Source organism: Eptesicus fuscus, chromosome 22, assembly GCF_027574615.1.
Source record: "Eptesicus fuscus isolate TK198812 chromosome 22, DD_ASM_mEF_20220401, whole genome shotgun sequence".
In the NCBI taxonomy this organism is placed as follows: domain Eukaryota; kingdom Metazoa; phylum Chordata; class Mammalia; order Chiroptera; family Vespertilionidae; genus Eptesicus; species Eptesicus fuscus.
In genome coordinates, this window is record NC_072494.1 from 13028492 (window position 1) to 13155245 (window position 126754).

General features: G+C 54.3%; 9 protein-coding genes, 1 long non-coding RNA gene and 1 pseudogene across 13 annotated transcripts; 8 read left to right on the plus strand and 3 right to left on the minus strand.

Moving 5' to 3' along the window:
* The first annotated feature begins 1004 nt into the window (after positions 1 to 1004).
* On the plus strand, positions 1005 to 1975 carry LOC129147899 (male-enhanced antigen 1-like; annotated as a pseudogene).
* A 1941-nt stretch (positions 1976 to 3916) lies between these two features.
* THEM5 (thioesterase superfamily member 5) lies at positions 3917 to 11528 on the plus strand. Its single transcript, XM_008147258.3, has 6 exons — positions 3917 to 4092; positions 5494 to 5695; positions 7146 to 7284; positions 9945 to 10055; positions 10343 to 10467; positions 11012 to 11528. Exons 1-6 carry the CDS (start codon positions 3970 to 3972, stop codon positions 11044 to 11046), a joined length of 735 nt encoding a protein of 244 aa, XP_008145480.2. The 5' UTR covers positions 3917 to 3969; the 3' UTR covers positions 11047 to 11528.
* Positions 11529 to 16672: 5144 nt separating this feature from the next.
* Positions 16673 to 17866, plus strand: C2CD4D (C2 calcium dependent domain containing 4D). Its single transcript, XM_054712083.1, has one exon. The coding sequence runs from the start codon at positions 16699 to 16701 to the stop codon at positions 17749 to 17751; it is 1053 nt and encodes a 350-aa protein (XP_054568058.1). The 5' UTR covers positions 16673 to 16698; the 3' UTR covers positions 17752 to 17866.
* A 5196-nt stretch (positions 17867 to 23062) lies between these two features.
* RORC (RAR related orphan receptor C) lies at positions 23063 to 46564 on the plus strand. The gene is made up of 11 exons (XM_008147259.3): positions 23063 to 23142; positions 25360 to 25389; positions 35950 to 36035; positions 36339 to 36480; positions 37618 to 38142; positions 38377 to 38498; positions 39639 to 39771; positions 39934 to 40041; positions 40215 to 40325; positions 42213 to 42322; positions 45123 to 46564. Exons 1-11 carry the CDS (start codon positions 23103 to 23105, stop codon positions 45282 to 45284), a joined length of 1569 nt encoding a protein of 522 aa, XP_008145481.2. The 5' UTR covers positions 23063 to 23102; the 3' UTR covers positions 45285 to 46564.
* A 3740-nt stretch (positions 46565 to 50304) lies between these two features.
* On the plus strand, positions 50305 to 52089 carry LINGO4 (leucine rich repeat and Ig domain containing 4). Its single transcript, XM_054712229.1, has one exon. The coding sequence runs from the start codon at positions 50305 to 50307 to the stop codon at positions 52087 to 52089; it is 1785 nt and encodes a 594-aa protein (XP_054568204.1).
* Positions 52090 to 58869: 6780 nt separating this feature from the next.
* On the plus strand, positions 58870 to 71516 carry TDRKH (tudor and KH domain containing). Its single transcript, XM_054712253.1, is given in 14 exon segments — positions 58870 to 58908; positions 64118 to 64266; positions 64996 to 65102; positions 65718 to 65907; positions 67475 to 67614; positions 67723 to 68044; positions 68864 to 69024; positions 69206 to 69378; positions 69603 to 69667; positions 69943 to 70094; positions 70292 to 70393; positions 71117 to 71213; positions 71400 to 71457; positions 71459 to 71516. Coding segments are annotated over 13 exon segments (1749 nt in total). The 5' UTR covers positions 58870 to 58908; positions 64118 to 64142.
* A 2941-nt stretch (positions 71517 to 74457) lies between these two features.
* OAZ3 (ornithine decarboxylase antizyme 3) lies at positions 74458 to 78014 on the minus strand (the record flags this gene model as incomplete). Its single annotated transcript, XM_028154287.2, is given in 6 exon segments — positions 74458 to 74705; positions 75701 to 75786; positions 76268 to 76443; positions 77412 to 77486; positions 77488 to 77548; positions 77842 to 78014. Coding segments are annotated over 6 exon segments (714 nt in total), but the record flags the coding sequence as incomplete, so codon positions are not given.
* A 2427-nt stretch (positions 78015 to 80441) lies between these two features.
* Positions 80442 to 102169, plus strand: MRPL9 (mitochondrial ribosomal protein L9). Of its 3 annotated transcripts, none has more exons than XM_054711408.1 (7): positions 80442 to 80635; positions 80805 to 80961; positions 81435 to 81559; positions 81751 to 81801; positions 85319 to 85420; positions 85905 to 85988; positions 101938 to 102169. In XM_054711408.1, the coding sequence occupies exons 1-7, from the start codon at positions 80498 to 80500 to the stop codon at positions 102100 to 102102; spliced, it is 822 nt and encodes a 273-aa protein (XP_054567383.1). In that variant the 5' UTR covers positions 80442 to 80497; the 3' UTR covers positions 102103 to 102169. The 3 variants fall into 3 exon arrangements, with proteins under 3 accessions (XP_054567383.1, XP_054567385.1, XP_028010087.2); XM_054711410.1 differs by lacking the exon at positions 101938 to 102169 and adding an exon at positions 86058 to 86117 and having other exon boundaries at positions 80444 to 80635; XM_028154286.2 differs by lacking the exon at positions 101938 to 102169 and adding an exon at positions 86090 to 86533 and having other exon boundaries at positions 80446 to 80635.
* On the minus strand, positions 98324 to 105006 carry RIIAD1 (regulatory subunit of type II PKA R-subunit domain containing 1). Its single transcript, XM_008147267.3, has 5 exons — positions 104891 to 105006; positions 104342 to 104418; positions 100171 to 100217; positions 98986 to 99113; positions 98324 to 98435 (listed from the first exon to the last, which is right to left on the minus strand). Exons 1-4 carry the CDS (start codon positions 104972 to 104974, stop codon positions 99043 to 99045), a joined length of 279 nt encoding a protein of 92 aa, XP_008145489.1. The 5' UTR covers positions 104975 to 105006; the 3' UTR covers positions 98324 to 98435; positions 98986 to 99042.
* A 209-nt stretch (positions 105007 to 105215) lies between these two features.
* On the minus strand, positions 105216 to 108665 carry LOC129147989 (uncharacterized). Its single transcript, XR_008555201.1, has 3 exons — positions 108469 to 108665; positions 105548 to 105657; positions 105216 to 105320 (listed from the first exon to the last, which is right to left on the minus strand). It is a non-coding gene; the product is annotated as an uncharacterized LOC129147989 (long non-coding RNA).
* A 2708-nt stretch (positions 108666 to 111373) lies between these two features.
* Positions 111374 to 124343, plus strand: CELF3 (CUGBP Elav-like family member 3). Of its 2 annotated transcripts, none has more exons than XM_008147268.3 (13): positions 111374 to 111518; positions 112677 to 112759; positions 118022 to 118070; positions 118452 to 118580; positions 118720 to 118799; positions 119823 to 119966; positions 120097 to 120238; positions 120392 to 120541; positions 120847 to 120912; positions 121086 to 121247; positions 121470 to 121613; positions 122476 to 122612; positions 124073 to 124343. In XM_008147268.3, the coding sequence occupies exons 1-12, from the start codon at positions 111374 to 111376 to the stop codon at positions 122601 to 122603; spliced, it is 1422 nt and encodes a 473-aa protein (XP_008145490.1). In that variant the 3' UTR covers positions 122604 to 122612; positions 124073 to 124343. The 2 variants fall into 2 exon arrangements, with proteins under 2 accessions (XP_008145490.1, XP_008145491.1); XM_008147269.3 differs by having other exon boundaries at positions 121089 to 121247.
* The last annotated feature ends 2411 nt before the right edge of the window (positions 124344 to 126754 follow it).

A 126754-nucleotide genomic window follows, 5' to 3' on the forward strand; every position in this document is an offset into this window, starting at 1 on the left:
CACACACACACACACACACACACACACACACACACACACACTTCAGCATTTGTCGTTCTCCGAGCTTAGAAGTCTTACCTCTGCCTCTTGGTGTTTCACCAATAGGAACGTGGTTCCAGTTGAGCTGTGGTAGGGGATCTCCCATTTCCAGCAGAGCTCAGGGTCCCCTAGGTCCTGGCACATTCTCTGCCCCTGTACTCTGCTGGGACCCCCTCCATTAGCCCAGTGATCACCCCTGCTTACCAGTCCTGTCCTCCCGGTTGGGTACCCGCCAGCCCAGCCGCCTGGGGCCCTCTGGGCAGAGCCCGTAGCAACCACATCCTTTACCGCCATCCTGTGCCCCAGGCTTGGTGAAGACAGCCTCTTCCCTATGTCGCTAGTCTGAGGCTGGGCTTCTGCCCTTCCCCAAGGTTCCCCATTAACACTTCCCACCCACGACCAAGGCCCAAAACCTTCAAACCGGATGAAGCAGAAACCCCGAGGCAGCCCTGGCTTCTGTGGCTCGGTTGGTTGGAGGGTCATCCAGTACACCAAAAGGGTGCAGTTTTGATTCCCGGTCAAGGCACATACCCAGGTTGCGGGTTTGATCTCCGGTTGGGGTGCATAATATCTCAGCAAGAGAAGCCCCCAAACTCAACATCTGCCTCTAGTCAGGCACCAAGAGAGGGAGATCCCACTGGGATGTACGATTTGCAAAGGAAGTCTGGCCGTGCAAGGGCCATGAGGCAGCTCCCACGTGGCTCTGAGGCAATGGAACAGAATTCCCTTTCCCAGCTGCAGCTACTGACTCTTGGAAGAACAGCCCTTGCATCCCCCCTGGGCAACCTTTCTGGGATCAGCTCCCCGCCTTCAGGGGCCCCTGTGGAGCCCCAACCGTCCCCACTCTTTTCCTCAGACCCCTCTCTGTCCATCTACCCTTTCTAAGACCCCCCTTTCTCTCCTGTCTCGTCCTTGAGTCCCATCTTCCAAATCAAGAATCACACACAGCTGCCCCGCCGGCAGTGAAGGTACGGGTTCGAACGCGGGCTCTGAGCGGCCCCTGCCCGGATGGCAGCAGTAGTTCTAGGGGGAGACACCATGGGCCCCAATCAGACTGAGGAACTGGGGCTGCACCAGGGCCCCACAGAAGGAAGGCACTGGGGATTGGAGCAGTGAGGAGCCTGAGGAAGAGCAGGAGGAAACCGGGGCAGGCCCAGCTGGCAACTCCTCCCAGCCCCTGAACCAAGATCCTGCACTGACCCCGGTGGGGGATGGAGAAGATGTAGTTGCCGATATCCAGAATCGGATCCAGGCCCTGGGCTTCATGTGCCACAACCACCATTGGAGAGTGAGGATGAAGATGAGGGAGGGCTATAGCGTTGAGCAAGCACAGCCCTTTCCCCATGGAGCCAGAACAGGTAGAGCTGGTGAAAAAGGACAGTGGCTGGAGTAAGCCCTCTTGCCTCAGGGGTTCCTGCCTGGGCTCGCAGATGTCACATGTCCAGTGGGAACACGTGGGAGCGAAGGGTCTCCAAGCCCGGCAGGCATCCCCTACCTGGAAGGAACCACCTTGAGAGCCGCCTTATCTCCCTGCATTCCACTGGAGCCAGCACAGGACTAAGCCCGTCTCCCTTCCCACATCCAGGAAAATCAGACTTCTTCTCAGAGACCCACTGTATTCCGTTCTGTACACATGGGGACATAGGCCCACGCCCAATCCACTGTAGCAGTATCACGCTAGAGCCAGCAGGTCAAACTCCCAGCCCACGGGCCGCACCGGCCCACAGCAAATATTTTTGTGGCTCAGCCAATATAATGGTGTGAGCAGTTATTTACAATTATGAAAGGAAATAAGTCTCCTGTCAGATCCAGAATTATTGACATTCACCTTGGGTCAGTTTTGAAAGTAATCACTGAGAACGAGATTTCCCCTGAAGTAGGAAAGAGAGGAGCAGAGAAGAGATGCCAAGTGTCAGGAAGAAAACATTAATTTTATCATTGCTCTTGTTCTTTTTTTTATACTATACTTTTCTAAATAAACCTACGTTTCCATGAAAATTGAAACTTTTGTTTTTTTTTTTTTTTTTTTTTTTTTTTTTTTTGTTTTTTTTGCGGCCCACATAAACCTTGTTTATTTGGCCCATGTTAGCCTTTGAGTTTGACATGTTTGCTCTGGAGAATAAAGCTCTCTATGTATACAGCATATATATATATCACATAGAGGCTGGCAGAGGGGGCGGGGGGCCTGGGGTTAACCAGAGGGCCCAGGGCGTCAGCTGTCACACAGGAATGAAGATGCACCCTTGCCAGACCTTTCCACTTATCTGGAGATCTTTGACCTTCTGCTTTGTATGAAACTCTCTGTTTTTAAATGTTGATGACTAATGCACATATTTTTGGTTAGACCCAGAACCCAAATCTATCAAAAAACTGGTTCCTGCCCTAGCCAGTTTGGCTCAGTGGATAGAGCATTGGCTGCAGACTGAAGGTTACTGGGTTTGATTGTGGTCAGGGCATGTACCTGGGTTGCATGCTCCGATCCCTGGCCCTGGTCCAGACACGAGTGGAGGGTAACCAATTGATGTCTCTCTTTCACAATGAGATTTTTCTCTCCTTTCCTCTGTGTCTCTCTTCCTCCCTTCCATTATCTCTAAAAATCAAGGGGAAAATATCCTTGGGTGAGGATGAACAACAAGAAAGACCTGTTTCCTCCAGTCCTTCACAAAGTTTCATCAGAGGCTCAGAAGAGGTGAGGGAAATCTATCCTAGTCTTCTAGGGACCAAACCTTTAAAGGTCCACATTATATCAGTTTAGCCTTTCAGATACCAAAATATCATCATCGTTATGATAATTCCACCTTTGCACAGTTCTGATCTGTAGAATTTGCTTTATTCTAGTGAACTAGAAACTGGCCGTTTTAACTCAAAAGAAGCACCACCAAAGGAGTCCACAGCCTTGCAGATGCTGGCTGAGCACCCCTCCCCGCTCCTCCACTCCAAGCCGCCTCTTTTCCAAGCTTAGCAATGGCAAAGCTTCCACTGCCCTGCTCTCCCCCTCACCCCCAGCGCTGTCTGCTGCCACCATCGCCTCCCTGGGGTTCCCAAAGCACCAGAGTGGCCTTGCTAAGCTGCTTCCTCCCACATGGTGTTTTGTCCTCGCCTCCACCCCACCTATCCCTGCCAGGGCCAGCAGGTGGAGGCTTCCTGTGCCAACCCTTGTCTGGGATAAAAGAAGGGCGTGGCTAAGGCCTGTGCATTGGTTTTCTGAGTCCCAGACTGATAGCAGAGCTTCTGGTGCACAGGCCATATAAACAAACCCTCATACACAGACGTGCCACCAAAACCCTACACTCAAGAGACACCATCCCAGCCTGGCTGGCCTGGCTCAGTAGTTGCCCATCGATCTATGAACCAGGAGGTCACAGTTCAATTCCCAGTCGGAGCACGTGCCCGGGTTGTGGACTTGATCCCCACTGTAGGGTGTGCAGGAGGCAGCCGATCAATGATTTTTCTCTTATCATTGATGTTTCTATCGTTCTCTCCCTCTCCTTTCCTTTCTGAAATCAATAAAAAATTTTTAAAAAGAGACACCCTCCCATATCTTTCTGGGAATTCTCTTGGGTTCTCTCCCCAAACTCCGGGGCAGCTCTCCAAGTCTCCATGTACCCTACATTATTTTTTATGCACTTTTTTTGCTTCTTTAACAAATATTTCTTTCTGAACTCAAGCCTGTCCTGCTATGCATTCGTGCCCAGGCAGCCATCTGCCCTCCCCAAGCACTGGGTGGGGCTTGGGGCCAGCTGAGGCCTAAAACACAGATGGGTGTTGACTCAAACCAGCTTGGTCTTGTCCAATCCCCTGCCCTGGAAGCTTGCTGATGAAAGCTTGGGACAGAAAGGAGAGAGGCCTGCCTGAGAGCAGGCTGCACCCACAGCCCAAGGTGCAGGAGAGCTCCCAGCAGCCCTGCAGATCAGATCCCAGTGCTCAGCCATGATGAGGCGAGGCTTCCAAGCGGCAGCCACACTCAGCCGCCTCAGAGCCCTTCCTGGTGCGCCCTGCATCCTGCCCAGACTCAACCCCGCCGCGGCGTTTGGATCCTCCATGGACTCCCGGGTGAGTTCCCAGCTCAGCTAGACGGACAGCCTTTCTCCTGGGGTCCTCAGCAAATCTTTTCCCAGATTGCGGCTGGGGCAGGTGGGCAGTGTGCCGGGGAGCTATTTGATTTAGCAAAGGGAAGATGCTCTTGGAATACCAAGTAGCCTACATCCAAAACTTTTGTCCTGGTCAGAATTTGATGTGGCCACCAATGAAATCACTTTCCTCCTATGAGACTCAGGCTGCTGCAGCTGAGGTGGGGCATCCCCAGACGGAGGACCCTGTGAGTGGTCTTGGCAAACCCCGGGTTTACTACCCCCAGTTGTGCTTGGTGCATGAGCATTTGATGCCATGGGAGACCCCTCGTCCCACAGACCAACCTCTCCAGGCACCCAAAACCTGTTTCAAAGGAGCCACCCTGCCGGGGCAGGCACACAGCTGTGGGCAGAGCTGGAGTGGCCCCTGACTGTCTCTCCGAATGGGCTCTAGTCTGACCATTAGCTCTCACTCACAAGCTTGGCAGCCTTAGCCATATTTCCTCAGTTTCCCCATCTCTACTAGCAATTCACAGTCTCAAAGAACAGCTCACAGGTTTGTACCCTTTGATTTTTTAATTTCAAACTCTCATTTATTAGTGTACCGCTCACACCCCAATTTCAAAACCTATCATTTAATTGTCTTGGTCACGGACATTTCCAATATGAGATTTTCTATTTCACTCCCATCGCTTCCGGTTATCGCTTTCCTTCATTAAAGGAGTCGGTCCTGCCGAGGTTAGAGTTCCCCTTCCATTCTTCATCCTCGTCTTTGCTTCCGGAGGCACTCCCTCTGCCTCGCTCTTTCCATCCTCATTAAAAGCTGCTGCTACCGGAAGGGTTTTTGGAGCGAGAGCTGGAACAGTGTCTCTAGGTTTACTTGCTCTAAGTTGGAGGGAGATGGCTGAGGTTTTCTTTGCCGTCTGAGTACTATGGCAGATCCAAACCTGGAGGTCTTGTAGGCTTTGTTGGGAGGTCTGCAGCTTCTTCACCGATCGCTTCTCAGAGATGTGACTGGGACTTTCCCCTCCATTACTCTGGCGGCTCCAGCTTGCTGCAGCTTCTCCTGCCTTTTTTTTTTCTTTTTTTTTTTTCAGCTCCCGGGTTTTAAACCAGGACAATTGTAATGCACAAACCACGAGCAGCACGCCCTTCCTTACTGTCAGCCCCAATTCCTTTCCTTCCCTTGCCCAGTCACCCCAGGGGTCCCCAAACCCTCCTCAAGGAAGGTGGGCGTTTCCCTCGAGCCAACACTGGTAGAGGGATTAAGGAACCCAAGAACGCAGAGGAGCACCCTGCCTAGAAGTCCTGCCACCCAGGCAGCAGTTCCCCCCACCTCCACCCCCCAGAAAGCTGTCTAGTCTCCCTGATTTTTCTTACCCAGATCTCAAGATTCTGCCCAGAGAAGACAGACTTTAAGGATTATGCCCTTCCCAATGCCAGCTGGTGTCCCGACATGCTGAGCCTGTACCAGGAATTTCTGGAGAAGACCAAGACGGATGGCTGGATCAAACTGCCCTCCTTCGAGTCCAACAGAGAGCACATCCAGGGGCTCAAACTCCCAACCGGATTAGCAGTTACCCCGGGTAAGGCCTGGCCTGAGTGGTCACAGCAGCACAGGTGTCCCAGCCCACGGGAGTCGGTTCAGCCAGCCCCTTTCCCTGCGCTCAAAGATTCTGGGGAAGGGATCCAAAAAGCTCCCATCCGATTCTCAGCTGGAAGTTCTTTCTGCTAATCTCACCCCTCCCCTCTTGCTGCCGCCCCAGGCTGGCAGTGACAGTATCCTCTCCTCCCATCTGGAAAGAGAGCGCACCCTAGCGGCCGCACTGGAGAACTGCCTGCTCAGCCTCTGCCCTGCCTCATCCCAAATCCTCCTCCTCCAACTCAAAAGGTTTTTGGGCCCCGTCTCCCACTGCAGGCCTGGCCCACCGTCCATGCTCTGCTAGGCCCAGGCCGGCTCTCCTGAAACACCCACCGGTCAGATTGATAGAGCTTTCCACCTCCATCTTCCTTGTACGTGTGTGTGTCTGTATTTTCTTGTCTTGTTCATCCTATATAATAAAAGCCTAATATGCTAAGTGTCCGGTCGACCGGTTGGCTGTTCAACCAATCAAAGCATAATATGCTAATGATATGCTCAGGCTGCTCAACCACTCGCTATGATGTGCACTGACCACCAAGGAGCAGACACACTCCGACAGGTAGGTTAGCTTGCTGCTGGGGTCCAGCTGATCGAGACTGAACGAGATGGGCCAGACATGCCCTGGAGCCCTCCCACAATCCCTCTCTGGCTGGCCAACCTCCTGCATCCCTCCCCTGCCTGTGCACCAGTGAGGTTCCTCGGCCTGGTCTGCACCCTCTGGCAATCTGGGACCTGTCAGGGGATGAGAGCCGATTTCCGCCTGATCCCACAGGCCAGGCCGAGGGACCCCACTGGTGCACGAATTCATGCACTGGGCCTCTAGTTCATAAATATGATTTTCCTGCCCAGTGATGAATGTACACAGTTCAATACAAAGACTACCTGTTTGGGTTTATGGCACAAAAAAAGCAGGGACACCAAAATAATTTTTAAAAGAATTTGGTATCCATCCAAAAAGGATATAGTTGTAGTTGTCTTGAGGAGGGAAAATATCAGAATTTTGGTGGACTTTTCTGCACTTATTTTGCTGTTTAGCATTGTTGTTATTTTGAATTACTATATGTGAATTACATGAGCTCTGTTTTTTTATTTTTACTGTTTAAAGTCTGTTAAAGTCTTGACTTGACCTTGATCCTATCCCTACCCTCTTCAGGGAATTCCTGAGTGTTTCTCCCTCCAGACCATGAGCTCCCTGGGGACAGGGCTGTGCCTCTGGTCTCGGATGGAAGGCTCTCAGATGGTGGAGCCTGGGTGTCCTCTGGTTCTCTCCTGGACCCTGTGCTTGCCTGACTCAGGACAACCCTGGTGCTGCATGACCAGCACTGCATCCTGAGCGGGCCCTGTGCCCTTACGCACTCCCTTCTGCAGCTGCCACACTGCTCATCTCTCCCCAGACAAAAGTGACTGCCGCATCATCACCAGGAGCATCCAAGAGGAAGGACAAGGCTACGAACATGTCATCTTTTTTAACCCGTCCGAGAAGAAGTCCGTCTGTCTTTTCCAGCCAGGCCCCTACTTGGAGGGACCCCCAGGGTAAGACCATCAGGAGGGCCGAGGTGGATGTCCTTGGCTGCCTCCTAGCCTTGGCTCGGCAAGTGGATCAGGGATTGTTCCTCTCCCTAAGGAGCTGGGTGGGGGGTGCCCTGGACTGGAAGGTCATCCGGGTCACCTGGTCCAGTCCCGTTGTGAAGATAAGAGAGAGCCTCCTTACCGAGTCGGGGAATTTTCCAGTAAGGGATTTTAGAGGCCGCTCTGAGAGGGATGTGGTGAACTTAGAAGTGGACAAGATCCGGAATCAGGAGCCCGGCTTCCAGTCCTGCTCTGCCGCTGCTGGCCTTGGGACCCCAAGCAAGCAATTTAACCTCTGGCTTTCTGTCTCCTTACCTAAAACCGGGGGCAAGGATATCTACCTGCCAGAGAGGTACAATATGATGGGTCTGTGTGCATGTGCTCATGAACCGTAAAGCACAATTTAGCTGTCACACACCATCTATCCACGCTCCACGTTTTACCCACGAGCAAGCTGAGGCACCTTGCCCAACGTAGCACAGGCAGCCAAGGTCAGATGCAGAACTCTAGTCCAGGCACTGGGGCTCCCAGTCCACTGCTCTCTCCATTGTACTCTGCTGCCTCCAAACTTGGAAGAGAGCCAGGAAAGAACTCACTCTGGACATGACTATGTCTTGCCTAAGGCCACGGGACCACCAAGTCCACAGTTGTCTGCCTTCTCCATCCCTGCTCCCCCTTTGGACAGTCCCCAGAGGCTATTGGTGGGGCTGGAGTTCCTGCAAGGAGAGAGAGAAAGGAGGGGTCAGGAGCAGCTGTAGGGTCCCAAGACCTGAGAAGGACTCAGTTGTAGTTAAAAAGAATTCAGAGAGTTTAGTAGATGCCAGGACCTGCATCGGGGGTGGGTTCAGACTGCAGCCCTCGGTCTCCTGGGCCATCCCAAAGGCATCTTCCATGCAGACACTGGTTCCCACACTAGTGCGTGCAGACCCTGGAGGACTAGGTCAGGATCCCCTCCCTTCTGAAGAGGAAACCTCAAGAAGGTAGGGATGGGGGGGTGGTGACTGGCTTTTATTTAGGGGCTCATGGAGGTGGGGCAGGAGAGGCCAAGGAGGACCATCCAATACTGAGGGGGTACAGAGAAGAGATTACTACTGAATTAGAAAAGCCCAGTTCAGTCTACCTCCTGTGCAGGAAAACACCCAGCTCTTCTCTACTGTGTCTGTCTGTCTTTCTTTCCTGTGTGCTACTCACACAGAACACTTCACTTCTGATACTTCTGGTCACCAAATGTGTGACCACACCAAGCACTTCTCTGGGACGCCAGCTGGGCGTCCTACAGCTTTACCCAATTCTGACCTGGAGATAGCGTCAGACCCCACAGGTTGAGGACTCAGTCCCACAAGACTGCCCCCCCGCCCCCCCACTTCACACCCCAATCCCAAATCGTAGGTCCCCAGGTTCCTCACAACTTCTGTCTGATTTGGCTACAAATCTGAGGTTCTCACAACCCCTTCCTCGGGATTAATTTGCTAGACCAGCTCCGAGAACTCAGGGAAACAGGTTTACCAGTTCAGTCAAGGAGAGGATAAAGAATCCAGGTGAGCGTCCAGATGAAGAGGTGTGTGGAGCCCTGAGCGCAGGGGCTTCTGTCTCGGGGGATGTGGGTGCGCCACCCTCCCCCCCCCGGGTGTGAGTGTGTTTGCCAACCTGGAAGCCCTCTGAACTCCACACGTTTGTGATTTTATGGAGGCTTCCTCACGTAGGCGAGATTGATCATTAACTCCATTTTCAGTCCTTCTCCCTTCTCAAGAGCATGGGGCAGTTCTGAAAACTGCAGGCGTCCAGTCCTGGCCTGCTCTTTCTGGTGCCCAGCCCCCACCCAGGAGCCATCTGTCTAACAAAGGATTCCCCTCCCCTGGAAATTACAAGGGTTTCAGGATCTCTGTGCCAGGAATTGGGGGCAGAGACCAATCTATATATTTTCTATTGTCTCACAAGCACCCACCCAGCCCCTAGGCCAGTGGTTCTCAACCTTCCTAATGCCGCGACCCTTTAATACAGTTCCTCATGTTGTGGTGACCCCCAACCATACAATTATTTTCGTTGCTACTTCATAACTGCAATTTTGCTACTGTTAATGAATCGTCATGTAAATATCTGTGTTTTCCGATAGTCTTAGGCTCTACAGGTTGAGAACCGCTGCTATAGAGCCTAAGACCATCGGAAAACACAGATATTTACATTACGATTCATAACTAGCAAAATTACAGTTATGAAGTAGCAACGAAAATAATTTTATGGTTGGGGGTCACCACAACATGAGGAACGGTATTAAAGGGTCGCGGCATTAGGAAGGTTGAGAACCACTGCCCTAGACAATGGGGAGAGATAGGTTACAGCAATTAGGTGATGAATCAGAAAAACGCTTTTCAATTAACTCTATTAGAAAAAAAAACAACACAAAACCTTTTTTCCTGGCGAAATAAAATAATTGAACAGTGGTTGCTAATACCTGCAGAAGCAACAGTTGATTTAGAAGGATTTGATCAGATGGGGTCCAGCTCTGTCCCCTGTCCTTTCCTGGGAAAGGCAGAGGTGGTGGTTCCACCTCAGGGTCCGGGGAAGGCCCAGGGAGCCAGTCTGCCCAGCCCGCAGCCCTGCCTTGCTTCCCACCCCCACCCCAGGTTTGCCCACGGAGGGTCCCTGGCCACCATGATGGACGAGACCTTTTCTAAAACTGCCTACCTGGCTGGAGAGGGGCTGTTAACACTAAGCCTCAGCATCAGGTTCAAAAAGTAAGTACAGAGCCTCACGGTGTTGGCCAAAGTCATGGCCCTCTTCTTCACTGAGGGGTGGCCATCCTCGGCAGTTGGGGTGCAGGAGCCCTGCCTCAGTCTCCTGCCCCTCCCGCTGCCCGAAAACCACCCTTGCCATCTGCTCTGGGAGCTGGCAGGCCAGCCCTGAGCCCAGAGCCACCCGCTTGAGGCAGGGTGGGGTGAAGAGAAGGATGGGGGACAGAAGGGTGAAGGGGTGAGGGCCGGGGGTCCAGGGGAGGGCTGGGCTAAGCCACCTCCTCTCCCAGCTTGATCCCCGTGGGCTCACTGGCTGTACTAAACGTCAACGTGGACAAGATTGAGGACCAGAAGCTTTACATGTCCTGCATCACCCAGACCAGAGACCAGCAGACCGTCTACGCCAAGTCCTCAGGTAAAGGGGTCCTTCAGCCCCAGGCCCTGCCCTGCCACCGCCCAAATGGAAGAAAGAATGCTCGGGATCCAGTCCCAAGCGGGGCTCCAGCTTCTCCGCCTGGGATTGGGCGCCTGCTGTAGACACAGGGCAAGGAGGGAAAGATCAACTAGGATTTTTAAAAATTTTTAAATTAATTAATTAATTTGTAGAGAGAGTGGAAAGGAGGGAGGAGGGAGAGAGAGAGAGAAACCAATGTGAGAGAGACACAGCAATGGGTTGCCTCCTGCACATGGGGCCAGGGATCGAGCCCACAACCGAGGTACTGCCCTTGACTGGAATCGAAGGCGGGACCCTTCAGTCTGCGGGCTGATGCTCTAACCACTAAGCAAGACCGGTTAGGGCATAGCATCTTTTTAAATTTTTTTTTCTATGTGTAGGTTGCCCAACCTGTACCACAGGACAGGATTCCAGGCAACTGGATGTAAATGCTCACAGCACCCCACCAAGCCCCTCCATCTCGGCCCTCACTCCTGCCTCCCACTCCCCCTTCTTTCTCTTCCAGGTGTTTTCCTTCAGCTGCAGCTGGAACAGGAGTAACAGGAGAGCCTACCTCTGGCTGTTCTGCCTGCTTGGGGCCCCCCCACAGGGCAGGGAGGGCTCCCCATGGAATCCACTGATGAGGTGAAGGAGGGGGCACTTTCCTCTGAGCAAATAAAGTCTCTCGGCCCCATTTCAGCTCAAGACCCTTCTTGTGGTTGGAAATCAAAATCCTTCCAGGGCCTCCCCCACACCCAACTTCCCGTCAACACCCACGGAAGAGGTTTACGGAGCCCCTGCCAAGTACCAGGTGCTACAGGAGGCACCTGGCACACAGCAATGAAAAGACAGGACCCCTGGCCTTGAGATGCACCACCTCGGGCCAGGAGCTGAATACACAGAGTGGGGGTGGCGCTGAGGGAAAGAGAAGGGGGCAGGGACAAAGGCAGGCCACAGAGGCTCCATAAACCCTGCTGGGAGCCTGAACTCTGTCTGGTAGGCAACAGGATGCCTTAACAGGGTTTGGGCCATAACCAAATCCCATGTGGCAAAAAACTATCCCCCACCACCCACCCACCCACCCGCCATATACTCAATAAAAACCGCTTTCTCTTTGTGTGCTTTCACAGTTGCCCTTGATAACCTGTTAAACCCAGAGTCTAAATCATTGCATACCAAATACCTGATTAACCTTGATTCGTGGACAAGAAGTGCCTAATCTTCATTTTTTTAAAAAAATATATATATTTTTATTGATTTCAGAGAGGAAGGAAAGGGAGCGAGAGATAGAAACATCAACGATGAGAGAGAATCATTGATTGGCTGCCTCCTACACCCCCCCCACCCCACACTGGGGATCAAGCCACAACCCAGGCATGTGCCCTTGACTGGAATCGAACCTGGGACCCTTTAGTCCGAAGGTGGATGCTCTATCCACTGAACCAAACCGGCTAGGGCCCTAATCTTCATTTTAACACTCCCAAGAGAAGAAGGGAAATATATTCCACCCTTCTTGTGCAGCGAAGAAGAAACAAAACAGTTACACTTCAGTTTCCATATTAAAGTAGGTTGAGTGGGTCCTGGCACTTCTCTGCCGGGGCCATTTTCTAAGAGGAACAGACACGAGCTGGAAATCTACAGAGGCTCACAGCCAGGCGGGGCACAGCCATCACTGAACAAGGCCAGGGGGGGGGGGGGGCAGGCGGGCAGGGATCTTGGTAAGGGAAGTAAGTTCATCGGCCTCTGAAACACTTCGTAGTGTCCGGGGCTTTGACAGCTGCCTCTTCTCTCCCAAGAGGCCACGTACTGCAGCTTTCCAGGCTGAAACAACAGGAGCTGCTGCCTCCACCCTCCAAACACCCATTCCCACGCACAGCGCGCTCATCTGGAAGGCCACTGCTGCTGAGGCCAGTGGGGTGGGACCCAATGGGCCATCCAGGCAGAGGTGGCAGCTTCTTCTGCTGGAAGCAGAGGCCGTGTTCTTCAGGCGAGTCAAGTACCAGGGGCAAGCAGAGTGAATAAGGCAACTGGGAGAAACACCAGTTCACGCAAGCAGGGGTGTCTGGCCTCATCTCCCCCTCACTCATCCATTCCAGCTACACTGGCCCCTTTGCCTCCTGGCGCACGCCAGCACGCTTCTGCCTCAGGGCCTCCGCACTTGCAATTTTCCCTTCGTGGAATGCTTGTCCCTCACCTCGCCTCCCTCCTTCCTTCGTGTCATCACTGAAACAGGACATTCTCCAGGGGGCCACCCTGACCACTCTATTTAAAATTGCATACTCTCCTGATACCCGCTATGAGCCTTCCCTGCTTTAATTTTCTCCCCAACACTGATTTGCATCTAATTAACGATTTTTCTGCTATTTTATTTTTGTCTATTGTCTTTCTTTCCCCCACTAAAGTATAAACTCCATCTGGCCAGGAGATTTCTCTGTTTTCTCGCTGCTATGTCTCCAGAGTCTAGCACAGTGCCTGGCCCAAAAAGGTAGTAGAGAACTATGGATGGATGGATGAATGAATGAATGAATGAATGAAGCAAGCCACAGAATCAAACTCCCCTGAGTCCTACCCTACTTCTGGACTTACCAGAGAAGCAAAAAATGTCCTGTTGTCAGGTCAGATGGAGTCGGGGCTTCTGTTTTCTTATACTTTTGCAGAAGTCAGCCTAACTGATGCCCACGTGATCTCATGTAATCCTCATGCCAGCTCTGCGAGTGAGGTACATTTCTCTCCATTTTTCAGATGGGTAAGGTGAGCCCTAGAGAGATGAAGTTACCTATCAGAAGCCACACAGCACAGACAGCATGGCACACAGCCCACAGCCCAGCCTGTCTGACTGAGGCCAAAGCCATGAGTTCTTGGCCACCGCACTGCATGTAGACCGCCCTTCCCAGGCACGACACCCGAGCTGAGCTGAGTCAGGAGCCACAGGAATGGAGGGCCTGGGGGGGAGGGGTCACCACAAATCTCCAATCTCCGCAAAAGAAATGCTTGCTTCCTCTAAACTCTCAAGTACCAGATGTTAAAATAATCATCTTGTTTATCTCCTGCATCTCACCATCTTTTTTTGTTATTGTTGTTTGCACATTTATTGAATGTCTCTCCCCTTAGGCTCCTCCCCTTTCTATCTATCCCCAGCATCTAGGACAGTGAATGAAGGAATGAACTGATTCAGGTACAAATCTGCTTAATATCATGAATTCATTCAACAAATCCTGACTGAATTTATCTGTCTTGTCCTCGTGATGCTTACAGTCTAGTAAGATATTAAATAATTGCATACATAAATCACAGGGGGAAAATGTGATCAGTGCCCTAAAGGAAACGTATGAGGCGCTGTTAAACTGTACAGCAGAAGCCCCTAATTTATATGACAGGGTGTCAGAGAGGGCCTCCAGATCTGAAGGATGAAGGGTAATAATGGTCCAAGGAGAGGAGAGAGCCCATACAAAGGTCCTTAGGAGGAAATGAGCTTGATGCCTTTGAGAGACTGAAGGATGGTGGGTATGCCTGGGGTGCAAGTTGAGGGTCTCATTTTGCCAGTGGTGGGCTGTGCTTCCTAGGACCTGCCTATGAGGATAGGAGGGAAGGAGAGGACATCCTCCATGTTTATGTTTAACTGCCTTTTGCCAAGGATGGGGGAGGGGGACGCACAGATAAGCCTGCCCTGGACTACTGATGGAACCCGCTCCATCCTCAGTGTCTATGTCCATAAATCTTTTTTTTTTTAAATATATATTTTATTGATTTTTTACAGAGAGGAAGAGAGAGGGATAGAGAGTCAGAAATATCGATGAGAGAGAAACATCGATCAACCGCCTCCTGCACACCCCCCACTGGGAATGTGCCCGCAACCAAGGCACATGCCCCTGACCGGAATCGAACCCGGGACCCCCGAGTCCGAAGGCCAACGCTCTATCCACTGAGCCAAACCGGTTTCGGCTATGTCCATAAATCTTGAGCCTGGTCACTTTTCCTTGGGCCAATGTAATTCAGAGAACTAGTCACTATTAGTCACTCTGTCTGGGAGAACAAGACAATGGAAGCCAAGGCAAGATTCTAGCAAGGAGGGTTTTGCAGATGTGATGTGCCAAAATCCTTGTCCCAGCATTAACAAGGGGGTGCTGCAATCTGGAGAAGGGAGCTGATGCGTAGATTAAGAAGGAGTCCAAGGACAAAAGATAATTTTGAAAGGCATTGGGGGATCTGAGGAGCTTCAGCTAGAGGAACTAAAGACTACCCCTTGTCTAAGGACCCCTGTGCTATTTATTAACACAATTTGTCCTAAGGCAAGGTGGAGATAATACACTTCAAAGGGTAAGGTTTACAGAAGCCTTGTCAGTTTGGGGAATAGTCTACAGCTGTTCAGGTGTTTGGCCAACAGGAGGCAATAACATGCAGATTTAAGAGGCTCTGAGCTGTCTGGCAGTTCACAATCCTATATACAAATCTTTAGGTTTGGGGAAATGTCCTATTCAGGTTCGGGAGAGATGCCCTCCAGCCGTCCCAACAGGTAATTACATATGCGGCTCAGCCCTTGTAATTATTACCTGCTGGAATTGGTTTCCGGCAGTGATGTGTGTGGCCATGGCTATGGGCTTCACCTCCCTGCACCCTGATGGCCACCTCCCTCTTCCCTGAAGCCCTCCCCAACTCCCAAGGAGCCCAGGCCCAGCAACTGCACCCCAGACATACCCACCATCCTTCCGTCTCTCAAAGGCATCCAATCAAGCTCATTTCCTCCTTAGGATCTTTGTATGGGCTCTCTCCTTGGACCATTATTACCCCTCATCCTGCAGATCTGGAGACCCTCCCTGACACCCCATACAAATGAGGGGCTTCGGCCGTACAGTTTCACAGCACCCCATACTTTTCCTTAATGGCCTTGGTCACATTTTTTTCCCCCTGTGATTTAAGTATGCAGTTATTAACAGGGCTGGCTCGCTGTTACAAACCTGGCTGGAGGAAGGAGTTAAGAAGGCCAGGCTGATGGTCACAGAGACAGGGCGCTGTTTATCCAGGAAAAAAAGGTCGTACGTAGGCAACGGCGGCCCCTGCCAGCTCCTCCCAGAAGGCCTGGGCTGGGGGAGCAAGCTGAAGAGGAAGCTGCTCCCCCGGGGCTCTGAGCGCCTCCCGGCCTGAGGCCTAGACCCAGCGGCGGCCCAAAGGTGAGGCCTGCACTCCGCCGGGCACCCGACCGAGCCCGCGGTGGGCTCAGTCTGCCAGGCAGACAGTGGGCAAACGCGCTCGCGAGGGTGCGGCGCGGGGGTGCGGGGAGCGCGAGGTGGCGGAGCCTCCGGGAGCCCGCTGGGGGTGGCGGGGAATCAATACCGCCTTTGTGCTCCGTGGCTTCCCAGGGAGAAAGGAGAGGAGAGTGGGAGGGGCGGCCCCGCGGTCGGGCCCGCCCTGCAGACTCTGGATGCCGTGGGGCTGGGAGGCGGGGAGCCGGACCTCAGGGCTTCAGGCGGGTGGGATTCTGTGCCCACGGGCGGGGACCGGGGGAGGGGGGGGGTGCGTCTCCTAGGACAGGCCCCGGGTGCTCGCAGGGCAGCAGCCAGGTGTGCAGCGACTCGGGAAGGCGAGGGGGGAGCCCGAGGAGGCTGGTGGGGCTGCGGCCAAAGGATGGCTCAGCCTTGGGGAAGCTTTCGGTGGGGCCTGGGGCGGCAGCTGTGGGCTCCCGAAGGCCTCCAGATTCGACCTGGCAGCAGGCCCCGGCCTGGGAATGGGCCGGGGAGAGGAGGTGGGTGAGCCCTTTCAGGGGGAGTGCGTACCTGAATGGGGTTCAGGGCCTGGGCCCCTGTTTAGGACGACAGCGCTTTGGATAAACGGGTGTTACTCTAGTCTCCTAAGAGGAGTCCGGAGCCCTAGTGGATGCGCGGGGCCTCCTAACTCTGAAGTGGGGGACATCGTTAGTGCCCAGGGGGGAGCCCGAGGCCTGCATCTGAAAATGTGTCTAGCCCAGGGCTCCCTCCATTTCTTCCCGGGTCCCAGACTTGGCCATCCTTGGTTTTTCCTGCTCAGATAGAGGGGCGCCTTGGGCCCCGGGAGAGGTCGCGGCGGGGGTGGGGGTGGGGGGGACGGTGTGCTTTCCAGCATCACCCACCTCGGCTCCTCTTCTCTCCGCGCCCAGCCCAGCTCCCCAGCCTCCGCCGAGACGCTGCACCGGGAACCTTTGGGCCTCCGGATCCGCACTTCCATCCCCCCGCCCGCCGCATGTGGCTCTTGGAGAAAGCTGGCTACAGGGTGGGGGCCGCGGAGCCCGGGGCCCGGTGGGCGCCCCGCAGCCTGCTCCCTAAGCGCCGCGCCCCGGGCCCCGCGGAGCGCGCCTGCCCCAACGTCCTCACGCCCGACCGCATCCCGCAGTTCTTCATCCCGCCGCGGCTCCCGGACCCCGGCGGCGGCGCCGAGCCCCAGGCCGGGCGCGCGGCGGCCGGGCGCGGCCTCCCGGCGGCCTGCTCGCTGCCGCACCTGGCGGGCCGCGAGGGCTGGCCCTTCCTGCCCGAGAGCCCGCACACGCGCCGGCGCGAGTCCCTGTTCCACGCGCAGCCGCCCGCGCCCGGGACGCTGCCCCCGGCGCCCGCCCGGCTGAACGTCTCCGCCCCGGACCTGCGCCTCTGCTGGGCCCCCGACAGCGACACGGCCTCGTCGCCCGACTCGTCGCCCTTCGGCTCCCCGCGGCCACCTCCGGGCCGGGCCCGGGCGCCCCGGCCGCACTCGCGGTCCCCGGAGGAGGCGAGCTCGGCCGACACCAGCCCGCACGCGCCGCGCCGCGCCGAGCCGGCCCCGCCGCCGCTCTTCCACCTGGACGTGCTGTGCAGCCAGCTGCGGCCCACGCGGGAGAGCGTGCTGCGCCTCGGGCCGCGCGGCGGGCAGCTGCGCCTCTCCGCCGAGTACCAGGCCGGGCCCGGGCGCCTGCGGCTGCGCCTGGTGAGCGCCGAGGGCCTGCCCCGCTCCAGAGCCGGGCCCGGCGGCGGCTGCTTCGTGGTGCTGGGGCTGCGGCCCCGCCTCAGGCCGCGGGGCCAGCGGAGCCGCGTGGTCAGGTGCAGCGCTAACCCCATCTTCAACGAGGACTTCTTCTTCGACGGGCTCAGCCTGCCAGACCTGGCTGCCCGCCGCCTGAGGGCCAAGGTGCTGGACAGGGGCGCGGGGCTGCGCCGGGATGTGCTGCTCGGGGCGTGCGAGACGCCCCTGGTGGCCCTGCTGCCCCCCTTGGGTGGGGGGCTAGGTCTAGGGGCCTCCCTGGCGCCTGCCCATCTCACCCTGTAGACGGAGACCGCCTCTTCCTCGGGAGCTCTCCGCTGGGCCTGCAGCCTCCGTTCCTTCCCTCTGCCTGGCATGTATTTATTTTTGGTAATAAAAGGCCTGTTGGTCTCCAGTGGGATATCGCCGCTGTGGGCACCCTGCACGCTCTCAGGTCTGCAGCTACCCTCCTCCCTCCGCCCTGGAAGAAGCTCGTTCAGATTGTCTTAGTTTGGGGCAGACCTGAAACTTGGAAGAGCATCAGCATAACCAGACATCAGAAACCCCGGGGGGCGCTTGTTACACATGCAGCGTCCCGGGCTCCATCCCCAAGAAACACGGGTGCTAGTTTCAGCAGGTGTGAGCCTGGGAGGAACTAGGGTCCCTGTCCAACAAGGCCCTCACCCTTTCAGGGGCCGCTCTAATCACCGAGTCCCTCCAGGAAACGTCCTGTGAGGGAAACCAACATAAGTCACCTTCCCCTAGGGGCTCCTTGGGGCTGCACAGGGGGAAATCAACCCGCCCACCTCCCTACCCCAGCCACATCTGGCCTGAAGAGAGAGGGAATGGCTGTCTTGGGAGTGCCTTTAGGAGTCCTCTCTCTTGCCTTTCCCTTCCACACGCTGGGTACCGAATGACCAAAACATGATGTCCCAGGAACTGAGATCTTGGGAGAGGGGGGAGTCCTACTGGAGTGTGAGAGCTGGGGGGTGCCCAGAGAAGGGCACCCCAGTGAGCAGGGGAGGGTGTGGCAGATGGATGACTGAATGTAGGTCAGATTGTGTTTACCTCCGACCTGAATGTCTCTGACCTGACGTCAGCAGTGACCTTCTTCTCTCTCCCCCCCCCCCCCCCCCCACCTTTCCTAGAGCTGGTTCCTCTTGGCTCAGGCCAGGCTTGGAGGAGGGAAGGAGGGAGGTACTCGCCTAACTTAGCTTCTTTTGCCCTCACCGTGGGCCCTTTCTCATTTTCCATAGAGTCCTGAACCAGGGCGGAGCCTGCTGGATCCCGATAAACCTCAGCATGTGTAATGCTAACTCAGTACATCTCTCCATTCAGATGGCTCCCCAGTTCTTTCTTCCTCCCCTGAGTACCCCGCCCCCCCCCAACCTCCGTCCCCATCCCCAGCCCTAGGCCTCCTAGGCCAGGGACATGGCTTGCTCCAGGTGTCCACCAGGTGGTAGCATTAACCAACAAGATTATCACCCTGCGAAGAACTACTGTTCTAACTTGTAAAGTCATCAAAGTCATTTCTCCCGGCAACTCCCTGGAGGGTTAAGTACCATCATGTTCAATGTGACCTTGGACTTGACTCATCTAAAGAGAAGTAGAATTAGGATCGAACCCAGAGTCACTTCACTGTAGTGCCAGCTACCACTTCCTCCACCCAGGTCACTCGGAAAGGGGTCTCCTTCCAACCTTCCAACTGGCTCAGCCTGGGAAGGCCACCCCTCAGCCTCACTCTATCCCTAGTCCTGCCTCTGCTTCAGCCCCAAATCTCCCTGTAACAACCATTGGAAAATATCTGGAAAGAAATGTCCAAGTCATTTAACCTTCGTCCATGCATTTCTCCAACAAATGCTTAGGGAGGGCCTAGGAGGTAATAGGCATAGGGTACAGCTGTGGTCAAATCAGACGAGGGGGTCAGACAAGATACAAAAGAAATTAAATGTAAAAAATGTCACTGGGTGATATGTCACGGAGAAAAATAAAGGGGGAAAGGGGCATAGGAAAGGGGTGTCAGATCAAGAGAAGAAGGGATGATTATAGGAATGGAGGGGGGTCCTGTATTTTACCTGTTATCCCAGTTGTCACACCCACTGGGTGAGGTAGGTGTATCCCGGAGGAGCTGGATCAGAGAGGGGACGTAAATTTGCCTAGGGACCCGCCTGGCTGCGGGGGGAGATTTAGCACTGCAGCCCCACCCAGGCCCCCTACAGCCCCCTTCCCTCTCTCACTCAGAGCAGGCTGTGAGGTAGAATTCAAGTCCACCCCATTGAGGAGCAGTCCAGTCAGTATTCACTGCGGCGAACTCCCCTGTGATGGGAGCCACAAAGTTCCTGGAGGAACTTCCTGGCCAGCTCACCCGCAGAAACATGCCCGGGGGCAGATGAGGCCTAAGAACCCCTCCCGCCTCCAAACACAAGCACGTTCACCAACAAGTCAGACCCCTTTTGTAACTGAGGACTACTGAGTGGCAGGACACATTCTTTTTTTTTTTTCTTTTTTTAAAAATATATTTTTTTGATTTTTTTTTACAGAGAGGAAGGGAGAGGGAGAGAGAGTTAGAAACATCAACGAGAAAGAAACATCGATCAGCTGCCTCCTGCACACCCCCTACTGGGGATGTGCCCGAAACCAAGGTACATGCCCTTGATCGAACCTGGGACCCTTGGAATCGAACCTGGGACCCTTGAGTTCGCAGGCCGACGCTCTATCCACTGAGCCAAACCGGTTAGGGCAGGACACATTCTTATTCTCTTCTGGCTCCTGCTTGTCAACCCTCCTTGCTGTGTCCAAGCCTAAGTGACCACACATGTTAATGGAAAGATGAGTGGTCTAGTCAGGTCACCATGGGAAGTTCAGGGCCAGGAGCTGGGGTCAAACTCCAGCTGCTCCCTCCACCCGCAGTGGCCTTTGTGACGGAAGCGGGAGGGGTGGAGGCTGTGAGATCTATAGATGTTTGCAGGGGCTGGGTTGTCCTTTTTGTAATGGATGAGCGGGGAGGGGTACCACCCCCTCCTTGAGTCGTTCTAGTTGGTTGAGGCCTCCCCCAGGCATGGACCTCCTAGAGGGGACCCCGAGAAAGCTGGTCCCTCACCGCCGGATCAGGCTTCCCGGAGAGGGTGGGCCTCAAATGATGGCTGTCCAGGACCACACACTTTCCACCTTCGCGGCCCCAGGCCCTCCCTAGAAGGCCAGGCTTGCACGAGGCTTCAAGTGGTTTCTGTGGTTTAGGGGGTGGGGAGGAAGGGAAAGAGGAGTTGGTGACTGCTCCCCAGTTCCAAGCCGCCACCACCACCCTCCACCCCCTCCCAGGCTGCCTGCCCCTTGGGTGAGATGCCGGCTTGATAAGGGAACTTGGGCACGTGGGGGGTGAAATGATTCTCTTGAATGTATTTGAGGAGGAAATACCCACTGCCCTGCTCTGAACGGTCTGATTCATCTAGAAAAGGGGCTGTGATTGGAGCAGGAGGGAGGAAGGGTAGGCATGAGCGGGGACTTCCCGAAAGGATGACCGAGGTGCCTTCTTACCTTGGGAAGGAAGAACCCCAGTCATTCATGCTTAGGGCAGGAAAGGGGTAGAGACATGAGAATGTCTAAGAAGCATGTGACTCACTTAGGCCTAGAGGCCAAGACCCTGTCTTCCAACCCCCTGCCCTCCCCTGACTTCCTCCCCATCCCACACAGTGGTACCCAAGTGGCACGGCTGTGAGAGGCAGCCATACCTGTGGTATCTGGGGTGGGCAGGGCTGCCTGGCATAGTTCCAGAGCCAAGTGCCCATCCCCAGGCCCTCGGCATGCTCTCGCTCAGTGTCCACAGTTGGGAAGTCGGGAAGCGCCCAGGAGACCCAGAGTGACAGAGGAAGAGGGGCTTAAAGAGGAGGAGAGACGGAGAAGGAAGAGCTGGAGAGGACAGAAAACGGAAGTGCCGTGGACAGGGAGGACCTGCAGGGAGAGACAGACAGAGGAGACTGCGTGGATGGAAGCAACGCCAGGCATCAGAGGGAAGGGAGAGCAGGGCATCACGCCCGCGCCCAGCCCTCTGCCTCGTGCTGGCTTCCTTGTCTACCAGAAGGCGCTGGGGCGGGGGGGGGGGGGTGGGGGGGGGGGGGGGCGTATTTTGGAGAATTTTGCTTCTTACTCCAAGCCTGCCCAAGGACAGAGCCCCAAAACAGACCAACATCCTGTTCTGTGCGGAGAAGTGCACATAGACGCGTGGGTTATGCATTTACCAAAAGGACATGGGGACAGTCAGAGGCTGAGAGGCACAAACACACACCCTCAGACTCTTCGTATGAGAAGGTCCCCAGAAGTTTCCACTTCGCTCTTCCTCATTCCCCATCTCCTTGTCAACTCTCTGGGGAGTCGGAAAGTCCTCCTCTACGTCTAACCTTTGCCCCTCCGGCTGCAGCCATCGGGAGACGCTGGGAGCTGCCCAGGAACAGAGGTGCTGATGGCAGCAGAGCCTGAAGCTCCAGGGCCGGGCAGGAGTGGAGGATGGCGAGATGGGAGGGCCCAGGAGGAAGGGACAGCTGCCTGCCCTCTCCACGCCAGGTGCCACGTGCGCCAGGTGGGGGGTGGGGGGGGGGGGCAGCGGGCGAGTCACGAGGCTGTGGCGTGGCTGGCTTCTGCTCTGCTGTTTACCAGCTGGGAGGGAAAGCAGGAGGAGGTGCCAGGGAGCCTCCCCGCGCTGCAGCCTGGCTTCTAGCCAGCTGGCCTGTTGGGTAACCAGGAGAGCCAGGCCCAGCTAATCAAACTCTGGCCCAGGCTGTGCAGGAGGGAGGCGGCATCCAGAGCCTGCTGAAACCTCCCCCTGCACAGAGCCCTTCCCCGGGCTGGCCCAGTGTGGGCCCGCTCAGCTTGGGCTCCTCATCCCCCAACCAGTAAGGGTAGCATCGCTCCTCTCCCCCTCCCATTGATCCTCTGCCTCCACACACTCCTCCAGGCCTGCCCCCACCCCAGCCCCAACAGACCAGGCAGATGTGGGGGCATCGAGGAGTCAGGGAATTCCAGGGAAGGGCGGAGTGAGGGTCAGGGGCTAAGCAGACAGAGGCCTCAAGGAACCCAGGACCCCCTGGGATGTCTGATCACATCCTGGAGAAAAGGCACAAACCCCACCCCTCCCCCCCAAATAAACCTACCTCTCCCTCCCTTTGCCCGTCTCCTGTCAGGGAGAAAGCACGTGATTCTGAAGTCACAAAGAGCTGGGTTCAAAACCACAGTTCAACCGACCACTTACTGTCTCTGTACGAGGCCGTGCGTCATGAATACCTTTGAGCATCACTTAGCTTATGTGCAAACCTGGAATAATTCTGTTTGCCTCATGGTGGATGTTGCGAGGATGGAAGAAAATCGTGGATTTACATAAAGTGCCTGGCAAAGGGCCCAGCACACAGTAGGTGGTCAGTAAATTCCAGGCCCCTTCCCTTGCCTCCACCTATCCTACTTCTCCTCAAGGCTCCAAAATCCGTTCCTTGGGTCCCTCCCCTTGTCCCCTCCTGGTGCCAGGACGCTCTGCCAGCCACTCCTTTCCCCTGCCTGCTGACGGGCCAGGTGCTCCCTCCCTCCACACACTCCTCCCCCCTCCCCTGGGCCCTGCTCCCTGCCCTCCTGGGCAGCCCGGGCAGCAAGGACGGCACCCAGGGAGTTGCCCCATGGACAGGGCCCCACAGAGACACCACCGAGCCTCCCAGGGTAAGAGGCCCTGGGCCCTGCAGGCAGGTGGAAGGCACTGCCAGGAGGTTCAGAGGCGAGGGAGAGGCAGGATTGGTCAAGAACCGAGGAGGGAAGGAGGGACAGGAGAAGCAAAAAGGAGAGATGGATGGTCAGGGGACCGCAGACAGGTGAGACAGGGCCAGCCCCGATAGGAACTGAAGGAGAAGCGGGAGGAGGGGCTGGGGACACGCGAGGAGGAGACTAGGAAAAGGGGAGACACGAGAAATGCATGGAGGGCGAAGAAAGTGAGGAAGGAGGAAGAGGAGACAGGTGCGGTGGAGGGAGGAGAGAGGGGCGTAGAGCCAGGCGAGGATTAGAATGTGGGCAGGCCCCCCCAAGAGTCTGCACCCCTGGGAGCAGCGGGGACACTGCTGTTCTGCCTCCGTGGGCTAGAACCCCGCACAGCAGTGGCTGGGAAACTGGCCACTTCCATTCTGTCCACTCGCCACTGGAGAAACCTGTCCTGCCTTTGAGGGTGACAGACAAGGGTGGGGGGAGAAAGCAAGCTGCCCATGTCCACGAGCCTGGCACCTGCCTCCCCCTGGCTCTGGGGCACGGGGCTTCGTTTCTGCAGAGAATGTGGGGTGCTGAGCCCAGGGCAGCAGGGGGCAGAGAGGCAGGCAGGCCTGGGCCCCACCCATGACCTAATCAGAGACCCTCTCAAAGCAGATCCCACGGCCACATGCTTGGTCAGCTGTGAGCTCCGAGAGGGAAGCCTGAGGGCCAGGGCTGCCAGCTCCAGGGCCATCTGGTGGAGGAAGGACGCCACTGCCAGGCACGCAGGGGACACCCCCACCCCAGGACTGCTCTCAGGCTCAAGGCTGGAGGCCAGAGAGCAGTGTGGGGTGCCACGTCAGGGAGTCAGGGAGGAAGCCGGGTGGGGCTAGGCAGGATCGGCGGCGGGTAGGCAGGAGGGGCCGGATGGAGCCACTCCCTCTCGGGGAGTCCTCCCCGCCCTTAACCCCACCCCAGCAGAGGCCAGGCCTTCACGTCCACTCACCCGCACTGGGCAGAGTGGAGGAAGCCTGCCAGAGGGACAGTGTGGGGCTGGGAGAGGCACTGCCCAGGATTGAAGGAAAAGTAACAGGAGAGCAGATTCAGGGGGTGGGGAAACTATAGGGGATGTAAGGCAGGGCCGCAGGGTTTCCTGGGACAACACTCCGGCCCTGTGCCCTCTGAGGAGCTGCTGTGTGGATGTAGAAAATGGACCAGGCCTGGCGGGGGGGAGCACCTTCAGGGGCTCCCTGGGGAGGTGTTTAAGACATGCTAACCCCATGAATGAACAACCCCAGAGATGCTCTGGCTGAGGCTTTCCCCTCAGCAGCTGCCCCCCTGGAGGCCTGCGCCTCCCTGCTCACCCGCGTCCACCCACCTGCGCTCTCTGCTGCCCGCTCTCCACCCGGACACCACACAGCTGGTGGGCAGGGACTCCTTCCAGGGCGGGCTGGAGCGTGGGAGCCGGGGCCTAGGAAGGCAGAGCAGGCTCCCTGCTTGCAGCTCTCCCGTCCTCTGCCTCCAAACATCCTCACCACCCCACTTCAACCCCCACACGTCTGGGGTCCCCAGGTGCCTAAAGGAACACATAAACAGCCAAGAGATTGAACCCCCACAGAGAGTTAACTGTGGCTGCAGGATGTGTACTGTGTCCCTACCGGGCCAGGCCTCCGGACGGACGGCTCTGGGAAGGTCAGCGTGAACAGGGCAGACAGTCCCTGCCTCCAGAGGGCTTGCCGTCTAGTGGAAGCCCTGGTTCAGGGCTAATGACACGAGGCTATCAGCTAAGCGATGCGGCACCAGGAAGTCAGCTGCGAGGTGCTGAGTGTCAGCCCCGGGGGGCGTGGGAGGTACAGCTTCTCCAGGGGAGAGATGGAATGGGAAACTCCAGGGCTGAGGAAGTTGGCTCCACGGAGGGGTGTGAGGGAAGGGCCTTCTGGGCAGAAGGGATAGCTTGGGCATCCCTGAGCTGGTGAGCCTGGCACTCCCGAGGACCTGGGAGAGGACCAGGATGACTGCAGGGCAGAGAAGGGAGAAGAGGACGTGCAGAGGGTGGTCCCACCTTCCCCTCAGACACCAGGTTCCGCTGGGAAGCAATGGGATGGGGATGGAGACCAGTGAGCGGGGTTGGGGGGGGTTAAGGGGGGGTGGGGGGGGCTGTCTTCAACTGTCAGCCCTGACTCCCCTCTCTTCTCTTTCCAGAGCTGCTGGCTGCAAAGAAGACCCACACCTGTGAGTAGAGGATTGGGGTGAGCCCTGGTGCTGGGGTGTGGAGAGATGGCACAGAATCCAGCAAGGGCTGTGGGAGGTTCTCGGAAAAGGAAGACATGGTAGGTTCCAGAGATGAGGGGCCGTACAGAGGTGGCCCGGCCTGGAGAGAGGTGGAGCCTAGAAAAGCAGGGGAGATGGGGAGACAGACAGGGGGGTGAGGAAAGGAGGGGGAGGGATAAAGAAACCTCGAGATAAGGAAGAAGCCTGAAGAGGGGCAGGGGCGGGGGACTAACATTGTAAAGAAACAAAGAGTAAAAAGTAAAAGGGCGCTGCGGGGCGAGGAGGGGAGGGATGCTGGACAGAGGCACTGCGGGGAAGGGGTGGGGCAGGGAGGCAGGCGGCCTGCACCAGGCTTTGCGGCAGCCCAGCCAGGTTTGGTGTTAGTCTCTGTGGCTCACACATCCTGAGGTGTGAACAAGCCTGGGGCCAGGCTGTGCAGGGCTGGAGAGCAGGGAAGTGTTCACCGCTGCAGGAGACACACGGGCAGGGACCCTCGGGGTCCCAGGGCCCTGGAAGACGGAGGCTCCAGCATGCGAGAAGGGGCTAGAGCTCAGGAAGGACTTCCCAATGGATGTGAGGGAGGAAGCACATCTGATCTACCCTCCCGGTTTGTGGGAGAAGCTACTCCCCCAGAAAATGCACCCACTCCACCTCAGTCCCAGAGCTGGTGTCACACCAGAGCCGGGCGTGCCCTTCCCAGCCTGAGGGCGCTCTGGGGAAGGCCTCCAAGAGCCGGGTCCCCCACGTGATGGGGACAACTCTGGGGCAGGAGCCGTTACCTCTCTGGCCCGGCCTCGAACGGCCTACCAGTCCCTCCTGAGAGCTCGCCGCCACCCCTCCCGCTGCTAACGGTGCCTGGGACCTTCCCGTTCCAGGCGGAGGCTCGGCCAGGGCCGCGGCGCCACTCCCTCCCTGAGCCGGGCAGACTGGGGCTGGGGGCCATCCAGGATGCTTCAACTTCCTGGGTGGGGGCTTGCTTTGCTCAGCACAATCCTGGTGGGGCCTCGCCTGCCCCTAGCCACAGGCCCCACGGAAATGCTGAGCAGGGCCCGGGGAGGAAAGCGGGTCAAGGAGTGACGTGAGCTCGGGGAAGGGAGCCAGGGACCATATGTGGGTGGGGGGTAAAGGGGGAGTTTCAGAGCCGCTAGAACTGGAAGTGGCTAAACTCCATTCCTACCCTTAACCCCTAACCACAGAAACCTCGGCCAGGGCCACCCCCACCCCCCCACCCTCCACCCCCGATGCCCTTCCCAACCCACTGGCCCTGTGCAACCGCATCCCCACCCCCACCCCCATGAGTGTCCTCCCAAACCTTTACCCAATCCGCTGCCCAGCTCCTGGGAGCTGAGGAAGGCCAGCAGGGAGAGGCCTGAACCAGGCTGAGGAGCTACTGGGGTTCCGGTAAGAACGGAGACCTCCGGGGATCTGGCCCAGAGAAGCCAGGAAAGATACACCTACCTCCTCCAGTTGGAGAGGCCCCGATAAATGGGCTCCGAACTGAGACAACTCTAAGAAGGGAGGAACCCAGGAGGGAACCCCCCAGGCTGAGGTACCCATAGAGCAGATACGAGGCTGAGAGGGTCTCTCAGATGGATTGGCCCCTCAGAAGGACCCCTAGGCCAAGAAACTCTACAGAGAGACTCACACACGAGGAGCCCTCTCCCAAGCGGAGGCGCCCTTAAGAGCAGACTTGAACCAGAGAAACCCTGGTTCAGTGGGATCCGGGACCAAACGGCCTGAGTTTGAATCCTGACGTCACCACTTACGAGCTGTGTGATCTTGGGCAAGTTACTTAACCTCTCTGTGTCTCACTTTCCTCAACTTTGAAATGGGGAGAATGGTACCGACCTCCTTAAGTATTTTTTGTGAGGACTAGATAATCCACATAAAACACTGAAAAAACATTTCTGGCACATAGTATCATCATCGTCATCATCACCATCATCATCATTCAAATTGCAGCAGATTTGTTCCCAAGCAAACTTCTGACAGACTGACCCTTCCTTCAGAGAGTGGGCATTTGTCTGATGGTTATTGCTGCTACTGTTATCTCTTACTCCCTACCCCAGGGCATACATGGTGTCCGTAGGGAGGGCATGAGTGTGTGTGGGGGGTGGGCGGGCGGGGGGAGGAGGTGGAGGGCAGCCTCCCAGACTGCGACTCAGTGGGCACGGCTCTTGGCAGTCCACGGCGTCTCCGGTGGAACACGCCACCACCCCAGGCAGGCGTATCTGTGACTTACCTCTAGAAACATCCCTGTCCCTGGCGTCACCTGGCAAAGAGGGTCAGGCTTGGGAGTCCTCAGAGGGAGGGGGAGGGGGAAACTGGCCCCAGGCTCATGTGAGCTCCATTCTGGCTCCCCAGCCAGAGCCACCCTGTCAGGTGGAAACAGCTTTTACCGCGTGTGGCTGTCGATTGTGGTTTTGGAATTTTCCAACGCCCCCTGCCACTGGCTGCCCCGCCCCTCACACCCTGCCCCAGGCCCAGATTGGCCACGTGGGGCGCCTGTCATCCTACCCGCTGCACCCTAGGGAGGGGTGGGGGGTGGCGGAGTGGAGTTGGGGGGTTGTCACTGGGCCACCTGTGTGGTGCTAGCTTAAACCCCCCAGCCCAGAAGCACTGGGGGAGAGCTGGGTGCAGAGCTGCGGGCTGAGGCTCTGCTGAGAGGCCTCGCCCCCAACCCTGCTGCCAGCTGTGCCCCATCTCTGGACCACTCCGGGCTGAGAAGGACAGGGAGCCAAGGTGGCCAAGCCCACAGCTCAGCCATGAGAAGTAAGTGAATGGGGCCACCTGGGAGCGGGGAGGCCTGGACCCCGCGTCCTCCCCAGGCCTTCTGGAAAGGAGGGGTGTCTGGGGAACAAAGTGAGCAACGCTGAGCCCTCTCCCCTGGCAGGGTGTGTCTCGGTCGAGGCCAAGGTCTGGAGGGAGGTGGGTGGAGTAGCTGGGGAGTCTGAGAGCAGCGGCAGTGAAGGGCTCCTCTGCCCTGAGCACTGCAGAGGCTCTGCAAGAGGTGCCCTGCCCCTCGCCTCAGAAAGAGACTGAGCCCGAGAGGCCGGGGCTGCCCTCCAGCTCACGCAGTTGAAGGAGATGGAGGTTGGTGAGTAGCCCGCATCCTGAACGCACTCACCGGCCCCGCTGCAGGGCTGCCCTCTGTGCCTTCAGCCTGCGAACGGGGTGGGAAAGGGGCCGCAGGAGCTGCTGGGCCCTGGAGCAGCCGGACGTGAGAGGGTGAGAGGCGGGTGAGGTCAGCAGGCGGAAAGGGTCAGAACCCCAGCATCATCCAGGCCTCGGACCCACCATGCTTTCTGCCCAGTCCAGGGGCGTGTGTGTGTGTGTGTGTGTGTGTGTGTGTGTGTCCCCAGGTCCAGTCTCCCATTTGCTGAGAGGGATCAGGCAGAGGAGATGGGAGCAGAAAGCTCTCAGCTTCACCCCCTTTCTGGCTCGGGGTCACAGGCCAGCAGCTAGCGGGCAGATGCCTGGGGTCCCTATGCCGCCCAGCAGAGCAAGAGTGGGCAAACCTGCCAGTGCCCAGGTTCGTGTAAGAGAAGCCAGAGAGCCGCTCCGAGCCCTGGGCGCAGGAGAGAGGAAAGCCCGGGCCCCTGTGGCCTGCACCCGAGGCAGCCCGGCCTCCACCTGGCGCCCTCCCACAGGACACGGGAGCAAGGCCACCTGGGGACCCGGAAAGGCCCATGGCTGAGAGTCTCCTGACCAGGCTCTGCTGCCACCTGTCACCGACTAGCCAAGCAGTCTTAGGCGAGTCACTGGGTCATGGTTTCCTCCTCTGCAACACAAGGGAGCCGAACCTAAAAACAAAACCAATTCTGGGGAGGCTCTGAGGGCCCAGGACCAAGGAGAGAGCCCTGGCCCCCGAGTTAGGCACCCCCAAAGGTAGCGAGGGACACTCAGCTTTCCCGGGGGGGGGGGGGGGGTGCAGACAGGAAAGAGCTCCACTCCCAAGCTTGGGATGGAGACTCCCATCCAAGCAGGTGGATGAGCTGGGGTGGGCCAGGAGGGGTGAGAAGAGCCAAACACGTCCGCAAGAAGAAGGGCCCCTGGGAGTGTCAGTTTCCCTTCTAGCACCTTCCATTCGCAGCAAAGGTGAGCCCAGCCATCTTCCCAGAAATGGTCTCAAATCCGCCGTCCGCCCCAGGAACCAAAGATGGGGCGTGCTGCGGCGCTGGCAGGAGGGCAGCCGTCCCCGGGGACCCAGTGAGGGAGACACGGGGGCACCCCTACGTGAGATCCCCCACAGCTCCATCCAGGCTGGGAGGAAGGAGAGGGGTCTCTTCTGTTTAGGGCTCTGGGCCACTGGTCCTTCTCACTAGGACATCTCTGGGTATCTCATAGCCCTAACTTACCTGCCTGCACCACCCCCCGATGAGTGCCAGCCGCCACCATGCCCTCAGATGACAGCTGGGGCGAGTCGGAGCGCTGGGGGCTTGGGTTTGGGGGGCACACACCCAAAGACCAAGGAGCAGAAACAGACGGAGAAACAGAGACGCAGAGGCCCAACTCACAAGACAGAGATTAATGCGTCCGGATGGAGATATAATGGAGAAACCCCAGGAGAGCCCAAACACGGCAGTGTGAGGGCCGAGACAGGACTGGCGTGCGGAACAGAGAGGCCCGCAGACTCGGAGAGAGGAAGCGGAAAGCGTGGAGGGAGACACTGATACCCATGGCGTCTAGGAAGGTGGGGAGGAAGAGGCACGGGTTTCCGGAGTTTCTGGAAGGGTGGTACAGGCTCCCTGCTCCTACGTAGGGAGGAAATGTCCATGAGCCAAAACGTCCCAGCCAGCCAGAGGGCGGGAGCCAATGGGCGAAGGCCCTGGCGTGAGGCCTGGATGGATGGGGAGGTAGGAGGACGAGCCGTCCAGGTGCCTGCTGGCTGCGCTGTACCTGGTCTCTCTCAGGCCTGGTCCTGCTGATGAGGAGCAGTGCGCCAGGGAGAAGCCCACTCCCCAGGGTGCCACCGGTCTCCCCCTGAGAGCCAGGCCATCGGAGACTTTACAAGGGGCCCCTCCTTCCTGGCATCACCCCTGCGCCTTCCCTTTTCCTCTCCTCCCATTCCTCACTGGGATCCCAAACACCCCTGATTTACCCCACCCCAGCCCAGGGCTCTGGAGGCCGGAGCGCCCCAGCCTGCCTCATCACAGGGAGACCTGGGTGCTGGTGTGGCCGTCCCTCCCAGGGGCTCCCTCCCCTGCCCTGCCTCTGTGCCCCTGACTCAGACGGGGAACAGGGACTTTCCCCTGCTGAAGGGCTCTCCAAAGGAGGCAGCCCCGGGGTCTCCTCCAGCCTCCATGGCTGGTCCATTCCTGCTGCTGCTGCAACACTGCCCCTTCCCTCAGACCCTGGGCTCAGAAAGGATGGAGCCGGCTATTTGGGGGGGGAAGGGGTGGTAACGGGGCAGGGCCTGGGGCCAGAGCCAGGGTCCGTCTGACTCCTCGGGCCTCCTGGAGCAGAAGGGATACAGGCCTGGAGGCAGGGGAGGCGGCTGAGGGCTCCCACTCCTCAGAGCTTCCTCCTGGTGATTCATCCCCTCCCCCATTCGCTGGTTGTTTTCACTCAATTCTTTTTGTTTCCCCTCCTTTCTCCAGTCCCAGACTGCGGGGGTGGCGGGGGCACCACGAGGGGGTTTCAGGTGGCTGGCTGGCTTTCATGGCTTTTCAAAACCCCAGACTCTCCCTCGCCCACCTGAGTTTTAGCTTCGCTACTTTCTCAGCCCTGGGATCTGGGTGCATCAGCAGAAAATTCTCGGCATGGGCTGGGAGGGGTGCTCACCAGGTACACTGCTTCGCTCCTGACCCCCGCCTCGCCCTCCCCTCCGGCTCCCCTGCGGGTGGTACCCACCACCGTGGTTTCCAGCTTTGCAGAAGCTGCAGGAACTGAGAGCTGAGGAAGGAGGGAGGGAGGCTGGGGACAGGCTGGGCACACTTGTGGTCTCCCTGGGCAAAGGGACTCAGAGTCTGGGCTGTGGCGGGGGAGGGGGCCTAAGCTAAGAAAAGAGACACGTTCGTTCCCCTTTCCCATTACTTATTCGAACCTGCAGAGAGGTCTGCCGAGATCTGTGAAAGCCAGTCCACCCCCAGGGGAGCTGTGTTCTGCCAGAGGAGTCCCGATCGGATCGGGAGCTCTGCTGGACTGGGCGAGCTGCCCACCTTCCCCTGGGAAGCTGCCCATGAGCAATGGGTAAAGGCTAAAGGCGGGAGGAAGAGCTGGGACAGAGGGAATATCGTCTCTCTGGATCTCGACATCACACACGAGTCCTGACAGTAGTTCCATGGGTGTCCTCCCTAAATTCGGTTCCTAGCCTGCCCCCTCACTTCACACTTGCCCCTGCAGCCAGGAAGTGACCCGTCCCCTGTCCCATCCTCCTCAGTGCATTTGGGCAGCTCATTCTTGTAGGGTCTATTGCTAAGGGTCTATTGGTTGAGGACACTGGCTCTTGTAGGGTCTATTCTTGTAGGGTCTATTGGTTGAGGACACTGGCTCTCAAGATAGAGTCCCGACTTCCAAAGCCGGATCTGCCCCTTGTGGCTGTGTAACCTTAGTCAAGCCGTTTACTCTCCCCCGGACGCCGTTATTTCTCATCGGTGCAATGGGGACAGTCTAGTCGTGCCCACTCCACGGGGTTGTTGTGCTCATTCAGTGAAAAATGTCTACCAAACCTGGCGGAGAGGTGGAATCCAGCCCACCATTATTATTCCTCCTTAATCGACGTCCACTGGAGAAAGGGAGAAAGAGGAGACAGGGCAGGCCCAGCGTGACAGAGCACCAAGAGGAGACGAGGACCCCAGGTTCCTCTGTCAGCATCCATTCTCCACCAGGCCCGGGGGGTGGTTCTGGGGTTTGAGGGGAGAGATCCCCCAAGCTGGAAGCCCCCACTTTGCACCTACCATTTCCTCTCTGTGGCATAGGGCACCTGGACAGGGCCCGGGGTGGCTTCCCAGGGTGGCACAGAGCCAGCTCTGGATGTGTTCAAAGCGCGCTATCAGTGAATCTCACAGCTGTGAGGAGGGTGAGATTAGAGGAGGCCCGAGGGAGGGGAGCAGAGGCTACTTGCTCTCTGCCGTATTTCCCCCCAGGGCGCTCCCTGCTGATCCTTCACTGTGAAGGATCATGTCTAGGAGAGATGCGTGTTCTTTTCTGGGTACCGCGCCAGAGTGACGTTGTTAGAGGTCACACTGGCTGGTGGAGAAGATACCAGAATGAGCTGGGAGAGAGACCACCAACACCACACACGCCCCTCTCCCCCCGTGGGAGCAGCCTGGCACAAAAGCAGGAAGAGGGAGGAAGTTCTCGCTGCTCAAAAGTGTAGACTGAGGCCCAGCCAGCTTGGGCGCCAACCAAGAGCTTGTTCAAACGCAGAATCGAGGCCCCTCTCAGACCTCCCGAGTCAGGACCTGCCTTGTAATGAGATCCCCGGGCAATCTCATCGGAGACAAAAAGGGCTAGAGTCATCTAGTCACTGGGTGGTTTCAGGAGACAGCATGCACATGTGGCCGTGTCTCTGTCCCTGGGATGAGAGGATGTCCTTGGACGGGCCCTGGGAGAGAGGTGCCGATCTCCCCAGAGCGGCGTGCAGGCACACGGGGGCCCTTCGGGGCTGTGCTGCAGGGCTGGCCTCAGGTTCCTGACCTTTGCTTGGTTCTAGTTCCTGGCACCGTTGGGCTCTTAGATGGTAAGTTCCTGGCAGGCCAGGCTCCCAGGCAACAGTTTGAGTAATCCTGTGATTACTCAGCTCCCCCTCCCCAATCTGGGTTCCCAGCACCTGCTGCTTCAGGGCGGTAGCTCAGGGGTAGGTTCAGAAGGGGAGGTATCCGAGGTGTTTTTCAATTCCTGCTGCCCCCACTGCCACCTCTGCCCGACCCCGTCCCCTTCCCGTTCTCTCCCTTCCCCTCCTCCACAGTCACACGCATGCGCACCGGGACTTTAACTTTGAGGTTTTTTGGTTAGATGGCTTCGAAGGGGACACAGGTGTCAGGGGAAGGAGGGAGGAGTAGGAAAAAAGGGCCTGACAGGGCAGACAGGGCCAGGACAGACTGGGTTTTTCTGTGTTTCTTTGGCCATCTCTCCATCTCTGGGTCTAAGTCTCTATCAATCTGACCCTCTAGTTTAGACCCTCTGACTCTGTGTCTGTCTCCCTGGGTACCTCTGTCTTGGCCTACGGCTGGGGACAGAGGGCCGTGGCTGGCCTCGTGGCTGGGGTCTGAACTCAGACACCGCCCCCCCCCCCCAAACCCGGTATTTGTGCTGGAGGCCTGTGGCTGGCCACATAGCCCCAGGAGAAGGGCGAGGTCGTGGTCACACTGTCGTGAGGTTCCTAGGGCCGCGCCAGCAGCGGGTCAGGCGTGGGACAGGGAGATGTGTCTGGGTCACCCGTGTGGTCAGCACACACACGCATGCGGATGTGGCTCTGGGAGAAGGGAACAGGCTGGGAGGCCTGTGGTCGACGGCGGGGCTGGAGCCCGAGTTCCCACTGTGGCTTGGCCTAATCTCCCTGCCGCTTGCTTTTGTGGGTGACCCACGTTGGTTTCTCCCCTCTCTGGGCTCAGGTCCACTGAGGAGAGCGAGACCACAGTGTTGGGGGGAAGGTGTTGGGGCAAGGGCAGACTCCATGGGGCACAAGCATGTCCGGCGACCTCAGATGCCCACTGGCTTTCCTCGCCCTCAGCTCCACGCAGCGGTAACTGGCATAGCACATGCTGCCCATGGTGATACCATTTAACTGTACCCCCTACACCACCCCACGGACAGGCAATGTTATTTTTGTCCTGATTTTACCAACGAGGGACATGAGGCCCAGAGAATCGAAGTGACTGGACGGGCAGGTGCCCCCACATTTCCTGCCCCTTTTCCAAGCACCCGAACCCCTCTTGTTCCCTCTTCCCTCCATGCGTTCCAATCTGCTCTTAACGCCCTGGATGACCACAGCTTTCTGTGTGTGTGACGCGCAGGCAAGTAGGGCCGGGGCTGGGGGTCGCGCCCTCGTGGAGGGTGTCAGCCCCTTGTGCCCTGCCTCTTTGAGGAGGCAGCTTAGTCTGACTCACCTCAGGGCTGATGGACACAATACCTCAGGGAGCGGCGGGCAAGTCATGGTCACCCTCCCACCTCACCTCAGCAGACCCTGCACCTGATCAGGGCCTAGGCCTGGGCCCGAAGGGGACTCAGAGGGGGAGGCAGCAGGTCAGCAGTGGCAGAGAATAGACCTCTATGCCCTTGGGAGGGACAAAAACACCTGAAGTAGCAGGAATGCCAACTCTGCCCAGCTCCCTTCAAAGGTGGGCTGGAGGAAGGCCAACTGCCGGGCCCTGGAACTTGGTAGAGAGCTGTGGGCATTGACAGGGACAGGGTGAAGCGGGCGGTGAGCCTGGGGCCAGCATCAGTGAAGGGAGGGGGCAGGCACCGCTTACAGTGAGTTCAATGAACAAACACTAACACAGAGACATGCATGTGTGCACCCTGGCTCACGCAGACATGCATTGGCTTACAAATCACATGTACAAATCACATGTACCTTTCATGTGTACACACACACACACACACACACACACGCCCACTGATGTGTGCACTCCAAACCCCATGCACACAAAGCAGCTTAATGGAAAGCTCAGGGGAATTGGAGTGTAGACCCAGCTCTGGGTCAAACTAGCCGCGTGAACCTGGGCCAACCGCCTTCCTCCTCTGGCCTTTCTTCATCGGCAAAGGAAAGAAAAGGTTGAACAAGATGGTCTCAAGCCCCAGGCAGCGTTAACACTCCTGATTTGTGTGCATGTAGCTGAACACAGAGGCCTTCGTGTGCACATAGGCATATCCACAGGGCCACCCTCCCTCCGCTCCGGGGCCAGGGCCCTGGGAGCCCTGTCTGATGCTCTCCCTGGCTCCCAGGCGTCCAGCAGAACTGGCTTGCTAGCCCCACTCTCCCGCGCTCCATCTGCTCTTCTCCCTACCCTCTCCGGGCCCCCCTCTGTGGCCCCTGGCCCTCCCTGAGCCTCCCCTGCCCGGCTGAGGATGGTTGGCATCTCTACCTGACCCAGGTGCCCTCCCCCCCCCACCGCCTGGTGTGCCACATCTTCCCTCCAGGCCCCACGCTCTGCCCTCTGCCCGTGGGAGCCCAGTGGGGGAGGGTGGCCCAGAGGAAGCCCCCAGGGCGGGAAGCAGGTGTTGAGAAGCAGTGAGGACTCCTCGGTCGCCAGGCGGGAGGGGGGCAAAGGGAGGGAGGCAACGGGGCCTTTTAAACTTGGAGCGCTGAGCAGGTGGCCTCCCCGCAGCTGCTGTCTCTGCCCCTCTGGAGCTGGAACAAAACAAAAAAGTACAAAAACGGCCCCCACGGCCCCTGGGCTGGCAGCACCTCGCCCGGCACTCCCTCCAGTTTGCAGGAGGGAAAGAGCGCGCCAAGCCGGGCTGGGGCGGGGAGGGGAGCACGGTGGCCCTGGATCCACAGGCCAGGCACCGGGGGAGGAAGGGGAGAGGGCCCAGAGAAGGCCCCAGGCCCACCTCCTGCTCTTTCTTTTCCAGCACAAATCGAAGTGATTCCTTGCAAAATCTGTGGGGACAAGTCATCTGGGATCCATTACGGGGTTATTACCTGTGAGGGGTGCAAGGTGAGCGCACACGCGTACACAGTCTCCTAGCGATGAGGAGGGGCAGGTGGTGGCCATGGACCCCAGGGATGGGCTCCTGAGGCGGCTGGGGTGGTGCCTGGCCTGGAGGGCCCTGCACACAGGGGCCTTGTCTTAAGCTGGGGAAGCGATTGCAGGGCGAATGGCTGTCACACCAGGAAATGGAGGAGAGGAAACTGACCGCAGGACCTGGGATCGCTGGGGCTGGAGCTCGTGGGCTGGAGGCGCTGGGGGCTGAGCTGGCCTGGCCACGACCAGCAGCCCCGTCTCCCCCTGCCTCCCCAGGGTTTCTTCCGCCGGAGCCAGCACTGCAGCGTGGCCTACGCCTGCACCCGCCAGCAGAACTGCCCCATCGACCGCACCAGCCGGAACCGATGCCAGCACTGCCGCCTGCAGAAATGCCTGGCCCTGGGCATGTCCCGAGACGGTGAGGCCCAGTGGGCAGCCCCCCAGCTTTCCCTGCAGCCTTGAGGGGCCTCCTGGCCTGTGCACACGCCCTTCCCGGGGTCCCCTCTCCATCCCTCCCGACAGGCCCGGTCTCCACCGCTAGGCCACCCTCATCGGAGCTCTTCCCAGCCCCCAACTTCAGGCTCGGCTAGAACAACCCTCCTTTCCCTGCGGTCCCCAACTCCTCCTTTTCTTTCGGGATGGGTCCTCCTCCCTCCACTCCCCTCTTTCCCTCCTGCCCCATCGCTCTAGCCCTGGCCCCGTCTCTCTTGCCAGCCCCTCACCCCCATCCTTGAACACTGTGTCAGGAATGGTGGCCTGAGGGTAACCCAGAGGCCGGGAGGGTGGGGGGCCTGCTGTTTCTGGTGCCTTTCTCCACCTTCCTCCCCCTCCCCCTCCTCACCCCACCACAGAGGGAACCCAGGCCGGGCTGGGGGGGGGGGCATGAGCTGAGGGGGAGGCAGAGGAGCCTGTCAGCACTTTTCAGCGCCCAAAATAACAAAGTGAAAGGAAACAGGCAGGGGTGCGAGGGGCAGGCGGGGCGAGGGGCTGTGCCCCCACACCTGGGAGGGTGGGGGGGGAGCGAAAAGGCAGGAAAGAGAGAGCAGAAGAGGATGTTCAGACACCAGCCGCGGAGCCTGGGTTGGGCTGTGGTGAGTATCTAGGTCACCAGGGAGCCTGCAGCCTGACCACAGGGAGACCTGTGTTCTCAGCCTCCTCTTCCTCCGACCCTCCTCGAAAGGCGAGGTGACCCCGATACAGCCTGAGGCCCCCTCCTCGGCCACCCCCAGCCCCGCCATCGGGAGGCCAGAATTCTCAGTCCAGACTCATGGCTTAGACTCGGCCACATTGAGAAGCTGGGTTCACGCTGGGAGAGTTTTCTCAGACGAAATGTCTGGGCCCCGAAGCCAGCAAGAGAGAGCGGTGGGAGGGTCCTGAACAGAGTCCCCCCACCCCCCCCCCCCCCCCCCCGCAAGGCAGGCTCTCAGGCAAGACCTGGAGTCGGCTATTCAGGGAGCAGCAAGTTAACCCCCGCAATAATCAAAATGCTGTGGGCTCTGCCCAGGGCCTGCCCTCCCGCCTCAAAAGCTCCCGCCCCCCCCCCCCCCTCTTTCAGCTGTCAAGTTTGGCCGCATGTCCAAGAAGCAAAGGGACAGCCTCCACGCTGAGGTGCAGAAGCAGCTACAGCAGCAGCAGCAGCAGCAGCAGCGGGAGCAGCGGGAGCTGGTGGCCAGAACCCCTCCTGCGGGGGGCCAGGGGGCAGCCGCCCTCTCCTGCACCCTGGGGCTCCCAGATGGGCAGCTGCCCCTGGGCTCCTCGCCTGACCTGCCCGAGGCCTCCGCCTGTCCCCCTGGCCTCCTGAGAGCCCCAGGCTCCAGGCCCTCCTACTCCAACAGCTTGGCCAAGGCCGGGCTCAACGGGGCCTCGTACCCCCTCGAATACAGCCCGGAGCGGGGCAAGGCTGAGGGCAGAGAGAGCTTCTACAGCCCGGGCGGCCAGCTGACCCCGGACAGATACGGACTTCATTTGGAGGACCCCAGGCATCCCGGGCTGGGGGACCCAGGACAAGGCCCGGACAGCTACCGCAGCCCCAGTTTCCGCAGCACCCCCGCGGCACCCTATGCCTCCCTGACGGAGATTGGTGAGCAGCTGAGGAGGCAGACGGGGGTGGGGAGGATGAGGGAGGGGATTCCGAGAGAGAGAGGTCCTAGTGGGCACCCCATGTAAACCAAATGCGAGCCCGAGAGAGCTGAGGGGGCCTGGACAAGGGGTGGAGGGGTCGGCAGAGCAGGGGTGGGCCAGGCAGAGGGGTGCCCTCATAGGTGTGGGGAGGCGCTGGCTGAGACGGAGCCCGTGCCTTCTTCTCTGGCCCCAGAGCACTTGGTGCAGAACGTGTGCAAGTCCTACCGAGAGACGTGTCAGCTGCGGCTGGAGGACCTGCTGCGGCAGCGCCCCAACCTCTTCTCCCGGGAGGAGGTGGCGGGCTACCAGCGGAAGGTGAGGCCAGGGGACCTGCCCGGAGCGGGACATCCCACCACTGGGGAGCCCCGAGGTGGCCGCCTGCACACCGTGTGGGCTGGGGCCGAGCAGCGCATCCCAGATAGACACAGGTGTGAGCCCACGTTGAAGTGGGGGTGTCTACCTCCCAGCAGACGGACCAGAGCTTTCCCCGAGCCTCTGCCTGGTAACACTTGGCTGGGCCTCCCGGCCCCCACCGTGGCGCACTGTCCCTCCTCTGTCAACCAGAACACCAGGCAGAGCCCTGACCGCCACCTGTTGATCACCCGCCCCTGCCGGGCACTGTGCGAAATGCTCTTTGACATCCACTATCCTTGACCCATGACAACCAACCAGTGAGGCTGGGATGTACTTCTATTTTTTATATATATATATATTTATATATATATATATTTATTGATTTTTTTTACAGAGATTAAGGGAGAGGGATAGAGAGCTAGAAACATCGATCAGCTGCCTCCTGCACACCCCCTACTGGGGATGTGCCCGCAACCAAGATACATGCCCTTGACCGGGAATCGAACCTGGGACCTTTCAGTCCGCAGGCCGACGCTCTGTCCACTGAGCCAAACCGGTTTGGGCTGTACTTCTATTTTGAACAGACCTGGAAACTGAGCGCGGAGTGGTTAACAGACTCACTCCAGGGCCCGGAGCGATGGAGCCAAAGGCACATTCAGGCCCACTGGGCTCCAGAGTGTCTGTTCTCTCCTCTGTCCCACTTGCCGGCTCTGAAAACACTCGTTTGGCACTGAGCTGTTGCCTCTCTAGACTACTAAGGCCTTTGGGTGTGTCTTTTGGGGGAGGGAGTCAGTAGGTGCTTTTCACTTCAACAAGATGCCAACTCTTTGAGGGCAGAGCTGTGTCTTAGACTTCTTTATTCTCCCACACGAGCTCAGTCCATGCCAGCAGCTGGTGGGTGCTCAGGAAGTGGGACCCAACCCCAGGAATGGACCCCGAGTGTGCATCTGTGCTGAGACTAGGCTAACACGGCCGTGTTGAGAGCATGTGGGAGTTCATAAACTCTCCCCTGCAACTTGTCCGTGCGGGCTCCCAGGGGCTTGGGGGGGGGGTCACCGGGTCATCAAGGGGCTACAGTGGGACCCTCCTCCTTCCCTGCAGTCCATGTGGGAGATGTGGGAACGCTGTGCCCACCGCCTCACCGAGGCCATTCAGTACGTGGTGGAGTTCGCCAAGAGGCTCTCGGGCTTTATGGAGCTCTGCCAGAACGACCAGATTGTGCTCCTCAAAGCAGGTGCCCAGGGAGGGTGGGCAGGCCTGGGGGGCAAGGGGCCGGGTGTGGGACGGGGCCGGGCTGAGTGGAGGGAGGAGGTCAAGGGACCGGGACGCCCAGGGGGACAGAGACGCAGGCCTGGCTTGGTGTGACGCTCCACCTGCCCTTTTCCTCCCCGCCCAGGAGCCATGGAAGTGGTGCTGGTGAGGATGTGCCGGGCCTACAATGCCAGCAACCACACAGTCTTTTTCGAAGGCAAATACGGTGGTGTGGAGCTGTTCCGAGCCTTGGGTGAGAAGCAGGGGGAACGAGAGAGAGGAGTCGGGTGGGTCTGAAGCTTCAAGCCCCAGGGCGTCCTCTTCTCAGGGCAGATTGCCCTCTCTGCTCCAAACACCAGGAGGGTGGGCGTCCCTGGGCCCCGGGGCCTCACGCGGCTGGCCCACTCTTCCGCTCCCTCCCATCAGGCTGCAGTGAGCTCATCAGCTCCATCTTCGACTTCTCCCGCTCCCTGAGTGCCTTGCGCCTTTCCGAGGACGAGATTGCCCTCTACACAGCCCTGGTCCTCATCAATGCCAGTGAGTGTCGCTGGGAGAGGGTAAGGGACATTCAGCTGGCAGGGGTGTGCCAGATATTGAAGAGTCCAGACCATCGGATGTGGTTGAGTCTGGGAAATTGCTTTAAAGAGCATATAAGCCCAGCCAGTGTTGCTCAGTGGTTGAGCATCGGCCTATGAGCCAGGAGGTCACGGTTCGATTCCTCATAGGGGCGCATGCCCGGGTTACAGGCTCAATCCCTGGTAGGGGGCGTGCAAGAAGCAGCCAACTGATGGTTCCCTCTCATCATTGATGTTCTATCTCTCTCTCCCTCTCCCTTCCTATCTCTGAAATCAATTAAATAAGTATTTAAAGAGCATAGGAGCCCATTAAAGCCCAATATTGCTATAAAATAAAATGAGTTAAAATGAAGATTCAGCCCTGTCTGGTTTGGCTCAGTAGATAGAGCGTCGGCCTGCGGACTGAAGGGTCCCAGGTTCGATTCCGGTCAAGGGCATGTACCTTGGTTGCGGGCACGTCCCCAGTAGGAGGTGTGCAGGAGGCAGCTGATCGATGTTTCTCTCCCATCGATGTTTCTAACTCTCTATCCCTCTCCCTTCCTCTCTGTAAAAAATCAATAAAATATATATTTTTTTAAAATGAAGATTCAGAGGAGCCTGAGAGAGGGAAAAGCGCAGCACAGGTGGGGTTGGAGAAGCGGGCGATGTGAGGATGAGGGGAAGCGAGCCAGTTCCCTGGTTGTGCATCCAAGTTAGTCAGTCCTGCCACTGTGACCACACATGGGAATCACCTGGGGAGCTGTAAGCAGGATTGCGACCTGGGCCCACCTCCCAGAGACTCCAAGGTTCATCAATCTGGGTGCGGCCAGAGCCCCAGAATTGTTAACAGCCTCCCCAGGTAGGTGGTCATCATGTGCCACCAAACTTGAGAACCTCTGCTCTGTGTGGACTCACTGGAAGCCTGTACGCCATCATGGCAGCACTCCACTAGAAGGGCGTGGCCGGGGCTGGGCCTGGCCAGCAGAATGCTAATACGCATTCAGAGAACCTGGGGAAGAGCGTCCAGCAACGAACCTGAGTTTACAGACCAAAATGACCAGTTTCGGGCCCTGCCCAGAAGTAGAGACCTAAAAATATTCCTTAAACTGGAAATGACGATTTGAAAGATGACATCTGGCTATTTTATGGAGCCAGGGCAGTTTGTCTGCTGACGTGAGCTGCAGGCTGCTGCAGAGGCCCCGGTGCTAGCCTACGTGGCTTTGTGAAGGCCATCTCCTATCTGAGGTCACCCTTGGCTAGTGGACAGGGGCTCTCTTCCAATCTCTTGGGGTGTTTTATTTCCATGGCAGAAGCCTAGTGCCTAGCGTTGGATGGGCTATGAGAAATACCAGGGTACCAGGGAGAAGACAGCTTGGAGTAGGGCGATTGGAGATTCTTATCTTTTTCATCTCTCCCCCCAGTTTTCCTTGTAGGCAGCCAAGCCCAAGGCCCTAGAGCTAACCATTGTCAAACCAACACACACACACACACACACACACACACACACACTCAGCTGAAAGGCCTCATCCAGAACAGATGTCCAAAATAGTACACCCTAACCCTAGTCGGTTTGGCTCAGTAGATAGATCATTGGCCCCACAGATTGAAGGGTCCTGGGTTCAATTCCGGTCAAGGGCACATACCTGGGTTGCAGGCTCGATCCCTGGCCCGGGTCAGGGTGTGTGCTAGAGGCAACCAGTCGATGGATCTCTCTCACATCAATGTCTCTCTCTCTCTGTCTCTACCCCCTCCCTTCCACTCTCTACAAAAAATAACCAACCAAACAAACAAAAAATAGTACACCCTTTTTAGTGGAAGCTAATGTCCATGTGTTTTCTTGTTCTCACTGTGGCCCCTTCCCCTCCTTCAGGCCGGCCAGGGCTCCAAGAGAAAAGGAAAGTGGAACAGCTTCAGTCCAATCTGGAGCTGGCCTTCCACCATCATCTCTGCAAGACGCATCGCCAAGGCATCCTGGCAGAGGTAGGAGCAGTCCCTGGGGCAGACGAGGCCAGGCCCAGCGCCAGAGCCGTGACATCAGGGCTGGGGGGGCCCAGGCTCCGAGGCTACAGAGAAGCATCTGCCACAGTGCATTAGAGAGCTTGCAACAGCACGGGAACTGAGGGAACAAGCAATCACTTCTATGTGCGCAAAGATGGAAAGTTAGAGAGCCTGGGATTGGGAGGGACCTCCAGGGAGCAATTCAGTTTAATATAGCCAACACTTACCCAGCACCCGCTCCTACCAGGCACTGTGGAATGGAAATATACAGGGATGTGTCCTTGTCCCCACCGCGAGTTTTCAATCTGCTACGGAGAAGAGACTCCTGCACGAATAGCTCTGATATAGCGTAGAATGTGACATAATAATAATGCAATTAACAAAGTGCTGCCGGTGGCAGATGTGATCGCTCATCCTCAGGGCAGCTCATTCAATAGGGCAGGTATTAATATCTTCTCCTGTAGGATTAAGGAGGCTTAGGTGACTTAGCCAATTTTACACGACAGGTAGGTGATCAATGCAAGATTTAATCCCAGCGCTCTTTCCACCATATCCCTGTGCCCGGATACATTACTTTGATAAGAGATTTTTGGGGGAAATGTTCGGAGAACATAGAACAGGATTAAAAATAATTTGGGGGTAAAAGGAGTGAATCATGAATGCTTCCTGGAGGAGCATTTAAACTAGGCCATGAACTAGGTAAGGTTTTTAACAGACATTCACGGGGTGGGGCAGGCAGTTCAAGTTTAGAGAACAGTCTGAGTAAAACTATAGGAGACGAGCTAATGCCTACATGGAGAATATAGTTCATGGTACATTTTCACTGAAGTGTAAGATCAGGATAGATGGATGGAGGCAGGGAAGTAGCGGAAGACGCGCTTGAAAATTAGGTCAGGGAGCAAATCAGAGAGCACTTTAAATGACATATTAAAGAGTAAAGGCTTTATTTCTAGGCAATGGCGAGCCCCAAGGGCTAAAAGAATGATATCACCGGAGCTATTATTTAGGCAATTTAATTTGGAGCCAGTGTAAAGGAACCACTTATGTAAGTGTTCAAGCCACGGGCCCTTGCTATGTGCCAGGCACAGTGCCCGGTGCTGAGGATACAGCAATGACTTAAGCAACTGTCTGTCTCTGCCTTAAAGAACGTCAAGTCCGGTAGAATAGGTTAGGAGGAGAGACGAGACCGGAACCTGGGAGAGCAGCTGGGAAGCACATCTGGTTAGGTCCACCTTCAGAATATATCACCTCCCACTGTCACCGCACACACGGCGCCCCCCGCCCCCCCGGCTATCAGTTTTCACTTGGACTGTTAGAGAGGCCTCCTAACGGGACCCCTGTCCCACCCTTGCCTGTCCTGTGTCAGCCACACAGCACTGTTCCCAGCCCTCTGATAGCTGCCCTCCATGCCGAGAGGCAAATCCAGAGTCTGTGTCAGGGTCTACCGGCCTCATGACATGACCCCTGACTGCTTCTCTCACCTCTTCTCCTTCCGCTGCCCCCTCAACTACCCGTTCCAGCAACCCTGGCCTCCTTGCTAGTCCTTGAACACACCACACACCGTGGTATCTCTGAGCTTTCGTACTTGCTGTTCCAGCTGCTGGAATGTTCTTCCTCGAGTTTTCTAAATGGCCTGCTCCATCCCTTCATTCTGGAAAGGTTTTCCCAGAACACCTCGTACAAAAAGCCCCTCACCCTGCTTTATTGTTCTTCAAAGAAATTCTCGGACATGTTATATATTTATTTTCTGGATCCTTCACTAGAATATTCATTTAGTAAAGGTAGATATTTTATCCACTGATGTATCCCCACAGCCCATCCCAGTGTCTACCTGAGTCAGTGCTCTACAACTACTTGCTGAATGAATGAATGAATGAATGAAACTATCGCAAAAGCCCAAAGAAACTCAAAGTAAAGCAGAACAAATGAAAAGACAAGGAATTCAAGAGATGCCAAAGGGTCCCATGCTGCCTGCCCCTTTCCCGGGAAACTAAGCTGGGCAGAAGGGTGGGGGTGGCTGTGAGAGGTGTTTTTAAGCCTCACTTGCTTATAGAGGAAACTGCTGAAGATAAATGGCTTTCTCAGCCTTTTCCAATGAGGTCTCCCTCCCTCTGTCACCTCATGGGTCTCTGGGTCTTTTTCATTCCCCCCTCCCCAACTGAGTCCTGGCCGTGTTGAGAGAGAGAGAGAGAGAGAGAGAGAGAGAGAGAGAGAGAGAGAGAAATCCTACCCAAGGAGCTTAAACCTAGGGTAGGAAGGCAGACAAATTGGATCATTTTTCTAAAATCGGATTTAAGTGCTACACAGAGGAAAGACCTTTAAGCTGGGGAGGGGGGAGAAATATTCCCAGAGGAGGTGACACTTGAAAGTAAGAATTAGCCAAGCAAAGAACTGGAAAGGCATTCCAGGTGAGGGGAACAGTATCAACAAAAGCCAAGAGTCATGTGACCGTATATAAACCAGAGACTCACAGAATTTCACTATTATAAGAGCATAACGTGTGAACTAAAGGCATTAACAGGGTTCCTTTTAGGGGTAGCAGGAACATGATTGGGGGGTTTCACCCAGAAAACATACACCTGGCCCACATCAGCGTTCCCTTGCCTCCGCTTTCCTGACAATACCTACCCCCACCCGTGGGGTCCGGCTGTTCCAACAAGTGCCAAGTGCACACAGAGAGAGAGGCGGAGGGTTCCCCCAGGCAAGGAAAGACGAGCGGACTCGGTTGCTCTGGGGAGAGCGCGGAAGTACTGACCCTCCTTCCCCATTAACCCATCTCCAGCTGCCACCCAAGGGGAAGCTTCGGAGCCTGTGCAGCCAGCACGTGGAAAAGCTGCAAACCTTCCAGCATCTGCACCCCATCGTGGTCCAAGCTGCTTTCCCCCCACTCTACAAGGAACTCTTCAGCACTGACATCGAGGCCCCCGAGGGGCTGTCCGAGTGACCTGGGGGAAGGACTCCTTTCCAGTCCCTAACCTGCTGGACCGCCCCACCCTCAGCCTTTTCCTTTCCCGTGACCCTGGAGGGTGGCCCTACCTGTTCTTTGGGACCGAGCAAATGCTGAGACTGGTTTTCTGCCCACAGGCCCTCCTGGCCAGTGGGCCGAGGTCCAGGGGGCGGGGCGGGGGGCGAGAGGAACAAGGTCTCCAGCCTCAGCTTTGCTTGATCCTCTCTCCCGTGCCCCTCACCCCAGCCTCTGGAGCAGGGGGGGCAGGGACTATTAGGACCTCTAGGAGGACCAAGGTGTCCTCGGGACAACAGGGGGGATCCAGCACAGCCTGGACAGATGGAACTCAGCTCTGGGCTCAGAAGCTAAGAACAGACCGTTGAAATACCTCATTGCATTTTCCCGTGGGCTTCAGCGCAGGGGAAGCCTCACGCTGAGACGGGCGGCTGGAGCCCAGAAGGACCTGTACAGAACTTGAACCGACCTTTAGAGTCTCTGCCTTCCCCCTTCCTCCCAGCTCAGCAAGGAAATGGTTGGGCACCCTGCCCTTCTCCTGGGGTCTAAGAAAACAAACCTGCATACCTGGAGGGAGGGGGCTGGGGATAGTCTTTTATGGGATGTGGGTATAGGCTAGGGTACAAGGAGAGCCAGGAGCATCACAGACAGAGAGAGGGTTAGAACTCAAACCTCCCTCACGTGCACTTTAAAAATAGACGTTAGAGGTTAGCACAAATCTGATCCGACACACGTCCGCATACCACACGTCCGAAAACAGGTGAAACACACACACACACACACACACACACACACACTCGGCCCGCAATTACGCGGCTCTGTAGACACATTTGATCTCACACGATCTCTGTCTTCCGTGAGGTCACCGAGGAGCTTAGTGGCCTCTGGAAGAGCACCCATCCTGAGGGACCCAGAACATTCCCATGGTGCCCCACCCACCAGTCTTAGACCTGGGGCGCTCCAAACCCTATCCCAGCCCAGCTGTCTCCTAGCACAAGAAAACCCAAGAGAAGCAGAGCTGGCTGGCCACTGGACAGTCCAAAGGCCAAGGACGGCCCCGGGAGGACTGTGTGGGCCCTGCTCTCGTTAGGGAGGAAGGAAGCAGGCACAGTTGCAGTCCGGCCACTCAGCCACTCAGCGATTGGGAACCACGGACTCCAGCAGGGGGAGGAGGCCCTGTCTCCAGCCCCGGGCTTTATAATGAGCTGCCAGCCCTCTGCTGAGGGATTAACAGCAGAGGGAGGGGGGGGGGTTGCCTGTCAGGGGAGGGGTTCATTGGGTAAATGTAAACCCCAATTTGTGCCATTCTTTATAAAATGATTTCAAAGGCCAGAGGGGTGTGTGTCTTCAATCAGATTATCTACACACTGCTCTGCAGTCTGGTTCCTAGGTGGGGACCCAGGTCTCTGGCCCAGCCAGCCACCTGCGTTGTAAGGACTCAGCCCCTACTCCGATCATCCCTCGCTGGAGCTTGGGAGCGGGTCCCCGGGAACCCCCATGCAGGGAGCCTCAGACTCAGCTCCACGGAGGATGTTCCGGGCTGAGAACTTTCCCCACAAATGATACCCACGGGGGACATTTACAGTGACAATCGCCCTGCATCTGGGAAGACAGCCCTAAGGAAGGGGCTTGGCCCTGGAGCTCCCGGGAGGGCATCCGGGTGTGGGAGAGACCCTTTGGAGCTGCCCAGCTGCCTCCACGGCTCGACCCCAAGCCCTGGGGGCCCCAGACCCGCCCCTGCGCCCCCGCCCCCTCACCCGCCACCCAGCAGTGGCGCTTGCTTGCTGCAGCCCTCCCTGGCTGCTTTATTTATTTATTTTGCACCAACGGGGTTGCTGCAGACTCATTCTCGCCTGGTTTGAAAAGAGAGAGAGAGAGAGAGAGAGAGAGAGAGAGAGAGAGAGAGAGAGAAAAAAAAAAAAAGGAGAAATGCTTTCTGGTTCTTTTTTCTGCCTCAGTCTTGGCAGCAGTGGCCGCAGCAGCAACAGCAGCGGCAGCGGCAGCGGCGGGGCGGGTGGGTGGACTGGCAGGCAGGTGGGCAGGCAGGTGGGGGCAGTGGGAGTGAGCACCAGGGGAGGTGCGGCTCAAATGGGACGAGCCCCCAGCCCGGGGCGGATGCGGTGCCCAACTTGATGTGGCCCTCCAGCTTCTCGGGTAAGTGCCCCCGCCTCCTGTCCCACGGCTGCAACTGCCCTTCTCCATAGCGTTCGTTCGTTCGCAGGAGAAAAAAGGCCAGACCCCTGCCGGTCAAGGCTAGAGGGTTTGCAGCCCCACCTCCATCGCACCCCCCAGGTAACCATTGATGCTGGCCCCGCAGGACTTTTGTGGGAAAACTAAGATGTCCCAAGTGCCCCTGGGGGCAAGGACTCCAAGGAGACCTCCGTTCAGCTCCCCAGGGCTCGCTCTCTCTCTCTCTCCCCCTGAGAAGGGTCTTCCCACCCAGCAAGCAGTGGGGATATTCCAGAAATCTTTCCTCTAGGAGTCCCCTCCCCACACAGGTCCCCATGCCTCAGTGAGGTCTGCGTGAAAGAGGCTATCCAGGCGCAGATGTGTTCTGGACGGCCACAGGGAGACAAGAAAGCACCCACTCCTTGAGGGGATGGCGCCCCAGACCCCAGCCCATTTAAGGAGAGAGGAAAAGTGGTTTCTGACACCGATTTCTCCCTGCAAAGTGGCCGGAAGCCAGTCCTGTAGCCATGGAAATGGGCAAGGGAAGTCCGTGATTAAATTAGCCACCTTATAAATAAAGAAAACGGATTGGCCCCAGGTCCCGCAGCCCCGGGCCCAGGAGGCTTTGGGAGCGAAGAGGGAACAGGCGGCAGAGGGAAGGAGGGAAGGAGGGAAGGAGGGAAGGAGGGAAGGGGGGAAGGAGGGAAGGAGGGAAGCTGGGCTGCACGCTTCACTGCACTTTTGCTGAGTGCAGAGCGAGAGGGATGAGCAGGAACTGCGGCGGCGGCGGTGACAAAGTGCTAGCTGCCAGGTGGACTTCCCAGAACAGGCACAGGGAGAATGAGAAAGGCTGGAGCGTCGCGTAGCAGGCCATCGATACCTGTGGGGTTGGCATAGGGGCAGAGAGGAGACTGGTCAGCAGCCCTTGCCCGCCCCGTGCCCGCCCCATGCCATTCTTTCTCAGGCTCAAGCCTCAGGATAGTGTCCTACATCCCTCTCCTGTTTGGGCCTCTTTCTTCAGTTTTCCAATTCCTGCACGTCTGAAGTAGCCACAGGACAGCCACCACAGCCACCCTTCTAGAGGGGAGTGTGGAGTGGGAAGGAAAGGAGAAGGAACCATACCACCTCTCACTAGTCGACTGCCTCTCCTGAGTCCCGCGTGGGAGAAAGTGAGGCGGGTGGTAGCAAGCTAACCCTGTGAGGGCCGGACAGCCTGAAGCCTGGCAGCCCAGAGGTGGCCAGGATCTGCAGCCAGAAAGAAACCCGGGCATCCTGCCTCCGTCTGGCCATCCCTTGCCAATCCCAAGCCCTCCCCTCCCTGGGGGTCCCTGTCGGCATTGAACAGGGTGTCAGGGGCTCTCATCACCTCCTTCTCCGTCACCTCAGTCGGTGCCCAGTGGCCACTGCAATCACAGCCTTCCTGACTGTGTCCACACCCCTGGCACCCAGAAACCCACTTTAAGTGAACGGCTGTGCACGCAGCCTGTGCCCAGAGGTCTGCTGTGCCGGCCAAGGGCTGCCTCGCTCCCCACCCACCTGTCTGAGCAGGTGCTGTGCCCCCGTACTTCTCCCTGTCTCCCTGGCTCGCAATCTGTCCCTTGCGTATTGCTCAGGCAGCTGAAGCCAAAAGGGACGAGAGTCTTCCCTCAGATCCACACACTGGACTTGGATCAAAGCACCATGAAGAAGGGGCCTAAGAGAAGCTTAAGTCTGAGGACCAAGCAACAAAACTCCAAACGTGGGCATCTCTAGGGTCCCTCACATACCCCAACTTCATCTATCGGGGAGGCGGGGCTGCCCTTGGGGTTCTTAGGAGGGGTTCAAGTGGGCCCTGTGTCCTGTGCCACAGCTAATGTGCCGCTTGGCTGTGGTCCACACAGCATTCCGGGGAGAGTGGATCTCGCTAGTCCAGGGCCTCAGGCTCTGTGCCAGCCTAAAGGAGGGCAGAGAGGCAGTCAGTGGAGGCTGGGGGGCTGCGGCTTGCACAGTTCCCAGCTTTGGGCGACGGACTCATGGTAAGGCCTCTCTCCAATCAGGATCCAAGGCTATGAGCCCCCTGAGCCTTCAACAAAGCTACAGGCAGATAATATGGGAGGAGGGGGTGGAGAGAGAGGGACAGAGCAAAGCTTGGGAAGAGCAGAGAAGGGACCTGAAGCGTTCCTGGATCTCACAGGTATAGAGAAAAACCCAAAAGCCCGTGACAGGGAGACTCAAAGTTGCCTCCTGCAGCTTCCTATCCCAGTCCAGTCCCATAAAACTTCCCCACAGAAATCAGTTTTTTTAAAAAATATATTTTTATTGATTTCAGAGAGGACAGGAGAGGGAGAGAGAGATAGAAACATCAATGATGAGAGAGAATCATTGATGGGCTGCCTCCTGCAGGCCCCCAATGGGGATCGAGCACGCAACTCAAGGCATGTGCCCTGACTGGGAATCGAACCGTGACTTCCTGGTTCATAGGTCGGTGCTCAGCCACGGAGCCACACCAACTGGGCCAGGATTCAGTCTTGACTAGTTTGGCCTGCAGGCACCCAGGACCAGGAGGAAGGGAAAGTAGAGCTTCCCCAAAGGGGAGCCCCCAGGAGGTACACACCAGAATTCCTCCTGGTCGGTGCCCCACTTACGGACAGTTCTGAGTTGGTGGCTCTCTCTCTCTCTTCCTTTCTTCTCTCTCTCTCTCTCACTCTCTCTCTCTCTCTCTCTCTCTCTCTCTCTCCGCCTCCTTCTCTCTCTCTCTCCCCTAAGGAGGTCCAGGGAAGCCCAGGGTCACCATCATCTGAAGCCACTTTCCAAAAAGGGCCATGTCATCATCTGTTCCAGGACTGAAGAGGGGATGGCTGCAGCCGCAGTAGCTCCAAAGCGAGCCTGGCCCCCGTGGCCGCCTCTCCTGTTCCTGCTCCTCCTGCCCGCAGGGAGCAGTGGCGGCTGCCCTGCCGTGTGTGACTGCACCTCCCAGCCCCGGGCGGTGCTCTGTGCCCGCCGGCGGCTGGAGGCCGTGCCCGGGGGCCTCCCACTGGACACTGAGCTCCTGGACCTGAGTGGGAACCGTCTGTGGGGGCTGCAGCAGGGGATGCTCTCTCGCCTGGGCCTGCTCCGGGAACTGGACCTCAGCTACAACCAGCTGTCCAGCCTGGAGCCCGGGGCCTTCCACGGCCTGCAGAGCCTGCTCACCCTGAGACTGCAGGGCAATCGGCTGCGGATCGTGGGGCCTGGGGTCTTCGCGGGCCTGCCCGCCCTCACCGTGCTGGACCTCCGCCTCAACCAGATTGTCCTCTTCCTTGACGGAGCTTTTGGGGACCTGGGCAGCCTCCAGCAACTGGAGGTTGGGGACAACCACCTGGTGTTTGTGGCTCCGGGGGCCTTCGCAGGGCTGGCCAAGCTGAGCGCCCTCACCCTGGAGCGCTGCAACCTCAGCACGGTGCCTGGCCCGGCCCTGGCCCGGCTCCCGGAACTAGTGTCCCTGCGGCTTCGAGAACTGGACATCGGGAGGCTGCCGGCGGGGGCGCTCCAGGGGCTGGGGCAGCTCAAGGAGCTGGAGATCCACCACTGGCCGGCTCTGGAGGCCCTGGAGCCCGGGAGCCTGGCCGGGCTCAATCTGAGCAGCCTGGCCATCACCCGCTGCAATCTGAGCTCCGTGCCCTTCCAGGCGCTGCACCACCTGAGCTTCCTCCGGGTCCTGGATCTCTCCCAGAACCCCATCTCGGCCATCCCAGCCCGAAGGCTCAGCCCGCTGGTGCGGCTGCAGGAGCTTCGGCTGTCAGGGGCCTGCCTCACCTCCATCGCCGCCCATGCCTTCCACGGCCTGACCGCCTTCCACCGCCTGGACGTGGCGGATAATGCCCTTCAGACGCTCGAGGAAACGGCCTTCCCTTCTCCAGACAAACTGGTCACCCTGAAGCTGTCTGGCAACCCCCTGACCTGTGACTGCCGCCTCCTCTGGCTGCTCCGGCTCCGCCGCCGCCTGGACTTCGGGTCGTCGCCGCCTGCCTGCGCGGGCCCCCGGCATGTCCAGGGGAAGAGCCTGAGGGAGTTCTCAGACATCCTCCCTCCAGGGCACTTCACCTGCCAACCAGCCCTGATCCAGAAGTCCGGGCCTCGCTGGGTCATCGCGGAGGAGGGGGGACGCGCTGTCTTCTCCTGCTCTGGGGATGGAGACCCGGCCCCCACCGTCTCCTGGATGAGGCCTCCGGGGGCCTGGCTGGGGAGGGCTGGGAGAGTCCGGGTGCTCGAGGACGGGACGCTGGAGATCCGCTCGGTGCAGCTGCGGGATAGAGGGGCCTATGTCTGTGTGGTCAGCAACGTCGCGGGGAATGACTCCCTGAGGACCTGGCTGGAAGTGATCCAATCTGAGCCACCGAATGGCACTCTCTTTGACCCCAACATCACCACGCCAGGGGTCCCGGGGCCCTTCTTCCTGGACAGCAGAGGGGTAGCTATGGTGCTGGCAGTGGGCTTCCTCCCCTTCCTCACCTCCGTGACCCTCTGCTTTGGCCTCATTGCCCTCTGGAGCAAGGGCAAAGGTCGGGTCAAGCATCACATGACCTTTGACTTTGTGGCACCTCGGCCCTCCGTGGAGAAGAACTCCGGGGGGAACCGGGTCACTGCCAAGCTCTTCTGACCTTTCCTTTCTCTCTGGGGACCCAGCCAAGCCAGCTTCAGATACCAAAGGGGAAGGAACCACGGCCACTCGGGCCAGAACCCAGTCCCAAGCAGCCCAGGTCTCCCAGGCCTCCTGCCTGCACCATGCCCCCGGCTATGGCACCGCCGGTTAGTCTGCCTCGTGCTGCTGCAGTCTGAGGATGGCATTGTCATCTCTTCCCTGCGGGCCCCAGGGAGCTGGCGTGGAGACCCTGTCGTCAGCCCAGCCCTCGCCCCACAATACACAAAGCAGGAAATATAACCAAGGCTCCAGGCTGCTATCTACCCATCAGGCTTTCTTTACACACACTCACAGGCTTCAATAAGCAATAGCAATGGCCAACCACAGCTGTGAGATTACTCCAGAGGGAAGTGCCATTTGCTTCTTGGAGTCTCTGCTCCTCAACCCGGTGGTCTCCCCCTCTTTCTCCTCCATCCCCGCCCCCAGGCAGAAGGAAAGAGGACCAAGGACCTCAGCTGAGGAGAAGAGGAGGTGAGTGTGGGATGGGGGAGGACAGACCACACCCTGGCACTGTGTCCGCATGAGCCTCCACCTCCGGCCTCTGTCTGTCATATCATTAAACCTGCTGCCCCACGGCCCTGACAGTAGCAGCCCAGACTAAATGTGATCTCTGGCGTTTTCTTTACTTCAGACTTTTCCTGCCCCTTATTCCTGTCAAATCTCCCCCGTCCTCTCCTTCCTGCCCACTGAGCATGTAACCCAATAGCCTTGCCTAAATTTAATAAACAGGGGTTTATGCAAAAGGTGACCAGCCAGGTCTGGGGAGGGCAGCGCTCCTAAACCATTTCCGTTTTAACCCTTTAACATACTCTCCATCTCTGGGGTGGGCGGGGCAATCCTCCACCTCCCAAGGGGTCCCTTTGCAAAATTCCAATCCAGGACACCCAGCTCCGACCCTCCCTCCTCATTCTCGTTGGGATCTCCCTCTCATTCCCATGTCCCAGATCCCTACTGCCCTTCAGGGAAGGCAAGAGGGGAACTCCTAGAAAATGACTAACAAAAGCAAAACCTGCCCTTGTCAAGGGAGAGAGACCCAGAACACAGCAGGACTGGGCTTGGAGGGACAGGGAGGAGGGGCTGCGAGCTGTAGTGAAAAGTAGAGGTAGCCCTAACTGGTTTGGCTCAGCGGATAGAGCGTCGGCCTGCGGACTCAAAGGTCCCAGGTTCGATTCCGGTCAAGGGCATGTACCTTGATTGCGGGCACATCCCCAGCAGGGGGTGTGCAGGAGGCAGCTGATTGATGTTTCTCTCTCATCGATGTTTCTAACTCTCTCTCTCCTCTCCCTTCCTCTCTGTAAAAAATCAATAAAACGTTTAAAAGAAAGAAAGAAAAGTAGCGGTAGGGGCAGCTGCAGGAAAGCCTCCAGGTTCCCTTCACTGCCCTCCGCAGTCCCCCGCGTCGGTCCAGGCCCGGATGAGTGCAGCCCCAGCGGGAGGCTGTCTCCGGAGTGAGGTCACTGTCAGACAGAGACCTCTGATGCAGAGGCGGGGCGGGAGCCGAGATGCTGTCAGCCTCTGAGTGTGCTTCAAATGGAGGGCAAAGCGGAGCCAGGAAAAGTAGAGATGCTGAGAGCTCAAGGGACAGCAGCCGAGACAGGGGAAGAGAGAAGGGAGAGAAAAGGAGCAGGGAGGAGGGGCCAAGAGGGGAGAGTCACGGCCCTGGCCAGCCTCTCCGCAGCAGCATCTGCAGGGCGTCCACCCCAGGAGCCCCCACCACCCTCACCACCCACACAGCACCGTGAGCCTCCCAGCTGATTCCTGCTGTGCCGCCCCTGTCCCGCGGAGACCACTCATTACAGCCCCCAAGGAGGGCGAGGAGCCGGCACCACCAGGACACAGGGGGACTCAACCGCCAGGAGAGCTCCTCAGTGGGGCAGAGGTGAATGTGAGAACCCGCAGTTTGGAGACTGAAGCTGGAGAATCAACCATCTTCAGAAATGGGTATCCTTGAGCCTCCAACCCTTACCCCCACCATGCACACAATTCTCTTCGCATCCCAACAACCTCCCTCTCCAGCTCGTGAGACCCCAGAACGGCTTCCTTCCGGGTCGCAGCCCTGTCCCTCCTTTCCAAGTTCTCCACCAGCATCTGATTAGGTTGGGAGCAGGGGGGCAAGTGGGGGGGAGGTGTCAGGTGCTAGTGTTTCTCACTCGAGTTGAGTTGCCTACTCTGCAATGCAGAGGAGAGCGGAAGCCGCACTGCTGTCAGAGCAGCCCCCTGAGGCGGTGGGGACACGGCACAGATGGCGTGTCTGGAGCAGGAGGTGTTGCTGCCTGTATCCCAGAGGCTCCAGGGCAGCCCAACAGAAATAGAATGCGAGTCTCAGGTGTAAGTTCAAATTTTCTAATGTCACATTTAAAAGCAAAAAGAAACACACACAAATTATTTTAATACTATACATTTTATTTACCCTAATTTACCCAGACTATTATTTCAACATATTATCAATATAAACATTAGTGATGAACTATTTCACATTGTCTTGTCATATTAGATCTTTGACAAGTGTACATTTCACATTACAGCACATTCCAATTCAATCAGTAAATTTTCACCAGAAATATCTAATCTGTATTTAGGTTTCATAAAATTCACTGTTGAAAAATTTGATTTACACATCCAACCTGTCCCAAACATATTAAAAGTTTTACAATAACAAAATCAAGAATTGGTTTTCACACTTACATGAATTAAAATTGAATAAATGTATAATTCCACTCCTGAGTTGCACTAGTCACACACTTTTTTAAATTGGTTTCAGAGAGGAAGGGAAAGGGAGAGAGATAGAATCATCACTGATGAGAGAGAATCATTGATTGGCTGCCTCCTGCACACCCCTTATTGGGGATTGAGCCCACAACCCGGGCATGTGCCCTTGATCAGAATCGAACCTGGGACCCTTCAGTCCCCAGGCCAATGCTCTATCCACTGAGCGAAATCAGCCAGGGCCCACTAGCTATCTTTTAAGTGGCCATTGTGTTGGACAGCACAGCTCCAATCACTACATCTCTGAGCACAGACTAGGACCTTCTGGGCAGAGATGGGCAAGTACCGCTCAAGAAACACATTGGAGCCGGGGGTGGGGGGAATGGAGTGGCCCTCCCCGCACCCCTCCCCCCCACTGCCATCCCTTATTCTTCGTAACTGCTTTCCAGAGACCTGGGAGGAGTGAAGTCCCCTTAATGCAGCAAGGTTACTCAGATGAGCACTTCCACTGCCTATACAATCAGCAAACCAGTCCCCATCACACCTGTCTGGGAAGGCTGCTCAGGTGTGACTGTGTTGACTGGTGTGTGTGTGTGTGTGTGTGTGTGTGTGTGAGAGAGAGAGAGAGAGAGAGAGAGAGAGACGACAAGTGTGTGTAGCAGCCAGGGACACAGGTGGCTGTGTGCATGTGTGTGCATGTGCAGCAATGTTATTCATGGTCCACATCTTTGGGATAATCAGTGGAGCTCTCCCCAGGGTGGAGAGAGGAGAAAAATAACATTTATTGAGGGCCTATTCTGTCAGTGACTTTATCTTTGCTTTCTTATTTAATCCTCACATCAATCCTATAAGACTGATGTGAGGCTCTTAGCTGATCATGGAACTAAAGGTCCAATAGATTGAGTAACGTGCTCGAGTACACAGGGCCAGTTAGCGAGGGAGCTGCATTTGAACTCGGGGCTGACTCAAAACCCAAATGCCTCCACCAAACTGCGATGCTGCTCTAGTCACCGCATGTTCCTGTAACTCTTCCCCGGGGCCTCTCCGCTGCAGGACTGACCTGTGAGAAAGGCAAAATCCAGGGTCATCTTCCACCCCACTAGCTCTCAACAACTTTTTTAGGGGGGGGGGGGCTGGGGTCAACTGTTAGTCCTCACTTCCTTCAGTAACTGTAATGCGACTGATTCAGGAGCTGAGGGTTGGTTGGTTTTTCCTCTTTCTTCTCAGTCACCTCTCCCAGGTCCTTGCTGCCTCTTTCCCAGGGACCAGCAGAGAGCAGCAGGAATTCCAGGGATCAGATGGACTGAACTGCAATGCCTGGGTGGCAGGGGCAGAGCCTCTCATGATTAAAACAGGGGCTTCAGACTCCCTAGGTCCTTTTCTGGGTTCTAACCTCAACCTCTTCGGTTACAGAGAGGCTGCTCAGGAATTTCTTGTATGGTGGAACAATCTGTGAGCTGTTTCAGCCTTGAGGGGGATTTGACTCTGCCCGCCTTCTGCCTACCCCTGCTTGACCGAACCTGCCGGAGGTCATTCCATCCACCCTCCCTCAACGCCTCCCCCCACTTCCGTTTCAGACAGGGCGTCACCTATGCTGAGAGACACTGGGACCCAGAGATACGCTGGCAGTATTTCAGAGCTCCCCATGTTGGTTCCTGATATATTTTCATTTCTCTATTCCCTTCGCTGTGCTGGGTCCCTGATCAAAGGGTGAGAAGCCTGTCAACCTTTTTGGAGTCACGGATCCCTCTGAGAATACCCGGTGCAAGCTATGAAGAAACATGTTTATACATTGTCCACAGTCATCCTGAAGCCATCACAGAACCTCTGCTGTGACAAGCCCCAGGTGGCAGGGGGAGGGCTTAGGCGGCCTGTGCGCCCCAGGGACCATTAGAGGCAAGGAGAAAAGGCTGGGAAGACTGTCAAACATCAGAAAGTTTGGTGACAAATTGCATAAGCGTGTTGATCGGAGAGAAAATTCGTAGTAGAACTTCCATGGAAGGCAATATGCAATTCTATCTATACCAATATCCTGTTAATCATTTCTGGTGGAATGAAAATGAGAAAAATCTTCATGGGAGGAAAGGAATTTGCAAAAGGGCATCTATCCAAGTGGGACAAAAACAACAATTCTCTGACCTAGTATTTGCAGTCCCAAGTATTTATTATACAGATATGTGCCAAATAGACTTGGGTATCAATATAATAATAAAGTATGGTTGAACAGATCAGTATATCCCTCAGGCTTACTATGAAACTTTCCTATGAGGCAGACACGTACGTACTGCTATGGAAAGACATCTAGACTCTATTGCAAAATAGTATGTATAATAGGTTATCAACTGGTTAGATAGTATATATGCATGTTTAGAATATCTTGTGAAAATTCACAAAAACCTGGTAATATTGGTTGCTTCTGAGGGAAAGAAGATGTGTTCACTTGTAATAGCCTTTATTCCTTTTGAATTCTGTAGACTGTGCCTGTGTTACTTATTCAAAACACGTATGCCTTTTTAAATGAATGCAAACGAAAAACTGAGTCTCAAAGGTATCTCTCTAGCTGACCAAAGATAGAATCTTGCGTTCATTCAACGTTTATCACGCGCCAGGCACTGTGATAGAAGCTAGTGCGAAAGACCTCCGCCTTCCAAGGGGCGCCCACCCCCTGGTCCCTGGAGTGAGTCCTAGTGCCGGGCAGGGGCTGGGCTGGGAGGGGCGCAGGGGCTGCGCTGGGCTGGGAGGGGCGCAGGGGCAGGGCTGGGAGGGGGGCAGGGGCTGGGCTGGGAGGGGGGCAGGGGCTGGGCTGGGAGAGGGGGCAGGGGCTGGGAGGGGCGCAGGGGCTGCGCTGGGAGGGGCGCAGGGGCTGCGCTGGGAGGGGGGCAGGGGCTGCGCTGGGAGGGGCGCAGGGGCAGGGCTGGGAGGGGCGCAGGGGCTGCGCTGGGAGTGGGGCAGGGGCTGGGCTGGGAGGGGCGCAGGGGCTGCGCTGGGAGTGGGGCAGGGGCTGGGCTGGGAGGGGCGCAGGGCCGCCCGCGAGGCTGCCGGAGAAGCTACCCGCGCGCAGAGGCCGGAGCGGGGCCAACGGTCCCTAACGGTCCAGGACCCGGACGGGAATGCATTTTTCCAAAGCAAACCGCGGCTTTCAGAAACCCACCCCCTTTCTCCTCCCGCACAGAAACGGGCCCCTGCGCCGGTCGCCAGACCCGTTTCCCTCCAGGCCCAGGGAAGGGCGGGCCCGCAAGCTCCCTTACCCCGTGGCGCTCGGATCTCGGGTTCTTCATCTTTCCTGCTGCGTGTCCATCCTCCTCGGCTATCCGTTCCTCAGCAGAGGAAGAGCGGGCCCTCGCTCTTGACTGTCAGCTCCTTCCCCTTCACTTTCCATCTCTGCGAAGCCTATTTTTGATGCCCTCCCCGCCCCCCCTCCCCTCCATGGTTTCCTTGTCTCCTGAACCGATCGAGGCAAAAGATCGCAGAGCAAAACCGGTAGCGGAGCATGGCCCATCATGAGACTTTTCCCCCAATGGTCACTGGGTTGAGGGGTGGCACTGGCATTGATTGTACAAAGGCACTAATTTGTGCGAACGAAGACACGCACGTGATTCCAGCCCCTCGCTCGCACCTGGGTCCCAGCCTCGCGAGCGCAGATTTTTCTCCCAAGCGTCCAAGGTGGAAGGCTCCTCGGCTATTGGCCTAGAGGCGGGCCGGGAGGACTCCGGGAGGCCTCTCATTGGCTGTTTAATTCTCAGCCGGTGCACCCTTCAATTAACAAAGCGCGCTGTCCCCGCGTCCTGCGGGCTGCTAGGGTGGGCCGGCCTCGAATTCCTTCCGGGTAATTGGGTATCAATCCGCAGCCGCCCGTCGCTCGGGGGGCAACCCGCGGAGGGATTGGTTGTGGCGGGGGATGCGATTGGTCGGGCTGCGAGCCGGGCGTTGATTGGTTGCGGGCGGGCTGCGGGGGCGGGGCAGCGGCGTCTGAAGCGAGGTGCGCGGAGCGGCGAGGCGGCTGCGAGCGGGAGGAGGCGCCGGCCGCCGGGCTGAGGTGCGAGGAGTGCGCGGCCGCTGATTCGAGGAGTGGTAAGGGCGGGGTGCGGGAGCGGCTGGCAGGGGGGGTACCCCTGGCAGCGAAGGGAGGAAAACGTGGGGCTGAGGAAGGAAAGCCTCCGAGCGCCCCCGGGCGAGGCTGAGGCCAGGGTGTGGGGCCCGGGGGCGGCCGGAGCCCCTGGTGGTGAGGCGCCGGCGGGACAGTGCTACCTCCCCACCCCCCACCCCCCGACCCCCCGGGGCCAAAGGGGATGCTCTGGGCCCAGGGTGAAGCCACAGCCGACCCGGTGCGAGAGGGTTTGCCAGTTCGGACACTTCCCACGGACCGCTTGTTTTTGAAAACCGCTCTCAGTTTATGTTTGCCTTTTATGTCCCCCTGCTTTTTCTTCCATTATCTCTAATAAAATGACTATTTGCTGTCAGAATAATAAATTGTGGGGGGCTGTTGTTTTTCCAGTTCCCCTCCCTACTCCTCCCTGCAGGTATCATCGTGGGTTTTGGCTGAAGAGTCCCGTGCCAACGTTAAATTTTTTTAGATTCTTCTCAGCTTACGAGAAATGAACTGAGGCTTTTCTCTCTCTCTTGCACTGATTTAAAAATAAACGTAGCGAGGATGAGGAAATGGAATGGGGTCCTTCCACAAGCCCATCACCGCGTTTTAGGTGCTTTGCAGGTTCTGGTTGTTGGGAGCTACTAGATCCTTTCCCTGTGGAACTCACCCTGTAACTTGACTCCTATGTTTTTTGAAATGATAATATAGGCGGAACCCCTATCTGATCGTTGTTAGCAGCTTTTTTAATACAAATGTCCGGAAACTTGGAAGTTAGGTTTGACCGAAAACCGTCCTCGAGCTACACTTCCCATCTCGAAATGATCCAAGTCTCCTTTTTCCTTAACCCAGCTCCCCCCCAGGACCTCCGGTCTTCACTTCTGATCGCCTCCGCATCACGTTCAATTTGAAGTCATGAAATCAGACACAAGCTAGCATTCAGTCCTATACAGTTGTCCCCATTTCCATCGTATTATTTCCCACTTTCTTCTAAAGAGAACCTTACAACAGTGTGAAAGGATGGGTCAGTTGTAGAATAAATAAACACTAGATCAATCAAGTAGATAGGCATTCTTGGAGACATCAGCTGATAACTCAGTTGGCGCAAACTTCATTTGTGATATCCAAAGAGAAGTTAGTAAAATTTAGCTTTGGGTTCAAATAGAAGTCACCCAATGAATGAATGTATCCTTGTCACAGATACTCACCTGCCTACCCCACACACCCCTCCCACCACCAAATTGTCAGTATTCTCTGTCTTAGATGCTACCTCTACCAGGTGCTCAAATGGGAAACCGGGTAGCCAGCTCCCGGGCTCACCCTCCAACGTTTCCATAATCAATTCCTAAGTCTTACGTATGCTCCCTATTAAACACTCACTAATCCAGCTGCTTTTCTCCATCTGTATCTTTGACACCTGGACTAGCTTCGGAATGAGCCTCCCCACCTCCGCTGTTGCTGCCTTCAATTCATTCTCAATACAGACACAGCCATTAGTCAGAAATTACAAGCAGTGTATGTGTTGTGAAGGAATGTTTGGCGTACTACGGAAGCCCATAGCGATGAAATCCAGTAATAGTATAAGGGCCAGGACTGAGGGGATTTGGTTGCAGAGCCAGAGGAATATCAGGCATCCTTTTGCCTTGATCCTGATAGTTTCTCAACTGGAGGGGGGAAAAAATGCTGTGAGTCTCCTTTAAAGAGGTGCCATTCGTGACTGGTCTTCAAACCACATTGTATGGAAATGACTAATTAGCTGTGTATCCTTAGGGAAATTTCTTTATCTCCCTGGGCCTCAGTTTCCCCACTTGCAGCATTATTAGTGGAATTGGATAATTTCTGTGGTCCCTTCCAGTTCTAAAATTCCATGATTTCTTTGTCCCATATGCATGAATTATGGCCAGAAAGGTGGTGTTAAAGGCAGACAGCATTAGAGTTCGGATAGAGTTATTACTGATCTTGTTCACAAACTGGATTTGTTTCAGTTTCCCCAAACCTTTGACACCTGCAAACTGCTGTCTGTCAAAATAAGACCTTCCCTGCCTGATAGGAAGCTTCTTGAAGGTATCTACTAAGATTGAGCTGTTGTATCCCCAGGGCCAAGCACATATACTAGTATTTATTGCTTTGAATGCAGGAGATAAGTGGTTTGCATTTTAATGGGGTGGTTTTTCACCTGTGCACCATCTAAGAAATAAACCGTTTAAATTCTAGCTCCTCCCAGCTGTTGCATTAACCAGAAATTTATATTGATTTTTCATTGCCATGTAATTAGTTGGTTTGGTATTGATCTTTCCTACTAGACCATTTCAGGGCAGCAGTTCTTATTTCTTGTTGTGTCCGGAGCATGCTCAGCCCACAACTATTAATAGTGCACATTAATAGTGAAGACAAGCTTTGCATTTTAGAGACGATATGAGGAAATATACAAAGTAGCCAGTAGATAAAAGAAGTGAAATCTTTTCTAGACACCCAGAATAAACCATATCTTCATAGAGGAAAATGGTAGTTCTTTTGGCTCAAGAAGTAAGCAAAAGAGAAATCTCCTTTATGAAACCAGGCTTGTTTCCTTTCCTTTGGTATATAAAGAGATGTTTACATGATACCACCCAAACTTTCACAGAAATGTTGAAAGGTTTTATTTGCAGCCAACTTAGGGGGCGGGGGAGAGAGAAACTGATGTTTATCCAGTTAGGGAAGGAACCGCATATCTCTAATAACCCCACATTGAAACTCAACCCTTTATTCCTACCCACTCTAAGGTGGGCGGGCGTGCGGAGCAGCCACAGTCTTTTGGGTTGAAACTCAATCTCTACAAGTGATAGGCTCACTTGGTCAGAGCATCGTCCCATACACCAGAAGGTTGCAGGTTTGATGCCCAGTCAGGACCCACACCTAGGTTGTGGGTTCAATCCATGGTCAGAGTGACTGAGAGGCAACGGATCAATGTTTATCTATCCTCTTCCTCCCTCCCGTCCTCTCTCTCTCTGCTCCCCACCCCCCTCTCTAAAAATCAATAAACATGCCCTCGGATGAGGATTATAAATAAATAAATAAATAAATGTGATATAGTATACTGGGTCCACTTACTGGGTAATTAATTGCCTAGAATAACAAGATACTTGAAAAGAGTCCCTCACTGAGGTGATAAAAGGAGGTTTTGTTTTTTCTGTTAAAGCCATGAGTCTGGGCAAGAGTGTATTACATTTCTATTAAAAAATAGATTTGTCAAACTTCTGGTACCTCTCTTGACAATCTTTATTTATTTCTGCTGATCAGTAAAGCTCTCTGAGGCCAGATGCAAAACTGGGTCCCCTGACTGACAGAGTAAGAAATCCACCTACAGTCTCCTCATGTTTATATGCTCCTCAGAATGAGATTTCTGTGCTGGGTCTTCTGTTCCTTGTCACTCCTCCTGAAAGGCTTTTAGGAAAAGCACATATGGAACCGAAGTTTTATTCCTAAGTAGGTCCTTTATTAATGAACGTGCTTTTTTAGGCTTACCAGGATACAATCATTTTTTTCTTGGATATAAGGGTTGAATTTTTTTTTACCTGAAGCAAATTGTAGCATAAATTACATTTCCTCACTCATTTTAAAGCAAATCTCATCAAAAGCCGAATTGTATCTTATTCTACAGATTGTAATATCTGGAAATAGAGACTGTCTAGTTGTTTATTTTTGGCACCTACAGTGTTTTCCAACAGTATTCATTTTTGAATCGAGTGTGTTGACCAAAATAAAGATACCAGGTACTGTTTCGCTGAGAGTGCTTCCAAAGTAACTTTAAAAGTTTTTAAATATGCAAATAATAACCCAGACTCTGGGTAAGAGGTTAGGTGACCTCTTCAATCAGGTGTACTCTTCTGCAAAATGGGTTACTTCCTATTTCACAGGATTGTATGAAGATTGAATAAAATAATGTATGTAAAGTGTGTGGTGGCATTCTACTCAATATATACACTGAGTGGCCAGATTATTATGATCTCTGAACGCATAATAATCTGGCCACTCAGAGAGTGTGTGTGTGTGTGTGTGTGTGTGTGTGTATTAGAGGCCCTGTGCATGAATTCGTGCATGGGTGGGGTCCGGCCAGTCTGGAGGGGACATGGGCTGTTGGCCGGCCTGCCTGCTAGTCAAACTCCTGGTCGAGGGGACAATTTGCATATTAGCCTTTTATTATATAGTATATACACTGAGTGGCCAGATTATTGTGCATTCAGAGATCATAATAATCTGGCCACTCAGTGTATATTGTTTCATCTTCATACATACACTGTAGCATCTAGCACATCTACTTACTATATGTGGCTGAACTACACTGGTGAAACCAGTGGTGTAGACAGCAGATAAACCATCGCCTACAGTGTGAACAAGTACTGTCATGGAGGCATCATTTACAGGGCAGTGTGAGCTAAGGAGAAACGCACCTGATGTCAGCTAGGGGAAACCCTAGAGACCTCAGAAGACATGGTAGTGGTAGAGATGAGACCTAAAGAAGGAATAGGATTTTGCCAGGAATACCAGATGGACTAAAGAGTAAGACTAGGAAGACAGAAGTGACACATGTCAGAGCAAGGATACATAAGAGAGCACATCATATGCCTGTAGTAAAGCTGGGATTAGAATCTAATGGTAGGCAGAGATCAGATTACAAAGAACCTTTTATGCCATTAATGAGTTCACATGCAGGCAACCGAGTTGCTGAAGTAGAGGAATTTTATTCATTCATTCAACAAATGGTTATTGACAAAATATTTATTGAAGGGCTACTGTTTACTAAGCACTGGAAACCACTGGAAGGTTTTACTCAAGAAAGGCTTGGAAGCATAGAAGGGCACATACACGAAATTTTAAATAGTTTGAAATAAAAATCTAATATTTTAAATATTTAATAATTTTTTGTTCCTTTGTCTTTTAAAACTGTGGTCAATGTATAATTCTAATTGCAATGCAGGGATGAAGCGTGCCTCTAGTTGTATATGTATGTGTCCCTTAACTAACTTGAAAAATACCGAGACCTTTTACTTGATACAGATTCTGAGTCTGCTCAAGCTCTTAACATGGGGAAAAGTAGGCAGTAGTATTCCCTTTAATAATAATAATGATAATATAATGTATTCCCATATGTCTCTGCCAGTCATAAAGGTATTGGATGAAAGTTCCTTCTTTTCCCTCATTTGCTTATTTTAGGATATAAGTCAGACTACAGCAGAAAATGTCCACCGAACGGACTTCTTGGACAAGTTTGTCCACTACTCAGAAAATAGCACTGGGCCTCGGGATCCCAGCCAGTGCAACGGTTGCCTATATCCTATACCGCAGATACAGGGAAAGCAGAGGTATGTGAACCACACAACTGTACATATGGAAATGTTCAGACCATGTTCAATTTAACAGCCTTGTTAAATTGAAATGAAAACTGTCCTTGCTAGACTGGGGATCATTTGCTGGGATGTAATTGGCTTTGCGTGAGGAGTCTTTGAAACTATTTGATTCTTCTTTTCTGTATTCTTAATGTGAAATGAATTCATTTTATAATTCTATTGATCTGTTCCCTTTGGCAACATCAACATTGCAGTGGATTCTTTTTATTTTTTTGATATCCATACTCTTATCTTTTTTATATGTTCCTTGTATTTAATTGTTAGGAGAAGGCTAACTGTGGGGTTTAATTTTCCCTATGGGCTGGACCTAGAGAGGACCTAGAGAAACTATTTCTGTACAGACGGGCGAAGTTCTGAGCCTAATGGACTACTCGGGCAACTTCTAGCCTTCATTCTTCTCCAAGAGAAATAGTTTGCCTAAAATCCAACAGCTCTTGAGTGCAGAGCCAAATGCTTTACCAAAACACTTAGCATCTGAAACAGTATCCCAGAGATAATACTCATCTTCTGGTCTTTGGGGATCTTCTAATTGCCACTCAGATGCTTCTTCTCTTTGTCATTGTGGTTGAGATTTTCAGTTTATCTCTTGGATCAGTGTCTCTTTGACAGCTAGATTCAGGGGAGGGCTCGTAGTAGCTTTGGGTGTTAATCTAAGTCTGATCTGATGAGCCATGATCTGTGCAGAAGAGCGGCTGACGTTTGTTGGGGAGGACGACATTGAGATAGAGATGCGAGTGCCCCAGGAGGCTGTGAAGTTCATCATTGGCCGGCAAGGAGCCAATATTAAACAGGTAAGTGTGTGAGCCAGCAGTCTGCTTTTCCAGGGATTGATTCTACTTTCCCTTCTCTGCCCTTATCCCACAAAATCCACCCACATTATGTATATTTTGAAAAGAAGAAAACATAAAAAAGAAAAAAAAGGAACTTTTTAGATAATATGCTGTTTACTTTCTAGAAATGAATATTCTCCCTAGAGAATGGACAATTTAGCTTGAAATGGGGATTGGCTGCATCTTAGCTTGGTGTAGCTTGAACCATGCTTTTTTACTTTTCAAATTCTCATTAATTGACATTAAATATTGAATTCCTGCCTGATTCTTCTTACCATCTTCCATTGTTCAGGTGGTGTTCAAGCAAAATACTTGATTCTCTAATCCAAATAAAATTAGGAGAAAAGAGGGTTCAAAGCACAAAGAGAGAGTGTTTTTAAATTAACTGCTATTTGGGGTTACCCTTGTCACTAATTTCCTTCCATAAGTACCTGTAAGTGAGGACTGCTTATAACAGCCTGATTTTGCTGATAATTGTGTCCAGTTCCACCATCTACCTCCGGGTTAGGTTTAGGGTGTCCTTCGCTAAAGGGGAGCTCTTCCAGAGCATATTGCCATGTGTCCTTTTCTCTGCAGCTGCGGAAACAGACAGGTGCGCGGATTGATGTGGACACAGAGGATGTAGGCGATGAGCGGGTGCTGCTTATCAGTGGTTTTCCTGTTCAGGTGTGCAAGGCCAAAGCAGCAATCCATCAGATCCTGACAGAGACTGCCCCAGTGTCTGAGCAGCTCTCAGTTCCCCAGAGATCTGTGGGCAGAATCATAGGTACCACTGGACAGCTTCCTCTACTGTTACCTTTTATTCTTTACCTTTGCCTTTCTTTCACATCTGCCCAAGGCTGTTTCCTGGCCTTACTTCCCTTTCACCTTGCTGAGGGAAAAAAAGGGACATTGAGATCAGAGCTTCTCTCTTTTACAGAGCTGTTGGCAAAGCAAAACCCATTATCTCAAGAAGTTGTATGATCTGAACTTTACAAAAATGTTCCAAAAGGGTTCAGGTAATGTTACTTACCTCATAATAGATTTTTGTTGTTGCTAATCCTCACTGAGGAGGAGATTTTTAAAATATATATATATTTTTTATTGATTTCAGAGAGGAAGGGGGAGAGAGAGAGAAACATCAGTGGTGAGAGAGAATCATTTAGTGGCTGCCTCCTGCATGCCCCCCACTGGGGACGGAGCATGCAACCCGGGCATGTACCCTTGACGGGAATCGAACCCAGAACCCTTCAGTCCACAGGCTGACATTCTATCACACTGAGCCAAACCAGCTAGGGCAAGAAGGGTATTTTTTCCATTGATTTTTTTGAGAGAGTGAAAGGGAGGGAAGAAGAGAGAGAGAGAGACTTTGATATGAGAGAGATACATTGTTTGGTTGCTTATGAACACACCCCGACAGGGGCCGGGATTGAACCTGCACTGCAGGTATGTGGCTTTGACCAAGAATGGAACCCACAACCCTTGGGTGCATGGGCTGATGCTCTAACCCCTGAGAACACCAGCTAGGGCATAATAATGGATTTTTAAAGGGAAGCTGAGGATGCTTATATTATCCCAAATCATTGTAGATAGTGCTCTATAGAGCACCTGTCATGCTTTCCTCTAGAGCAGTGGTTCTCAACCTTTCTAATGCCGCGACCCTTTAATCATTTTCGTTGCTACTTCATAACTGTAATTTTGCTAGTTATGAATTGTAATGTAAATATCTGTGTTTTCCGATGGTCTTAGGCGACCCTGCTAGTAGTTCTCAACCTGTGGGTCGTGACCCACAGGTTGAGAACTGCTGCTGTAGAGCCTAAGACCATCAGAAAACACAGATATTTACATTACGATTCATTAACAGTAGCAAAATTACAGTTATGAAGTAGCAACAAAAATGATTTTATGGTTGGGGGTCACCACAATATGAGGAACTGTATTAAAGGGTCGCGGAATTAGAAAGGTTGAGAACCACTGCTCTAGAGCATTACTTATGCTGCTGTTAGAGGCAGAGAAATGTCCTTTCCTTGGTCCAATGTTTCATACACCTTGTATGATCTCTTCTAATAAAGTGAGGATGTAAAGTATACTGAGTGGTCAGAAAGTGGAAATGACATGAAGAAGTTAACCTAGCCAGTGTTAGAGTTTAAATAAAATGGATAGAGCAAATATCCAGAACTATCCTTCTTACAGTAGGAATTTTAGTAGCTCCTGCTTTCCATTCAATATTTTGTATTCTGTTCAGTTTGAAAATGGGCACTGACTCTCTTCTAGTAAATACAAAATAGTGATTTCTCTAGCAGTTAATGTTGGCCAGGATGTAAGGACCGGATTTTATGTATTGTTCAATGTAGGGAGAGGTGGTGAGACGATTCGTTCTATCTGTAAGGCCTCTGGAGCCAAAATTACCTGTGACAAAGAATCAGAGGGGACATTACTACTATCAAGGCTCATAAAGATCTCAGGAACACAGAAGGAAGTGACAGCAGCCAAGGCAAGTAGTTGATAGACTTGGATCATATCTAAGAATGAGAACCTTTTATTCCATCCTGGGTCAAAACATCTGGCCACATAACTACCGTCCCTTTCTGATTTTCCACAGCATTTGATACTAGAGAAAGTTTCAGAAGATGAAGAACTTCGGAAGAGAATCACTCATTCTGCAGAAACCAGAGTCCCACGCAAGCAGCCAATCAGTGTAAGAAGAGAGGAAGTGACAGAGCCAGGTGCAGCTGGAGAGCCAGCTTTATGGAGAAACACTAGCACTAGCCGGGAGCAGGCTCCTCCGCTGGCAGATCCTCCCCACAAAGGAGGTGGTGACATGGCTGTTGCGGGGCCAGAAGAAGGTTCCTGGGAGAAACCGAATGGTGACGGCTTTCAGAAGTCTGGAGCCCAGGCCAGTCCAGAGATGTCCATGTTTGAAAGTATGTAACAGAGAGGGAACCCATAGTTACATGGAAGATAGAAATACCAGCTTAGATAACCCAAAATAGGAAGTATTTTTTTACTACACTTAGTTTTCATCACAGATATGTCTTTCTGGTAATACTTTACTTGGATTAATACTAAAGATAATATTTTTCTGAATATAAATCAGCTAATGTGGAGAACACTATAGAAATATTCTAGTTCATAGGAAACTAGTCTGCAATATGTCAGATAATGAATTTACATTATATTCTTTCACCAAACATACTTATTAAGTGAAACAGCATGATTTTTCTTGCCTGTCATTGTTTGTAAAAATCACCATTCAAGAAAAATTAAAAGGCTGTCAGCTTTGCCTTTTATACATAGGTATAGGATGAGCAGGGGAACCAGGGCCCTGAGAGGTTCACACATTGGTCCAGGTTCGCACAGTGAGTCAGTGAAAGAATGGAATCTGGACAAGCCCCTATCTGTCCACGTATCTTTTCACTGGTCCATGCTGCAGCTAGCATAGGGAGGATTTACCGTCACTATAATTGGTGACTAATTTGAATACATAGCTGATGACTAAGAATGTAAACTCTCTTATTACTCATTTATATAGGAAGGTACAAAACATAGCTTAAACCTCTCTTCAGGATGTTCTTGTATGATTCATCCAGTTGTCCCTCCAGCCACTTCTAAAATGGTAATAGCCACTTGATATTTGTTCCCCCTGATGCAGTCTAGTCATTCCAACCAGAAATGATTCTGATATGGTTACCGTATTAGATGGTGATGATTCTGCAGCTTAACTTGCTTATCCCTATGTTTAGTCCCCAGTCCTGACTTCAGTTTCCATGCTGATGAGTTCCTAGAAGTCTACGTCTCTGCTTCTGAACATCCTAACCATTTCTGGATCCAAATCATTGGCTCCCGAAGCCTGCAATTGGATAAGCTTGTCAATGAGATGACCCAGCACTATGCGAATAGTCTGGTGAGTTGCCATAGGGACAGGGCTTGGTCTGATGAAAAAAGGGCATATATTTTTCATTGTGGTATATTTTTTTCCTTTTCCTGTGGATCAACTACTTGTTCTTTTTTCCTTCTGACATTGTTTATTTTTAAGCTTACCCCTTCCTAACTCTACCCCCTCCTGACTCCTTATCCCCATATAGCCTGAAGACTTAACTGTGCATGTAGGAGACATTGTAGCAGCTCCTTTATCTACAAATGGTTCCTGGTATCGAGCCCGGGTCCTTGGCACCTTGGAGAATGGGAACCTGGACCTCTACTTTGTTGACTTTGGAGATAACGGAGATTGCCCAGTGAGGGACCTCAGGGCACTCAGGTCAGTGTGGAGGCCAGAGTAGAATCCGGCTTCAGTGCCAACTGTTGGCTCAGCCCTGGCCATAGGGTGGTGAGCTAGCTGTTGGCACTCATCACCAGGGGGATTTGGGAGAACCTATATACATAGAACAGAAGATTATCTTCTCCTGCTGGGTTGGCCAGAAGCAAGGAATATAAGCAGGCTCTCTGGCACCAGAAGTCTAATTTCAATTTCTTTCACTTTAGGAGTGACTTCCTAAGCCTTCCATTTCAAGCAATTGAGTGTAGTCTGGCGCAGATCGCCCCCTCAGGTAAATTGGTCACAACACTTACTGACCTTGCCTCTAAATAGAATAACTGATACAGCACGTGGGAGGAATCCTCACATTCCACAGCTTTTGAGTTAAAGGGGCTCAAGTGTCTTTTCCTCACCAGCACTAGAAAGCAACAGCCAGAAACTTGCCTGGCAGTCAGACCTAAGTGCCTTCCAGAGCAGAAATATGTAGTTGCAATTTCCCTCCAGGGTATAGTTCTACCCATGTCAGCACTGACCCCTTCTTGGGCTCTCCCCACAATCTTTTATCAGGTGAACAGTGGGAAGAGGAAGCTTTGGATGAGTTTGACAGACTTACTCACTGTGCTGGCTGGAAGCCCTTGGTGGCCAAGATCTCTAGCTATGTCCAGACTGGGGTCTCAACTTGGCCCAAGATCTACTTATATGATACTAGCAATGGGAAGGTAAGATTGGGGTTCACTCGTGCTCACTAGCTTTAGTATATTTATAGATTTGTTTACCTTTTCTTTCCCAGAAAACCTGTCTGATGTTACTCCTACTTTGTAAGATCCTGCCAGTATCAATCCTAGCTCTTTGGCCCCGTTTCTTCAGATGTGCCCTTATAGAGAGAACACGATTCCCTTTTTGTTTTTCTTCTCAGAAACTTGATATTGGGTTAGAATTAGTTCGTAAAGGATATGCAGTTGAGCTTCCTGAAGACATGGCGGAAAACGGAACTGTCCCAGGCATGTCGCACGATGCGGTGAGTGAGCTATCGCAGTCATTGAGGGTGCTTCTTTGGGGCAAAGCTCGTGCCTTGAGAAACATGAGGGCTTCTAGTCATGATGTAAAACTTTGTTTTCTGCGTCCAGCGCAGCTAGAGAGCGGGTCCAGTTCCTGAGTAGAGGAGCTGGGGATTGAGAAATGGAAGGAAGGAAGAGACAAGACACAAAATGGAAGGAAAAAGCTGGGAACCGGGTGGGACCGCTGCCCTCTTCTGCTGGAGAGACAGTGACCCAGAGCCCATGCAGCATGTTTATTTTATACCCCCAAATACCAGGAAGTTTCACCAAAAGTCAAGACAAAGGAGATTATTTGCATTCTTGAGTAGGCCCGAGCATTCCTGGTGCTTGACTGGATTTACATATCAAAAACTCACTACCGAACCTGGGCAAAAACAAGAGTCAGTGCTGATAACACCCTTGCCTTTTTGGTAAAGCGTGTTCCCAGGGCGTGGCTTTGCCTGTCGCCGTGGATTCAGCTGACAGTAATTAAAGAATGCCCATGTGCCTTCCCAGGCGCTGTCTACATAGTCATGCATGGCATTTTGTAGAGTGCTTTCCTAGGTTATCGAAGGAGGCATTGTGTCCCTCTCAGCAACCAGGCTCAACTGCCTGAACCAGACCCTATGAGCAAAGTGACAGAGTGGCCACTCCTTTCCCACCAGCTAACATAGTCTTCCTTTTTCTCATTTTCATCCTCTCAGGCCACAGAAGCAGCTGCCTCTCTCAGCAGCATGTTCACCGAGAGCAAGAAGAGCTCTGGAGAGATAGCAAACACCCTGTCCTGCCTCAGCTTATCAGGTACAAGCAGCATTTACTCCCCAGAGCGTCCTTGGAAGCTACCACTTCTCAGTCAGTCTCTCCAAACTAGGGAGCTTGTAAGGCTTGGCCCTTAACCAAGGTGGTCATTGAGCATCCCTGAGCCTCAGTGGTGATGCCTGTTAGATTAGGGCAGTGTCTAACTTTCTCCTCATTCCTGCTATGTAGAGGCTGCCTCTATGTCTGGTGATGATAACCTTGAAGAGGACTACGTAATCTGAAGTCTGCTTCAGCTGCCTCAGCCATCTGCTTTGCTTTGTGAGTGGAGCTATCATCTATCTGTAGCAACAGGAAAAGCAATGAGGGTGACCAACAGGGGCCTTGCTTTAGTCTGTCTTCCCCACAGCCTATCTAAACACTGCTTCTCTGCAGCTGCTTTCCTGTAGCTGAACTTGCTCTCAGATTGAGTCCTTTCAAGCTTTTTGTGTCTTTGTGTTTTTGGCAGGATTTGGTACCTGGAGAGAGGAGCCTATGATAAAGATATCTATGCAGTCCTTCCGTTATTAATACACAGTCTGGCTTGCTGTGGACCAAATGCGTTTTCTCCTTCCTTGGGACGACCAGAAAGAGTGTAGGGCAGGAGACAAATATGTGTTCCTACTCCACTCTCCACCCCACCCGGACCCTTCCAGTGTCTGAATCCTGCTGCATTATGTCCAGGCTGCTCAACATCTGACTGTTCCCTCCACCAGTCAGAATGCACACTCCTGCTAGACTGTGTCCTTTCTGAGGCTGGGAAGTAGCCAGGGTTTGGTCATTGGAGGTGATGATTCTGCATACTTCTGACTCACTTCCTCAGGTGACTGGTTAAGGGAAGTTTTTTCATGATGAACTAACTCAAGGACTGCAGTTCAGTCAGGAGGCAAAGGGGAAAAAATCAGCATATTTATATTAAAAATCCGCATAAACTGGGAAAAGAATGCTGCCTCCCAACCTCAACTGCTGATTTTTTTGGAGACAGGTTTATTGAAAACATTACTCTAGCTATTTTCCTGTACATTTTGGTTAAAATATAAGCATGAAGAGAGGCAGCTCAGGAAATACTATAATTTGGTAGTATAGTGTCTATTATATATTTATATATGCTCACACCCAGAGAGAGAAAGAGAACATGTATAGTTTTTCAAAGCGTTTTGGGGGGAGGGGGGTTCTTTGCTGAATAAAGTTATCAAAAAATTATCCGAAACTAAATGCTGGTTGAATCACAAGGTGGAAGCAGGCCTTTGGGTATCTCTTCTGAACCTAAATCTGGTGAAAATGGTGAACACCTCACATAAAGGGGTCCATCTATAACAAGTGTTCCTCCGTGTATAGATCATATTCTTTCCCTCAAGTTACCAGAACCAACTTAGGTTTGGGCTGGGTAAAAAAAGACCCCACCTAAAGTATTTGAAAGAAAAAACCTGGATTAGGATTCTAGAAGCCTGGGTTCTAGAAATACATCTCTGGACTCAAGGGAGCCTGTTTCCCTACAACCTCTCTCCTCTCAGTATTGTCAGGATCCAGTGAGAACTAGGAAGGTACTTGAAGTAAATATTATCAATGTAATGTGGGTGGTAGGATAATGGCAAATTAACATTTTTTAAGGATCAGCAAAGTAAACTGAAAACTTGAAATAGTACATAAGGATGCCTTGTGCAGGTTTTTTTGAATGTAGGAATTAGTACCCAGCCGGTGTGGCTCAGTGGTTGAGTGTTGATCCATGAACCAAGAGGTCCCCAGTTTGATTCCTGGTCAGGGCACATGCCTGGGTTATGGGCTTAATCCCCAGTAGAGGGTCTGTAGGAGGCAGCTGACCAATGTCTCTCTCTAATCGATGTTTCCATCTCTCTATCCCTCTCTCTTCCTCTTTCCCTATGAAAAAAATTTAAAATCTAGGAATTAGTGAGCTAGGTCTACCCATATATTACATGGCAATTCTATTTTCCCATAGCCACAATTTTCAAAATTTTTCTCAAAAATCTCAGTGCTCGCCGAAACCGGTTTGGCTCAGTGGATAGAGCGTCGGCCTGCGGACTGAAGGGTCCTGGGTTCGATTCCGGTCAAGGGCATGTACCTTGGTTGCGGGCACATCCCCAGTGGGGGGTGTGCAGGAGGCAGCTGGTCGATGTTTCTCTCTCATCGACGTTTCTAGCTCTCTGTCCCTCTCCCTTCCTCTCTGTAAAAAATCAATAAAATATATTATAAAAAAAAAAAAGTTTAAAAAAAAAAATCTCAGTGCTTGCCCTGGTCGGTTTGGCTCAGTGGGCAGAACGTTGGCCTGCGGACTGTAAAGGTCCTGAGTTCAATTCTCAGTCCAGGGCACATGCCCAGGTTGTGGGCTCAATCCCCAAAAGGGGGGAGGGCATGCAGGACGCAGCCAATCCTTGATTCTCATCATTGATGTTTCTGTCTCTCCTGCTCCCTTCATCTCTGAAATCAATAAAAATATATATTTTTTAAAACTCAGTGCCACTCAATAGAGGCACTCCTGTGAAGGAGCAGCTCTTATGAGTAGTTTCAGAAAATTCAACGCAGGGCTACCACTGATCTTTCAGACCTTGGCTTAGCCCTGGAATTGGAGCCACTCTACAAGTTCATGAGGTCACTTAGTCCCTAGTTTCCTCAGCTCCTCAGCCTTCACTGTTAAGTAGAGAGGACCCCTAACATAAATCATTCATAGGACTTCTTGCCGTGGAAAGTGAGTAGTGTCTCGTTCCTAGCTGCATTTGCTGCTGTGTATAAAAGTGTGTTCCTTTACATGGCCTTTAAGTCTTGTCAGTTTACATCCCATTCCGATGTGTTCCTTAGTCTTCCAACACAAGCCTGTACTTTTCCTGCTACCGGAATGCCTAGGCTTCCTATTTCTTATTTTGTCTGTTGCAATCCCTTGAGTCAAAGCCATGGGACCCATGTGCCTCCTTCTCATCTCCACATCCAAAGAGAAGGAATTAGCACTTGTCTCCAATTTGAACTGAAATTTATGAATGAAAATCTCCCAGTAAGGCTTGGTTCTTGCTCCTGACAGCTGTTCAGTAAATGGTTAGAATAAATGGGGAAATGGCTTTGGGGTGAGGGGAAGGCAAAAGGAACCTAAAATCCTGTGTCCCTTTCCTCTCTGTTCAGCTCCCTCTGATCTTTTCAGTCATTGAGTGTTTCTCCTTCAGTGAATTCATTCAGCTCTGTAAGGCCCATGCTCCACTCCAGCCAACCCCAACTTTCCCCCAAGAAACAGTGAACACTGGAGGATTGCACTACCCTTTATTCCTAGGATACAAGGAGGTGTCCAGAATCACATCCTGGTCCCACTTATCAAGGCCCCCAGCCCCTCACAGAGTATGAATAAGCATGTTCAGGGAGGCTTACTGGGCAGGTGGCCCAGATCCCTTTCAAGGGGATACACCATAAAGATGGTATTGTCCCAGGGAGGGAGGGCAGGGTGACCTGGTCTGACCAGCTCAAAGCCCATGTAGCTGAAGGCCCGAAGCAGGGCACCTGTGAAAGGAGAGAACAAATTAGAAAACTCAAACTCAATACCACTGTTCCCCCAGATTTCTGTGGGTTTTTTTCCCCACTAAGGAATGGATGTGGGGAGAGTGTGTAATGCAGGTATTAGGATGATGTGCTTTGTACTCAAACAGACTTAAGACTCTAACCCTGGCTTTAACATTTACTTTGTGACATTTTACGAATTAACCCTTCTGAACTTTTTTCTGATTTGTAAAATGAAGACTACAGAACTTTCTTCACAGAATTTAAGATTAAATAAGATGGCCCTGGCCTGTGTGGCTCAGTTGGTTGGAGTGTTGTCCTGTGTACTGAAAGGTCACGGGTTCAGTTTCCAGTCAGGGCAATATCCTGGTTGCAGGCCTGATCCTCAGTTGGTGTATGTGTGGGGGCAACCAGTTGATGTTTCTCCTCCTCCTCTCTCCCTCTCCCTTCTCTCTCTCTAAACTCAATAAAATAAACAGTAAACTCCCATAGGGGGAAAAAAAAGATTAAACAAGATGTCTATGAAGTGCCTAACACAATGATGGTATTGTAAACTCTTGACCATCCTTTGTCTTAAATACAAGAGTATGAAGTCCTTGAGGGAAGAGGTTGTAGTTTCTGTAACATGTGCTCCAAGCATCTGGTTATATTCCTATCCTGGCCTTATGCCCAACCCTTTCATACTGTTGGTGCTTAATACATTTAATATCCTTTCTGTCCTACCAGCCACACAGCCACATCCCTTGAATGGATTCTAATTTCACCAGTGGTCCTTTAGTCTGGCTTCTGAGATCTATCTGCAGGGACTTCCTAATAGACCTGAAACTTGAACAGAATGCTAGATACCTTCATTTCCTTGCGGGGCTGGGGGCGGGGGGGGGGGGGCTGAAATGCTGGAGCATTCCCTTTTTAAAGAGTTGGGGAAAGAGGGTCTCTTAAAGGAAAAGTCACTGTTAGTTTCTTCAGCACCAAGGGCCAAGGACAGAGCAGATTCCCACCTCTGTCATTCCGGTCGTTTTGGAAGTTTACAAACACGGAATCCACATTGGTCTTCTCCTCCACATACTCCAGTGTTGCAGTCAAACTAGGAGCCAGGGAGAAACATGGTTAATGGAAATGTTGAGCGAACTCAGAACCCAAAAGAAATCTCATTGGTCAGTTTTTGCTAACCCAAGCCAAGAAATGAAAGTTGCTAAACTAGGTTTGATAAGCTTTTTCTCCTAAACCAAGGGATTGTACACTATGAGACTGAATCCATGCCATGGATGGAGTCTGGGGCGAAGCGACTATAAAGTCAACAGCTGGAAAGCACATCCTATTCAACTGTTTATGGATTCTCACTTCTGTGTTTCTCACTCTGAGCCAGCAACCTCCCATGGGTTGTTATCCCTTGAACTCCAGATCCAGGCTGGTCACAGGCCGTCTGCATGCCAGTTCATTGGTTTGAAAGTATTCAGCTCCTGAATCAGCCCTCACTGGCTAGTATACCCAGTACCTGATGATGACATGATAAAATGAAACCCCAACCCCCTTCCCTCCCCCCTCTGCCATCCAGGCTCAGTCACCTTTTCTGGTTGCCTTGATCCAAGGCCCGATACGGAATATCCAGGAAAAGCTGACGGTCACAGAGAAGGCCGTGCCAATGGACAGAGGTCTGGGGGGTGAGGCGGAAATGGAAATCTAACTGCACTGGGTCCTGGTGGAGCAGGGCATCAGGAGCCAGCACTGTCAAATTCCCAGCCTGGAAAAGGAATACAAATGAGATTAATAGTCCCCTGCTTTTGTGTGCTTCTAGTCCTCACATACCAGGTCTCGGGCCGATTTGGGTATCTGAGGAAGCAAGGAAGGGGCTGATGGAGAGCCTGGGAGAGTTGGAGCCAAGGTCTTATTCGACAATATAGATCTCTTAGACCTAGGACCTAGCTCCATCCCTGACATGGAGTTCTCCTTGATAGCAAACATCTGATTGCAGGATTGCTGCCTGCTGTCCTCACCTCAGGATGCACTATCCCTTTAGAAAGTGCCATTTACATCAGAGAGCTCTCTCTCTCTCTCTCTCTCTCTCTCTCTCTCTCTCTTATATATATATATATATATATATATATATATATATATATATATAGTAATTGATTTCAGAGAGGAAGGGAGAGATAGAAATATCAATGATGAGAAAGAATCATTGATCGGCTGCCTCCTGCACACTCCCTACTGGGAATCGAGCCAACAACCCAAATGTGCCCTGGCTGGAATAGAACCGTGACCATGCTGGTCAATGCTCAACCACTGAGATTCACCAGCAACAAAGCTGTCTCATCTGTTTACTGTCTTACTGATAATACTCTTCCACTTTTTCCCATCATATAGGTTTTCTGTAATTTCTCATCTAAAATGCAAACGTCACACACAAGCATGTTATTGCAAAATGATATAAGGGCAAGTGCAGGAGTTCTGGGTTCCAGTCCAAGTAAGCATCTGAACAGCCTATGTCCTGCAAGTCTCAATACATTCCGTTCTTGGTTCCCACCTACTCTTCCCATCCTGCTTGTCACTACCACCTTAAGATCTCTAGGCAGAATCATTATCTATCAAGCAAGCAGTTTTTACACATGAGCTTTGAGGTCTCATCTAGCTCTTTGTAATGGTCCTTCTCTGCAAGGTATCATTACAGTAGGCACAGGCCTGCCTGACCCCAGCTCACACTCCACTTACCGAGTACAGTTCTTTAAGCTGGTCATGGTCACTCTGCTTGGTGCTTCTGCCCATCTGGAGGCCTACTGGGGAATCAGGAGCACTGAAGGCAGGAACGGGGCCGGAGTGTCAAGTCCTCCTGTTCCTTATAAGTGATGCTGGTTGGGAAAAAGAGGCCCCAATTAGTTTACCTCTTAGTCTGAGGTGGGGAGAGGGTCCTAACTTCCAGCAACACAGGACCAGGCTCTGGCACTGTCTTCTGTGTCTTCCCTAGACGAGCCTATTTCCATTTTCCCAGGTCAGCCCAGCCGGAAAAATGCTCAAGTTCCATGGCAGCCTTCCACCCTATTTTGCTATTCTCATCTCTTGCCACTTGAGAAGTTCTTCCAAATTCTTTTATTTTTCCTTACCATTTATATAAACTATTACAAGTAGAGATGAAAACAAGTACCTTCTAGACCAAGGCAGCATCTTCTCCCGGAGGGTGATCCGGTATTTGTAACAGTAGAAGTAATAGGCGTATGGCGACCAGATTGGGTAGTAGTAGTTCCGTGTTTTTCCCCTCTTGATATAAGAAAGGGAGTAGAGAGAGGGGCGCCACCTGTTACAAGGCAGTTTCTCAGTTCAGTGCCTCCCTGTGGCAAAGTGAGGTTCAGAGATGGGTGACAAAGGTTTAGGCAGTCTGGCACCATTGTGACCTGATGGGCACTATGACATGCACAAGGAGTCAGCCCTTATGTCACTTCAGGACTCTTCCTGCTGCTCCCCTCCCTACCCCACCCTTTCCCTTTAGCCAAGTGTGCACTTCACAACTGGACCAGTGGTGAACAGCCCTGCCTCGGCATGTGCTGTGCCCCCACCCTGTCCCCGCCCCCAACACACATACCACTTCCCCTAAAATTCAGCAACTAAAGGCTTAGTGTCTGACACTGCAAGAGGCTCCCAAGATCCTTATCCAGGGTCTGACCTGATTGGTTGGTTCCTATCAATTCAATGTTTTCATTATTATCCCTGCCTTTAACAACCCGGGGTACGGGTGCGACACATTTTTGAACTTTCTAATTGCCTTGTAGGAATTGCAAACTAAACGTCTCCAGGGCTCTGGACAGCTAATGGGAATTAGTGGAGCTTCTGGGTGAAGCTGTAGCAAAATGGAGAGCTCACCCCTGTCTCTCAGAAGCCAACACAACTCCACTCCGTCCCTCCAGTTGCCATGCAGAAATACAGACTCTGTGGTACCAGACTATGATTTTTCAACAGAAACTGGACATCTTTTTGTGGTAAATTTAATTTTAAAAAAATACTACCAACTCAAAACTTGTTGTTTTAAAGCAACATTGTGAGTAAAATTAAGTTCTGGAGCCATCAGTTTGAGACCTCACTCATCTATTCAACAGATATTTATTGAGGGCCTTCTATGAGCCAGGCACTATTTTAGGTGCCTGGGATTTATCAGTAAATAAAGATCCCTGACCCATGGAACATATCTTCTAACACTGAGAGAACAAACCTAAGTAATAAGCATAAGTCCTTTAATATGTTAGAAGAGAATATGCAATGAAGAAAATATAGAGCAGGATAAAGGAGGGTCAGGAGTGTGAAGGGGGTGGGACAGGTTGCAGTAATGAATAGGGTGATCCAAGTGGGCCTCATCGGAAAGGTGACATTTAATCAAAGATGTGAAGGAGGTGAGGGAGTTAGCCAAGCCAACACTGGAGGTAAGAGCATTCCATCCCTACACAACAACAGTGCAAAAAACCCTATTTTCAAGAAATAGCAAGGAGGCTGTGAGTAGAGCAGTGTAAGCTGTAGGGAGAATAGAGGGAGATGAGGTCAGAGAGCTATCAGACCATCGCCTGGACTTTTTCACTCTGAGTAAAGGGGGAAGTAATTTCAAAGTTTTGGCCGGAAGAGTGACATGATCTGCGTTACGTTCTCAAAAGATTGTGAGTCATGTAAACTGTAGAGCATTAAAGAGAGCTTTGTCAGGAGACCAATGCAGTTATTCAGGAGGATAGTGTCTAATTCCAGGGTGAAGCATTGGAGGTGGTGGGAAGTGGTCGGATTTTGTAACTGGAACCCACAGGATTTCCTGGAGTATGAGAGAGAGAAGCTGGGTCCCGGAAATGAAAGAATGGAGTTTCCATCAACTGAGATGGGAAGGCTCAGGTGAGAGTGTTTGGGGCAGGAGGCTAGAGATTGGTTTAGTTTGGAGCATGTTAACTTTGAATAGTCCATTAGACTTGTAAGGGGGAGATGATAAATAAGCAGTTGGATATTGAAGGCTAGAGCTTAGAAGTCTAGGATGGAGATAGGAATTTGGAAGTCACTGTAAGCCATGAAACTGAATGAGATCGTCAGGAGTGTGTATTGAGAAGAGTATCCAAAGACTGAGGGGCATTCTAAGAAGGGAGAAAGGAGAAATCAGCAAAGGAGACTGAGGAAAACTGGTGAAGCAGGAAGGAAAGAAGCAGAGAGCATCTTTCCATAATCTCCTCTGCCAAACAGACCCCATTCATTCCATTTACCCAGGACTGGGACCCTCCATACAGAGAACTGTCTGGGCCTTGTCATACTTTAGTTTTTCTCAGGCTTACCTCCCTTATGATTGAGAATTCTTTAAATATTAGCTTACATACTGCCGTTGTAAAGATTAAGAGTTAGACAATTCCTGGGCTGGCATAGTTTTCCAGACAAATCCATCCTTTCACCACCTTTAGGTGGCTGTCAAGTAAGGGAAAGAGAAAGGCGGAACCTTCCCTCGTGTCCTTTTCTAGGCTGTCAGGGACTTCAGAGAGCCACACGGAACCCAGAGGGAGAGTGTCTTCTCCTATCTGTCAGTGCAGTGGGCGTCCCGCCCCCGAAAAGAAGCAGGGAGGAGGGAGGGAGGTAGACGCCGAGTCGCGGAGCGTCGGCTCAGTTCTCTGGTCTCGCGGCTGCGGCAACGCCGGGAAGCCGAGCTCCTCCCCGCGCTGCGCCTGCCCCTCGGCTCCGCCGGGGCGCTCCGCCGGGGCAATCCGCGCTGCCTCAGGCGCGCCGCGGGCACCCGGCGGGGGCCTTCCTTGCGCAGGCGCGGGCCGCCTCCTGGCCCCCTCCGCGCCGGGAACATGGCGCTCCCCGGCCGGGCTCTGCTGCGCGTGGCCGCTGAGCAGCTACTGCGAGGACGAGTCGGGGTGCTGCTCCGGCCGCAACTCGAAGCGGGAACCCCCGGCCTGGAGCGCGGCTTCAGCCTCTCTCACAACCGGGTGAGGACCGGGCCTGGGTTACGGGATCCTTGACTTTGGTGGGGCCATTTACGTCCGTCGCGTTTCTGGGGGCGCGTTGAGCCGTGGCGGGCTCCCCTGGAGGGGAGGACGGAGCGGGGACGAAGGGGCCACTCCGTGGACACTCGCTCACCCGCTCTCCGGCCGCCAGGGCACGGTCATCGTGGAGCGCTGGTGGAAGGTGCCGCTGGCCGGCTTGTGTCGGAAGCCGCGCCTGCACCGGCGGCACCGCGTCTACAGGCTGGTGGAGGACACGAAGCACCGGCCCAAAGACAACCTGGAGCTCATCCTCACGCAGTCGGTGGAGGGTAAGGCCAGGGCGGAGGTGCTTCTAACGGGCTGGGCCTGTTTGGCATCAACTTTCTCCTGCCCTTTGCTACTTTGTGGGAAAGGGCAGCTCTCTGATTGAGAAGAGAAAGGCGTAAAAAGTGCAGTGATTGAGATGTTGGCCTCCGGTGTGGAGAATTAGAACAGGAATGCAGGAACATTAGTGTGTGTGTTTGTGTGGGGGCGGGGGGGGGGGGGCAGGAGGCGGAGAGGCCCGTGTGCCGCAGATACTGAATTCCTGTGATTGGACAACGCTTCACTTTGTATGGAGAATATCAAGTTTCTAAATAGACCCTAACTAATTAGAAGCCTCTTAAGTGTTGTTCCAAGTGAGTGTTAACATTCTTCTAGGAAGAATAAGAACAGAGAATTAGAGGCGCTTTTTTCTTTGGTCATCTCCTTCCCTTTAGGGACTCCTAGCTAGTTCTGACCCAGTGTCTGTTCGCTTTGGCAGAGCTTGGAGTGCGGGGTGACTTGGTTTCAGTGAAGAAATCTGTGGGCCGTAACAAGCTTCTTCCTCAAGGACTGGCTGTATATGCATCCCCTGAAAACAAGAAGTTGTTTGAAGAGGAGAAATTGGTGAGCTCAAAGAAAGGCAGAGCGGGGGCTAAAACCTTAAGATTTCCTCTAGCAACTTCTGTCCCTTTTCTATTTAATTTGAAAATGAAATAGTGACTGGACCAGAAATCCAGCCTATGCCTAGCATAGTAAGAGTTTGTTATTATTTACTATAGACTCACTTTTTTTCCCCCACCATCTTTCTTTTCTAGCTAAGAAAAGAAGGAAAGTTAGAAAAGATCCAGACCAAGGCTGGTGAGGCGGTGAGTAGAAACACAGAAAGTCTTTATTTGTTGATCATCTACAGGAGTCGCCAACCTCTTATTGAGTGGTTTCTTGATTTCCTTGAACTCTCTTGATTGCAGACACCAGGTAGGGAAAGGGGGAAGTGTTGTGGCTGCCATAACTGGTATTGAGACCTGGGAAAAAACCCTGGCCTTTTGAGTGAAGTGCCCTAGCTTACTGAGTGAGGCCCCGACGTGTAAGAGTGTGAGATGCAAGCTCTGCTCCGTGATATTTACAGACAAGTTGGAGAGAACATAAACACGAACAAAAGCAATCAATAAACATAAGACAGAAAATTATAAGCGTGACAGGGACCAAAATGGACGCGGGTGATTAGAGAGGTTTTGTCCAGATGGGATTGAATTTGGCCTTGGGGGATTAATAGGATTTGGATAGGCCAGGAGAGTATTCTTTTTTTTTTTTTTTTTTTTAATCTTTATTGTTGAGAGTATTACAGATGTCCCCATTCCCCCTCCCCATTGCCCCCCTCCACTTGGTTCCCACCCACCCCAGGCCTTCACCACCCTACTGTCTGTGTCCATAGGTAAGATCTTTGGTTAATCTCTTCCCGCACCCCTTCCCCCTTTCCTTCTGAGATTCGTCAGTCTGTTCCATGCTTCCCTGCCTCTGATTCTAGTTTATTCACCAGTTTATTTTGTTCATTTATTTTGATTTTTAGATTCAATTGTTGATAGATATGTATTTGTTGCCATTTTGTTAATATTTTTTATCTCTTCTTCCTTTTTAAAGAATACCCTTGTAAATTATCCTTTATTTCAGTTAGTGTATGCTTAATTTCTGACTGGTCTTTTTTCATGTCTTTGACATTCTCACCAAGATCCTTGAAAGTCTCATGAAGATCTTTGAGTAACCTTATAACCATGGTTTTGAACCCTGTATCCAGTAGTTTGCTTGCTTTCATTTGTGACATGTTTCTTTGTCTCCACATTTTGGCTGCTTCCCTGTGTTTGTTTCTGTGTAGGCAGATCTGTTATGTCTCCTGGAATTGGGGGAGTGGCCTTGTGCAGTAGGTGTCCTGGAAGGCCCAGTGGGTCAGCCTCCCCAGTCACCTGAGTGGGCACTCTAGGTGCAGCCCTGTGTGGGCTGTGTGCACAGTCTGGTAGTTGAGCCTTGATTGTTGTTGGTGAGGCGGTGAGTAGAAACACAGAAAGTCTTTATTTGTTGATCATCTACAGGAGTCGCCAACCGCTTCTTGAGTGGTTTCTTGATTTCCTTGAACTCTCTTGATTGCAGACACCAGGTAGGGAAAGGGGGAATTGACCTCCAGGCCAATTGGCTATGAGGACCAGCTGTGACTACAGTGGGAGAGCTGCTGTGCAGGAAACGCCCCATGGAGCAGGACTTGCTTCAGTGGTGCTTTGGTGCTGAGTCTGCCTCTTGAGTGTGCCCTTGTGGATGTGTAGAGTTGTCATCTGCTGTGGTCTAAAGCTGTCCACCTGGTGCACCAGCTCTAGGACCTCCAGGGAGGTGCAAAGTCAGCCTCCCGCAACCAGGGAGGGCAGGAGCTACAAAGGGATCTGCAGGCAGCTGCCATTTGCTGTTTTTATTGGGCTTGGAGGTGCCCAGGCGAGGCCCAGCTGTGAAGCAAGGCAGGCTGGTACTAGGGCCGGATCGTGGGTCTTTTATTGATAGGTTTGGGGCACTCTGTTACCAGCTGCAGCTTGTTGGGTTTTAGCGAAGTCTGAAGCCTGAGCCAGGACAGGCCTATTCATATGGAAAAGCTGCTGCAAACAGCTTGAGTGGGGCTGCAAATTGGATGGGGCAGGGTCTCAGGGAATCCCCAGGGTGGAGCAAACAGAGACTCAGCTATGACTCAGCCCCCGGACAGGGAGGGTCCCAGCACAGGAACAGTGATCCCTGTGAGTACCCTTGCCTGGCAGAAAGGTCCCCCCCACCTCTACCCCCCTCCCCCGCTCCACTCCCGAGTTCCTGCCCTGATGCCAGGCAGTTCCTCAGCGCTGAAGCTCAGAAGTGGGACCATGTAAGTTTGTGTGCAGGTCCTTTAAGGGGAGCACCTGGGTCTCCGGCAGCCTCGTCACTCAGCCACAATCCCTGCTGGTGTTTACAACCAGCTCAGAGTTGCAGGGATTTCTCTTCCCAACTCTGGAACCCCAGGTTGGGAGTCTGGTGTGGCTCCTCACAGGCTGCCTCCATAGAGACCATCTAACCCCCCATTGGAAAAAACACATGGTACAGGTGGGTGTCGGACCAGCCCATCCTGCACCTCCACCCCTGCTACCAGTCTCAGTGTGCTGCTTTATTTCTCTAGTTGTAGGATTTCCATTCAGCAAGCTTTACAGTGGTTCTACATGATGGTTGTTCTGTATTAGCTATAATTTTGATGTGGTTGTGGGAGGCTGTGAGTACAGGCGTTACATATGCCACCATCTTTGTTCTAGCTTTTTTTTAAAATCTTTATTGTGGAAAGTATTAGAGATATTCCTCTTTCTTTCCCCCCATTGACCTCCTTCACCCCGCACCCACTCCTCCCAGGCCTTTACCACACTATTGCCTGCGTTTGTGGGCTCTGCATATATGCATGTAAGTTCCCCAGTTAATCTCTCCCAACACCACCTTCCCTCTGAAATTCGTCAGTCTTCCATGCTTCTGTGTGTCTGGATCTATTTTCTTCATCAGTTTATTTTGTTCATTAGAATCCACATATAAGTAAGATCATGTGATGTTTATTTCTGACTGGTTTATTTCGCTTCAGGGGGGTGTATTCTAAAGGGAGAAAAAGTATAAGAAGATAGTTAAAGCATGCTTTAGCATAGAAAGTAGGCTAGTTTAGCTAAAGCAGAGGACTTGTATAATATTAGGAAACATATGGCTGGAAAGGGGGTTGAGACAGGATTTACAAAACATCTTGAATCCTCCGCTAGTGAATTTATATTTCATTCTGTAAGCAAGAAGGAATCATTAATAGGGTAGGGGTGGGATTGAAGGGCCAGAAGCATTGAATTAAAACAGCCTATGAAAGTCATTTCATCCTGAGATATACCAGTGGCTCCTTTTAAATCCTCACCTGAGTATATGTTGTTTGTTTTAGGAAGGGAGAGAGAAACATTAATCGGTTGCCTCCTATACATTCCCTGACTGGCCAGGGATCTAACTCTCAGCCTAGTTATATGTGCCCTGACCAGAAACTGAATCCACAACCTTTTGGTTTATGGGACATGGTCCAACCAACTGAGCCACTTGGGCAGGGTCAGTGGCCCCCAATTGATGATAAAACATGGCTACTTGATTAGGGACAACCAGATATAGAGTACATTCTTCTCCAAAGTGTCACAGAAACATCCTTCCACAGTATCAGCCTTGGGACAAGAATGTTCTCTCTCTTTCCATTTATCTTCTCACCTGTCTTGGCTGACTGTGAGGCAGAGATTGTGCCCTTTTCCTGAGCCCTCAGACCTTGTGCCTCTTGCTAATGTTTCTAACTCTAATGTAGCCTCTGTTTATAATTCCTCTCAGACAGTGAAATTTCTGAAAAGCTGTCACCTGGAAGTGGGGATGAAGAACAATGTCAAATGGGAGCTAAACCCTGAAATAGTTGCCCGCCATTTTCTAAAAAATGTGAGTGTTCCCAAACAGTACTGTACCACTGAGGGTGGAAGCTGCCTGTGGGAAGCAAGCCTGGGACTGAGCTTTTGGCTAGAAACAGGTGTGAGTCCAGCTAGAGTTAGGGAAGGTATTCCTGGCTAGTTTGCAGGGGTGTGGGAGGGAATTGGCTAAGGACTAAGGTTGGTCACATAGAATCTGAAAACAGATAAGAAAATATGGTATCATTTCTTTCCTCTCTAGCTAGGGAAAACCTGAGAAAATATAACTTCACTGGAAAATTTTTATTGTCATTTTAGTCTGTAGCCCTGTTTCTCTTTGTGAGTCCACCTCTCTTTCTGAGAAATGAGGCCTGAGTTTCTCTGCCACTATCTTCTCTGCCCTCCTGGGGGATCAGCCAGGATAAACTATACAGGAAATTCTAGAACCCTGTTTATGAGGTTGCCTATAATGGCAGACATGTAAACAGAGCTCCTTTTTCTATGATTTTTTTTTCCAGCTTGGTGTTGTGGTAGCCCCACATGCATTAAAGTTACCAGAAGGGCCCATCACACGATGGGGCGAGTATTGGTGTGAGGTGACGGTGAGTATTTTACATACTGTCTCCTTTTTCTGACTTGGGATTAGGTGGTGTTAGCTATTACCTGCCCAGCTGATCTCTGGGGATTCCTATTTTGTATGCAGGTAAATGGGCTTGACACTATCAGGGTACCTATGTCTGTGGTGAACTTTGAGAAACCCAAGACAAAAAGATACAAGTACTGGTTGGCCCAGCAAGCTGCCAAGGAAACGGCCCCCACCAGCTCCCAGACGATCTGAACCTCCTCTCCCTCAAAAGTGGTGAAGCAGAATCTGAGGCACAGTGGAGCAAAGATGAGCCAGCTCTGACCAAATAAGGAATTTGAGACCATATGGGGACATCGGACTAAACTGCATATATATGTTGAATTCTGCATATTTGTCATCTCCATCTTCGACTGTTATCACATCTCGCCTTATTGGGGCAGTCCTGCTCAAGAAGTACCAAGTTGTAGATATGATAAGGTAAATATTCATAAATCAAAAACAGTCTAGATCCTATTTCCTCTTCCTCCATTGGAATTCATTGGAATAAATGGAAGAGCTAGCCATTGTCTTTAGTGCTTGCCTATCCTCATCATCCAAATTGAACATTTATGTCTCAAAAAGAAAGAGGCTGTGTTCTTTTTAGATGCTTACTGAGCTTGGGAGGTCTGGGGACAGACAGGACATCCACATGGTATGTCCTCTTGAGCCACTGGGGTTTGCTGCTAAAAAGGAAGGAAATACATTTGCAGACCACACCTCACAGTTGCTGTGGGCAAATTACTCAACTGTTACGTCTTTAGTCTTAAAATTTACTCTCGCCCTAGCAGGTTTGGCTCAGTGGATAGAACGTCAGTCTATGGACTGAAGGGTTCCAGGTTCCATTCTGGTCAAGGGTACATGCTTGGGTTGCAGGCTCGATCCCCAAGCGGGGCATGCAGGAGGCAGCCAATTAATGGTTCTCTCTCATCATTGATGTTTCTCTCTCTCCCTCTCCCTTCCTCTCTGAAATCAATATATTAAAAAAATAACTTTCACCCTGGCTCAACGGCTAGAGCATCGGCCTATGCACCACAGGGTTGCAGGTTTGATCATCCAGGCTGTGTGTGCGGGAGGCAACCTATCGATGTGTCTCTCTCACATCAGTGTTTCTTTCCCCCTCTCCCTCTCTCCTCCCCTTCTTCTCCCTCTCTCTCTCTCTCCCTTCTTGCCTTACTCCCACTTTTTCTAAAAATCAATAGAAAAAATATCCTCGGGTGAGGATTAAGAAAACACACACAAAAACTTACTCCCATTAGGTATTTTGATAAAGTCATAAATATGAGTAAGCACAATGGATTCTACTTTTCTAAGGCAATCTGAATTAAAGCCTAAGGGTAAATAAACGTTGGTGAAAATAAAGATGGGATGAAAGAAGTTTAAAAAAAAAACTGCTGTATTGTTTTCTGAACCAATTCCTAAGATTTTGAAAGGGAAAATATCTTGGTTTCCAGACCAAAGTTAAGATAGGGGCTGGTTGTTAGGTAATTATCGAATAGGTGTCTTGATAAGAGATGAAGGAAGTAGTTCTGCTTAAGTTCAAGGTCCATTAGTAGGAAAAATACCCAACTGTTAACAAATGGATTATGTGAGAGACACTCAAATACAATGAGAGGTCATGCAATTCAGGTGGCTAGAGATGGGACCACTGACACTGCTATCCTTACCAGAAACCCAGAACTTGGTTTCTGTCATCCTTTTTGAGCCAGTTAAGCTACCACTACAAGACCATTAAGCACTTACGTTCACTTTCATCCACATGAGGCCATCCCAAGTAAAGAGAGGTCTGTCGGTAGTTGCACTGATAACTACCCAACCTCACACTTGCCAGAACTCCATAACCCAAGTGGAGCACAGGTATTGTTTGAAATTTGCCATTTATCTGATCCCCATCCCTATTGTCCTTGAAATGGAAAGCTCATTTAACACAGCATCTTCCCACATCATGAAGCGCTCTGAAACTGAGCAATAGGCACAACAATCCACACAACCGATCTCAAAGTGTTTAAATACTTGCCATAGGGTGAAGTCCTGGTGAAACAGATTGAGTTGGAGGTTTGCATGCAGGAAGTTTATTGGGAGGAGTTTTCTGGATCAACACCTGTGCGGGAATGAAGGAAGCAGGATTGTGGAGAGAGAAGTTGAGCTGATGTATCAACAAAGATCTCAGTCAATCCCACAAGCTCAAGCTAGGATGGCTCTGCAGAGATGTGTATCCTATTGAAACAAATGGCCAGACCAATATCCCCCCACATAGACTAGGAAAGGGCAGAGACCTAGGGTGAGGTTACCAACTTCAGACAAAGGCAGTTCCCAGAGGGGGTACTCAAATGAAAGCAGTCACCCGCACACCCCTGCCAAAAGGTGGTTATCAAAAGGCAAAGTAGGGAACCATGATTTTCATCCCACCAGCCTGTAAGGAGCTCTCCTCCCCCTCCATGGTGTCAGTAGGGAACCTGGATATCTACTTCCCTCTGCCTTACAGGATAGTATCAGAGGAGACCTACTGGAGAGTTAGGACTTGCACCATTACCCAGCAGTAACGAAGTAACATCCATCATATTAGTGGAGACCATGAGGAGAGCTGCAATCCACCAGCAGTAAAGAGAGCTCAACTTACCTTGGGTATCAGTGGAGGTGAAGTAGGGAATCTAAAATTCCACTTCCAGCCCTAGCCAGTTTGGCTCAATGGATAGAGCGTCAGCCTGCCAACTGAAGGGTCCCAGGTTCGATTCGGGTCAAGGGCATGTACCTTGGTTGCAGGCACATCCCCAGTAGAGGGTGTGCAGGAGACAGCTGATGGATATTTCTCTCTCATCGATGTTTCTAACTCTCTATCCCTCTCCTTTCCTCTCTGTAAAAAATCAATAAAATATATTTTTAAAAATAAAAATAAAATTCCACTTCCACCTGGAAGCATGAAGTCCCCTCCCTCCTCCTCCCATGCCAGAGCAGTCTCAGAGAAAATACAAAAATGTTCATTCCCCCTAACGAGTTGCAACTTTTAAAAATCATACCAAATTAAAAAATAATTTAAAAAATTTTTTTAAAAGAAAAGAAAAAATAAAATAAATAAATAAAAATATAATCATACCAAGAACTAGGAAGATCTCAAACTGAATTTTAAGAAGACAATCAATAGATGCAAAGATTGAGATGACAGCGATATTAGAATTATCTGACAAAGATGTTAAAGTACCCATGATAAAAAAGCTTCAAGCAATTATGAACACGTTTAAAACAAATGGAAAAAAATAGTTTCAGCAAAGATGGAAAATCTCAACAAAGAAATAGAAGTTATAAAGGAGAACCAAACAAATATTAGATCTACAAGGCCCTGGCCAGGTAGCCCAGCTGGTTATGGTGTCATCCGATAATGCCAAGATTGTGGGTTCAGTCCCTAGTTGGGGTACATACAAGAATCAACCAATGAATGCATAAATAAGTGGAACAACAAATCAGTGTTTCTCTTGCTCGCTCTCATTCTCCCCCCCCCCTTCCTTTAAAATCAATAAAAAAAACTGGAAACCAAGATGGCGGCATAAGGTAAACACCTAATTGTTGCCTACCACAATTTTGAAACTACAACTGGAAAACAGCGCACACAGTCCAGAACCACCAGAAAGCTGGCAGAGTGGAAAACCTACAACTAGAGAAAAAAAGGGGGGGACGCTGAGCCTCAGGAGCTGTGGAGGTGCGGAGATCCGTGAGTGCGGAAAGGGCGGGCAGCTGAATACACGGCAGGCTTGCTCGCAGCACGTGGAGAGGGAGGGCAGCAGATGCTTTCTCGTTCGGGAGAAAAACAAAACCTCCCGACTGCACTGAAATCCAGCTGCGGTCGGGGAGAAACTGGTCTGTTTGGCAGCGGGAGAGGCTCTAAAGCTGCCTTCTCTCAGAGGCGCGCAGCCATTGATTAGGGCGCGGAGAAACCGCCCCTCTTAGGGCAGAGCAGACGGGAAACCAAAGCTTGTCTGCGCCACCCTGAGACTCTGCCCCATCCAAGTTGAGCACAGAAGCTCTCCCAGCAGAGACACTGCTGATCCTCACAGCCAACTGGCTTGGAGATCAACTCCCGCCAGTGATACCAACAATCCCAACCACTCTGAACTCCAGTTTCTGGGGACACACGGGGGACCCAGACGCCTACAGGACTCTCAGCCATCGGTTGGAGAGTGAGAGTGACTTTTCTGTCGGTGTGGACGACACCAGATTTCAACCACTCTCATAAGGGACACATTCAAGAGGCAGACTCAGCACCAAAGCCCTACTGTGTCTCCAGCACAGCAATTCTTCCATTATAGACACAGCAGGCCCTCACAACCAATTGGACCAGAGGTCAATTCCTCCCAGTGTACCAACAGCAATCAGGGCTTTTAACTACACCAAGACTTTCCACTCAGCCCACAAAGGGGAGTACCAAGAGCGACCACCTAGGGTGATTGGGGAAACTGAGCTACCGGCCCCTATAGGTCACCGACCACACAAAGCCACTCCATCAACACAGGGAGGCAGCCAAAATGTGGAGACATCGAAGTATGTCACAAGTAGGAGAGATAGATGAAAGCAAACTAATGGACGACACAGTGTTCAGAACCATATTTATAAGGTTACTCAAGAATCTTCTAAAAACCGCTGAGAAACTTGAAGAGACATTCAAGGACCTAAATGAGAATACCAAAAAAATGGAAAAGGACCAGTCAGAATTATGCATACACTGTCTGAAATAAAGAATATACAGAGTAGACCACCGCACCCGAAGAGTCAAACCAAAGATCTGGAATATGAGGAAGAAAAAAACACCCAACCAGAGAGGCGGAAAGAAAGAAGAATCCAAAAGTGTGAGGATAGCATAAGTAGCCTCCGGGATGGCTTTAAGCGTACCAATATCCGAATTTTTGGGGTGCCAGAAGAGAGAGAGCAAGATACTGAAAACCTATTTGAAGAAATAATGACAGAAAACTTCCCCCACCTGGTGAAAGAAATAGACTTACAGGTTCAGGAAGCGCACAGAACCCCAAACAAGAGGAATCCAAAGAGGACCACACCAAGATACATCATAATTAAAATGCCAAGGGCAAAAGACAAAGAGAGAATCTTACAAGCAGCAAGAGAAAAACAGTTACCCACAAGGGAGCACCCATACGACTGTCAGCTGATTTCTCAACAGAAACTATGCAGGCCAGACGGGAATGGCAAGAAATATTCAAAGTGATGAATAGCAAGAACCTACAACCAAGACTACCCAGCAAAGTTATTCAGAATTGAAGGGCAGATAAAGAGCTTCACAGATAAGAAAAAGCTAAAGGAGTTCATCACCACCAAACCAGTATTATATGAAATGCTGAAAGGTATTCTTTAAAAAGAGGAAAAAGAAGAAAAAAGTAAAGATAAAAATTAAGAACAACAAATACGTATCTATCAACAAGTGATTCTAAAAATCAAGTGAATTAAAAATCTGAGGAACAGAATAAACTGGTGAACATAATAGAATCAGAGGCATAGAATGGGAGTGGATTGATAATTCTCAGGGGGAAAGGGGTGTCTGTGTGGGGGGTATGGGAAGAGACTGGACAAAAATCATACACCTATGGATAAGGACAACGGGAGGGAGGGAACCTGGTGATGGGGAGATATGGGGGGGAAAAAGGAGAAACAATTGTAATAATCTGAACAATAAAGATTTATTAATAAAAAAATAAAATAAAATAACTATAAAATAACCAAAATGAAAAGCTCAGTGGATGGACTCAACAGGACAGAAGAATCACTGAGCCACCCCTGGTTACCTTTCAGAAGGGCCTTCAAGGGACAGCACAGGCCCCTCTGGACCTCTTGCATGAACTGGACAGACTGCTCTCCTGTCTTTCAATCCCAGCTGTCACAGTCCCAGCAGGAAAGAGATGGCACGTGTAAAAGATTTTTCTGGAAGGATTTTGGCAAAGGGACTGTTGATAGGTGTGAGAGCAGAGGTAGACAGCCAACCAGGGAGATGGCACCCCTGAAACAGACCATCCAAGGTCTCAAGGGAGTGGGGCCACGTGATCACGCTAGAGAGGGCGGGGCCATGTGATCTAGGGGAAATGGGCACTGTTTTCCGTTTCACACTAAAATAGTCCTAACCTGCAACATGAACACTTTTGGTTTACACCCTTCTCTCACCAGCATGGCCACACTTGGGACTCTCCTCAGTGACTTCCCTGTGCAGGTCAAATTGGCCCTGCTCCTTCCCTGAAATAATAGCCGCTATCTATGAAGGCCTACTGTGGGCTAGATGTGTAGTGACAATTCTCACAATAAATCCACGAGGGACGTGCTATCACCCTATCGAGCAACCCAAGAGAACAACAGCAGTGGTTTAAGAATGCTGTGAGTGCATTCTTTCCAACAAGCCCTTAGTGAGAGGCTGATGTATGCAGAGCACCTGGTTCTTTTGGATTCAGGCTGAATTTCCCTTGGAGGCTGAAAAACCAGGGTTTACACATTCGTTGCACATGCCAACCTGTTCCCGGGGAGACGCTTTTACAAGTTGGATGTGAGTTCTGACATGTCAAGGGTGTGTGAAGGTAACATCCCTCTTTTTACAGTTAGGAACACCAAGGCACTAAGAGGCAACGAAGTCAAAGTGAGGGAAGACTTCAGGCAGAATTTCCTTGGAGGAAACAAGAATTGCCCTTCAGGTTTAATAATGCAGAGCTATGGGATTAGATAGTAACTTGGTGCCTACAATTCCAATTCAACTGTTAACATTCAGTTCCCACGTGGGGACACATTTTATGGCCGCCTCCTGTCGTGCCCCCACCCCACCACCACGGTGCCAGTCAAGTGGCCCTCCTTTATGTGCCCAAAATAGCTTGAATGTTCCTTGTATCATTTCACTGAAGCTATTGGAAACTATTATAATTATCTATCTACTAGTGTCCCAGTGCATAAATCCATGCACATGGAAAGGAAATTAATTAGAATAGTTTAATATCACTATTCGCCCTTTCTCTATAATAGAAGTGTCAACCATATTCACAATTGACAATGACAGGTGGAGACACATGCGTGCAATTGGCACCAGTAAGGGCTTTATATGTATTGCGCATGTGTGAGTCAACTTAGTCTTTTAGAGCTATAGAATAAACTTGCTTAATTAGACCTGCTTTCTGATTTAGCTAAACTTTTTCCAGCCCAGTGAAGCACCCCAACTTCTCTTTCAGGTAATTGTCAGCAACACAGCAGTAAATATCAACATGAAGCAGATTATTATAGATCACGCAGGGAGAACAAAGGGTAAAATATTTAACTGCAGCAGTGTTTGACTATATTCTGCCCAGTGAGAAAACCTGAAGTCATTTTCAAGGTCCACCATTTCTTTTCAGTTGGGTCAAGTTCCTAAGCTAAGTCTCCATTTTCTGGCTAATGAAAATAGGTCTCCTATCTATCTACTGCAGGACTTCTGTGAGGATCAAACGAGATGACCTGGGTTTTATTCTAAGTGCATGGAAGACTGTCAGTGAAAACGCTTCACAGACATTTAGTTACAGTGTGAAATGTTTCCACGTGGCCATAAAGCAAGTCATATTCCTGGGCTGAAGAAACTGCAAGGAGGCTAGTCGCCAGGGAAAGGAAGCTGGGCATTGCTACATGACATCATTACCCTGACAGGCAGTTGGCATATTAGCCTTTTATATATAGATAGATAGATTTGTCTTCACTCCTTGAGAAAAGAGTGTGTTTTATTCCCCAAACTGCATCCTGAGTACATAATATGCCCTGATATCTGTTGAATAAATGAGTGAATAAGTAAATGAAACGAATGAATCACCAATCTGGCAAGGTTTCTTTTCTTCCAACACTTGAAGAAGGAGACATCTAAGGTGCTCAGAAAGCAGCACTGCCAGAGATAAGGTCCCGGATTTGGTAACTTGGGGAGAAACTTACTATTACAGGAATCTGTGAATATTTTCCCACTCCTGGCCCTGTTTCTCTTCCTCCTGCTCTTCCTACCCAGACCTAGAACAGGCATCCTCCAAGTGGTGTCTCGAGTTCGGCCGCCCCCAGGAGAGGGCAGCAGAGGCCCACTCAGCCGGGAGAGGGCCTTGCTTTCCGGATGCTGCCCTTCCTTCCCACCCCTTCAACAGCGAGACCAAGGCCGTCCTTCCTGCACGCCGCTTTGGCGTGAACACGACTGCCAGGGCCTGCTTTCGCTGGAGCCACAGACAATGAGAAAATAAGCAAACCAGACAATATGAGACAGTGGTGGGTGCTGTGTAAAACAAGACAGTGACATGATAGAGAATGGTGGGGGGAGTTTAATTAAATATTTTTAAGTGCCTGGGGGAGGCACTTCAGCTGGATCCAGGATTCTCAGAGAAAGTGACAAGAAGCTACATGGGAAACGGTTGGCTGCTCAATACTCAGCCTCCCGTAAACAGTCCTGGCCAATGAGATGTTAGTGGGAGTGGGCGGAGGGAAGCCTTTGCTTTCCAGAAAAGAAAGACAAGTCTCACTGCGGAGTCCCCGCCTGGTCCTCCAGCTCCTCCTTGACCGTAAGGAGAGGAAAGTGCTGAGAGGCAGGCGCCGAACCAACACCCGCACCACCACCTGCACACCTGCCATGCGGAAAAGCCAGCCCTATGTGCTTAGCAGGGTCACTCTTAGCGGAGTTCTCTCTTCCTTTCCCTGTAGAGCACCCCACCTTGGACCACCAGCCCCGTGAAGATCTGGGCAAGAGATGCAGGCAGAGTCCAAAGACGCTAAAGTGGGGACGACCTTGGCAAGTTCGGAGGAAGAGAGAAAAGGGGGGGGGGGCGTGGCGGGAGCAAGGCGAGGGGAGTAAAGTCAGGTGCAGGTCTGGCAAAGCTTTGTAGCCCCTGGGATTTATTCTAAGTGCGTGGAAGACTGCCAAAGGGTTTTAGGCAGAAGAGTGACATGCTCTGACTTAGGTTTCTTAAAAGAGCATTCTAGCTGTGACATGGGAAATGAGTCAGGGATGCAGGTGGGCGACACTGCTCTGCGGCTGACTTAGCTGCTCCCACTCTTCTCTTGCCACCTTTTGTTCCCTTTCCCGGTCTCCGTTGCACTTGGGGTGAACCACAGGACCCCATGAGACCCATCGGGGAGGATTTTCAGAAACATTTTCTTCCCTGATAGAAAGCGATGGACTCAGCTGGTCTGGCTCTCCTCCCTTCTCCCCGCTTGGAGCACAGGAATGGCCGCTGGGAGTGCAGGGCCCTCTCAAGCTGGGCGGTCACAGGCCAAGGCCGGCAGCGGGAAGTTGGAAGCCTGGCCTGGGTGCCTGTTGGCGTCATTAAACCTTTCTGCCAGCTGCCAGCCTTAGTAGGTGAGAAAAATAACCCCCATCTGCATAAGACAATCTCCACCTGATTCTGACTTGCAGCCTGAGTGGAAAACTACAGCTAGACTGTCAAGGATCTCCTGGGAAAATGTGGGGGTGGGTGAGGGTGGAACCCACCAACACGCTGCTCTTCACCTACATCACTCCCACCCCCAGGGACCAGGTCCTTCCCTGTCCTCAGGCCCCTGTTGTTCTCAGTGACCACAGGTGGGCGAGAGAGCAGAGGAAAGGGGCAGCTTGGGCAATAATGGTATCAGGGCCTAAAAGGAATCAGGTGTGATGTCAGCCCAAACTCCCATATTGTTTACCTCCTCTTAAGCCAGTCTTACTGCCTGCCAGCCTTAGTAGGTGAGAAAAATAACCCCCTATCTGCATAAGACACTATGACTTGGGCTTTCCGTTACATTAAACTAAATACATTCTCAGCTTACTTAGTGGGCATGCGAGTCAGCAAAGAGACGGCTAAGCCTGGGTGCAGGTGAGACACGACGGTGACTGGACGACGGCGCTTGTCTCCCTATCGGTCTTTCCAGCTAGTCTCAGCTCCCTCTCATTTGTCTTCCACAGGATGACACTTTCTAAATACAAATCTCTTCATTGACTCCCCTTGGCTTAAAATTCTCTGCTGGCCCTCCATCGCCTACAGGGTAAACAACGAACCTCCTTTGTCTAATACACGGTGCCCTTTGCGACTTGTCCCCACCTTCCCCGCTGCTCCACTCTTGAATTTTACACTCTTCCAATAGGACACACCCCTGGTGAACATCTCCCACGTGCCAGGTACCACCCATTCTTCATCCTTAATCCGACAGCCCTGAGTGGTGGGTATTCACACTCGAAGTTTACAGATGAGAAACTTAATGCTCGAACCAGTTAAGTGGCACGGCCAAGACCACACATCTAGTAAGTGGTGTGTCAGGATTTAAACTCTGGTCTTTACTTCAGAACAAATTAGAGATTTATTTTCCTCACTTACCAAGTCTGAAGGCAGGTGAGTGCTGGGCTGTCCGGGTGCTCCACGATGCTGCCAGGGTCTCGGAGTCTTCTGCAGAGGACTGGCTCTCACCCTCCTACTCGTTTCAAGGCCTTACAATGCCTGCTCAGCTCGACATCACATTCAGGTTCAAATCAGGGAGAAAAGGGCAGGCTACACCAGCTTAATCTGTCACAACCCCCTCCTATATTTTTGTTATGAAAGCAAAAGCTTTCCTAGAAACCCCCAGCACACGTACCTGGAGCTAGCTCATGGACACGTGGCTGCCCCTAGCTGCAAGGGAGCCTGGGAAATTGGGGAATATAATTATTGTGGTTGGCTGAGATACTAAATACAGTCCACGGCTTGGGGTCCAGCCCCCTGCTGCCCTCAACAAAACTGGTGTTCTGTTAGCAAGGAAGAAAGGGGTGATGAGGAGCAGGTGACTAACAGGTCTGCCACCACCTTCTGCTCAGCAGAACGGAAGCACCTGTGGGACCCTGGCTGCCCCACGCCTCCCCCCACATCTGCAAATCCTTTCTTACCCATCACAGGCCAGTTCCTGTGGGCCCTGATGTTCTTTGTTTTATCTTTTCCTATATTACTTTTTAAATATATTTTATTGATTTTTTACAGAGAGGGAGAGGGATAGAGAGTTAGAAACACCGATGAGAGAGAAACATCCATCAGCTGCCTCCTGCACACCTCCTCCTGGGGATGTGCCCGCAACCAAGGTACATGCCCTTGACCGGAATCGAACCTGGGACTTTTCAGTCCACAGGCTGAGGCTCTATCCACTGAGCCAAACCAGTTAGGGCTCTTTTCCTATATTATTGCTGGGTCACTTCTCCCAAGAAGGGTTCCAAGAGTGTCTAAAACAGGGGTCCTCAAACTTTTTAAACAGGGGGCCAGTTCACTGTCCCTCAGACCGTTGGAGGGCCGGACTATAGTTTAAAAAAAAACTATGAACAAATTCCTATGCACACTGCACATATCTTATTTTGAAGTAAAAAAACAAAACGGCAAAAACGCCCGCATGTGGCCCGCGGGCCGTAGTTTGAGGACGCCTGGTCTAAAACAACACTTCACATCAGAGGCCCTCAGTGGGTGTGTTTTTCTGAAGACTTCGTTAGGATTGTCTAAACAGAGCCACAGCCACTGGTGTGTGATTCTGAGGGCACTTAAGACAGTGCGTCAGGTTCCTATTCCATAGCTTACTATGTGTGGTTTTTAATCGTTATCTAAATGCTGTGTTTTGCTGCCCTTTCTACTACTGCCGCTGAGAACAAGACAGGCAGGGACAGGGAAATACCATCTCTGCTTTGGGCTGTGCTGTTGCCATGGTGATGGTGACAAGTGACACTCAGGTGACAGGTGCTTCATCCAGTGGAGCCAGTGGGCGATGGAGGCCAGGCAAGACATAAACAGGCAACACCCAGGCCTCCCGGCCAGGAAAGGAGATCCTAACACCACTGGTCCATGCCCCTGCCCTTTAGCTGAAAACCAAATGGACGGAGGTCTCGTTTCTGAAAATCCTCAGGAACAAGGTCTACCAGCCCCGAGCCACCTGGTAGGCTCCCACTTCTCAGTATCCATTGGCCCTGAATGGGTTTGCTGTGTCTGGCCTCACTCTCCCTCGCTGTCCTTCCAGCCCAGTTCCTCTCATGGTCTCCATGGAGATGAAAGTGAATCACCTGCGCACTCTGAACAGTAACCCAGGAGGTAAGGTCTAGAGAAAACAAGCCACCGCGGAAGGGTGGCCTGGTTCAGCACCACCGGCTGTGGTCCTCGGGGCCCCAGCCCTGCTCTTCATCCACTCTTGGCTCTGGGAGTGGGGGGTCTGGCGGGGTGGGGAGTCCACCTAGTGGGGCACATGTGGAAACAGCTGGCTGACCCGAGAGGCCCGGGGGCTGCCCCCCAAAGAGAAACAGGCCGACTGCCTACCAGGTCAAAGCGGGGCCAGCGCCGCCCTCCTCCGGAGTGAAGTGAGGCAGAGACAGCAGGAAGGTCTGTTTTTAATGAGTGTCTTTAAAAGCCTTTGCAAAGGAGACAGAGCCCACGGCAGCTTGGAAACCCACACCGATGACAACAGACTCTCACTTCCAGATGCCCTGCAAGACAGAAATGGCTCTGCTAAATCAGGCCTGTGGCTTTCTCCCACCTCCCATTAAAAAGAGAAAAAACCCCAACCTTGAAAATCACTTCCGATCCTCCTGCCTGGGAAAGGTGTGGGGCCCTAATGGCCTCGCCTGGTGCGCAGGGGAGGGGAGCAGGAAAGCGCCCAATCCCAGATGCAGAGGGCAGGTGTCCCTCCTTTCCCAGGGCCCCTTGGCCCCCACCACCAAGGACTCGGGGAGAAGATGTCTGCAATCAGGGAGCAAAGCTGGATACTAGCAGGTCCCGCCCCCATCCCCTGTCACTCTCTTTACCCCTCACTACTCCCACTTCCTTTCTCTCCCTTTCACCACAGTAAGAAGACATGCTAGACACACCCTGCGCCTCTCTTCAGTCCCTGATCCCCAAAATAGTGCCAGGAAAACGAAACACTTGCATGAAACTTCTGCTTCTCCGTTAGCTTTCTTTCACACCCTGGGCCCAGAAGCCAGTGCTTCTGTTCACAAGAGGGAAGGAGCCTCTGTCTGCGGGGAGGGTGACACCCACCCCCGGGCTGGATCCTTCCTGGCCGCTCTCAGCAGCTGAGCATCGTGATTCTGCTCATTAAGCCCCTTTCTTCTCCTTAATGAGCTGCGTGTGAATCTTGTTGGGAAGTCTTGGATCCGTGAAATAGTCTGGGATAAGAATCAACGAGAAGAAATCATCTAAGCCCCAGAGACAAAGGCTGGGGGGCAGCTCACTCTGCTGAAAAGTTAGGCTGGCTCGGTCTTGGCAGGCTGTGACTAGTGGCCCCGCTTTGCCACTATGAGATGTCACAGCAAATCCTGAAATCGCTGCCCCCTTTACCACCACCCCACCCCACCCCGCCCCGCCGCCGCACGCCTCCCTCCCCCAGCAGTCCCGGGCCTGCCAGCGCCAGCGTTCCGAGAAGAGCTTCCACAGGGCGGCCCCCTCCCTCCACACCGCCCTCCGGAGCCATCCGAGGGCTGAGCTCTGGCTTTTCTGCTCCCGGCCCATCTCGGGGCCCAAATAAATGCCAAGTGTTATTCTTGTCTCCGCTGGGCCTGCCAGCCCCCGTCTACGCGATCACGCCCTCTCTGGGCAGATCCGCTCCGAGGAGACGGGCGCGGGGAGAGTGACGGCAGAAGAGGGTTTCAGACTCACAATGTGAACCAGAGGCAGCTTCTGCGGTGGCAGCCCAGACGTACTGAGGTTCCGCTGGGAATGGTTGGAGGATGGAACCGGCTCCCAGGGCCCAAGAAACCGCCCGCCCGGCCCCTCCCCTCTAAAGACCACTGACCTTAAGCCGTCTGGGGCAGGGGAGCCCATTAGAGTCACCTGGGGAGCCTTTAAAACTGTGGCGGCCAAGCCCCACCCCAGGCTAATTAAATACCAGCCTCCGGGTGGGCCTGCCCTCCGTGTTATATTTAAAAGCTCCCAGGTGGTTCTCATGTGCAGCCGGGGGAGCCCTCCTTCCAGATTCCCAGGGAAGGCGCTGCCGCCGGGTTCCTTAGGGAATCTCAAAATCCTTAACTCTCCCCGCAAGCAAGTTCTGCCTCATTTCTTACCTGTCCCCGTTCTGAGGGAACGACCAAGCTCCCTTGGGGGGCGTCGGGTGAAGACATGGCCCAGACTTGCAGGGAGAACCCTGGGCTTGTCCGAGTCCAAATTCACAAGAATGCTCCTGGGGCTGGTTTATCAAACACTCGGAAGGGGCCCCGCCTCACTCACCTGCAGCAAATTCTCGGATGTTTTCTGGCCTTTTCAGAAACATTTCTCTGGAAAACAGGAAGGGCCGGGGCGGGGAGGGAAAGCAGGCTTTAAGGCAGGCGGCCGAGGCTGGGTGAGGTGCTGCTGCAGCCGGAGGAAGCTGGTCACAGGTTCAGCAACCGTGTTCACAGAGCCAGAGGCCGAGGCAGGGCGGGCAGCGAAGGTGGAGGGCATGCTGCCATCCGGAGGGGCGGAGGGGCAGACCGCAACCCCACCACCTCCTGAGGAGGTTTCACCGTGAAGTCCCGAGCCTTCAAAAGGTTAATCATTTGCCCGAGCTCAGGAAGCAAGTGACTAAAGGGAGAGAGGGCCCGGGCTTTGTGATTCCAAGCCGGCCCTCTGGCCCTCTCTCCGGTCCTCATGGCTACGGCTGCCCCGCCTCCCCGGCCTAGAGGGCCTGGGCCTCAGGCACTAAGGATTTTGCTTCCCTTCTCTTCCAATCCAGCTTGCGAACTAGTGAGCACAGATTACGTGTAAATAACTAGATGAGAGAGGTTGGGAGATTTTTAAAGAAAATGTAGCCGTAACCGGTTTGGCTCAGTGGACAGAGCGTCGGCCTGCGGACTGAAGGGTCCCAGGTTCAATTCCGGTCAAGGGCATGTACCTTGGTTTCGGTACTGGGGATGTGCAGGAGGCAGCTGATGGATGTTTCTCTCTCATTGATGTTTCTAACTCTCTATCCCTCTCCCTTCCTCTCTGTAAAAAAATCAATAAAATGTATTAAAAAATAAATAAAAATAAAATGTAGCCCCACCTGGAAGAAATTACAGTCAAGTAAAAGGCAATGGGTAAGTTCCCGAGTGTCCAAAAGGCCACCTCCTCCAGGCAGTGCGACAAGAGGGTATCAGTGTGCGGGGAGTCAGACAGAGGAGGCTACTGAGAGCAGGACCCCAAGATCTTCACAGAGCTGGCCCTTGAGAGGACCCTTGAGGTGCACATGGGGTTTCAGAGCAGGACAAGGGCTGAGACAAGGGTATTCCAGACCCAGGCAAGCCCCAAGCACAGGGACAGGGAAATGAAACCCCGTGCTCTATAGATGGTGAACTCCTTGAGGGCAGGTACTGGGTTGTATCCCCCGTTGTGCCCCCAGGATCCAGCAGAGCACTCAAGGCGTGTCCGTGCCCCTCCATGAGGTCAGTGGAATGATCAGGGAGGTCTGGTCTGGCCGGAGTTAGGGGGGCACAAGAAGGGAGTAGTGGAAAGCTAAGGAGGCTCTATTATGGGGTTCATGAAGGTCTGGGAGAGACATTTATACTCAATTGAAAAGACAGTGGCGATGCATAAAGTGTGGCCTAGTCCCACGGTGGAATACAAGATAGAAAAGGGAATGGGGGTCTACAAGACACTGTTGGGCAAAAGAAACCAGTCGGGTTCTAGTCCTTGCTCTGGACGCTGGTGCCTTGTGCGTCTCAGCTTATGAAATTTATCCAGGTTAGGATATGCCACTTTTCTGTACTCTGTATATCAATAGAACGTGGTGTGTGTGTGTGTGTGTGTGTGTGTGTGTGTGTGTGTGTGTGTTTTAAAGCAATGGTATGGATCCACGGAAGATTTTTCCAGCCAAGGCAGGTGTATCTCAGTGCTGTATTGGGGAAGATTCGTCTGCCTGGGTATTTACAAAAACATTTAATAAAGCCTTTCTCAAATTTCACTCTTTGCTATCTCATATCTCCAGCCTAAAACCTGAACTCTCTGGGTGCCTAAATCCCTACTCTTTCCATTTTTCAGGTTCAAAATTCAAGGTCAAAATGTAAGAGTTCTGGCCTAGCCCATGTTGCCCAGCGGTCGACCCAGGAACCAAGAGGTCACCGGTGCCATTCCTGGTCAGGGCACATGCCCCGGTCGCAGGCTCAACCCCCAGTAGGGGGAGTGCAGGAGGCAGCCCATCCCTGATGCTCCTCTCTCATCGATGTTTCTCTCTCTCTATCCCTCTCCTTTCCTCTCTCTCTAAAAATCAATAAAAAACCATACTTAAAAAAAAAAAAGAGTTCTTACACTGTGTGCATCCGTATAGACTAGAGAGCTGTGGCTGAAGGGCCATAAGTCACTAGGATCAGAAAACCCACGTGGCGAGCTTGCTTCCCAACAAAAACAGCTCGGAGCTTCCGGCGGCTTGGCGTGCGCCCAGAGCAGAGACCGGCTCCACAGGTGAAGACAGGTGCGCCGCCCAGGGTTCTGCCCCCGCCCCTCCCTCCCTCCCTCTCCTTCACTGGAAGGACCGTCTGAAGCATCCAGTACAGAAAGGGCCTGACTCTGGCTCATCCTGGCACCACCCAAAGGAAATAACAAGAACATCAAGAGCAACCCAAACTTCAAACACTTCCTCTCCCCTCCCTCCTCCACCCCAGAAAGAGCAAGGCCTCAAAGGGGCCAAGAGGGCTGCCTGTAGGGGAGTTGGGGAACAGCAAATGGAAATGCCTGGAGGCCCTCCCTGGCCTGGGGAAGGGGGTGATGAGGAAGGAAAGGGAAGGTGCCTGGGGCTGCCCTAAGCAGCTCGGCAGGGAGCTCCAGCTTCTGGAAATTTCCTGGGAGAGAAGCAGGGCCATCCCTGACGGGTGACTAAATCAACGCCCACTTCACTCACCCCCCAAGGATTCCAATCCTTTCATTAGTGAACAACACAGACAGACGGTGATTTGATTCAAGCTTTCATCATCTGCCTCCTGATGGAATTATTCCTAACTTGGATGGCAAGCTCCCCACAATAGGAAGGCTATGATTCTTATTTTCCTTTAGGAAAAAAGGTACAGCGAGGCTCAGTGGTTGAGTGTCTACCTGTGAACCGGGAGGTCAAGGTTCGATTCCCAGTCAGGGCACCTGCCTGGGTTGTGGGCTCGATCCCTATGTGGGGCATGCAGGAGGCAGCCCATCAGCGATTCACCATTGATGTTTCTATCTCTCCCTCTCCCTTCCTCTCTGAAATCAATAAAAATATATTTAAGGGGGAAAAAGTGACGGCCTGACCCCGAGGGCTGACATTGACAGAGGACTCCCTAAACTACCTTTTGCCCAGGCCTCACCCCAGACCCAGCGAAAACCAACCTTCCCAGACAGGTTTCCGTTTTCCCTCGCTCTTTCCCTTCCTGCCCTCTGAGAACCTGCTGTCACTGGGGGAAATGGCTGAAATATAAAGAATAATGAAATCCGGGAGAAACAAAGGGGCCTGGAGGAAAAAAAAAAATAGACACCGGCTTCCCAGCTCCCACGTGCAAGGGAACAAAGTGGGAAGACCAGGGGTTCGGGTCCTGGTTCAGCAACTTGGAGGCGGCACTTCACCTCTCAGAACTTAAGCTGAAAATGGAAGCGATGACACGCGATCTTTGGTAGAGTCGCTGGGAGGAGCCGCGAGTGTGCCAGTGCCGTCACTGTGTGGGCCCTGGGAGCACAAACACGGCTCCACCAGCTCAGAGCTTTGGTCCAGGGACAGAAACGGAAGATGGACAAGGCAAGTACAATCCAGCCTGATAACTGCTAATGTCGGACACTGCGCCTGCAGATGGAAGCCACTGTTGTCATTATTTAAACCTCGCCTATGTGTCGACGGCCGAACAGTATTTGAGATCGTTCTATTATTTTCACCCCTTGCTGCTCCCCCTCGGTTCTTTGTCTTTCATCAAATGCCACGCTGAGCGGCAGTGTGGGGGGAGGAGAGAGCATGCTCCGGGACACGAAGGAAAATGGTCTTTCCCCCAAGACTTACAGGGGAGTCACTCAGCTCTCAGTCTTTCTGCAGCTGTGTTCTCAGGTGGGGAAGGGCCAGACACCTGAATTTTGTCAAGTTCTAATGATTTCATTAAGAGTCTCTGATGGAGAAGGATGCTCTAGGCCCAATGGCTGCCCGATGAGTTTCACCATGCCCAATTCCTTCTTCCAAGTGTCACAAGGTATATAGTTACCCCGACAGCTACAGTGAGTGAATATTAATCTTTTTGAGACTTTAGAGGTAACTGAAGGAAACCTTTAGAGATAACTCAAACCCTCTAGAGATGCCACAAACCCCAGCGTTGGGGAAAATTAAACCTTCGGATATTTTGTAACGTTCAGGCCCTACAGGAAGCAAATAGGAGGCGATTACAGAAGAGGGTCACTCACGCTCACCCATCCCCAGGGTGGGGCCTGGAACACCACCTACCGGAAGAAACCACTGAGCAGCAGCTCCACCTCTTTGTGGGATCGCAGGTACTTTTCGTTAGCAATCCGCGTCTGAATCTGGGGACAAGAGCCAAGGGTCACACGCTCCGTGAGGAGGCAGATGTCGGGGTCCAAGCCCTGGTGGTGTGAAGGGCTGGGGAGCAACGCGCGCTGTTACCCGGTCCTTTCGCAGGCCGTGCACAGCTCAGCCCTGCGGTGGGACAGACCAACCCCGCCCCGCGGCCTGCTCCTCGGGCTTAAGGGCTTCAGCGCCTGAACTGCAGTCGCGTCTCCACTGCGGGAACAGCTGGTTTGTATCTGAGGTCACGTACCGGTCAGTCACTTCGGCCCATTTCTCGGTCCAGGTCCCTGTTTTAGTTCTTCCTGCACTTTGAGGCGCCCGCCAGAGCTCTGTCTGGGATCCGCCGGGGTTCTCCCGGGCCTTCCCCCGCCCTCACCCCCACCCCCTTTTGTCGGGAACAGGCTCCCCTCTCTCGGGGTTCTCCTCCCTGTCTGGGCCCTCATCCTGGGGGCGGGGGCGCGCACCCACCTTGTAGTCGCGCAGCTTCTCCAGCTGCTCGGGGCTCAGCGCCCCGGGGTCAGGCCCCAGCTGCCCGTCCTCCAGCGTCGTCATCGTGTCGCGGTCGTCAAGGCGACGGACGCGCGGAAGAGGCCCCGCCCCCAGGCCCGCCCGGCCCCCCCCCAGGCCCGCCCCTCTCCAGCCGCGGGGCGGAGGCTGAGCGCAGCAGTTTGGAGCGGCTCTGGAGCTGGGGCTGAGCTCGGGAGCGTCTCTAAAAGGACTTCCTTCCCCGGATGTGGGGACTCATTTCCCGACTTGGTTGTATATGCAATGAGCCCTTCTTCTCGACACCCCCCAAATTAAAATAGTTTATTTCCTATTTCTGGAGCAGAACTGGACAGGCAGTCTCCCGGAATCCGGTTCCTGGCCCTCTCTCGGGCAGAAGCTGGATGGATGAAGCCTGGTAGAAGGGAAAGGGAATCCAGGCTTTTTCCCTTTCCGCCCGCCGGGAAGCCGGACCCTCCCCTCTGCCCTGTACACCCCCGACAGGGAACTATTGGATTCTCAGCACGAAAGCACCCCCAGGATGGAGTGGGCGAGGTCTGCACAGGAAGAAACAGCCTCAGCGAGAGATGCTGGGAAGGACCTGGGGGACATCCTGCCCGGAGTTTCCCCTCCGGGACTCACCTTCTGGCGTAGGTTAGCCTGATCCTCATCCATTCTGAATTCTTTCTTCCATTCCGATCGAGGAGAAGCGGGGAAAGGCAGGCGGCCTTCCAGACGCGTTCTTCTAGCATCTAATGAAGAAGGGAAGTGACACACACAGCCGGAGAGCTGCGAACAGCAGCCTGGAAAGGGCAGGGCCTGGCTCTCCGTGTGCACTTTCCCAGCCCCAGGCAGCCTGCCCAGCAGCGGTCTCCTGCGAGCCAGAGGAGAGAGCCCCAAAGGCCAGGGGCATCTGTGAGCAGCCGCCCAATGAGTGAGGACAGAGCCCGAGAAACAGGCCCTGCATTAGGCCTTGGCCTTGGGGTCTCTCGGTGGTCTGCCTCTATCCTCTTGGCAAAGACTGAGTGAGGAGAAGAGTGAAAATGTTGCCCTGGCCGATATGGCTCCGTTGGTTGACTTCACCCCATGCACCAAGAGGCTGCCGGTTTGATTCCAGGTCGGGGCGCAGGCCTGGGTTTGGGGGCTCGATCCTCAGTGGGGCGCCTGCAGGAGGCAGCCTTTCATCCACGTTTCTCTCTCTCTCTCTCCCTTCTCCCTTTCCCTCTCCCTTCCTCTCTAAAATCAATAAAAACGTATTTTAAAAGAAGACGTGAAAATGTTGGCAGTTCCCAAGCCAAGAAAACCCGAAAGAAGCAGACCAGGTGGAGGCTACAGGCCTCTTCCCCAGAACCCAGGTTAGCAGTCCTTTGGGCTGTTTGCGTTCTTAGGGAGAGAGAGTTAATAGCGTGAGAGGCAGATAAGCTGCCATCTGTCAGAAGTGATTTTTTTCAGGCAGGAGCAGAGATTAATCAGAGGTGATGGTTCCTGTTGGCCAAGACCTGCCTCTCTCCACCCTCTGCCGCCCGGAGTCGTTAATGGGGCAGCCTCCAGAGCTGCACCATTCAGTGTGGTCACCACAAGCCACCTGTGCCCACTGAGCGCGTGCAATGTTGCTGTAAGTGTCAGATGTGCTGCAAGTGTAAAACACACACTAGATTTGAAGACTTAATAATAAAAAAATGTAACGTGCCCTAACCGGTTTGGCTCGGTGGATAGAGCATCGGCCTGCGGACTGAAGGGTCCCAGGTTAGATTCTGGTCAAGGGCATGTACCTTGGTTGCAGGTACATCCCCAGTAGGGAGGTGTGCAGGAGGCAGCTGATTGATGTTTCTCTCTCATCGATGTTTCTAACTCTATCCCTCTCCCTTCCTCCCTGTAAAAAAATCAATAAAATATATTTTTAAAAAATGTAATGTATCTCATTAATAATCTTTATATTGATTACATGTTGAATAATATTTTGGATATACATCAATTAAATATATTATTAAAAGTAATTTCTGGGGGACTTTCAAAAATAAATCTTTTTCTAAAAAAATAAAAAATTTAATTTCCTCCCGAGGTCCCTCTGTCCTTTCCTCCCCCCAGGCTTGTTTCTTCCTACTTTTTTTTTTTAATGTGGCTCCTAGAAATTTTTAAATTATATAGATTTGCTGGTCTAGACTGGCAAATCTACCCACACACACCTGCATATGCATGCACTATTCTCTTCACCCCTCAGCCCCAAAACCAAAGTAATTCACCTCCTCCTCTGCTGGTCTATGATTTTCTTGTGCTTTGAGAATCAATCAAGCCTTTCTTGACTGAGCACTTCTCATGCCCCAAATCCCAATACCCACGTGTGTAAGTGAGAGCGCCCGCTTTTATTTTCTCAACAGCATCTCAGGCCTCACAGCTGCACACTGTGTTGGCCTCCTGTCTGCCTCTCCCTTTGAGGTAGGAACCACTCGAGGGAAGGAAGGTTATGGTGTCAATGTTTTGTACCTTCTGCTGCAGATGTCTTCACTTTGTTTTTAATTAGTGAGGCCAGCAAGCATTTGGGCCAGCCACTCCGCCCACACATAGCACCACTACCTTTTGCCCTTTCTGAAAAAGAGCCCAATTATTCAGCACTTCTCACTTCCTAAGTCCAAACCCAGGAGTGAGTGCTCCCTTTATAAAGTAAATAATCTTCTTTGTGAACCAATGTCACCCCAATAAATTCAATTAAAAATCATCTTTTTATGTAGGGCAATTTAGCATGGAGTGCAGTGGAACAAGAAAGAGGGGGGGGGGGCTTGGGGACAGTGGGCAGAGAAAGCACCCTGGGGGGCCCGGGCTTTGAAGCCTCATTTCCTCCTGGAATGGGCCTCTGAGTCACTGGGGCTCCCCCCCCCCCCGACCCCTCCCCCTCACCTTCACCTCCCAGCGCTTCCCTTGTGGCTTGAAGGCAAACAGAGATGTGCCCACAGTCACCCAGCAAAGAGGGCCTGTGAGACGCCCCACCTCTTCTCCCCTAAACCCTGCCTCTCCCCTAACACTAAAGCCTTCCATCTGGGGACCACAAACTAAGAGAGGGATTATGCTGCGGGCAGCTGACTCTCCAATTGCTGACTGGGAAGAGGAGTGAGAGGAGTTCATTATAACTCATTTTTGCGAATGCTTAATATTTCAATTAATATGATTAGCCCCAAGCCTAAATGAGCAGCAGGGCGGCAGATCTGCTGACAAGACACGGGGTAATGAGATCAGCGGGGCAGCCGGGTCTTCCTGCAGGCCGTCCTCAGAGGGCGCGATCTGGTTATCGTCTCCATAAACACCAAGATCAGATTAGGAGGAGGAAAGACGCACTGGGGGTGAGGGCGGTGAGTGGAAAGCTACTTCCCACATGTGTCTGCACTCTCGGTTCCCTGGCACCGGCATCACGTGCTCTGACCACACAGCACTGGGTCCTCTACCATCTCCCCTACACACCCACCTAGGGGACCCTCCTAGGAGGACCTCGGTGTCATATGATGAAGTGTAATCATGTCTACACACACACACACACACACACACACACACACACACTCGGACATACGCACCTGCCGAATATGGCTTCAGGCCACAGACACCCACATTAAGGAAGGAAGGACGGTAGTCACAGTGAATCAAGCAGTAGGAAGAAGGGCCTCTCGGCCTAACTGGTTTGGCTCAGTGGATAGAGAGTCGGCCTGGGGACTGAGGGGTCGCAGGTTCGATTCCGGTCAAGGGCATGTACCTTTGTTTCTCTCTCATTGATGTTTGTAACTCTCTTTCCCTCTCCCTTCCTCCCTGTAAAAAAATCAATAAAATATATTTAAGAAAGAAAGGAAGGAAGGAAGAAAGAAGGACCTCTCTCACTCAGGGCTCAAATGAAGACACAGGATGAAGAAAGGCCAGGCTGACGGCTCTCCCATTCCCACTAGGAGCTTTTTAGATGTTAATCCTCACTGGAGGATCCGTGATTATTCATTTGAGAGAGAGAGAGAGAGGAGCGGGGAGAGAGAAACATCCATCCATTGCCTTTGACCAGGAATCAAACCTGCGACCTTCTGGTGTCCAGAAAGATGCTCCCACCAAATGAGTCACCTGGCCAGGGCCCCACCCGGAGTTAAAGGCGTGGACTCGGGAGCCGGGCGGCCTGCTCCGCTCTCAGCTAGATCTCTTTCTCGCTGCTTGAGCTTAGGCAAGTCATTCGCTCTCTGGGCCTTGGTGTCCCCGTCTTTATTTAGAGATAATCCCTGAGCCTCCGTCGCAGGGTGGTGCTGAGGCTTGCACAGGTTAGTAAATACATAGCACTTGGAACCATGCCTGGGCCACAGTCGGTCCCATCTGAGTGCTGTTACTGTTACTCCCCTTCCGGAGGAGACGCCTGCTCGCTGCGACCGCTGAGCAGGGGGCTGCTGGGATTCCGTGGGGGCATTTTTCAGGCACCCCAGCACCCCTGTGCTTGCCCCACTCCGGGTGAAGAAGGGAATGACAGGAGGCGGGGTGCTCTACAAAAGCGCTCGAGCCCCTGTCGGTGAGCCCGGCAGACAAGAGCTGCTCGGTCCAGGAGGCCGGGTGTCAGCAGATGCTCCCTGGGTTGAGGGGGAGCTGTGAGTGGGTCCAGTGCATGGGGGGGGGGGGGGGAAGCTCCCTTGAGATCATGAAGCAAAGGGGTCATCCATACTATAGTTGTTTAGGGGAGTAAGGGCCCCAAATGTGCTTCCCCCACCTCTCTTCGCTCCCTGATTCAATTCCAGTCCCACTCAAGGAACCTGAGATGGGGGGTGGGGGGGAGACAGGGAGAAGAGGGAGGGGTGATGGCGCTTCTGCCCTATGGGGAGCTTGACTGTGTGGTTCTGAATGAATGGAGAGCTACTCTTGCCGGAGGTTCTTGGCATCAGTGTCCATCTGAGGAGTGTCTGTGAAGCTCCTTCTGTGTGTGAGCGAGACCCTGCGCTGGACCCTGTGAACAGCTAGATGCCGAATTAACGGGCCCGGTCCTCAAGGAGCTGACACGTGAGCGCTGGCGCCTCCCTGCCCCCCCCCCCCCCGCCCACGCACTCACACACACAGCCCCCCAGGGGGAGGGAAGGGGGCGTCGGCAAATGCCAGCGAGCCGTAGTTTTCCCGGTTCCTCTTCTGGAAGATACACCTCCTCTCTGCACTCATCCCACCCGCCCTCCCCTCCTCCGCCCCTGTCCATCCCTCTCGGGGTCCCTCTGCCCTCTCCCCCAGGCTGGGACCTGCTTCCCTCCCCGTTACACCTCCCTGCACCGCACCCCAACCCGCCCAGCGGTTCCGAGGCCGTTTTCCTCTCCCCCCGTTTCTTTCCTGACTCCCCGGAGGCCGGCTCCCCTCCTCCCCGGGCGCCCCTCTCCTGGGTCCGCTCCTCCAGCACCGGGGACAGCTCCAGCCCCCCGGAACAATGGGCCCCACCTTAGGGCTCCTCTATAAATTCCCCATCTCGGCGCCTTGCCCAGCTCGTGACCGGGAGCCGGTGGGGGAAGGGCGGTTGTCCGCGGGACCGGCTGCTCGGCTGGGGCGGCGGGGAGCCCGGGAGGAAGGAGGGGAGGAGGGCGTGGCTCCCGTCTGGGCTGTGCGTCCCTCTCCAGGGCAGGGAATTTGTACTCCACCCCCGAGACTGACATCACCGCGATCGGGGAGAGGGGGTGGGAGTGGGAGGGGGTGTGGAGGGGGGAGGTTTTTGTTGAGGAGAACGCGGCTGGAGAGCGCAGCTCCGGGACCCAGGTGACCGGGAAGGCAGGCACCCCAGCCACGGGAGCAGCCGGCGCAGCCCAGGCCCGGGCCGGGGTGGGGTGGGAGGGGGGCTGAGGGGAGGACCTGAAGGGGGGGGTGGCAGGGCAGAAGGGACCCCCGAGCCCTGCCGCCATCAGAGATCCAGCGTCGGGCATCGGGGATCTTCGGACCCAGCAGAAGGATCAGCCACAGGGGAGGTGTCCTCTCAGGGAAGCCAACAAGAGCCCCACCTGCCCCACATCGGGAGTCCCCCTGTCCCCCCCCCCCCCCATCCCGCCCCAGGCCGTGCTGGCGACCACATCAGCCCCCTAACCCCCAGCCTCCATCCCCTTGCCCTCCTCGGACCCTTTCCCCACCTCCAGCTCTCCTCTCAGCCCCCAGTTCCCAGGGCCCCCCGAGACCATCCGACCCTCCAAGTCTTGGCCATCCTGACCCCCATCCTGGGATTTTTGCCAAATCTCTGGGAGGAGCCCATTTGTTTGGGCTGTGCCCCCTGGTGGCATGACAGTGCCTGCCTAGACCCTTGACCCCTGGCCCTCAACTCCCCAGCCTCCTTTGTGTGAGGAGCTGCCCCGCCGCTCAGCACCGGGGTTAGGGGCCCAGGGAAAGCCAGCGCCCACCACTTGCCCTCTGGCCCCTACCGCTCGCCTTCCTGCCGGGCAGCTCCCCCTGGCCCCCAGGCCTCTCCCTGCTCCCCTCGGCCCCTCCTCCCGGGCCGCCCCAATGAAGGAGCCGGATGCCATCAAGCTGTTTGTGGGGCAGATCCCGAGGCATCTGGAGGAAAAGGACCTGAAGCCCATCTTCGAACAGTTTGGTCGGATCTTCGAGCTGACTGTCATCAAGGACAAGTACACGGGGCTGCACAAGGGTGAGGGGCCGGGCCGGGCTGGGAGGCTGGGAGGCTGGGAGGTGGGAGGAGGGTGGACGGAGGCTGAGGGGTGGAGTGCCTGGAAAGGGCCCATCTGGAACGAAAAGAGTTTCTGGGCTGGGGCGTGTGATGAAAGAGTTAAAAGAGGACTCAGCTAGGGTGGCCAGGGGGCCCGGATGGAGGACTAGGGAGGACCTCCTTAGAGAAGTTGTCGAGGGGGCTGCAGAGATGTGGATCCCGGGGACGAGGAGGTGATGTCGTGGATGAACGCGAGGAGCGATGGAGGGATAGGAGGGCTGGTCTGGGAGATAAGCAGCTGTGTGTGTACGTGCGTGTGTGTACTGAGAGTCGAAGCAGCCACAGCTACTATTGGGATGGAGGTCAGGACACAGGGTCAGCTGCTCAACCTGCAAAGTGTAGACATGGACTAGGCAGGGCAGTCCCAGGCCTGCGGAGGGGCACCTGGGAAGCCGGGTAGGAAGGGCAGAGGTTGGTGGAGATCTGGGAAGTGTGTGGGACTCAAAAGTTAAGAGCTGGAGGCCGAGAGGATGCGCCTCAGGCCTGTGCACGTGGCTGAGCAGGGCCGGGCCAGGGTCAGCCCTTGGAGAGCTCCGGCCACTGGGGTCCTCAGGGCCACACGGCCTCCCCCTCCACAGGGGCTCCCGCTGGTGCTCTTCCTTTCCCTTCTCCTCCAGTCCACGCTCCCTTCCCATCTGCCTCCCAGAGAGATGGAGGGAGATGAGGAAATAGGGAAAATGGGAGAGGAGAGGGGTGATGATGACCAAGATGGAGGGAGGTAGAGGCGAAGGAGGAAGAGGAAAGGAGATCAGCTAAGGAAGAGAGGAAACCACAGCACACGCACTTGTCTGGCAATCACATGCCACTTCTCCTCCCCCCACAGAAAGCCCCTCCTCCCAGCAGCCCCCACCCCCACCCCGTGCTCTCCTGCTCCCATCACCTCCACCACTTCAGCCTCCTGGCCTCTGGGTCTCAGTTCCAGGCTCATCAGAATGCCTCCCCCACCCCAGCAGGCAGAACGTGGCAAGAAGGGACCAGCTTCCCAGACCTCATTCTCCTGGGGGTGGGGAGGGGCCCTTTTAGGGAGGGGAGACCCGGGACTCACCCCCACCGGGTCTCTCTGCCCCTGCCCCTCCTCAGGATGTGCCTTCCTGACATACTGTGCCCGCGATTCAGCCCTGAAGGCCCAGAGCGCCCTGCACGAACAGAAGACGCTGCCAGGGGTGAGTCCCGGCCTTCCCAGGGCCAGGGGGCTGAGCGGGGCCTCAGCAGGGGCAGGGGGCCCAACGCCTTCCCAAGACACCGAGTGCCTTTCCCGCCGCCTCTCGCCATCAGGAAGTCCTCTCTCCTTGAGCGTCTCTCTGTCTTGCTGTAGATGCGTTTCTTCTCTTCCGGACCGAAGCGGTTAGCGGAGTAAATGTGGCCTTGGCAAGGCCCAGAGGCAGGCCTAACCCTACCTCCCAACCTGTCCATAGATGACACTTAGCGGGAGGACTCTTGGGTGGGGCGGTTTGGGGAGAAGGCTTTGGACACGACGTGTGGGCAGAGTGAGCGGAGGCACCCAGGCTCTGGGGAGGAAGTCTGGCTGTGAGCTGGGGCGGGGTACCGACTGCTGAGATGGGCACCCGGGCCCTGCTGGCCTGGCATCATTGTACTGGCTTCTGAACTCGCACAGGCTCACCTCATGTCTTCCAAGGAGAGGAGAGCGGAGGAACAGGGCCACCGGGCACCAGGGTGGAGCCGGGCCTGGGCGGGTCCAGGCTGGGAGAAAGCCCAGGGGGCGAGCGCACGTGGGCAGCCACCACAGTGGAGGATCAGGCCCTGCCCCACCAAGGTGGCCTCGCTCCTGCCAGAGCAGGACTCTCTGTCCCTTCCTCTCAGCCAGCCGTGCAGATTCTCCCCGGCCTGGGCGGGCAGGGGCAGGCGTGAAGCGTCTCAGACCGCCCCCCCCCACCCCACCCACACCGACACACACACACACACACACACACACACACACACACTACAGGGAAGGCTGCTGAGCCGTTCACTTTTGCTCTCTAGCTGCTTCTGTTGTCACTAGCGCCGTGAACCCCACAAATACTTCCTGAAAGCTCCCTCCCTCCATCCTCTGAGCAAACAGTTGCTAAGCACCGTCTGGGCGCTGGAGACACACCTGTCCCTGCCTCTGCTCCCCCTCAGGTAGGAATGGAGTGCGGCTGATTCTCCATCTCCTCCTGGGAAGGAAATAGACAAAACGGATGGGTAGAGAGGGTGGGGGCTTCTGGGAAAGTTAGAACGGCTTCAGCCACTTCCAACTCCCACCCTCCAGGGCCTGTGACCAGCCCTCTGTGGCCCTCAGCCCTGAGGATGGCTAGGACGGCCAATCAACGGCCAGCTCCCTGCTGTCACCCCCTGTCTGATCTCTGTGGGTGGCGAGGTGGCCCAGAACAGCCACTGCTCACAGAGTTCAGGTCTGTGCATGTGTGTGGGCAGGCTTGGAATCCCAGGAGCACGTGTGTGCACACATGCACGCGTGTGTGGCAGCCAACAGGCCAGGTGTGTGGGATGGGCCCACGCATCCCTGGGAAGCCTGGTGCCTGTCGCGCGACATGGCAGCGTTCCCTCCTCTCCCTTTCCTCTCTGGAGGCCCCTGACAAAGCAACAGTTTTCACCCCACGGCTGTTTGTCTCTTTTCCCCTCATCTCCCCGTCTCTCAGAGCCCCCGCGGAAACGGAGGGGCAAGGGAGAGGGGGAGAGGAAGGGAGACTGGAGCTGGGGTGTGAGCCCAGGCCCCTGGGGCCAGCTGGGTGCTGTCCCCTCCAGCTGCCGGGGTGGCTCAGGCAGGGCTCCCTCCTGGGTGTGGAGAGGCGCTGGGTCCCCCTCCAGAGGAAATGGGCCGGGGGCGGGGGGGGGAGGTGAGGGAGACGCGCACCCCAGTTAATGATTGTCTAGCCGGCCCCCAGCTCCCAGGAGACACCGACTTCTCCACATTGGCCCCTGCCCCAGAGGGCACGATGCAGAGGGACCTGGCAGAGCCTCTAGCAGGAAATGAGGGGCTCTATCCTCCAGCGGGGCCCCCTGCTGAGGCTCGGGGGAGCAGACCAGGGCGGTCTAGGGAGCAGATGTCCTGACCCTTCGTGTTGCCAGGTCTTTTCTCTGCCCCAGCCATCCTGGCAGCATTGACAGTGTGTGTGTGTGTGTGTGTGTGTGTGTGTGTGTGTGCAGGTGCAGTGTGTGTGCGCAGTGTGTGTGTGCAGTGTGTGTGTGCAGTGTATGTGTGCAGTGTGTGTGTGCAGTGTGTGTGCAGTGTGTGTGTGCCAGCTCTTGCACAATTGTGCGCAGTGTGTGTGTGTGCAGTGTGTGTGTGCAGTGTGTGTGTGTGTGTGTGTGTGTGTGTGTGTGTGTGTGTGCGCCAGCTCTTGCACAATTGTGCTGGGAAGTTCTCCTGTGTCCCATCCGCATGCCCCCCTAGGGCAGGTTCTCTTCTGAGGGGCTCAAGGCCTCCTCCTTTCTCCCCGCTCTGTCACTCCAGAACCAGGGCGCTGCCACTGTATTAGGTGATGCTTCGGGCTGCCCAGAGAAAGGCTGGGGGCTGGGCCTCTGACTGCCGAGCCCCACTTCCTTTCTCTCCCCTAAGGGCACCCAGGAGTGGCTCTGCCACAGGTGCCTGGATTCCTCCTGGGAGCGGGGTGTGGCCTCCTGGAGGTGGGTGTGAGGGGTTCCCCCTGGCCTGCCTTCCCCCCCACTACTTGGGCCAAAATCCCACTCTGGGGACATGGCCCGGTCGGCTTCTGTGGGGCAGTGGGCTCAGGTGCCATGGAAGGACCTGCGTGTGGTCTGGGTCGCCGGGCACAGGTCTGCAGCCGGGAGTGGCGGGCGCTGGGCCTGCGCCCTCGGGAGAGAGGAGCTCTTCTTGGAAGTGGGGTCTTACAAGTGACCACGCTGGGGAGGGGTCCTCAGCCCTCTTGGTTGGAGTCCAAATAGCCCCCTTCTTCTTTGGGAGGCGCCTGGGAGGCCTCCTCACCTGGTGGTGGTAGCCAGGGGAGAGGCAGCAGGGCTGGGTTGCTAGGTAAACAGAGCCCAGCTGGACTCAGGGGAGGGGGCAGGTGTGCCTGAGCTGAGCTAACAAAGACTCCCTTTCCCACAGGAAGTGCCAGGCCGAGAGGAGGAGGCCGCGACAGGGCACTGGGGGCCACCAGGGAGGTTGCTGGGAGGGCGAGTGGGAGCTTCTGGCCGTGTGGTCTGGGCTGCGGGCTGCACACTCGTGTGCGCCTTTGTGCGGATCCTCATCAGCCGGGGACGGGGACTGATGTGCTATTTTTGTGCCTGTGCGGGGAGGGGCATCCTCTCTCTCTGGCCCCAGGTTCCCCATCCCCAACTAGAACAGCAAATCCCCAGGGGCCTGTTGGGAAGGGGTCAGTGGCAACCACGAGAATTCCCGGACACGGGCACCCTGGTTCTGGTTCGTGTGTGTGTGTGTGTGTGTGTGTGTGTGTGTGTGTGTGTGTGTGGTCTGCCTACTGAGGGGCCTGTGAGGCACTTCCTGATGGCTTGGGTGACAGTACAGGACAAGGAGGGTGCAAGACCAGGAGCCTGAGCATCTGCCCCCCAGCCCTTGCTCTGCACACACTCCCTCTCTCCTGAGGAGAAGGGACCGCAGACGGGATAATCCCAGATTGGTGGAGGATAAAGCTGGAGGAGATTGGCCTGAGGATTTGGGTGACCCCCCTCCCCAACCAGCTGCTCTCAGGTCCAGGGGTGGGGGTGGGGCGGGGCAGGACTACCAGTTGAGGTGGGGCTTAGATTCGATCCAGGGCCCAGCCAGACTGACTGGGATCCCCGGGAAGAAGGTTGGGGCGGGGGAGCGGGGGGGCGGGGGGGGGGCGGGGAACCATGGTGTCTGCCTTCTCTGTGTGGAGTGAGGATTAAGCTCTCCCGGCTGGAACACTGAAGCTGAGGGGAGCCTGGCCAAGACCGCCCGATCCAGCTGTTCCACAGATGAGTCAACTTCGGCCCAGAGGAGAGAAATGACTGGTCCGAGGTCACCCAGCTATTGGGTGCAGGGCCAGTCCCCCAAGCCCAGGGCCCCCCTGAGGGTCACGTTAGCCCCGCCCTCAGCATGTAGACGAATAGCTTTTTCGTTAACTTGTTTTTGGTCACTGGAACTAGGCCTGCCCTGCCATCGGATGAGTGGGGTGACCAGGTGTGTCCCCGTCGGTCAAAGTCCTTATTAGCAAAACATGTTCAGTCAGGGAAGACCGAGCCTTGCCCCTCCCTCTCTGGTCCCCAAGATGCTCCCCACCCCGGCGGCAAAGGAAACCAACCTGCAGGAGTCACTCCCGAGGCCTCTCCCCGCGAGAACCCGGGAGTGGAACTGGGACGTCTGCGTTTCCGCTGAACAAAAGGGAGACGCTGCGGGAGAGCACGGGGGGTGGGGGTGGGGGGCTCCGGGCACAGGGAAAACAGGGAGAATCTCGAAAGGGCCCGGGACAGCAACCTCCTCCAGAGCGGCCTGACTGTGAGACACCAAGGGTTCGATCAGGGGGAGGGAGGGAGGGAGGGAGGACAGCATGCCCGCCCCCCCGCAGGGCCAGCTCAGCATGCCTCCCTCCAGGAACCTTCTGGGCCCCCTCCCCCACCGCTCAGCCCCCACCCAATCCTTCACCCTCAGCATACCCTGTTCCCACCCCCCTCCCCACTCCTTCTACGGTGAGCGAGCAGCAGAAGTGATGACGTCACCACGGTCGCCAGGGCGACGGGGACGGATAAATCAGGCTGAGTGGGCGGTTGCCATGGCGCACATTCTCCCGTTGCCACGGAGACTGGGCATCTGCTCCCTTTGTGCTGCCCGAATGCCTTCCCCCTGGGGTCAAGAGGTGTAGGGGGGGCAGAAAGCGAGGCAGACACTCCTCTAGGGGTCAGAAGGAAGTTGGGGCGTCTGTGGGGTCTCCCTCAGTGCAGCGTCTTCTCTGGGGCTTCTGAGGGGGGCCTGCGTTGCTCCCGTGCAGAAGTGCACCAGCTCTTGTGGGCCAGCCCATTGGCTGGGCTCCGTCTCAGGACCAGTCCCGTGGGCAGCCCCCTTCACCCCCGAGGAGAACAGCCCCCTTCACCCCCGAGGAGAACAGCCCCCTTCACCCTGAGGAGAGCAGCCCCCTTCACCCTGAGGAGAGCAGCCCCCTTCACCCTGAGGAGAGCAGCCCCCTTCATCCCCGAGGAGAGCAGCCCCTGTCCCTGGCCAGGCCGTCTGGGGCCTTACCTGAGCCTGGTGCCGTGCCCATGAGCATCCTTCTCGACATCCGATCCTTCCTCGGCCTCTGATCCCCTCTGGTCCTAATCCTGATAAGAGCAAGCCCATCCCTTCCTTCCCACCCGCACGTCAGAGGGCTGGGCAGCCTCCGGGGCCTGGGTGCCCGCCCTCTTGCCTCTCTGCAGGTCCCGGCCTGGGGAGGGCTCTTGGGTGTCCGAGGAGGTCCCCAGCGCGTGCCTTCTCTTCTCTCCTTCAGATGAACAGACCAATCCAGGTGAAGCCAGCCGACAGCGAGAGCCGAGGAGGTAGGTTCTGTACCTGTGGACTCAGTCCCTTCCCCTCCACCCGCCAGGCCAGGGCTGGGAGTAGCTGTGGGCAGCCTTTCTGGAGGAGGAAAGCCAGGACTGTGAAGGGTTCCCAGTCAAGGCTGGCATAGGAGTCGGTGTGGCCCGAGGGGAGGGGGTTCAGCCCATCATAGAGATGGCAAAACTGAGGCCCCGAGAGGAATGCAAGTCCTTCAGAAACGGGATAGGCCCTCTGTGTAACTGTGCCCACCCCACAACCATCACCCCTTTCACACCCAAAGCCACTGGTCCCCGGGGTGAGTGTCTGGAGCTGCAGGGAAGAGCTGCAGGGAAAGGGTGGGGCAGTGGGAAAGGCCCCTCCTCCTGCCCCCTGTCCCCCAGAAGACCGGAAGCTCTTTGTGGGGATGCTCGGGAAGCAGCAGACAGATGAGGACGTCCGGAAGATGTTCGAGCCTTTTGGGACCATAGACGAGTGCACTGTGCTGCGGGGGCCAGATGGCACCAGCAAAGGTAGCCCCCGCCACCCCCTCCTCATGCCCGGGCCCTCCGGCCCGCCTGCCCCTGGCCCGCTGGTTTCTTGGGCAATGGGGACAGCGGGGGCCTCAAAGTGGGCGCTCACCCTCCTTTCCTCCTCGCCCGGAATTCCTAGGCTGCGCCTTCGTGAAGTTCCAGACCCACGCCGAGGCCCAGGCAGCTATCAACACCCTGCACAGCAGCCGGACCCTGCCGGTGAGCCCCCGCCCCCGCCCCTCACCCCACCCTCAGGCCTCTGGCCCGCCTGGCCCGCAGCCAGCCCTGCCTCAGAGGGGCCAGTCCATTCCCGACGGGGCCTTTGAATGAGCTGGGAAAGAATTTTCTGGCAGAAGAATCCAACTTGTTAGGGACACCTTCACGTTTCAAAAAGCATCTCCCTACCTTCCGTCTCTCGTCCCTGTCCCTCATCTTCAGTCCAAATGCCCTCACCCTCCTCTCCTCCCGCCACCATCCCTCAGCCTCTTCTCATCTCCCACCTCTTCTCCACCTTCCCATCCCCCGCCCGCCCTCACTGGCTGGGCCTCAGGACACTTACTCAGAGGCCCCACATGCCCCGGCCCATGAGCAGTGGGTCAGGGGCTGCACTCATGGGGTGCGGAGCCAACACCTATGCCACAACCAGCTGCCTCCCCAGGAGGCGCGCCCGCTCCCGAGGCCTCCAGCAGGGGGTCAGCAGGCCCTTAGCCAGGGACCTGTGCGGCGCTGGGTAGAGAAGTGCATTCGATTCCGGCTCTACAAGCCTTGCAAACGTTCCAGTTTGGCTTCTATTTGGTGCAAACTGGCATTCAAATTTGGGGCTGCATCCCCTAAGCCTGAGGACGGGGGTGTGGGGCTGGGAGTTGAGGTAAGGGGGTGGGGCAGCAGCAAGGCCTGACCAGCCTGAGATTAACCTGACCCCCCCCCCCACACACACACACACCGAGAGGATTTCCGGCTCCAAATCCTCGTGGAGAAGCCAGCGATGCCCCTGCATGCCGGGCCCTTCCTTTCCGCACGTGCCTTCGCCTTCTCAGCGTGTTCTGGCCTCTTGCACTTCCCGGCCGGGGGGGGGGGGGGGGGGTGGGGTGGGGATGGGGGGGGGTAAACCTGCCCATTGGACAGAGGCGCTCTGATGGCTGCTTTCCCAGAGGCCACGCCAGGTGTGGGCCTGAGCCAGGTCCCGGGGGCTCTGGGGGAGAGCCCGCCTGTCCCCCTGACCGCCTGCGGGCCCGTGCCCAGGGCGCCTCGTCCAGCCTGGTGGTGAAGTTCGCCGACACGGAGAAGGAGCGAGGTCTCCGCCGGATGCAGCAGGTGGCCACCCAGCTGGGCATGTTCAGCCCCATCGCCCTCCAGTTTGGAGCCTACAGCGCCTACACCCAGGCCGTGAGCACAGCCCCTGCGCTGGCCCGTCCCCGCTCCTCCGGGGTCCTGCCCCCGCCCTCCCAGTGCCCAGGCCGGGTTGGGCAGGGAGCCGGGCAGGGCACGGGCCCACGCTCCTCTCCTCCCGCCCCAGCTGATGCAGCAGCAGGCGGCCCTGGTGGCGGCTCACAGTGCCTACCTCAGCCCCATGGCCACCATGGCTGCCGTGCAGATGCAACACATGGCCGCCATCAACGCCAATGGCCTCATCGCCACCCCCATCACCCCGTCCTCAGGTAAGGGCCGGGCGGGGCAGGGGCGCGGGGGGCCCAGGGGCGGCTCGCCCAGAGAGCACCCTGCGCCCTCCCTCTGCCCGCGGACTTGCTGACCGGCCGTCTGCATCTGTGTGTCGGCTCCTCTGCTCTGTCTCTGTCCCTTTCTCCTCCCAGGAACCAGCACCCCTCCTGCCATCGCTGCCACGCCTGTCTCGGCGATCCCTGCCGCCCTGGGCGTCAACGGCTACAGCCCGGTGCCCACCCAGCCGGCCGGGCAGCCTGCTCCTGATGCTCTGTATCCCAACGGGGTTCACCCCTACCCAGGTGGGGGTCCCTGCTGCCCACCCCTCGCCCAGCCGCCCTCCAGCCACCACTCCCGCCGGCAGCTGTGCCATACCTCCCGGCTCCAGGCCTGGGGTTAGAAGGCCTCCTGCTCTGTCACCCTGGGCGGGGGCGTTCCTTCCCGTCCTCAGCCAGGGCAGCTGAGGCGCCGAGAGGCAAAGGGACTTGTCCGGGGTTGCTCAGCCGGTCAGACTCAAGTCTCGCCAATGTCAGGGGGGCCCGTGCATGCCCACCCTCTCAGGTGAGGCTCGGGTCCCCACCTGCCGGCCTCTGCTCTGCCCCCCCAGCCCAGAGCCCCGCGGCCCCCGTGGACCCCCTGCAGCAGGCCTACGCGGGGATGCAGCACTACACAGGTGAGCCCCAGGCCTGGCCCAGGGGGAGGGATGAAAGGCGAGAGAGGCCCAGAGCTGGGTCTGGGCAGCTCCTCCTCTGACACCTCTCAGCCCTGCCAACTCCATGGCCTGGGCCGGGGGCGGGGAGACAGGGCTGGCGGGAGCCCCAGGAGCTCTCTGTCTCCCCACCCCAGCAGCCTACCCAGCAGCCTACAGCCTGGTTGCGCCTGCGTTCCCGCAGCCTCCTGCCCTGGTCGCCCAGCAGCCCCCGCCCCCACCCCAGCAGCAGCAGCAGCAGCAGCAGCAGCAACAGCAGCAGCAGCAGCAGCAACAGCAGCAGCAACAGCAGCGGGAAGGTGCGGCCTGGGCGGCCCAGCTGACAGCCTTGGGGATCGGGGTGCCCTGGTCGAGGGCTTGGACTCCCTCATGCCAGGGCCAAGCCCAGCTCTGGCCCCGTGGGTGGGGAGAGGTGGCTGGCACCCTGGCCCGTGTTGGTCCTCCCAGGACCCGCTCTCCCAGGCCTTTGCTCCCGAGTCTGTCCCCCAGGAACCAAGCTCTTCCTGTCTGTTGCCACCCAGGCCCTGACGGCTGCAACATCTTCATCTACCACCTGCCCCAGGAGTTCACGGACTCGGAGATCCTCCAGATGTTCGTCCCCTTTGGCCACGTCATCTCAGCCAAAGTCTTTGTTGACCGGGCCACCAATCAGAGCAAGTGTTTTGGTAAGAATATGATGACCTAGAACAGTGGTCGGCAAACCGCGGCTCGCGAGCCACATGCGGCTCTTTGGCCCCTTGACTGTGGCTCTTCCACAAAATACCACGTGCGGGCGCGCGCACACAGTGCGATTGAAACTTCGTGGCCCATGCGCAGAAGTCGGTTTTCGGCCTGGGCGAGTCTATTTTGAAGAAGTGGCGTTAGAACGTTCAAGGGGCCAAAGAGCCGCATGTGGCTCGCGAGCCGCGGTTTGCCGACCACTGGACTAGAAGATACATTATGGCACATTTTTGCCAAATTCCAAACGAGGACAAGGCCTGAGACACTTGAAGCACTGATGGTTGCAGTGGGCCCAGTATTGGGGATCCAGATTGTCCGAGAGTCAGAAAACCCCACCATTTTTGCTCACCGGACATCCCCTCCCAGCTGCCGCCCAGGCCTGTCTCTTCTCCAGAAAACCAGGGTCCCCTTTTCCCTTGCGACCGGTAAACCCACGCTCCATGGGGTCTGGGGGCTCTGCGAGGGGATGTCTGGTTCCGGAAGGAAGGCATCAGGAGTCGGCTAGTTGCCTCCAGGCCTCTGCCTGCAAGGCTCAGGGGAGAAAGCCAGCGTTCTTGTCCTCCTGCTTCAGAAGTCATTCAGGGTCCCGAGGCGGTGTTTTCAGCGGGGGGTTCACAACCGCCCAGGCCGAGGAAGGGGCTCGCTGGGAAGAAGGTCCCAGTGTGAGTGGCTGGGCTGCTGCACTCCCTCAGCCGTCCACCGAGGCCCCTGCCTGCCTGCCTGCCGCGTGCTGGGCCTTTTCTAGGCCTTAAGGGACCGGCAGGCAGCAGGTGGTGCTGGGCCGGCCTTATGCCCCTCTCACCGCAGGCTTTGTGAGTTTCGACAATCCGGCCAGCGCCCAGGCTGCCATCCAGGCCATGAACGGTTTCCAGATTGGCATGAAGCGCCTCAAAGTCCAGCTGAAGCGGCCTAAGGATGCCAACCGGCCCTACTGAGGGCCCCAGGTGGGTCCCGTTCCCGTCCCGTGACTTCTCCACAGCTGGTGGCTGTGGTCTGTGTTCTGGGCACACCCTGCAGCCAGGCCCTCCCTCAGACTGCTCCCCCCGCCCCCCCGCCCCCGCTTCCCCACGGCCTCAGGGATGCCCTGCTTCTGGCTGGTTTTCAGTCATCCAAGTCTCACCCCCCAACACACACACACACACACACACATACACACAAGAGAGAGCAAAGTCTATATATCTGTGTGCACTCCCCAGGTCTTCCCTAATATCTGGTCTCGTTGTCTGCTGTGTCCATGTGTCTGTGTGTGTCTCGCTGGTTTTCCTTTGGGTTGGAGTGGAATTGTGGGAGTCGGGTTTGAGGATGGCCGTAGACTCACCGGCTGCTGGAATGTCAGGTCCCGGTGCCCTGGGCTCCAGGTGGTTTTTATGTGGCAGTGGACCCAGGGGACAGTGGAGAGTGCACAGAGCAGGCTGGGGGGAGTCCCCGCCTCGGGCCTCCCGGGAGCAGCTCTGGTTCAGGTGGCGGAGGCTGCGATGCTGGACTCTGTGAATTTCACTGAAGGGGCCCCTCCCCCCCATTGCCCTTCACCCCCAACCTCACAGCCTAGAGCTGTGAGCTTTGGTTCCTTTTATGTTGTTTAACCTCCTTTGGACCAAACCCCCGAAAAAATACAACCCAAGAACAATACCCACATTTTCTGTTTCTCCCCCTTTCCCCCCAATCCTGGCTGCTTAACTCCCCCCACCCTGGGGGCCCCCAGCCCAGGGCCCGTGTCCATTGTCGGCCGAAGCCCCCATCCCCGGACCCCTGCTCCGGGCCCCTGTAAGTTGCATGGAACGAGCGTGTTGTCTTTGGAGCCGATTGTTTGTTATTTGGGGAGGGGGCCGCGGAGGGAAGCGCCCCCAGCCCAGGGTCAGGGCCGGGGCAGCTCGCGGGATGTGCTTGGTTGACAGTGGTTGGTGACTGTGGTCTGTGTTCTGTGCATTTCTCCCTGGCTTTCTTCGTTCCTTCCCGAAAGGAATGAGAGCACTCCTGGGGGCCCGGCCCCCCCCCCCCCCCGCCTGCTCTGCCCTCCCCTTTGCCCTCTGCTCTCTCCTCAGGTGTCTGTCCCAACACCGCACCTGCTCCTCTTCCTCCTCCGAGTTCTCTCTGCCTGCCTGTCTGCTGTCTCCTGGCCTCTCCCCCTCGGGTCCCTGTCTGTATCTTCTGATCTTTCTGTTCTCACGGGCTGTTTGAGTATTTCCTTCCTAATACCTTTGGTTTCTTGTATCATCTGCCCTCCCTCCCACCTCCTCCATCCCTGCCCCTTGTCCAAAGGCTGGGGGCCGGATGGTTCAGTTTGGACTGAGGCCTTCCTGGTGACATGCCTTCCTCAGCCACTCCAGCCGCCTCCCCCTCCCCCCCGCCAGGACCTGCGTGGGCCGCCTTCCCCATGGCGTCACCGTGTCTCCTTCCTCCACAGGTCGGGACGCCACAGGAAGGGGCTCAGCCCGGCCGGCCCTCTCCGCACACCTCTGGGCCTCCACTGGGCTCTGGGGGACAGGACACACCCACTCCTGCCACCGCCTCTCCGCAAGGGCCCGTTTCCTCCCAGGTGCCCTCTGGCCTTTGTGAGGGAGCGAGGGACAGGCCTGAAGGCTCGGGGTACCTGCCTTCTGCGGGGGCTCCTGTACCGGGCCTCCTGCGCCCAGCTTTCGCACCCGCGTCCCCCCCAGGGGCCTGTTCTAGCTGAGCAGTGGGAGGGCCACGGGGCTCCCACAGGCTCCCCACCCGCCCACCCCAGCCTCTTCCCCACATCAGGGGTCTCTCAGAAGCTGGTTCTTGCTCCGTGCCACCCTCAGCTAGAGGTAGGACACCCCTAAACCCTGGGCTCCCAGCCCTAAAACTCACTGCCTCCCTAAGGGCCCCCTCTAAGGAGGGTGTGGGGGAGCCCTGAGGGCTGCCTCTCCGCCAGTCAGCCACAGAGACCCTCCTCCTTTCATGAGGAAAAGACCTCCCCGAACCCCTAAAAATGTTTACAGTCTCTGCTGGTCCCCTCCGTGTAAATACCACCACCAGCCCGGCCCGGCCCGGACGCTGCCATCTCTCTTCGGGGAGTTTAGACAATGTTTCCCTTGGATTTCTTCTCTCTTGATTTCTCCCTTTGCTTTGGGGGTAATTGGGGATTAGGGAGGAGGGGTGTGGGGAGGGATAAAGGGGTTTTTCTTTAGGAAAAGGTTTTAGGGGAAGGAAATGGGTGGGGGTGGGAGTGGTCTGGGGAGACCGGGAGTCAGTTTCAGACATTTCTCTATGCTTAACTTATTTATTTATTGCATTTTACTTTTAAAGAGTTCATCTTTTCTGTCTAAATAAAGAAAAAATATTAAAAACATCGAAAAAGAGTCCCCGAAGGCTGAGGGTGGGGCCTTGTGCACATTGGGAGGAGGGAAGTGGGGAGAGTGCGGTTTGGGGGGGAACTCTCTGGAAGGGCCCGCCCACGCCTTTGCGTGGTGCCCAGGCCTCCACCCCACGCTCCCACGCTCTCGCCCTTCTGTGGGGCTTAATTCTGCAGGGCTCTGTGGAGGCCCCTCCTGTACCCCGCCCCGTCCCTCCCACCTGCCCTGCACCGGCCAGAGGGGACCCCGGGAGCTGGCTGTGCCGCCACCATTACAGAGCTTTTATTCTACAGTATATCTCCTCTTTTATCCCCCCACCGCCCCTGTGAGGCAGGAAGGAATGTTACGCACAGGGAAAGGGGGGCTTTGGAGGGTAACCAACTGCCCAGGGCCATGGCGCTGCGGGGGCTGAACCCAGGTTGTCAGACCCCCAAGCCCATGATGCTCTCCTCGCACAGGTCAACCACCTGTGCCTTTGTGGCGGCCGTGGCACACTCAGCCCCACGGTGGGCGCCTTATGTGCCGCGCCAGCTCAGCCAGGTTCGGTGAGCCTGAGAGGGGGCGGTGAAGGATGGAGAAAAGACAGACAAGAGATGAAAGCTGGGTCTGGGTGGGACGCTGTCCTCTGATGGAGAGCTAGCGACAGCCGTGTCTTTATTTTATAGCAGATTCCACGAGGCAAAGGAAGGGTGTGGTTACAAAGTTCTCGTGCGTTTCAATCCTACTCAAGTACATGCACCTGAACTCTATCAAGCCCACGTCACTCAGGCACGTGGGGCCACGTGTTCGGACCATAGGTTCAAGCTGACCACTACAGCTGTTGGCTATCATTGTGCTGGGAGGGCTCTGCACGTGGCCACGAGAGGACTGTGCCCTCTCATTAGTCCGAGGCTTGAACCTGTCCGAACACTGTAGCCGCGCCCCACAGCTTTGACTCCAGGCAAAGACCCCAGGGAGCAGGCGGTGGACTGTCTGAGCCGGAAGTCTCTCGGCTCCTGGACTCCCTGTGACCGCTGTGGGGCTGGGGCAGGGGCTCACACGGGTGCTCTTTCTGACTTGATGGCACAGGGGCCATTTGCTTCTAGGCATCTTCTTACTACCCACCCCCTCCTGTTCCTACTTATAAACCTGCTCACCTTCCCGCCACCACCTGGCCTCGGGCCACAGCTGTTCCGTGAGAGGAGTAACTCCCCACCCCCCACTGCACCTCGGCCCATACTTAGGCCTTCTCTTAGGAAACCGCCCCACGCTAAGGAGTTCAAAGGAGCAGCACCGTGCGAAGTGCTACAGACGCATCTGTGGGCACTGTTTCAGGAGGAAAGGTCTCCTGGCTCGGGAGAGATCAGGGATGGGACCTTACTCAGAAGGAAGAGAACCCAGTCAGGATTCTTAGCCAGGCACCCGGCACTGAAATCTTAAACAGAGGGTGTGTGTGTGTTCGTTCAGAGACGGGAAGAGGTGTGTGTGTGAGGACAGCAGGAGCTGCTATCAACATTATGAATTTCCCCTCAGCTGTCTCTGTGGCTTGGCAACAGTTTCTGGGTCAGGACAGAAAGACGGAAGGGGTCTCAGCCCAAAGGGCTTCTCCCAGAGTGAGGGACTGGCTGGGGTTGTGGGCGGGCCACGGGGGCCGGCATATAACAAGGTGGGGAAGTGTCCTCCCTCCTGGCAGCCCCCGGTCTCAGGGCCCCACACAAACACTGAGGAATGCCTCACTGATTGCTGTCCCTGCTACGAGCTGTGCCCACCCCCCCCCTCCGCCCCCTCCT

What these genes read in the sequence shown, in the direction of transcription:
- THEM5 (XM_008147258.3), top strand. Translation starts at nt 3,970, where the DNA reads ATGATGAGGCGAGGCTTCCAAGCGGCAGCCACACTCAGCCGCCTCAGA. An exon ending in GATCCTCCATGGACTCCCGG is followed by an intron (nt 4,093 to 5,493) that starts GTGAGTTCCCAG and finishes TTTCTTACCCAG; the next exon opens with ATCTCAAGATTCTGCCCAGA. An exon ending in CGTCTACGCCAAGTCCTCAG is followed by an intron (nt 10,468 to 11,011) that starts GTAAAGGGGTCC and finishes TTTCTCTTCCAG; the next exon opens with GTGTTTTCCTTCAGCTGCAG.
- C2CD4D (XM_054712083.1), top strand. Translation starts at nt 16,699, where the DNA reads ATGTGGCTCTTGGAGAAAGCTGGCTACAGGGTGGGGGCCGCGGAGCCC.
- RORC (XM_008147259.3), top strand. Translation starts at nt 23,103, where the DNA reads ATGGACAGGGCCCCACAGAGACACCACCGAGCCTCCCAGG. An exon ending in TGCCTCCCTGACGGAGATTG is followed by an intron (nt 38,143 to 38,376) that starts GTGAGCAGCTGA and finishes CTCTGGCCCCAG; the next exon opens with AGCACTTGGTGCAGAACGTG. An exon ending in GGAGCTGTTCCGAGCCTTGG is followed by an intron (nt 40,042 to 40,214) that starts GTGAGAAGCAGG and finishes CCCTCCCATCAG; the next exon opens with GCTGCAGTGAGCTCATCAGC.
- LINGO4 (XM_054712229.1), top strand. Translation starts at nt 50,305, where the DNA reads ATGGCTGCAGCCGCAGTAGCTCCAAAGCGAGCCTGGCCCCCGTGGCCG.
- MRPL9 (XM_054711408.1), top strand. Translation starts at nt 80,498, where the DNA reads ATGGCGCTCCCCGGCCGGGCTCTGCTGCGCGTGGCCGCTGAGCAGCTA. An exon ending in CCTCACGCAGTCGGTGGAGG is followed by an intron (nt 80,962 to 81,434) that starts GTAAGGCCAGGG and finishes TCGCTTTGGCAG; the next exon opens with AGCTTGGAGTGCGGGGTGAC. An exon ending in AGACCAAGGCTGGTGAGGCG is followed by an intron (nt 81,802 to 85,318) that starts GTGAGTAGAAAC and finishes AATTCCTCTCAG; the next exon opens with ACAGTGAAATTTCTGAAAAG.
- RIIAD1 (XM_008147267.3), bottom strand. Translation starts at nt 104,974, where the DNA reads ATGACGACGCTGGAGGACGGGCAGCTGGGGCCTGACCCCGGGGCGCTG. An exon ending in AGAAGCTGCGCGACTACAAG is followed by an intron (nt 104,419 to 104,890) that starts GTGGGTGCGCGC and finishes TCTTGTCCCCAG; the next exon opens with ATTCAGACGCGGATTGCTAA. An exon ending in CATCCGAGAATTTGCTGCAG is followed by an intron (nt 99,114 to 100,170) that starts GTGAGTGAGGCG and finishes TTCTTATCCCAG; the next exon opens with ACTATTTCACGGATCCAAGA.
- CELF3 (XM_008147268.3), top strand. Translation starts at nt 111,374, where the DNA reads ATGAAGGAGCCGGATGCCATCAAGCTGTTTGTGGGGCAGATCCCGAGG. An exon ending in GTACACGGGGCTGCACAAGG is followed by an intron (nt 111,519 to 112,676) that starts GTGAGGGGCCGG and finishes GCCCCTCCTCAG; the next exon opens with GATGTGCCTTCCTGACATAC. An exon ending in ACAGCGCCTACACCCAGGCC is followed by an intron (nt 119,967 to 120,096) that starts GTGAGCACAGCC and finishes CTCCCGCCCCAG; the next exon opens with CTGATGCAGCAGCAGGCGGC.